At 47.4% G+C, this 144,179-nt stretch overlaps 1 protein-coding gene across 2 annotated transcripts; it reads right to left on the minus strand.

Moving 5' to 3' along the window:
* Window positions 1-17,963: 17,963 nt before the first annotated feature.
* On the minus strand, window positions 17,964-73,019 carry CMKLR1 (chemerin chemokine-like receptor 1). Of its 2 annotated transcripts, none has more exons than XM_055322693.1 (4): window positions 72,989-73,019; window positions 72,728-72,865; window positions 28,681-28,756; window positions 17,964-28,120 (listed from the first exon to the last, which is right to left on the minus strand). In XM_055322693.1, the coding sequence occupies exon 4, from the start codon at window positions 28,115-28,117 to the stop codon at window positions 27,020-27,022; it is 1,098 nt and encodes a 365-aa protein (XP_055178668.1). In that variant the 5' UTR covers window positions 28,118-28,120; window positions 28,681-28,756; window positions 72,728-72,865; window positions 72,989-73,019; the 3' UTR covers window positions 17,964-27,019. The 2 variants fall into 2 exon arrangements, with proteins under 2 accessions (XP_055178668.1, XP_055178669.1); XM_055322694.1 differs by adding an exon at window positions 60,629-60,712 and having other exon boundaries at window positions 72,728-73,012.
* Between the last annotated feature and the right edge of the window lie 71,160 nt (window positions 73,020-144,179).

Here is a 144,179-nt window from a genome sequence, read left to right on the forward strand (position 1 = left end):
GTGGCTTTTAATGACAAATTGGACCAGATGGATCTAACAGATATATTCAGAACATTCCATCCCCAAACAGTGGAATATATATTCTTTTCAAGTACACATGGAACATTCTCCAGAAAACATCACATTAGGCCACAAAACAAATTTCAACAAATTCAAAAAAGGTTAAAATTATATCATGTATCTCTTCTGACCACAACACTATGAAACTAGAAACTACTTTCTATGAAACTAGAAATCAACCACAAGAAAAAAATCCGGAAAAAACACAAATACATGGAGGCTAAATAACATGCTATTAAACAATTAATGGATTAAGAAATCAAGGACAAAATAAAGGAGGAGGAAAGAAATCAAGGAGAAAATAAAAAATACATGGAGACAAAAGAAAATGAAAACACAATAGTCTAAAATCTTTGGGATGCAGCAAAAGCTGTTCTAAGATGGAAGATGAGAGTAATACAGGCCTACTTTAAGAAGAAACAGCTCAAAAAAAAAAGAAAAGAAAAAAGAAAAAGAAATAGCTCAAGTAAACCTAACCTTATACCTAAAGGAGGTAGGAAAACAAAACCCAAAGCCAGTAGAAGGAAGAAAATAATAAAGATTTGAGCAGAAACAAATGAAATAGAAAAAGAATAATAGAACAATGAAACCAGGAGCTGATTCTTTGAAAACAAAATTAATAAATCTCTAGCCAGAGTCAAAAGAAAAAACTCAAAATCAGAAATTAAAGCAGAGAAATAACAACCAACACCAAAGAAATATAAAGGGTTATGAGAGAATATCATGAAAAATTATATACCAACAAATTGGGCAAAATAGAAGAAATAAACTCCTAGAAACATATGTCCCCAAACTGAATCATTAACAGACCACTTAAACAGATGATTACCAGCAATGATATTGAATGGGTAATAATAATAAAAAAAAAACTCCCAACAAACAAAAGTTCAGGATCAGACGACTTCAAGGTGAATTCCACCAAACATTTAAAGACTTTATACCTATTCTTCTCAAACTAGTCCCAAAAATAGAAGAGGAATGAAAGCTTCCAAATTCATTCTAATAAATCCAGCATTACCCTGATACCAAAAATCAGATACACTACACTACACTACACACACACACACACACACACACACACACATACACACATACACACTCTACAGGCCAATATCTCTGATGAACATAGATACAAAAATCCTCAGAAAATATTACCAAACCAAATCCAACAATACATTAAAAAAAAAACCATTCGTCACAATCAAGTGGAATTTATTCTTGGGCTGCAAGTGTGGCTCAATATCCACAAATCAATCAAGGTGATACATCACATCAAGGATAAAAATCATAGGATTATTTTAATAGATGCAGAGAAAGAATTTGATGAAGTATAATATACATTCATGATAAAAACCTTCAACAAAACAGGTTTAGAGAAAACCTATCTCAACATAATAAAGGTCATATATGAAAAATCCAGATATTCAAAGGTGAAAAACAGAGCTTTTCCCTAAGATGAGGAACAAGACAAGGATGTCCACTCTTACCACTTTTCTTTAACATGGTACTGGAGCTTTTAGCCACAGCAATGAGACAAGAAATAAAAGGCATCCAAATTGTCAAGGAAGAAGTAAAACTCCATTTTCAGAGGACATGATACTATATATACAAGACCTCACCAAAAAAGTACTAGAACTGAATTCAGTAAAGTTGCAGGATACAAAGTGAATACACAGAAATTGGTTGTATTTCTATATGCTAATAACGAAGTAGCTGAAAAAGAAATTAACAATCCCATCTACAATTGCACCAAAAATAAGATACCATGGAATGAACTTAACCAAGGTGAAAGACCTATACTCTGAAAACTATAAAACACTGATAAAAGAAATTGAAGATGACACAAACATGGGACACCTGGGTGGGTCAGTGGTTGAGCATCTGCCGTTGGCTTGGGTCATGATCCTGGGATTAAGTCCCACATTGGGCTCCCTGCAGTAATCCTGCTTCTCCCTCTGCCTGCATCTCTGCCCCCCCCTCTCTCTGTGTGTGTCTCTCAGGAATAAGTAAATAAAAGCTTTTTTAAAAAAATGAAGATCACACAAACAAATGGAAAGATATCTCATGCTCGTGGATTGGGAGAACAAATATTGTTAAAATGTCTATACTACCCAAAGCAATCTACAGATTTAATGTAATTCCTATCAAAATTCTAACAACATTTTTCACAGAATTAGAATAATCCTAAAATTTGTATGGGATTATAAAGATGTCCAATAGTCAAAGCAGTCTTGAAAAAGAACAAAAATTGGAGGCATCATAATCCCGGATTTCAAGATATACTTCAAAGCTGTAGTAATCAAAACAGTATGGCACTAGCACAAAAATAGACACACAGATCAATGGAACAGAATAGTGAGTCCATAAATAAACCCACAATTATACGGTCAATTAATCTTTGACAGAAGTAGCAAGAATATGCAATGGTTAAAGTCTCTTCAACAAATGGCGTTGGGAAAACTGGTCAGCTACATGCAAAAGAATGAAACTGGACCATTTTCTTATATCATACACAAAAATAAAATCAAAACAGATTAAAGACCTAAATGTGTAACCTGAAACCATAAAAATCCTAAAGGAGAGCACAGGCAATAATTTCTCTGAAATTGGCCATAGAAACTTTTTTCTAGATAGGTCTCCTAAGGCAAGAGAAACAAAAGATAAACTATTGGGAATACATCAAAATAAAAAGCTTCTGCATAGCAAGGGAAACCTATCAACAAAATAAAATGACAACCTACTGAATAGAAGAAGATATTTGCAAATGATGTATCTGAGAAGGGGTTATTATGCAAAATATATAAAGAACTTATACAACTCAGCACCAAAAATCAATTAAAAATGGACAGAAGACATGAACATATACTTCTCCAAAGAAGACCTACAGATGACCAACAGACACATGAAAAGATGTTCAACATCACTAATCATCAGAGAAATGCAAATCAAAACCACAATGAAACATTCTCACATGTGTCAGAATGGCTAAAATATAAAACATAAGAAACAACAAGTTTTGATGGGAATGTGAAGAAAAAGGAATCCTTGTTAACTGTTGGTGGGAACACAAACTGGTGCAGCCACTGAGGAAAACAGTATGGGGGCTCCTAAAAAAAAAGTATCACTGTATGATCTAGTAATTCCACTACTGGGTATTTAAGCAAATAAAGTGAAAATACTAATTCAAAAAGATATATACACCCCTGTATTTATTACAGCATTATTTACAATAGCCAAGATATGAAAGCAACTCAAATGGCCATTCATAGATCAATGGATAAAGAAGTTATGGTATGTACACACACACACATACACAAACACATGAATATTACCCATAAAAAAGAATAAAATCTTGTCATTTGCACCAACATGAATGGATCTAAAGGATATAATGCTAAGTGAAATAAGTCAGAGAAATACAAATACCATATGATATCACTCATGTGGAATTTAAGATACAAAACATACAAAAAGCAGACCCTTAAGTATAGAGAATAAACTGGTGTTTGTCAGGGGGGAGGAGGGGAGATGGTTGATACAAAGGGGATTGTGAGTAGATTTATCATGACGAGCATTGAGTACTGTATGAACTTGTTGAATCACTATATTGTACACCTATAACTAATGTAACACTGTGTTATACTAGAATTTAAAATAAAAATATTCTACCCTTTAAAAAATTGTGTTATCTTCTTATGAATTAGAACATTCTTTATATATTCTAGGAATAAGGGTTTTACTGCAAGTCTGCGACTTTCCTTTTCATTTTCCCAACATTATCTTTGAAGAGGAAGAATTGTTCATTTTAACAAAGCCCAACTTATCAGTTCTTCTGTTTCAGTTTGTACTTCTTGTATCCTATTGAAGAAATCTTTGTGTAAATTTCACATACAAACTCAGGCATATTGAGGCCTAATTCCTACCACCTTCCACGAACACCACTGTTTCTTCCATCGTTCTCCCTCCAGTTCCTCCTCCTTGACCTGACTTCATACTTTGTGTTTTGTCCCTCCAGCCCACCATCAAAAGACATCTACACTCATCTCATTCCCTCTCCCAGTTGGCAGACAGTTTGCTAATCTGTTGCTGGACGTGTAACTCTCATTGTGTCTTTGTTCCTAGTAACTTTTTTTTTTTTTTAGAGAACTATGGTGTTTTTTTTGGGGGGGGGCTTTCTATTTATTTATTTATTTTTAATAAATTAATTTTTATTGGTGTTCAATTTACCAACATACAGAATAACACCCAGTGCTCATCCCGTCAAGTGTCCCCCTCCGTGCCCGTCACCCATTCACCCCCACCCCCCGCCCTCCTCCCCTTCCACCACCCCTAGTTCATTTCCCAGAGTTAGAAGTCTTTATGTTCTGTGTCCCTTTCTGATATCTCCCACACATTTCTTCTCCCTTCCCTTATATTCCCCTTCACTATTATTCATATTCCCCAAATGAATGAGAACATACACTGTCCTTCTCCGATTGACTTACTTCACTCAGCATAATACCCTCCAGTTCCATCCACATTGAAGCAAATGGTGGGTATTTGTCGTTTCTAATGGCTGAGTAATATTCCATTGTAGACATAAACCACATCTTCTTTATCCATTCATCTTTCGATGGGCACCGAGGCTCCTTCCACAGTTTGGCTATTGTGGACATGGCTGCTAGAAACATCGGGGTGCAGGTGTCCCGGCGTTTCATTGCATCTGAATCTTTGGGGTAAATCCCTAACAGTGCAATTGCTGGGTCATAGGGCAGGTCTATTTTTAATTCTTTGAGGAAACTCCACACAGTTTTCCAGAGTGGCTGCACCAGTTCGCATTCCCACCAACAGTGTAAGAGAGTTCCCTTTTCTCTGCATCCTCTCCAACATTTGTTGTTTCCTGCCTTGTTAATTTTCCCCATTCTCACTGGTGTGAGGTGGTATCTCATTGTGGTTTTGATTTGTATTTCCCTGATGGCAAGTGATGCAGAGCATTTTCTCATGTGCATGTTGGCCATGTCTATGTCTTCCTCTGTGAGATTTCTGTTCATGTCTTTTGCCCATTTCATGATTGGATTGTTTGTTTCTTTGGTGTTGAGCTTAAGAAGTTCTTTATAGATTTTGGAAACTAGCCCTTTATCTGATATGTTATTTGCAAATATCTTCTCCCATTCTGTAGGTTGTCTTTGAGTTTTGTTGACTGTATCCTTTGCTGTGCAAAAGCTTCTTATCTTGATGATGTTCCTAGTAACTTAAACACTTTTTCAAGGGGATCTGCAAAAGCAAGTGCCTTACTCCAAGAGAATGGTGCTCATGGAAGCATTTTTGCCCAGCCATCACAAGACACTGGTGGGAGCTACTTGGATCATCTCCTGATGCTAAGTTACACAATGTGGGTGAGGCTTCTGATGAGGCCTGACACTGTACTTGGGAATTAGTGTCAGATCAGAAGAAAGTGTAGTGTTGACAATTTAAAGCTAGTAGCTTCTTGATTTCATGGCTGTTGCTCCCATTGTTACTACTGTGTCTTCAGACTGGATATCACAAACTGAGGGTTGTTTCTAACACACAGGATGTGTTAGAAGCACCTGATCACATTGTCTTCATTGTTGACCAATGGAGAGTTTCCAATACTGTTTTAGGTTCATGCCTCTTTTGATGATTTCAGACATACTCAGAAAGGGGATTCCTAGCTTCACTTTGTACATAAGCAGAGTGAGGACCAGTGTGGTTAAATGACCTGCCCAGGCTCAGACAGCCAGATCTAAGTAATATACCACTGATCTTCACATCTCCTCCTGACAATGACGACCTCGTGATCCAAAAGGAACGGTGCCCGTACTTCACACAGGCAGTTTTAAATGTCTTACACGATTTGTTCTACTTCTATTGGTCAGCTACTGCCTCAATAATACCATATAGAAGATACCCCTAAAACTCAGTGATTCAGTCTATCAATCATGTATTCTCATTGAGTTTAGGTGTGGGCTGAAACTTGGTAGGGATAGACTGGACTCCAGGCTCTATCCTCCAGACTGAGGGTTGAGTTCCAATGTGTTCCCATATGTGTATTCCAGGGCCTAAGCTGGGGAGGCAGCAACTCCCTGGGGGAAGCTTTGCCCATGGTAATGACAGAAGCACAAGAGAATATTTCCAAGCATATTTGTGGTCACTGTTTACAACACATCTGCAAACATCCTACAGGCTGAGCAAGCCATACGGCCAAGGTCAAGTGGCAGGCTTTGACTCTTGACTCTTGCAGAATTAGCTGCCAAGTTACATAGCCTGCAACCCAGTAGGGATGAAGGATTGGGGCCAATAATTCAATGTACCATGCCATTTAATCCTGACAACTCGAGGAGTTGACACCATTAATGATTTCTATTTTACAGATGAGAAACCACTGCCGAGTCACACAGGAAGAGAGGGGAATGCTGACAGAATTACACTCAGATATTCTAACCCTAAATTCAAGCTGTTAACCACCAAACAATCTTTGGATGAGATGGTACCCTACACAGAGGAAAATTAAACAACAGGTTTGCTCTCTACGGGCTGCGTTGTAGGCATACCATATCTAGAGTGGGCGGTGCCCTGTCCATGGTTCTGAAACATCATTTATGCCTAAGGAACAACTGTTCCTCTCAAGACTCCCGTAACTTCAAGCCAACCCTCCTGGGAATTTTAATCCAGGTAAAAGAGAGAATGAGAGACATGAATAAAAATAAGATCCATAAATGCACAGAGGCAGACAGTTCCCTTAAAAGACCAATGAAGTGAAGATAGATTTTTGTTTGGACAAATCTTTCAAGTGGCAGCAGCTCCCAGGAAAGAAACCACATGTGAGCAGGACTAGAAAATCAAGTATATGAAACAGAGTAAGAACACATGTGCCCAGGGGCACAAAGCTGTGTGGGTGCCACACAAAGAAGTCCCTGAGGGCAGGAAAGTAAACCAAGCCCCACACCAAGAGCGCATAATTGCTGTGCCAGCCTCTGTTAGTTATACAAGCATGCTTGGGGTTTTCCTTTTCATCTTGATGAAATTATGCATCACAGAACAAGTTGAACTGCGCCTTAAGTTTCACTATTTTATATGGCTGGTTTCATGAATGTTCGATAGTCCTTCCATGTGTCTGAACTACAAGTCGCCTCCCTCCACTCAAGGTAATTTGAACAGAGGTCACAAGCTCTTTGATCCCCCTAGAGCAATGCTTCTAGTCTTCTGCTTAGAGATACAGATGGTGGATAGGTCATATTTATAGTCATACATATAGGGGAACTGATCAACAACTAGCTGGCCTGAGCATCTGAGAGCTCATAATTTTTGCAGCACAAGCCCTAAGAAATAACCCCCAAAACCATGTGGCCCAGCCAGTGAAATAGAAAAAGCTATCTTTTTAAGGTAGGGTTTAATGGAGTTTTCAAGGTCATGTGCTTAAAATCAGGAGGATTTCACTAGAATAGGGCTAGTTTTCTTTTTACGTGTTGAAGTTTTGTGCAGGGTTTCATATGACAAAAAATTACCTGCCCTATCCGTTTGGAATGCTTTGGACAGTAAGTACTAGAATATCTAACTCATAGCATATGTGTGTGGTGTGTGTGTGTGTGTGTGTGTGTGTGTGTATATATATATATATATATATATATAGTAACACATATCTTTATATGCATTTCTGTATTATATATTATATATTTAAAAGGCAAAAAAAAATCTCATAGAGCTAACTGCCTTGAGGTGCCAACTAACTTATTTCTAGGAATTTGGTGATTCTCATTGGTAATTATGGCTTTTATTATATTTTTCATTTCTCTCTTTAGCTCAGTTACCATAGAATCCTTCTGAGCTTTACTATTTCCCATATAGTTCACTTCAAATATGCCAAGATATTTGATGATTCACAGCAGCTCTACAAGGGAAGTTTTATTCTTATCCCATTTTACAGACTGGGAACGAAAACCTAATACCCAGGTAGAGGAGGGTGACTTGCCCAAAGTCACACAGCTTGGAGGTACATGGAATTCAACCTTGCTCTGACCCCAAAGCCTAGGCTTGCAATACTTTATACAATAACTATTATCCCATTTAACAAGAGGGCCGGAGGTAGAGAGTTTCAGGTCCAATTCAATGTTTCAATGAGACCAAGGATTCGAATTTCTTTGTTTTCTTTCTTTTCTTTCTTCCTTCTGCCATTCGTAGTGTGTTCATCTTTTAATGAACTCATGTATGTTGCCTCATGGCCTCAAGATGGCTGCCACAGCCCAAAGCATCAATGCCTGCATTTAGGGTAGGAAGAAAGTGGAAAGGGGCTGCCAGCCAACTCTTCTTTCTCTCATATCTGTTCCTTTTAATCAGAAAACAAACTATAAAAAAAAAAGAAAAGAAAACAAACTATCTTTCCCAGAATCACATTGCTCTGTCCTTGCAGGCTTCCTCTTATCCTCTATTGGCCAGATCTAGACTCAGGTAAACCACTGCTGGCTGTAAAGGAGGCTGAAAAGAGTAAATATGTGGTACAGGAAAAAGGGAGAGGGATGAGAGGCTTAATAGGGTCAAAAAGCATCCCAGGGGCTGGACGTGTTGCTGCCCCAAACAAAATCAAGAGTCTGTAGACAAGGAAGAGGTCAAGAACAGCTGTGGGGTAGGGAGGACTCTGGAATCTGCTGCCTCCCTTCAATATACTCTTTCAATAAAGGCCATGACCTCAGCTATTAGCCCCTTTAAGGACTGATTCAGCTGCAGAGAGCCACCTTGCCTAAGGCCACACATCCCCTTCCTGAGGTAGCCCACATCCAACAAAACTGACTAATGTTGGGTTTAAAGGTTTGAACACCTTAGCCCAACTTGGGACAACCCCAAAGGCTATCTGATCTTTCTATGGGGTCAGCTGGCTGTCACTGAACCTGGCATGCAGATTGACCTCTTTTTGCTTCCTTCCCCACCTTCCCCAAGTGGTGATCCAAAAGCATGCTTTAAAGAATGTCCTGCACATTCAGCTCCATCTCAGAGCCTGCTTTTCTGAAAGCCCAACATGTAACAGAATATGTCCCCTATATCAGCTAATTAGAGTTTGCACTGCACTGGAGTAGATCAGTAAACATTTTATGTGAAGGGTCAGATAGCAAATATATGAGGCCTTATGGCTATAAGGTCTCTGTTGAGACTGCTCACCTCAGTCTTTGTAGCATGGAAGCAGCCAGACAGCACATAAAGGAATGGGTATGGTTGTCAGCCAATAAAACTGTACAGTTGATGCTTGAACAACACGGATTTGAACTATAAGGGTCCACTTATGCGTAGATTTTTTTATAGCACAGTGCAGTAAATGTAGTTTCTCTTGTGATTTCCCTAATAACATTTTCTTTTCTCTAGCTTACTTTATTGTGAGGATACAGAGTATCATACGTATAACATACAAATGTGTGAATCACTATATTATCACTGAGGCTTTTGACAAAGTTATGTTCAAATTGTGATAATATGTTCAATGAACACTTAAAATGAGCAGGTGTATGTTCATTCTTGCATCCCCCTTTTTCACTTAGGCCTCATAACAGAGCTCCAATTGACTGACAAGGTCAAAGGCACAGTGGGGCGCCTGGGTGGCTCAGTGAGCTAAATGTCCTACTCTTGATTTTGGCTCAGGTCATGATCTCAGGGCTGTGAGACTCCTCCCACAACCTCCTCTCCCAGCGAGGAGTCTGCTTAAGTGTCTCTCTCTCTCCCTCCCTCTCTCCCTACCTTCCATGTCTCATCACTCTCTCCTCCCCTCTCTAAAAAAACAAACACACAAATTTTCAATCAGAGGCATGGTGCTGGGATTTTCCTATAGAACATCCTCCCAATGCTAGATTCCTGAATTAACGAAGCCTACCACATGTGTCTCAGGATACATGCCTCTAGGAGTTAATATAGTCAGGCTGAGATGGGGCCCAGGGAAGACCATACAGGCCCAGGAAGAGCCAGTAAAGGAGTGCCTACCCAGCAATCACACATGACCATCACTCATCGGAAGAACTGTATGGTGGAGTTGCTGCTTCCTGGAGCATCGATTTTACTAAAATATAAGAATCTTCATGGAGGGGACTGTGATTTTTGGTTCTAGGTACTTTTGCCAACAGCATCTTTGCCACAAATGTTTTCGCTGCATAATTCATTAGCTGTAAGGCAATTTTGCTGTAAAAGATTTAAAAAAAATAGTTGGTGGACAGTTTCTTGGTTTCTCCACTGACACAGTGCTCCCATTTGTATATTCTGTAAATCTCAGCTCTCCTAATGGTCTACACACTGGCACTGAGTTTGGAACCCACATTTCCCACAGAACTTTAAAATATCTATCAAGGAACATGTGACAATGTGCCAAGAAACAAACAACGGTGTAGATGGCTTTCACAACGCAAACAAAGCTCAGTTACAAATACAAATCCTGATATTTGGAAGGTGGTACCTCTCTTTTTTTTTTTTAAATGGAATTTTATTTTTTATTGTTTTTTTTTATATAAATTAATTTTTATTGGTGTTCAATTTACCAACATACAGAATAACACCCAGTGCTCATCCCGTCAAGTGTCCCCCTCCGTGCCCGTCACCCATTCACCCCCACCCCCCGCCCTCCTCCCCTTCCACCACCCCTAGTTCATTTCCCAGAGTTAGAAGTCTTTATGTTCTGTGTCCCTTTCTGATATCTCCCACACATTTCTTCTCCCTTCCCTTATATTCCCCTTCACTATTATTCATATTCCCCAAATGAGTGAGAACATACACTGTTTGTCCTTCTCCGATTGACTTACTTCACTCAGCATAATACCCTCCAGTTCCATCCACGTTGAAGCAAATGGTGGGTATTTGTCGTTTCTAATGGCTGAGTAATATTCCATTGTATACATAAACCACATCTTCTTTATCCATTCATCTTTCGATGGACACTGAGGCTCCTTCCACAGTTTGGCTATTGTGGACATGGCTGCTAGAAACATCGGGGTGCAGGTGTCCCGGCGTTTCATTGCATCTGAATCTTTGGGGTAAATCCCTAACAGTGCAATTGCTGGGTCATAAGGCAGTTCTATTTTTAATTCTTTGAGGAACCTCCACACAGTTTTCCAGAGTGGCTGCACCAGTTCACATTCCCACCAACAGTGTAAGAGGGTTCCCTTTTCTCCACATCCTCTCCAACATTTGTTGTTTCCTGCCTTATTAATTTTGGGTGGTACCTCTCTTAACGAAGGGAGAAATTTTAGTGAGAAAAGAAAAAGCATGATGTGGAACATGACAAACCCAGGGGAAAAAAGTATAATACTATTAATGAAAGACTTTGAAGTCAAGTGCTTAGGTACAGCCCTTTAAATAAAATTCGTCGTTTCCATAGCATTGCCACGAATCTACACACGCTTGAAATGCACTCACATATTTTGTTATTCCGCAATAGAGCAGTTTTAATTTTGTTATTCATTTTTTATGTTTCATGATGTCTTTTTTAATGAATGCCCTCTTTTATTTCTCGTGATTTTATCTTTTACGGCAAAATTGTGCTATGGCCAATTAGTTACATGGGAAAAAAAAAATGCTTGCAGCAAAAACATCGGGCATGGTTCTTTTTATACCAGAAGAGCCTCGATCGCAGCACAGAGTCAAATGTAAAAGAGCCATAGAAGATAAAATAAAGAAAATAAAGAGAAAATAAAGAAATGCCAGTGAAGGCTCCTAGACTACAAGCATCCCTGGCCCACCTCCCCTGCCAGATGCCCCCACATACCTGTTCTCCGTCCTCCTGCTGGGCTCAAGAGAAGGCAGGTTTTGAGGTCAGACTGACCCCAAAGCTGGCCCCCATCAACCCTCTGGCCTCTAGCTATTCAAGATGTGGTCCTCAGAACAGCCTCAAAGCATCACCTGGGAGCCAATCAGAAATGTGAAATCAGTCTCAGGTTCTATACCTCCAACCCATGGAATCAGAATCTACATTCTAACAAGAAGACCCCAGGGATTTGCACCTGCCATCAAGTCTGGGAAGCATGGTTGCAGGCAGCTCCTATTCATTCCTCAAGACCCACCTGGAAGCTGTGAAAAGCGAAATAAAGCAGGGTCACTTACGTCAAAGGTCTTTAAAACAGAGCCAGGGAGGCCATAAGGATGTGGACCTTATGGCATGTCCTCCCCCAGTGGTGCCATGAACTTTTGAACCAGGTCAAACCATGATACTTGCAACTTGCTACCATAAGAGACTTAGCTTTGAAACTGATTATAGTCAGCCAAGATTAGCTTTCTGCCACCAACACCAATCAGAATTCCTTATAAACAACATACCCCAAAACTATCATTCCCTTTTATCTTTAAAAAGCCTTGATTTTTGTTCTGGAGGTGGGTGGGAAGAAACACTATTTGGGAAGCTGCCTAAATCTGCGCTCCCCAAATTGCAATTCTGAGACCCCAAATAAAACCCTTTTTGTTTCAGCTCTGCCTCTTTTCTCCATCAACAAAGCTGTCCTCTGGGTCTCCTAAGCTGCGTTAGGTGAGCCGCTACTTAGCAAGTGTCATACCCGCTGGCAGCTGCTCCTTTCCTTGGACTGTGATCCCGCCCTCATCCTGACTCTGGTTATCAGCGGCTGCCATTTTGGTGAACCTTTTATGTAGCAGGTAATTAACCAGCACGTAATTCTCGCACTAACCCTACAGGATAGAAACCACTATGATCCCCTTTTATATAAAGCTGAGGAAATCGGCCTCACCAGATTAAATTAATTGCTCAGGATGAGCATGGAAACAGGCAGGGCAGGACTTGAGCTTCAGTGGGTCTGAGACCTAGCCAGAGGTTTGCACCACCTGTCACACAGCACACAGCACAGCAGGTGAGGAAGGAGGTGGAGGAGAGAGAGGCTCCTGTACAATGTGTGGGACAAGGCAGGGACACAAACACACCGGCACACAGTTCCTGGGAAGGAAATCAGTGCCTTGCTCAGAGTGCTCTGGGGGTCCAAGGAAGCAGAAAATCTGAAATCTGAGACCCTTTTTCTCCAGTTCCTCCATGGTTTGCAGTCCCCAAGCCAAGGCTTCCCTTAATCCAATTAAAACGGACTTGTTTATGCTTATCGGCTCTTTATTTGGTTTGTTAGAAACGTGCAAATTACCCAGAAGCCTCTTTGTCCCCTGAACCAAAAGGCATCAATAAAACTATTAAGTTAAATCCAATTAAATGCAACTGCTGGAACTTGAGTGTGGCAGAGCAGAACAGAAATGAGGGAGGGGAGGGCGGGATTTCACTGGGAGAGAAGGACTCTTCTTGGCTTCCTGGCTTTAGTGTGGCTCCTCTCAAGCATCCCCTGAATGTGGGCAGGACAAGGGCAGAAGGTGCCACCACTTACTCTGAGCCTGAGTGTGGACTTATAGCGGATTATTGAATTATCCCAGTAACTCTGCAGAGTGGCCCCGATGAACCCATTTTGTAGATGAAGGAACTGAGGTTTAGGGAGGCATTGTCCAGAACGTCACACAGCTGGGAAGCGGCAGAGCCAGGACTGAAACCCTGATCGGTCTAAACCCTCTGCCTGAAATCTTGGAAAACCAGAGCTTTTGGGTCCTTAGAGGCAGTCCTGCCAAGAGCAAGTCTTTGCAAACCCACAGACCTGAGTCTCCGCACCCGGAAAAGGTGCATAACCATGCTGGCCCACCAACCAGGGCTTGGAGAGGGGTCTGTGAAATGTTGTGTGTCTTAAGTGCCTGGCACATAGTAGGTACTTGGTATATGCTAACTTCTGATCTCCGCACTCTTGTCAAAGCTCATCTCCTGCTTCTCAGAAGGGAAGGCTGAGACCCAGAAAGGGGACAGGACCTCAAGGTTACACCAGAGACCCTGTAACAGAGCTGGAACTCAAACACAAGTCTCCGGCCCCCTGATTTGGCTTCTCATTTCAGAACCTGAGCTGCCTCTCCATTTTGCAGATGAAAAAACTGAGGCACATAGAGTAGCGGCCACGCAGCGGCCAAAGTCACCCAGTTGGGGGCTGAGCACAGGAGCTCCACAACCACCATGTCCTGGACTCGGGTCTTGGCACCACCATTCTGTAGCACTGCTTGGGCACATACCTTGACCTCTTTGAGCACCTGGCTCCTCCTCTTTAAAAGTGGGTCTCATTACGCCATCCCAATGAACATCTGGGGTGGTGTGAGGCCAGCAGGTGATGTGAGAGCCCCATGTAAGCCAGAACAACTACCTGGAGACAGCACAGCACATTTGAGGAATGGCTGGAGCATATGTTCCCTTTCCTGTAGCCTGCAAAGGGCCAGCGTGGGTTCCTCATTCCTGGCAACCCTCAGACCCAGGAGACACAGACTTCTCAAGAAGGGAGGGCAGATGCCCAGGATTCCAGGCAATGCTAATCCTATTACAGATGCATTATGAACCTTAGGGGATCCAACGAAGCACCACCCTCCCCATGGAGCTTTTCCAATCCTGTTGCTGGCCCATCCCCAGCTTCTTAGAAGTCTAAGCAATTTGATACAAGTGAGCAGAAACATGATGTGCAACTATGCACAGGAGCCACTCACAGCCGTGCCAACACCCCACCGGGATGCCATGATGCAGCCTTGAGGTGAGAAGATAAGCAGTTTGACGTCAAGACAAAAGTGGCTCCCACGCCCACCGCCACCGCAGCTCCCAGCTGGCATACCTTGGGCCAGTGACTCACCTCTTTGAGCCTCCACGTCCCCATCTGGAAAGTGTGGAATCCTCATCAGTAATCATTAAAGGATGGTTAATAATCATCTTAATAGTATCATTCTGACTTTTTCATTCCAATGTTTAAGCCCCAAAGCCTGTTGGAAGCAGCACAAGAGTAGAGAAAGAATGGTAATGGGTGGCTTTTCTGGATATTATGAGGAAGCTGTTCTTGTTAGTGTTCTGATATGGCTGGCTGGCCCCGAGAGCTGGGGAGGAGGGCAGGCTCTGCTACAGAAGAGGAACTACAAGGATGGGGGGGGGGGTACTCAAGTCAGACCACTGTCTCGAGGGCAGATTTTTCCAATTCCTTTTATTCTCCTTTAACACACAAAAGCAGTGCCTGGAAGGCCAGCTCCTGGATCCTTCCCAGTACAACTCTGAGCAGCAGACCCCCTTCCCAGTACAACTCTGAGGCTTACCACCGGACAATGGGAAAGCACAATGCAGAGGAGAAGAAAAGCTGCTGCTTCTCCAGAACCAGGATTTGTAGAAAGGGGAGAAGGATTCTGGAGAGAGGCCTTTGCTTGGCATTCCCTCTAGCAGCTGTTCTCCTGGTACATGGAGGATGCCTCATCCTCATCCCAGCCGGGAGGAAGGCAGAGCCGGGGCATGGGCCGGGTGTGGGGGGGTGTAGTTTGCATGAGAGGGGCGCCCAAGGGGAAACTAGTCAGCCATGCTCAGAGCCAGATCCTCATTCCACGGGTTTCCACTTGCCTGTGCAGAATATCTCTCTGCACTAGGAGGCAGAGGGCCCCGGTGAATTCTAGGGGCTCCAGGCTCCAGGGAGATCATACCAAACCCTGCCCATGTGCCCCAGCTACCCCAGGAGAAAAGCAGGGGAGGGCAGCACCTGGGAGAGAATGAGTATGTTTATCTAAGAGTGTCTTAGCTTAGGAACCTGTAAAACCGACATTTGAACTAAAATGTTAAAACTGGTTATATTAGTTTGCAAGGGCTGCTGTAACAAAGCATCACAAATAGGTGGGGTGGAGGGTGGGCTTAAGCAACAGGAATGTCCCATCTCACAGTTCTAGAGGCTGAGAGTCCAAGGTCCTGCGCTGGCAGAAAGGTTGGCCCCTTTCTGAGGCCCCTCTCCTTGGGATGTCCATGGCTTTCCTCTGTTGGTGTCTCTTCATATCTCCTTGTACGTGTCTGCACTCAAATATCCCCTTTCTCTAAGGACATCAGTCATACTGGGTTAGGACCCACCCTAATGACCTGATTTTAACTCAATTACATCTATAAATGTATATTTACATCTACATTTATAAAGGGTCTGTCTCCAAAGCAGGTCACATTCTGAGGTGCTGGGGGTTAGGATGTCAACACATGAATGAGGGGGGGCAATGCAACCCATAACATAGGTGAAGCTTAATTTTTTTTTGTTTTGTTTTGTTTTCTGCCAAGGTGGGGTGAGGGGTGGGAGGGTTTGGGAGAGACCTCGCAAGTCAGACTATGTGGGCTACAAAGAAATTACACTTTCTTCACATAGCCACATAGCCAGACTGTAGCAAGCATTCAGTGTGCAACCCCAATATATAATTCAGGGAGATTTGTGCAGCCTACCGAATCACTGGCCTGGATTAAGCATGGCCCCCAGAGATAACAAAGCAAATGCTGTCTTGTAGTCCCAGTAAGGGGAAAACTGGAATCGAACATTGCAACAGCGAGCTCTAACAACTTTTTAAGCACATAATATTTTCTGAGTACCGTGGTAAGCTCTTTGCATGGATTATTTTACTGAATCCTCCTGCAACCCGACAAGGCTTTTTCTATTAGACTCCCGATCTTTCAAATGGGTAAACTGGGTTTCAGAGAACAACAGTTATTTTTGCCTGATCCAACTGGCCCGATTCCAGAGCCTGCATGTGCGATCACTGCCCACTCCATCAGCCGCTCTTTCCTGAGCTGGGTGATGTCTTCTTAAAGCCTCAAGAACACTTCCCTTTGCTTTGAGGGGAGAACGGCGTACAGGGAGGGACCCAGAGGCTGAGATAGTGGGCAGCGAGCTCAGGTTAGATCTGTGGGCCACCCAGGGCTTGAGCTCTAAAGAAGCTTTTCCTGGGAGAAACCATCAGGGGATCACAAAAACAACAAAAATATTTCTGAAAAGGAAGTAACCTACATTTCCACTGATAGGGGATTGACTAAATTAACTGTGGCACTTCGGCTGGGTCTGCCTGGCAATCAATCAATATTATGTAGGGAAACATTGGATGACCTGATTTAAAAAAAAAAAAAACAACAGACAAAAATGTTATAGAACAGAATATATACACACAAATCTTTTTGCTAGATTGATATTGTCAAGATAAAAATAGACTAGACTGTAGACCATCAACTGAAAGGCTAGTAGTGATTATACGTGGGTGATCTTGGGGATCATAAATGATTTTCCTTTCATTTTTCTTTTCCTTTTGCTCATTCATATATTTTAATACTTTTTGCCAAAGATCATGCATTACTTAATATAAAGAACAGGAGGAGCTCATTACTCGCAAGGAATAAAGCATTCTGATTTTCTGAGAAAATATTTAATTTCTAAGAGCTGCCTTCCCTCCCCAACCCCCTCTGTAGTTTTAAAACACTCAGATCTGAAAATTTCTGGTTCCTCAAGACTGGAAGGCAAATGTGCAGGCTGATCAATTTACATCTCCTGTCTTCTCTGTGGGAGACGCCACTGGATGCCTGCCCCTAATCCCTTCCCCTTCTTGGGGGTAGAACATGATGGCATTTGAATGTCCTCTTCTCTCCCATGTGGTTCCTGGGTGGATCCTGATTGGTCTGAGCCATCTCCTTTGCCTGCCACTGATTGGTCCAGCAGCAGCGTGTGAACCAATTCTGGCCAAAGAGATGTGAAGTTTGCTTGCTGGCAGCTCTTGGAACATTCTGAAACCTTCTCTCCCTTCTAGGTGATGTCATGTGCATGGAAACTATCTTATGACCAAGAGAGATGCCATCCTGGGGACAAACCCTAACCTCTGAAGATAGCAGAGCAGAGAGTAGGAAACACATTGCGCCCTTGACGTTATCACTTAGCTGCTGAATTCCCAACCTACAGGTGTTCTCATCGCATGAAGAACACGCCAGACGTTTTGAGTTGAGGTTTCTGTTACTTGCAGCCAAATGCAACCTGACTGATATAATCTTATTTCTTTCAACCTTCACTTGGTTTATTTCACACAGGGAGTCTGAAAATGAATGCCAACCAGCATGGATTATTAGGACTTTTATTTGTGTTATTTGTATATACAGAAAACCAGATACACTGATTTTGTTTCTCTCCTTCTCAAGTTTACAGGAATTGATGTGTCTGAACCAAAATGTGACAAAAGACCAAGCTGTTAAAGGGCGCATATGGTCACGTGTGAGAGCAAGGAACAAAATCACTGGGCATGGGGACTACTGGGTTCTTGCCCTGGCTCACCTCCAATGGATGTGGGACTAACTTCCCTCCCCTGGGCAGGGGTTTGGCTCAACTGACTGCAAGGGCATGATCATCTGCCATATTAAGATTAAATAAGCCGTTTCCATTGATCTATCTGCATCCTTAAAGATGCCGTGGCCAGGGGATCAAGGCGACGGTTACAATCCAGGATCTAGAAAAGGTGACATTTCAGATTAAAAACCTATTGATCCTATAGTGAGTCTGGAAGGCGACCATGGAACCCCCTCCATTCCAAATTTCTTGTTCTGCCAATCTGCCCGGTTCCTGCAATTCCACCTTGAGCATGCCATTGTCTTGGGTTAAGCATTGCTGTCTCCCTGCTGGTCTTTCAAAGGAGGCAAAGAGCTGTGGGGATCAATCACTGTCCTATTTTGAGGAGTCAGGGAGGGGAGAGCAGTTGCTGACAGCTGCATCCTGGTTCCCAGAATCGATCTCAATTCCCAGCCAAGATGTGAGTTTTCTCTCTCTAATTCCCGAGAGGTTTGAGGCGTTACAACAGAAAGCCCTTCTCTCCATTCTGTACTGATTGCTCTGCACCTAGGTTCTATAACTCAAAAAGCAGCATACCTAGTGGAGGAGCATAAGAAGCCACAAGGCAACCCAGATGTGGGTTCCAATCCTAGCTCTTATACTTACTAATATGTCATAAGTTTTGTGAACATTAGGGCAGTGACTACTGATGTATCCCCAGAACCCAGCACAGTCCCTGGCACATAGCAGATGCTCAATAAAAATCAATGTGAGGCTATCAGTGTGGGTTTGGGAAATGTCTTCAACCCCTTTGAACTTCAGCATCTTTGTCTCTAAAGTGAAGATGGTTTTACCCAGCAGGTTTTTATGGAGGATGAAACAAGATGATGGATGTGACATCGCTTCTGGCTGCTTGTCACTGTGCCTGAAAGGCCATCACACATCATTCCTTCCCAATCAATTCTGGGCCATCACCGGTGCATAGCAAACTGCTTGCCATCAACTAGAAACTCACCAGCTGTTACCACCCACCAGCCACGGCTGAAACTCCACCCTTTCCCAGCTCCCCATGTGTATGTGACCTTGGTCCACAGCTCCAACATCTGGGAGCCAACCAGAAACTCATTCAGTTATCCAGATATTTGCTGTATGGGTGCCAAACATCTGCACAGTGGGAACCATGGAAAAGATAATCCTGGGGTCCACCTCTCCCAGAACTAGGCATCTGGGTTGTGGGGGTATTCGGGCATCAGGTGTCACTGGACTTTCTGCCCTTAGCATCGCCCAGTGCCCACCACAGACCTGGCACCCAGTTCCTTGCTCCCTCCAGGATTTCTAAGTGGAAAGATAAACACAGGAAGTTTGTGGTCACGGTCCTACCAGCCAAATCCTTAACAGAGTCCTGGTCCGGAAAAGAACTACAAAACAATGCAGGGGCGTGTGGTGGGTGGGGAGGCATCTGGTTCCTTTATTTTCAGGCTGCAATTAATCAGACAAAGAGGAAAGGGGAAAAAGGCCAGGGGAGATAAAAGCACTGAATGGAAACCTCCTTGGTTTGGGAGTGCTTCTGATGGTACCAGGGCAGGAGCTCCATAGTGGCTTTTCCACGTCTGAACCAAGTGAGCTGGGGCCTCAGTATCCACATCTGTTAAACGGGGGATTGTCTTCTCCCACACATTTCATCAGGATAGGAAAAAAAGTGTGAGAACACTTTGGAAACTGTGTACTGCAAATAGTGATCGTCTTTAAACTCAATGATGATGATGATGATTTGAGAAAACCAATGTTAGCTTATGGTAATTTCTCCATGTGCCCAACAAAGGATCATGAGCACCGTTCCTGGGCTGAGCACCGCTCTGGGTGCCGAGGATACAGAGGGGCACCAGACAGACAAGGGCTCCTCCACCCTGATGGAGCTCCCGGCCCCACAGAGGGACAGACTTAAGGCAGCTAACACAAATACATAAACGTCCAGATGGCAGGAAGTAGTGTAATGGATGGAAAAGGGGGTCTGGTAGTGAATAGGGATGGGGCTGCTTTACCTGCAGGGAGGGCTCAGGAAAGGGCTCACTCAGGAGAAGCTGGGACCTGAAGGAGGAGGGGGATCCGGCCATGCCATCAGCAGTCTGGGAACAGCCAATGCAAAGGCAGGGCGGGATGCCTGGGTCGGGAGCAGTAGATGCTGAGGATGGAGGAGGCAGTGCCGAGCCTCTAGGGCTTTGTAAGCCCCTGTTAAGGGGTTTGGCTTGCTGTGCTCTGTGATGGAAGCTCACTCTGGCTGCTTCATGGAGCGTGGGTCATGGGGAGTGAGGCTAGAAGCGTGGAGACCAGTGGGGAGGCTGATGTACTTCCATATGAAAGTGGGTGATGTATGCGAGCCCTACACCTGCTAAGTGCTTATGTGCAACATCTCACTGAATCCTCATGACAGCCTTGTGAGCTCCAGATTCTTCTTATACCCATCTTACAGATGAGAAAATGGAAGCTTTGGAGATGTTGAGCTTCTTGTCCAAGTCATAAGGCATTAACCCTAGCTGATGTAAGTGGTGGAGCTGGGATCCAAGCCTGAGCATTCTGACACCTGAGCCCACGTGACCCTGTGTCATAGCCATCAAAAGCCCGTTGAGTCAGGCGACAGGGCTGGGGTGACCCCTGGGAGTCCTTCCTGAGGTGCTGCCTTTCTACTTCCCTCTGAGTTGTTCTCTTGAATCAGATTGAAGCCCCCAGACTTGATTCTGTCCAGACCACCAAAGGAGGTGGGGAGCCACTCCTGCAGACACTGTGAGCTAATTCATGAATTTTAAATTTTATTTAAGAATTTACTTTTCAAAATACTTTTATTAAGGCATAACTTACTGCAGTAAAGTGCAGTAATCATATATGTATAGACAAATGAGGTTTGATGTATAAAGATAGCCACATCACAACCACTACCACCTAGATCCAGATAGCATTGTCACCCATCTGTAGGACGACTGTGAGGGATAACATTTATGCCCCAAACATGGCATGTCTCTGCCTTGTACCAGGGTTTTCCAAGGCCTCCTGCCTTCCCTTTACAGGATCCTGCTGGAAATGCCCCCAGTGCCCCTCAGATCCTGGGCAGGGGTAGTTTCAGGGTAGATTAGCACCAAACTATGAAAAGAGTAGCTCAGTGAATGCCCAGGTCTCTAGAATAGTGGGTGGTATGGGATCTCGCATCCCAGCAGTGAGTGAGCTGGGAGGTTCTGCTCCGATCTGCAAAGAGCCTCAGTTTCACCATCTGTAAATGGCGGGAGGGTGGGGGATGAGAAGGGATGTGGCTTTTAAGATTCCCGGGGCTGTGAGGAAATGACAAGCCCATCCAGACACCATTTCCTTCCTCCGAGAGGAAAAAGCAATCCGTCAAATCCCCCCACTCCCACCTCCTTAAGATCTAACACTGGATGGGGAGCATATGCTTGCCTTCCTCTCTCCAGGGAGGGATCTCATTAGAGGATAGTTTGTGTTTGCAAGTTGCTTTCGAGTCAAACACACTTGGGTTTGAATCCTAGCTCTGTCACTTACTAGCTGTGTGACGCCAGGAAAGACATCACACCTCTCTGAACCTTCATTTCCTCATTTGGAAGTGGGGAGAGGAACGGCTCCTACCACAAAGGTGGTCATAAGGATTCATCGAGTTAATACAACCAAAACACTTGGAAGATACCCAACCCCTGGGCATGCTCCATTAATATGACCTATTATTATTGTGAGTATTGCTTTCTTGAAGCTTTGGGCACAAAGTAAGCATCCTATACACCTGTGCTTCTTCCATCCTTTACCACCTTTTCTCTTTGCCCCCTCCTGCCGGTTGGCCAGGACTCTAGAGCAATAGCTGGCAGCCTTCCAGGGGGCAGTGGCGGGGGCGGGTGGGGTGGAAAGAGACTTCTGGAAGATCCCCAGGACAGAACTCGGGTGACCTCCAAAGTCAAACCCTAGTCCAAGCACTCAGAGTCTTGTCTGCATAAATTCCCCACAGCCACCACCCGCAAAGTGCAGCATTAATGTGCCTCTGATCTTCTTAGGTTAATATATGTATTATTTATAGGGCTTTATTATGTGCTCAGAGGACTCCCCTGAGAAATGTAATTGTGCATTGGGAGGTAAATTTGAATAATATTTACAATTAATTTCCATCAATAAAGCAATGCACCGAGGCCTTTGTGCAGCTGAAATGGCCCTGGGTTGGCTTCCCGCTAACCGCTCCCCTGAGAAAGCTTGGGTAGCCTGTAAGCATCTCTAGGATAGTCCACTTCTCTTGAGCTCTACCTCTGCTCCCACTGCACTCACCTGGAGCTGCCCCAGCCTCCTGGCTTCCCCTTCTCCCCTGCCCCAGCCTGTCCTGCCCAGAGCAGCACCCCCCCCCCGCCCCCGCATTGGGCATCATTGCAACATGCGGATCTGAGCAGGTCGCTGCCCTGCACGTGGCCTCTGCTGCCCTCCTCTTCATCCTGTCTGCTCTGTGCTCTTCCTACACCCTCTGCTGCGGCCCCAACCCCCTTCAGTCCCTCGCCATCACTGTCCCCTTCCATGCTGTTCCCACCCCCTGGAACACCCTCTCTGGCACCCCTCCCCACTGCCCACCATTGAATCAGCACCTACCTGTGCTACACATCTCAACTCAAGCGTTGCTTGCCCGAGGAGGTTTCCCTGGTCTTTGGACAGGGTCAGATCTCTCTATAATATGTGGGGCTTAGTGTAGTGGTTTCCCATCGAGGGTGTGGTTTTAAAAAAATTATTGGCTGTCTCTCCCACTAAGCAATGAATGAGCTCTTAAGGACAGAGACTGTGCATGCCCTGATCATCCTTGCATTCCCAGTGCCCACCACGGGGCCTGGCAAACAGAAGGTATTAAATAGATTTTTATGGAATAGATGAATGGGTGGATATAGAATCATTATGTAAATCGGATGGGTAGGTGGATGGTTGTTGGGTGGGTGGGTGGGTGAGTGGATGCATGTTGGTGTGAATGGGTGGATGCTATCTTGAGCCAGTTACTAACAATCTACTCCCTTCGGTTGCTAAGAAATTGAGATAAGTGAAGGGAATGCTTTTTAAAATGCAGATTCTTTGATGTCCTAAATTTGGAGAATGGTAGGGAATTTTGGGCTTCCTCCTGCTGCCTCACAACACTGCTGTGTGACTTTGGATAGCGCACTACATGTCTCTGAGCCTCACCTGCTGCTCTGTGAGGTGAATGAGGAAGGCAAGAGTGTTTTGGGGGGCAGGAACATCTGGCATGGAGCCCCACTCTTGCCTCAGTCTCTTTATTCAAAAGCAACTTTGCCCTCAAAGGGAGAAAGCAAGCAAGCCCCCTCCTGAGTTATTTCATGGTTGGATAAGTGGCTTCGTGGTTCCCCCTGGTCCTGGGTACCACCCGCAGCAGCAATTTTCCAAATCCAGGGTTTGGCAGCCACAGGACCAGGGCACCCTGGCTCCAGCCAGAGCACAGCATACCAGGGAGGAACAGGAGAGGGAAGGGCTGGGGAATCAGGGGCCACCTCCATCCAAGCAAATACCAACTCTGTTTGCAGCAAAGGGCAGCTCTCGGTTCCCTCATCTGTGGAAGGGAAAGGCCCTCATGGCTCTCACTGTTGGATTCCCTCCTCTCCACCCAGCCTGGTCCCTGTGCCCTCCAGAGCTGACTTCAGGGGTAGGTTTAAGCCAGACTCTTTCCTCTGACTTCAGCCAACACCACATCCAGGTCACTGTCCCCTCCTGAGACCCTCCTCCATCCTTTTGCTCCCTCTCCCCCCCATCCCATCCCTTTCTCTCTCCTTCCTCCCACAGGCTGAAGAAGCAGGGAGCTCAGGCAGCTGCACGGGTTCAAAGCCCGGCTCTGCCGTTTACTAGCTGTGTGACCCTGAACAGGTGGGGTCTGCAATCCCAGCCTCCCTTTCTGCATCACCCATGTGGCTCTGCTGGTCCTCTTCTCATTTTGGGGTCTGATGAGATTGTGAGCACCTGACACACAGTAGATGCTTAATAAATGCCAGACTCTTTTGCTTTCTCTCTATTCTGCATTTCCTCTGTGCTTCCTGCTCTCCGGCCTCCCAAACACCACCTTCACTTCTTGTCTTTATGCCTGCTTCCCCGTGAGCCCTCAGTGCCCCCCCCCACCCAGGAAGCAGCACTGACACCCCATTGGCCTGGTCCTGGCCCCAAAGGGGGCCTCTCAGGCACAAAACACGTTGGCTGCCTGTGGAGTGAACCACAGGACTTTTGTATGAATGACCTGTGAGATCCTTGGAAGAAGCTGCAGGGAAAAGATTCAGGAGGATATCATGGTTGCATTTAAGTATTTAATGGGAAACTCCTGGTGGGGCAGCCAGAAAGAGGCCTGACCCCAAGGAGGAAACAGCTGGTTTGGATTTCACTCCTGTTCATCAACTTCTCCAACGACAAAATGATTTCCTGGCTCCGGGACCTGGCCTGGCCTGCACGCAGCCCAGGAGGAGTGGGGGACCCAGCCAGAGCAAGTAGCACCCGGGGGATCAGAGCCTGAGTGGCTGATGACCGTCTCTGGGGCCTGGAACCTGTCCTACACTGTCTTGTGCCTTACTTGCTTTACCTGTGAAGTTGGGGAGGGGGTGACAAGGGGCACCGGGCAATATTTCAAGCTCCCTTTTTGCTCTCAGATGGTCCAAGCTCAGATTTCTTAAAGCCATTGGTCGCCCTTCTTGGGGTTAATTCAGAGCTGCCTCATCATAAGCACAATGACCCAAGGAGGGAAGGAACAGTCTGTCTCTTAATGAGGTGTGATTACCAAACAGCTCACGGCCTTGGGAAGTTGTCCAGAGCTGTGTAGACATTACATCTGTTCGTTGCATCTTGTCAGGGAATCAGCTTCACAACAGCAGCACTTGGAAGGGAAGAGGATGTGGACACTCGGAGGCTACACGGCCTCGGGCCCACCAGTGACTGCCTCCGGCCTGGCTGCTTTACCCCCACTGCCTTCCCTGGAGCTCTCAGGGGGTTCAGGAGATGGAGACCCTGGTGGGCACATGTGGAGGGATGTCGGGGAACTAGAGGCCAAGTGTGCTTTCTTTGCCATGTTGGGTCATTTTGGAAAACCATTAGCAAAACTGGATTATAAGTCATGAAGATATTTATAAGAATCTGCTGAGGAATCAATATTTATGGTCAAACCCCCAAGCTTCTCTTCAGACCCTGATTCTGTAGCCTTATTCGAGCCAGACAGACCTCGTTTCAAATCCAGGTTCTGGCAGAGATCAGCTGGACGCCCTCAGGGAAGTAACTCAACCTCTCTGAGCTTCAGCTATACCTCATATGTAAAAAGGAAGTAATAACTGTACCTAACTCAGGGCTGCCGGGAGGAATAAATGAGATAACGCATCAAAGTGTTTAGCATAGGGGGTGCTAAATAAATGTAAGCTATCATGACATTCTAGAATATTCTCAATAGATACATTTGCCATTAAAAAAAAAACAACAGCAAAAAAGGTTCTGGAGCCAGACAGAGCTGGGTTCACATGTTAACTCTGCTTCTACTGCGAGTCTCTGAGTGAGTTACTTACTTCCCATCCTCCCCCCCTCCAACTGACCCTCAGCTTTGTCATTTGTATATGGGACAGTGACACCCTGGCATAGGAGGGTATTGGTCCTAGTTGAGAAAAGGCAACAGGGCTGCACCAGGAGAGGCTCCACGCCTGCAGCACCCCACGGCCTGCATCTCAGGGGCACAGCACAAGGCGTCAGTCTCCAGGCCCTGCTGAGTTCAGAGACTGAGCACTGGGACACGCTCTTCAACCTGCGTGGAACTCCCAGGTTGATTCCCGAAGCTGGTTTGAGCAAGGCTTTGAGGAAGCTGAGGAGCAAGAGAGGCCCTCCTTCTCTGGGCCTCCGCCCTGGAGAGTTTTATTCTGAGCACTTGTAGCCAGAGTCAGCGGACCAGGGAAGGGACAGTCCCCATGATGGGGTGGAAGCTACAGGTGTTGCTGACCGCTGTGACCCAGCCCTGAGGCGACAAATGCCAGATGAGAGCAGGGCTAGCGGGGAGGGGCTGGCACCACCCCGATCCCCGAAATAGCTGTGTCCCAAAGCACCATGACCCTGGGAAGTTCTAAGGTGAGCACCTGCATGCTGCCTCCTTTGAGGGCCTTAGTCCTCTCCCTCCTCTGCTTCCCCAGGCCCCAAGTCCTTATGGTGGCCCCACGTGTCTTGCCTTCATGGAGAGCCCACAAGGCCTCTCAGGACCTGTTCTCTGTGTTCCCAGCTGATCTGAAAGCCAAATCCATGGTTCTGGCCATGCACGAGCTCGTATGTCCCTTTCCCCTCCCTCCCTGGTAACCTGTGCATCTTCACTTTCCCGACCAGAGCAATGGTGTAGGTGGTGGGATTTCTGGCTGGTTGGTGATAGAGGCAAATGGGCTGAGGTGTGATTGGCATCACATAGAGTCTGCTCTGACCTCCCCTTGCTCCTACCAGGAGAAGACACCCTGCAGAGTGTTTGACATTCCAGGGGAGCACACAGTAGGTAGCTTTATCCCTCTGTCTTATTCTCATCCCAGTTCATGGCAGTGACTTTGAGAATTCTCCTGTTTTTGCTTTGTGTTGGCCAAGGCTGGTCTCCTGAGAAGAATGGGATGCTGGTGTAAGTTGGAGAGCGTCATGGCATACCCTGTCCACCTTGCCTCTTGAAGAAAGGAGTTCGAAGCCCTGGACTCCCAGCTCAAAACACTGGTCAGCCCCCTGCAGACTACAGTGGGCATGGGTGGATATTGAAGATGTTTCTGCCCTGGTCTTAAGAAGCCAGAGCTTTGGGCCTTCAAGGCTGGAATGTCTGTCCATCGGGGGTTCCCAGCAGAGCTTCAAAGCATGCTGGTCTCCCTGTCATTCATCGATGACATCTTGGTAAAGCTCCTGTGGCTGGGGTAGGAGGAGTGGACCGTGTCCTCGCTCAGAGCATTGACCAAGCGGGAGAAGAGGGCCACCTTGAACTTCTTGAAGTCCTGGCCCATGAAGACATAGAGAATGGGGTTCATGCAGCTGTTGGCAATGGCAATGGCCGTGGCCAGGGGCAAACCCAGGCTGAAGACAGAGCCGGGCATGGCGGCATGGTGTAGCTCCAGCAGGTAGAGCATGTGGTAGGGGCACCAGCAGAGGAAGAAGGTGGTTATGATGGTCACGATGACCTTGAAGGGTTTCCTGGTCTTGGCCAGGCGGTTGCGCCGCAGCTTGCAGACGATGGTGAAGTAGCAGGCTGTGATGATGAGCACGGGGACCAGGAAGCCACAGAGGAAGCGGGTGACGGTCACCACCATGTGCCGGCTGAAGCCCACGGGGTCCAGGCGGGAGTGGGCAGGCCACGGCGCGGAGCCGGACGCAGACAGGCTGAAGTTGTTAAAGCAGGATATTTTCTCATGCACGAGGGCTGTGTCCCGGAAGATGAGGGATGGGGAGCTCAGGAAGAAAGCCAGGACCCAGATAAGCGCGCAGGCCACGGAGGCCAGCCGCACGCTGCGGTGGTTCTGGGACCAGACGGGGAGGAGCACGGAGATGCAGCGGTCGAAGCTGATGGCGGTCAGCAGGAAGACGCTGGTGTACATGTTGTGGATGAGCAGGAAGTTGCTGATCTTGCACATGGCCGTCCCAAAAACCCAGTGGTAGTCCATGGCGGCGTAGGCGATGTGGATTGGGAGGAAGATGTTGAACAGGAAGTCCGCCACAGCCAGGTTGAGGAACCAGACTGCGTTCACCGTCTTCTTCATCTTGAAGGTAGCGATGACAATCACCAGCCCATTGCCCAGGATCCCGAGGAAGCAGACGATGCTGTAGACCACCACCAGGAAGATCCTGGCCACCTTGCCTTCCAGGGGAGAAGACTCATCCAAAACCATGATGGGGTCAAAATCATCCAAGTACTCATCATCGTAGGTGAGGGAGGTGTTGTAATCCTCGTCCCCCATTCTCTGCGAGGGGAGACAGGGGTCAGTAGGGGGACCGTGACTGGAACTGGCTCCAAGAGCTTGGCCAACACCAGCCGGGTTGACATCTGCTCTGCCTGACTCTGAGCAAGGCCGGTTCAGTATCCTGACAGCTTAACTACTTACTTAACTACAAACCCCATTTTACAGATGGGGAAGCTGAGGTCTGGAGAGCCAGTTACTTGCCCAAGGTTATACAGTGGGCAAGAGGTGGAGCCAGGAGCCACACCCTTGCTTCAGAGTCTCTCCTCCTGAAAACCCTGTTTGCTGCCTGTCTGGGGCCCCCCTACTAACCTCCCCTCTCTGCTAATGCCCCCACTCTAGCGAGGGAGACAAGCATTTGTCAGATTCCTCAAATCATGGTAACATCACAATGATGCTCGGTGTCATGAAAGAGGGGTACATAGTGCTGGGAACTTGGTTCCGGGCATGTTTCCCAAACCCAGGAAGTGGCCATGCTGGCATTCTCTGATGCCCCCACCTCATCATGGGTCCCACATTGGTGCCCTTTGGAGGCATTTGTTCAGCCCGCAAAAGCCCCTCACCGTTCACTGTTAGGGTGTCCGAGGCTCTCCGATGGGGGTCCTTGGCCAGTCAGTGCCTGGGCTCAGCTAGAAACACCTGCAGGAAAGGATGAAGAGGCAGCGGTTGGATCCAGGTCTGAGTCAGCAGGCGGGTGGACTCAGAGCGAAAGAGAAGATCTGTGGTCGTCACCCCTGATTTACAGAGTTGAGGAAGCAGAGGTTCAGAAAGGCTAAGTGATGCCCAAGGGTGGAGGCTGGGAAGTGGTGGAGCCCCTCGAACCCAGATGAACTGCCAGGCCCTTCGTCCCCAGCCCCACCCCAGCACACCCACAGATGGGGGCCTGAGTCACGGGCGGGTGCCGGGGAAGGCACAGGGCAGAGTGTGCAGATGGCTCAATGCAAGTCTGCTGCCAGGGCAGACCCAGAATACACCATTCCAGTTGCCTGGAAGACAGAAGAGGAACAGCCCTGAATACCCACTATGTGCCAAGAACTATATAATTCCTTTATTTTGTCTTCCCAGGTCTCTTTGAGGCAGGTGTGGTGCCTCTTGCTTTGGATCTGGGGAACGGAGACCCAGAGAGAGAAGCGTCCTTCTCACTGGGTGTTCCCTGAGCCCCCTGGATCACACACAGACCCGCTGTCACAACAGTCTGGGGAGGAGACAGACATGAACACATTCGCTAACCACCTACCATGTGCCAGACAACTTAAGTGGCACTTTGGCCAATTCCCATAACAACTCTGTTGGGGATTTTCCCAATCTAAGGAAGAACAAGCTGAGATTCAGGGGAGTCATCAAGCTTGGGACGTCTTGGAGGCGGGCTCATAGGCACGGTTCAAACCCAAGCACTGGGAAATCGGTTCGGTGCTGGCACACAGTAAACCCTCAAAGAATATTAATGATTCCATTAGGGCTCCGGGGGTAAACCACTGAATTCCAAGCCGGGATTTGAACCCAGGGCTCTGGGTTCCAACCCATGCACCTTCCACCAGCCAAGTTCTTCCTATCCTGACACATGGGCTCCAAACCGGCCAGACTGCCAATCGATGCTTCGTTATAGATAACTCCAACCTTCCACCATGTGCATGGATTGCTGATCCTTTAATGGGTTCAAGGTTGTATTTTATTTCAGAGAAGTCATCTTTCGCTTTTATTAAATAAAAGCCACTTGGACAATCCCCTTGAGAATCGTGGGTTCAAGGGACTCAGAATTCAAGTATCACCCCACTTGGGTGTCCTCCTCTGCAGGCTGGGGGGATATTCTAGAGGTGCCCAGTGAGGGGTCCCCCAGGGATTCCTGTGGCCCTGGAATGCAGAGGGAAGGTGGGAACCGTGTGTGTCTCCCGCCCTCGTCCGTGACTGGGGGCAATGTGACTGGTGTTCGTGACAACACCTGCCAGGGACTGTGCCCAGCGTTTACCATAGCCGGCCTTGCCCTGAGGGGGGCCAGTGAGGCCGAAGGTGATGAAGACTCTGGGCAGGGGGAAGGCAGTCAGAATGTGAACTAGGTCTGCAGAACCAGGGCTCTCACCATCGCCTTATGCTGCCCCCCAAATCACGGTCTGATGAATGCCACCAAGTGTGTCCTTGAGGATGAAATGACTGTGTCCACACTCCCTGTGCCGGGCTGTGCAGGCCCCAGGGGCGAGAAAATGGCTTCCCTGGGGTCCCATCCCACAGGGGCTCATGGCCAGTCACAAGGCACCAGACAGAGGCGCTCTGGGGCTGGTGCTAGGCCAGGAAGCCTGAAGACCCCTGGAGGGGGGCGTTCCCCAGCCTGGGCATTGGTCCTATGCTGCTTGGGGCAGGCGGAGTCTGAGCTGAGTTTTAAAGGACAGCCCTGAAATGTGTGGGAGATATCAGAAAGGGAGACAGAACATAAAGACTTCTAACTCTGGGAAATGAACTAGGGGTGGTGGAGGGGGAGGAGGGCGGGGGGTGGGGGTGAATGGGTGACGGGCACTGAGGGGGGCACTTGACGGGATGAGCACTGGGTGTTATTCTGTATATTGGTAAATTAAACACCAATAAAAATTAATTTATAAAATAAAAAAAAATAAAGGACAGCCCTGAGCTCAGAGGCTGAGGGGACATGCCAGGCTGCTCCCCGCCCCGAGCATGCCTCCCTCATTGGCAGTGGGGGGCGGGGGAGCCCCAAGAGGAGGGTGAAGAGGAGTGGGGATCCAGTGCTTTGCACAGCATCTACAGAGATGCCCTGGACGCAGATAACGTCATGTCTGGCTCTCTGGCGGGGCTGGGAGCAGCTCGGGGTCACAGGCCATGTCTCCTCATCTTGGAGCAGGGATGGGGCTTGGCAGGCTGAGGTGGTACAGGGTGGTGCTGACATCCTCTGGGCATGTCCATCCATCCACCCCCTCAGCCTGCTAGGAATTGGGTGAGTCAGTGTCCCCGGTTGATGTGTGCCCTCGCCCCGAACCCTTCGGCCCTCCCAGGAGAGTGTTTCAACACAGGCCTGCCCTCCGCCTGTCCCAACACACATCCCCCTGCCCTGAGCCTGTTTCTGCGCAGCCTGGGCATACAGGGGAGTGGTCAAGGACATAGACTCAGGAGCCCTGCCAAGCTGCCAGCTCCCAAAGCCTGGGTCTGCATGAACCTCCTGTGACCTCGTGCAAGACCGTTAGCTTCACTGCACCTTAGTTGTCCTATCTCTAAAATGGGTCTGATGGTCACAGTTTCTAATTCATAGAATGGCTGTGAGGCTTGAATATCCCATGTAAAGTTCTTAGAACAGGGAAGTCACTATGCTGTGACAGTTGCTGCTGTGTCCCAGGATTCCACCCTTAAGTGTCTCCTAAAATGGCCTTTACCTGGGATGGTAGGAGGGGCCGGGAAGGCTGCAGGACCACTGTGGTCCTGCCCACCTGTCTCCCCATTTCTGGGCTCAAGGGCGGATCAAGGGCAACACAAGCCAGGATTTTGCTTCTCTAAGCTCCAATCTCTTGGTCTCTCAAATAAAAGTAAGAAAGCCTCCCTCATATTGTTGGGTCAGGTGAGGCGACCGTGAACCCTTGGCCAATTGTAAACTATAAAGAGCTATAAAATTCTAGTTATTTGTATTTCTTAAACAAATACTCAGGAGGCATCTGAAGACAGTGCATGCAACCATAGCTCCTGATCCATCGTAGGCATATACCAACATGCCAACGTCACTTGAGCCCTCGGTACATGACAAACACTGCTCTGCCAGGCTCCATGCGATGCTCCCAACAGCCCTGAGGGGGTGACTCTAACTTGCAGGTGCAAAAATGGAGGTTCAGAGAGGTGAGCAACCTGCCCAAGGCCACACAGCTGGGAAATCAGATCTCCAGGGAACCCCAGTGAGCAGTGTCTGGGGCTCCCCCTGCCTCCCTGAGGGATTAGCAGTCCCCAGTCCTGCCACTCACCCCTCGGAGCTCTCTAAGCCTTAGCTTTGAATCCAGAGGGCTCAGATCCCCATCACATTTTTTATTCTCCTCTGGAGCTGCCTTCCCCGGAGCTACCTTGCCAGGTTTCCCTTCACTTTTCCTTCAAGGTGTCTGGAAGGGGCTCCACTTGAGAATCACACTTGCAATGCCATGTGTATCTTGGTCTGTGACCCACTACCCACCCACTGCCCACCGCCTCTCTTGGGTGCCCTTTCTGAAGCCCCCTGCTCAGTGAGAAATGCCCAGGAGAATTTAGGGTAAAGAACATTGCTTCCCCTGAGGAACTGGGATGTTTCCTCATTCCTAATAATCCATATTCTACAACTGATCACATTTCCCTTTTCGATGTGGCCACAGGGAAGCTCAGAATCATATTTGCAGGTCAAAAGCAGCAGCCACATTAATGCTACTGGTCCTCAACCTTCTGAATTGGTTTTGGTTTCTTCTTATGTCTATATCCAGCTATTCTTTCTATTGCTTTTAGATCCTGGTGATAAATAATCATTGATTGGGTGCACACAATAGCCTGAACACTGTATAAATGCTTTCATTGCATTAGCTCATACATCCCCAGGAAGCCCCGGGAGTCGTTCTGCTGTCACTCCCAACATAAAGGTGAGGAAGTGAGGCTTTTGTCACCCAGTTGGAAAGTGGCCAATTCACACCAGGATGATCAGACTTTGAGCCCTGCCCCTAACCACTTGGCTTTCCAGAAGAGGGAGCACCTCTTTCCACATCTGTTCCACCCCTCCTTGTGCCTTAGGGCATCCAGCTCCATCTTCTGAGGCACCTCCTCATTGCTCCCCTTTCCCTAGCCCCCCAAGGAATCCACATTCCTCAGTCTCAGGACATCTGGTGGAGGTCCAGGGCACATCATTCCTCATAGCCTAGGCAGGCACTTGAGCCTGTGGCCAGCTCCCCCTTTCCACCCTCAGCTCCCCAGAGAGCCCAGGGAGCAAACGAGCTGCTCTGGCTCGCTCCCACATTCAGCCTGTGAGCCTGAACGTACATGCATTTGGAATTGGACCTTGAACTGGGCTGCTCTGAGGCCCCTGGGACAGACTCTCAAGGCCACTGTCCCGAGACATGTACAGGACATGTACGAAGAAAAGGATGGCTTTCTTTTTTTTTTGTTTGTTTTGTTTTTTCTGTTTTTGGCCTTAGCTCACCTCCTCCCAGCAGCCCTGAGAAGCAGGCAGGGCAAGTGTTATCATCATCCCCATTTTGCAGGTTATGAAACAGAGGCCCAGAGAGGAGAAGCAACTTGTTCAGGTGTGATCTTGGACCTTCCGGCCTCCAGATCAGTGAGAATGACTGTTGTTCGGCCTGGTAGCCTCTGGCATTCTGCTACAGTAGCAGCCTGGACCGGGCCGAGCCCTCTCTAGGGCTCCACTGCGATCCCAGTGTAGTGGGGCGGGCCTGAGGACCAATGCTGGGGCTGATGCGACGGTTGAGTAGGTGGAGTGTGTTCCGGTGCTTGGGCACTGCCTGGGGCGCAGAAGCTCCCCACTAGTAACTAACAGAGCACCTCCCATGTGTTGGACAGTGGGCCGCACACTTCACGCACACCTCACCTACCCCCTACGACAGTCCTGCAGGGGCTGAGACATGATTATACCCATTTACAGATGGGGACACTGAGGCACAGGGAGGCAAAATAAAGTCTGTGAAGCACTGTACACCTCTGTAGAGCCTAAAGCCACTGTTGTCTTTGTCACTGTTGCTGTTGTGTGTGGGCTGGGGTGGGGCAGCCAGAATCAGCATCCACTAGAGTTTTCTGTCCATACCTGCTTCTGACCCCACTTCTCCCTTCATCTCCACTCTGGCCAGCAGCCAGGCCTCTCCCTGTGATGCTGACCATGTCCTACCTGATGCCACCCAATACCCCCAAAAGGTCCACAGGACAACAGACGCTCATTCTTCACCAGCTCCTAGCTCAGTGCCTGGCACACAGCGAGCACTTAAGAAGCATATGTGGCATTAATTGCTGGCATCGTAATTTACTAGACACTTCTGTGTGGCAGGTGCCAAGCCATTAGAAATGTCACAGGTGGGATGCCTGGGTGGCTCAGTGGTTGAGAGCTGTCTGCCTTCAACTCAGGTCATGATCCCGGGGTCCTGGGATCGAGTCCTGCAACAGGCTCCCCCTCTACCTGTGTCTCTGCCTCTCTCTGTGTGTCTCTCATGAATAAATGAATGAAATCTTTACAAAAAAGAAAGAAAAAAGAAATGTCATAGGAAGAGTCCTGCAGGGGTCAGGGTGTCCTTCCCCCCCGAAGCTTTGGAAACAGGGAGCGGCATGCCTACTGTAGTGGTCAGCTCGGCCTGCTCTGCTGAAGGACCACGGGCTGGACAGTTCACACAAAAGATGTTGATTTCCTTACACTTCTGGGGGCTCTAAGTCCAGGATCAAGGTGTTGGCAGGACTGGCTTCTTGGAGGGTCCCCCTCCCTGGCTCATACACAGCGACCTCCTCCCTGCGTCCTACGTGGTCTTTGCTCTGTGTGTGTCTGCGCCCTGAGCTCTTCTTATAAGGAGCACAGTCATGAGGGATTAGGGCCCACCCTCATTTTACCCTAACCACCTCTTTAGAGACCCTGTCTCCAAATACAGTCACATTATGAGGTACTGGAGTTTACAGTCAACATATGAATTGGTGGGAGGGGGGCGATATAATTCAATCTATAACACCTATGTGTTGTCATTATTGTTAGAAACCTAACATTGCTATTTGTGGTTCCCTCAGATGGCTTACCCTGAGCTTGGGGGTCTTATCCCCAGCTCTCTGCCCCATGGCCTCACCCATGCTGGGGCCCAAGCCCCCTCCTTACAATGGGTTATACACACAAATGCAGACATAGACACACACATGCACAGAAGCCCTGCTCCAACATACTAATAATCTCCAAACCCATCAAGGGATTGCCATCTACAACGTACAAGAAACTCCTTCCTTCAAAGCCGAAAAGACAACAATCCCAACAGAACATGGGGAAATGATACGAGCAGGTAATTTATAAGAGGGAAACCTCCAAATGTCATTGGCATATGACAGATTTATGCTCAAAGACATGCAGAGGAGAACCACAGCCAGATAACGCTTGGCGCCTACTAGACTGTGGTAAGAATACAAAGCTGGTGTGGCTGCCCCTTGGGCTGGCAGGGTGGGGGCACAAGCTCTCATGCCACACCGCGGGTAGCCGTGAACCCCTGTGTACCTTCCAACCCTGGAAGGCACTGAGCACCAGAACGCTCATGTGCAGTGTTTGCAGGGACATGTCTTAGCTTTGGCTCTCCAGAAGCAAACCTCAAGTGAGGATCCCTACAAAAATGATTTATCGAGGAAATGTTCCAGTAAAAATCGGTAAGGGAGTGGACAAATGGGATCCGGAAGGGAGGAGGCCGGGCAAGGGTGAAGAAGGCACCCTTGGCCTTGCTTGTGCTCAGTGAACAATGGAGGTCATGGTCCAGGAGGCTGAATATTTGCATTCCTTTGCCCTGCCCATGCATTCCCAGGCACTCCCAGCCCCTGAGGTTGGTCCTCCAACAAAGAGCTGAAGGTGCTGGCTGTCAGGGGCAAGAGACCCCTGGGAGATTGTGTGTATTCAAACAGTCAAGGTTCCAGAGGATGGGGGGTGGGTGGGGGACAGCACACAGATGTGTCTACTGATGGCAGAAAGTTGGGGACCCCTGAATGTCCACTGCAGGAGAGGGGACCAGTGAATGCTATACAGCCGGTAGGAGCAACAGATCATCCAGTGTACACACAGCAGCAGCATCCGGAGCATCTTAAAACCACCTAACCATAATAGCACTTAAGTGCACTGAAAACATGCATGCAAAAAAGCAGCAATGCACACAAAGCTGTAACAGACATTTTGCAAGAACACCACCAAATAACAAGATACACACTGGATGGATTATCATGGCCCCATGGGAGCAGTGGTGGGAGGGAGAAGGATAGAAAATGAGGCTAAGAGGAAATGAGCACCAAGAAGAAAGAGAGGTCAAGTGTGGGGGCTTCCGGAGGAGGCTGGGGATGCGAATGAGGATGGATGCAGGGATGCCATTGTGTCAGCCCTCCTTCGTCTCCTGAGGTCTGGAAAAACCCAGAGAAAACAAACAGACACCCCAGATCCCTGGCTGGGGTTCATGCTTGGGCAGTGCCCAGCCCACGCCTGTGTCCCTGAATCCCCGATGGAGCCACACTCGGCCGGCCGAGGGCCAAGCAGGCAGCCTGGGCCCTGCCCCGGGCCCTTCAGTGCTCTGCCCAGCAGCCTCCTCAGACTGGGAATGGACTTGGATGAGCCAGTGGAAGCCCTGGCCCAGCTGAAGCTGGTTCTGTGGCACCCAAGGCCTCGTACCTCCTTAGTGAGCCCAGCCCAGCCCCTGCCCAGGACGGATGGGGGCTCCAGTTCACATCTGGTTCCTCCTGCCGCAAAGCACAAAAACCTCAGGCAGATGTTATTGGCTTCGTTTTTATTAGGCAAACATGTATCTGGCCCTCATTACATTCTAGCCACTGTTCTAGGCACTGGCACGAAGAGGAAACCGAGGCCCAGAGAGGGTAAGTAATGTGCCCAAGGTCACATAGCTAGCTCAGGTAAGCAAGGAAGGTCAAATGAGTCATTGTGGATGGAGGAGGAAGCTCAGGCAGGTAGGTGTCATGTTGGGCTTCAAACTCAGCCTGCCACACTGCCAAACCCACTCTCTCCTTTTTCACCACTTCGCCTCCCCAGAATATTCTGGAATTCTCTGGTCTTTGCTCCAGTGGAACCTCCCAAAACCCCCATGAGATCAGTCTGGCAGGGTTCATGGTGTGGATTTTACAGACGGGGCAAGACGAGGTTCCAGGTCCCCAGTGATTTTTTCGCCAGCCCCCCTCCCCAGGCCACCCCCAGGCCCGCCTCTAGGTAATGGCCCAAAAGGGAATGTATCCTGATCGCAGGCGCTGCGGGGAAACACCTTTTGGAGATGAGATGAGATGGAGGCTCATTCACGCATCCAGCCCACAAGCCTGTGTGGAACCTGCTGCTCCCGGGCCTTGGCTTGGAGGCACCACGTGGCCCTGTGCCCACCTGGGCCTGCCCTGACCACCACAAGGGTGGCTGTCACCAACCCTGCTTTCTCAAGGGGACGGCTGAGGCCAGAGGGGGTGCAGGTGGGGTCACTTGCCGGAGGTCACACATCTGGTTAGTGGCAGGGCAGAGATTTGAATCTGGGCGTCCGAGTCCAAGCCCTACCTTCTCTAGCGGGCTCTGGGGACAGCAGGGCTGAGAGGCATCTGGGCCGCAGCTGTGTGCCCCCTGCCTCCCCTTGGCGCCCTAAGTCTGCGAAGGTCTCAGCTCCCTCTCTCTGTTCCTTGTCTTTTCATCTCTTCATCCTTGTCTATGCCTGTGTTTCTGTGTCTCACTCTCCCACCCTCCTAGTCTTCTGTCTCCCTGCCCGCCCCCCCACCCCATCCCCGTCTCTTCCTCCCCTCGGAGAGGCTCAGCGGCCCCTCACCTGCCCTCATTCACCTCTGTGCCCACCTGCCCACAGCCGCCAGCAGCCCCTTCCCCTCCCAGCCCGGCGCCTCTCGGGTCTCGGCAGGCCTGCCACTCACCCTCTGGCCACAGGCCCAGCACAGGGGCCTTATCAGGGCCTGTGGGTGTGGGAGCCCATCAGAGAAACTGGAAGCGCTTCCCTTGGTGTTTGGCCCCAGTGGCCTCCCCCACGGCCCACCCTGACAGTCCAGATGGGCAGCCCAGGTGGGAGGCCTCTCCTCCCACCCCCTCCAACCTCGGAAAGGGGCTGCCTCTCCCCCAGAGGGCAGCCCGGTGCATGGCTGCACAGACTGAGGTCCAGACCAAGGCAGTGACCCTGCCTCCACCACAGAGGAGAAGGGGCTCTCCTGCGGGTAGTGCGTCCCCAGAGCCTAGAACCCTGCCTGGCCGTCACGTGCCTCATGCCTCACCCCTCTGTGGCCTCACTGTGGAGATCTGCAAATGGAGGCTCACTCAGAGGGATGAAGTGGCCAAGCCAGGCTCACACGGCCTTTAAGCCTCGGCCTAGGATATGAACCAAGGACTCTCTGACCCCCAAATCTTGGCTATTTCTACTTGCCCAGGATCACAGCCTCGACCCGCAGCTGAAATGTAATGCAAACCTTCTGGCTACCTTTCTTCCTTCCCAAATGGCCCTCCTCAGCAGCGTCCCTGCCTCCCCCCACAGCCAGCCTCTGGAGGGTCTGGCATCTGCTACAGAATTCCCTGCCTGCTCTCACCTACCATTCCCCGCCCTTCAGGGCAGAGAGCAGGGCCTCTGGGCCCCAACAGATTGCTCCCCCCACAGATCGCTTCAAGAGACATCTTAGGGGTTACAATCCCTGGATCCCCAGCTCTGAGGGACTCAGGAACCTCAAAACCACACTGCACCGCAGATCTTCCAGCTGCAGGCTGGCCGCCAGCCCTGGGACAGAATTAGCTCTGTGTCGGGAGAGAGTTTCCTCCCTGGTCCCACGCCCACACGAAGCAGCTCACGCTGAGTCACTGCAGTGAAGCTGGAAAGTGCTTGGCTGCCTAACAGCCTGTCCCATTTTCTTTTGGTTTTGGATGGGGCCCTGGTTGAGCTTAGGATTCTGTAGGAGCAGGCCAAAGCAAGGAGCGACCAGCCCTGGACCTGGACAACTCCCTTTGCTCAGAGACCAGAAACCTCCAACAGCGGAGGCACAGAAGCAGGGGACCCCCCAGAGTATCCCTTCTCCTGCTTGGTATCTGCCCCCCCCATTACATCACAGCTCCTTCCTCCCCAGCGTGCTCTGTCTGTTGCCCAGGTCCATCCCCCGCTGCTCTGTGTCCTACAGATCCCCCCTGACATCACAAAGCTCTTTGCCCTCTGACTTCTAGTTGGGCTTGATCAAGGAGAGTCCAGCTGGGAGAAGAGGGCAGGAAGAGATGGAGGTCAGGCTACCCCCACCCCCACAGGGTCTCCTGGGTCAGCTGCAGCTATATGACCTGGATGGAAGTACAGATCTCTCCTCTGGCCCCCAGCCTGGGGCAGCAAGGTCCCCTGGCAGGGCTGGACCTTGGCCTCTGCACGTCCCTTGGCCATCTCCCCCCATCCTGAGCCCTCCGTGCCTAGGCTGTCATGTCTCCTGTTTGAGCTGGGAGCTATCTGTTTCCGGCTATGACCCTAACCAGGCTCTCTGCCACCCCACATCTGTCAGATCCTACCCATTTTGCCCCTAGACAGCTCCCAAATCTGCCCATGACTTCTGCCCACCAGATGCTGTCCTCACCAGACCGTGAAGTGTGGCCACTGCCTAACCAGCCTCTTGTTTCCATTGTGATTTCATGTTCCACTTGGTAGCCAGAGAGATCTCTTCAAAACTCAAACCACAGGGCAACAGTCTCTGCTTAAGAGCTCTCCTTAAAAGCAGTCCCTAAGGCCCCCACCTCCCTGGGGACTGAGCCTCGGCTGGCCCCCCACCCCAGATGAGAACCTGACTTGGCATCAGGTTCTGGGGCCTAGTGAGAGCACAGACACTTCCTTGCAAACCCAGCCCCACTATTTTCTTGCAGACCCAGCGGTCATGCCCCCAGCAAGAGGGTTTGGGTGGACGTCTCTCCTTCCCTGCTGAGAAGCCACTCTGGCCCCATTGGTGGGTCCAATGTACAAATAGTGTGGGTCCTCCAATTATTCAGCTTGTGTCCAAAGCCACCAGGCAGATAGCCTGTGCCTCTTTCCATAAACACTGCCCCAGATCCTGGAGGGGGCCTGTAAACAAAGTCCCACCCTGCTTATATCCCCCTAGACTCTGGGGCCCAACACCCGACCCGCCTAATCCCCTGAAGTCTGCCTTGAGTCCACTCATGTAAGCAATCCCTGAGCTGTGTACACAGCTCATCTGGAAGGCAGCAGGCACTGGGGTGTTGACATGAGCTGCTCAGGATGTGGTCTGAGAGGTCTGTCAATGGTGGTCGCCCTCTTCACAGGCCAGGCACCAGCCTGTGACATGTGCTTGGGGTCCTGCTCACAGCGTGGGCTTGGAGCCTAGACCCCGAGGTGCTGCTGGGTGCTCCCCAGGAAGTCATCGTCCCAGCCCCCCAGCCCTGCCCCAAGTCCAGGCCAGCACAGCCCACTGTCAGCCCCGAGGACCAGGCTGCACCTGATACTGCCCCCAAGCATGGCTTCACCCCTGACACCTGGAGACACCTGGGCGCTGGCAGCCGAAGGAACTTTCTCCATCAGCAGGGCCCCCCACCTGCTGTGGGAGAGAAAAGCAAGCAAGCCAAGCACCAGGCTCCTGTTTCTGGAACCATTGTTTCCAGCCCCTTGGCTCTGCTCCCTCCTTCTTTCCTCTGCTGCTGCACTGATGAATGAGAACCAAACCTTACCAGGCCCTAGAAACTCAGAGCAGAGCCCCAGGGTGGGTATCTGAGACCCAATGGACCATCCTGGAAAGGATCTCTGGAGCCCAGGAGGTAAGGATTAAATAGGGTTAATAATAATCATCTTAATAACTATGTCTTACCAAGTCCTACTATGCGTGCCAGGATGCCAAGAAGCACTTTATGTACATCCCATCACACAGACCCCATGGGATGGTGGTCACTATTATGGCCATCTTAGAGTTGAAGAAGCAGAGGCCCAGCAAGAGTGTGTCTTACTCAAGGTCACGGGGCTACTGGGAGGCAGAGGTCTTCACACTTTCACAGGCTCTATGTGGCAGATGTCCTTAGATAAATCCCTGACCCTTTGGGGCCCTTAGCTTCCCCATCTGTAGAAGAAGGAGGTTGGAGCTGATGGTATCAAAGGCTCCCTTCCAGCTTTAAAAAAATGCCATTGTTGAATGAGTCATGTGTCTGTCTATTGCCAGCCTCGTGCCAATAAAAAAGAAGTATGGCTCAGCTCCATGCTGTGAGACCCTGAGCAAATTACTTTACGTCTCTGAGGAGCCATGGTTGAGCTCTGTGCTCGGCACGGACACTGCTCAAGACTCTCTCTCTCCCTCTCTGTCCCTCCCCACTTCTCTCCCCTCCCCGCCACCGCCAAAATAAATAAATAAATAAACCTTTAAAAAAATAATAATGCCTTCCTTTCAGAAAATCAGGGAGTCTGGATAAAGTGATCTCTTGGGACCCCTTACAGTTCTAAGATTTCTGGATCAGGGGTTAAAGTTTGATTTAGAAACCTCCGCTTCTTCACCCCTTGAGCAAGTCTGGGGTCCTTGTCGACTGTGACGAGGTTGTCTCGGCATATTTCCCCACTCCAGGCTACCCATTGGCTAGGACACCAGCCTCAAAGGCCCTTCCTAGTCAAGCAACCAGGAACAGATTCTCCTTTCCAAGGCTCAGTGTTCCTGTTTGTAAAATGGGGGTGATATGACCTCACCTCCTAGAGTTCTCATGAGCATGTCATGAAGCAATGATGTGGGTGGACACAGTGGCCCCTGCAACAGCAGGTGCTCAGCAAACATTTGTAGAGAAAAATCAGATGGTGACTTCTCTGGGAGAACCAGCAGCATCCCTGCCCCCCACCACACCCCCACTCCCGGTGAGGAGAGAGCTGGGCTGAATCCAGCTAGCAGATTCTGAACCAAAGCAAAGAGCTGCGCTTCCAGAAACCAACGGAACTCCAAGACGAGCCTGGAATGTGTCTGGAGGCAGAGGAAGGATGGGAGCCAGGCCGCAGCCAGCGGTTCCTCCGAGCCTCCTCCTCCCAGACCAGACACTGCCCTGGCCGGACGACGACGTGTGGCCACTGCCGTGCCTGCCCTGGGCTCGGCCTCATCTCCCTTCCCGTGTGCCCACATCCTCTGCAAGAGCTTCGGCAACGCATTCTTCCACTTGGAGAAATCCCTTAGCTGAACCCAAATGTTGTCCTGCTCCATCTACACAGAGCTGCACGGCATAACCAGGAGACGGCCCCGGCTGGGAGAGCTCAGCCCTGTTCTCCACGGCTCTGACCTTCCGCTTCTGTTTCTAGGACGTGGAAGTTGTCCAACGGGCTGTGAAGATGTAGGAGAACAACCAATGGGATGCACCTCGCACAATGGCCAGCCCCTCGCAGGGTCTCACACGATGCCGATTCCCCCCAATTCCCACTTGACAGATGGGAAAACCGAAATTCAAACAAGTTTTGTGATCCCCCCCGCCCCCCGCCAGGCTATCCCCACAAGTGAGCAATGGGTAGAATCTGGCTTCTCTCCTGGTTTTCTCCTGGAGCCTGGTTCCACAGCACTTAGAGCTAGGACTGAATCCCAGCCTTGGCCCTTGCAGGCCGCGTGCCCTGGCGTAGGCTACTTCACCCCTCCGAGCCTCAGGCTCCTCATCCCTAGCATCTGGCCCCAGGAGCTATGAGCCTTCAGTGAAATAAGGCTGGCGAAGCCCTGGGCAGAGTGCCTGTCACAATCATAAGGACTTAGGAAATTTATAGACACGGTATGGCTGGGAAATTAATTCTCACTGCCCCCTCACAGAGCTACTGTTTGAGGGTCCAGGGAGAAGTTGGCAGGGCATGGGCCGTCTCAGAACAGGGTCCGACGTCAGGGAGTGTTGGCTGCCGTGTCGGAACCCCAGGCCCCATTCCAGCCTTCTCTCGTCCTGTGTGCTTGTCCCCTGAGCAGCACTGAGGCTCCCGGCACATCTGGCCAAGGACAGCCCTGCCCTGGCCTCTCCCTGGCCGCCCAACGGCCCCGCTCACTCCAGGCCACCTTGTTTCCGAGACTTCCTCTGCCTCCGGCCTGGAACCTTCTCCTCCGTGGCCTTGTCACAGGAGGAAGTGTGCTCAGCGTGAGCCTGGAGTTCCAGGAGTGCGGTTTGGCACCTTTGCCTGGGAGAGGTCAGAAAACAGAGGCCTTGTTGGAGGGTGAGGGAGGGGGGCTGGGGCCTCTCCCAGACAGGCTGACTCAAACCCTCCGGGAGGCTGAAAAGCTTCCGGCAAGATGGCCTTGACATTGGGCTAATGGAAAGCTCTGAAGGCCAAGGATTCTTCCCTCCAGTTCTCTGATCCTCCTGTATCCCTTGCTCTATCCTTCCAAGGAATATTTATTAAACATCTATTAGGCTCCAGGCCTGGATCTGAGTACTGGGGAGATAGCACTTCCCTCGAGATGCTGGCATTCTCGAGGAGGGGTGGGTAATGGAAACATAAATAAATGGTGATGAAGTAGGCAAACACCCCTGGAGCCAGACCGCCTGGGTTTGGGTCCCTGCTCTGCCACTCAGCAGCTATGTGACCTTGGGCAAGTCACCACACCTCTCTGTGCTTCAGCTTCCCCATCTGAAAAATAGCAGTGATAGTAGCTCCTCCCTCACAGGGTTGTTCTAAGGATCAAATAGGTTTACACTGGTAATGTTTTAGAAGCAGGCTTGGTTCATTGGAAGCATTATGTAAATGCCAGGGGAAAAAGTGATCACAATAGCAGGCGGTGATATGGGCTACAGATAAAAGGGAAAGAGGAATAGGCATAGAGATGGGAGAAAATGTATTATTTTAGGTTGCGTGCTCAGAGAAGGCCTCTCTGAGAAGGGGACCTTTGAACAGAAACCTGAGTATAGGAAGAGGGAGACATGTGACTTCAGTCATGAGGGCAGTACAAACAGCAAATGCAAAGGCCCTGTGGCAGGAGCACATTCCACAGGTTCAGGAAACAGCACAGACCTGCACATTCAAACATCTATTCAAAAGGCTGCCAGTGAACAGTTTCTAAGTGCCATACTCCCTGCTAGAAACTCTGGGTATGAGATGGCCCAGTCTCCGCCATCATGTAGGGAAGGTGGGCACAGGGGCATGGTTGATGTTCCTCAGAGCACCTAAAGTCCAGACTTCCAGTGAACTGGCCAAATTGGCCTGCATTATGGTCAGGATAGGGTTCTCTACAGTCTCTACCCCTCCCTATTACGCCCTTGACTTTGTGGCAATGAGTCAGCTACAGTTCATCACAGAGCTTGCCCTGGGTCCTGCTGATGTAGAAATAAGAGCGATCTGGTGTGAAAGATGGGCCAAGTCATTCTCACTTTCAGCTATAGTGGGAGAGTGCCGATTCCTTTGCAGAAGTGACAGCATAGTCCCATTGTTACTCATCAAGTCCCCTTCCTGGCCCTGTTGGTGGCCAAATTTGTGACCCTGACTCCGTACATAGCAAAGGGAAGTTGGTCAGGGAAATCAGGGGAAGCTTCTTGGTGGAGGTGACATTTGGGCTGAGCCTTCGGAAGTACAGAGCCTACACTAAGTGGAGCTGTGGAGGGAGGAGGCATCCCTGCAGAGAGAACTGTGTGCAAAGGCACAGAGGCTTGATCAAGTGTGGTGAGAGTGTGTGGAGTGGGATGGCAAGGAACAAGGCCGTAAGAAGAAGACCCCTGCAGGGTGCCAACTTTACCCTGGGTGCAATAGGGAGCTATGGATGGTTTCAGAGCAGAGGTGTGTCCATCTTTCTGAAATAACCCCAGTTCAAACTCATATGGCTGATACGGGGGCTGTGCTGGAGGAGGGGAGACTGGAGACAGGAAACCAGCAAGGGGCCCTGAAACTGGGTGAGGATCTTCCTGCTGGTTCCAGGTCCACTGAGAAGTAGCAGTCTTTGGAGGATCTAGGAATTGGGGCCCCTCAGAGAGCTGGGGAATCTGGCAATCTCTCCATTTTCTCGAGGATATTATCCTCAGCCCACATGGACAATTTTGCCTCAAAAGCTGTTTCCATGGCAACTGCCAATGCTCTAAGAAAGGTCTTAGATAAGCAGACATGGGGGGACCAGAGATACCCAGCAGAGGCTTCATGAGAGATGCCAGGTCACAGAGAAGGCCCATACTGGCCAGTCCCAGGGTCCCTGAAGACATAGACAAAATCTGGTCACCATGACAATGCTGATTCCTCATCCCTGGATCTCATTGACCTGAGGCCTTTTAACATGAGAGCTGGGGGAGAGAGAGAGAGAGGTAATGCCAAGGGGCAGCCAGAACCGGCGACTTATGAAATATGCACATCTTAGGACAGGTGTGAGCCAGGTGGATCTGAAGACCCCCCAAGAGATGAGCACAGATGCAGAGGAAGGAGCTGTCTCTGGGTCTGTTTTTGGATTCCAGAAAGGCATCTTCCAACTCCCAAAAGTCTGGTAAACCCTGCTGTGATGCCTTGAATTCTATCATAAGTGTTCTACCTTCTATCCACTTCCGCCAATTAATTGTGGTAAAAGTAGTAATGATGATAATGAGTGGCATGAACAGAATGTACCCCCTCCCCCCCAGTTCGTATATTGGAGCCTCACTCCTAATGTGAGGTCATGAGAAAGTGGGGCTTTGGGGAAGTGATTAGGTCTTGAGGGTGGAGCCCCATGAATGGGATGAGTGCTTTCATAAGAAATCCCACAGAGAGATCCCGAGCTCCACTGTCTGAAGACCTGGCAAGAAGACAGCATCTATGAACCAGGTGGCAGGCCACCACATCTGCCAGCCACCACATCTGCCAGCACACTGATCTTGGACTTCCCAGCTTCCAGAACTGTGAGAAATCGATTTCTGTTGTTTATAAGCCACCCAGTTTATATTTTTGTTATGGCCACCAAGATAGGCTACAACAATGACTAACATTCACCGGAAGTTTACAATGCACCAGACACTGTTCTAATACTTCAACTCACTGGCTCATGTAATCTAGACAGTAACAGCAGGGTATTACTGCTCTCATTTTAAGATGAAGAAGCTGAGGCACAGAGAGGTCAAGCAACCTGCCTGAGGCAACAGAGTTAGGAAGGGGCAGAATGAGGATTTGGGATGTGGGCATCCAGTCTATTCCTCCTTCCAAAACCCATGCTTGCTTGTGAAGCATGCAGAGCTTAGCCCAGTGCAAGGCCCAGAGTAGGGGACCAGCAGTGTCTGTTCCCTTCCTCCTTCCTGGTGTATGATCCCAGAAAGGATTCCAAATATAAATCAAAATTGTGCACTCACTCCCCTAACAGCAGAAATGTTGGCCTTCTCTCCAGAAGTGCTCTTCCTGGTAGCCTTCAGCAAACCCCACGCTTTTGATGAGCAGCCTCTGGAATCCAAGGACACTTTCTGGAGTTCCACTTGCTTCCAGGCAGGGCCCGTTCATGTCTCCCTCTGGGAGTGGCCTGAACATCTCTTCTTTGTGGAAAGCCACCCCTCCCAGCCCCTCATCAGGCTGCAGAGCTGGGAAGGAGATGACCCCACCCCCTGCTCTAAGCCTGGCCAATGAGAACACTCCATTCCCCTAGCCACCAATGATTGCTTCAGGAATTGGGCGCAGGGCCTAATGTGGGCCAATGAGAGCTTTCCCTGGGACTCTTGCCACCATACGACAGATTCTGACAGGGAAGGACACCAACACAAAAGAAAACAGGCCTCAAAAATCGAGAGAGACCCAGCATGCCTGAAACCCTTGCTGGACAGAGGAGTTCCCCCAACCAATGAATTTCCTTTACTGCTTTAGCCAGTCTGAGTTGGGATTCTGTCCCGGGCAACCAAGCGAACCCTGCCTCACACGCAGCTGTCCCAGCTCTGATATCCCAAAGTTGAGGGGGGACCTCACCTGCAACAGTGCCCTGGCCCTTCAAAATGGCAGGCAGCAGCTTGAGAGCAAGACTGAGGGCCTCACAGACTCGCCTGCCTGACCCTACAGTGTCCACTGTTGCAGGAAGGGGGCATCCTGAGGTGCAGCAAACTCTCCAGGGAAGTCAGGAATGCCCAGGGAACCCCCACATCAGAGACCGCTTCTTCACTTGGCAAGCAAGACTAGGCCCTGAGCTGGGTGTCTGATGTGCACATGAACTAGACACCATCCCCACCCTTGCGGGGAGGCAGGCGGAGCAGTCGTGCAAATAGATGCATCGATCAGAGCTGACATTTACTGAGGGCAGAGGCTGTGGTCTGTTTTGGTCACTGATGCATCCCCAACCCCTTAAATTGTGTGTGATCCATGGTGGGTGCTCCATAAGATTCATTAAATAAATTTGAGAGCTTCAGATGTGTGTAGCATTTACATGTCACTAGCTCAGACTCCACAGTCAGTCTTGGGAGGTTAGAACTACTATTAGCCCCATTTACAGATGAAGCAGGAGAGGCTCAGTGAGGTTAAGTCACCTCCCAGAGGCTGCCCAGCCCGGAAGCAAGCTGCAGAAGTGCGATTTGAATGGGGCTGTTTGGACTGTACGGGGGCTGTGGCCAGTATCTGCATGGGATGTGGCAGAAGCAGGGAAGTGGAAGGGAGCAGTTGCAGCCCAGGGGAACATCCTGGAGGGAAGGCAGGGAGGGGGGACACAGTGAGAGCCAGCAGGTCCGTCTGCAGGGAGTGCTATGTGTTCATGAGGTTCCAGGGTGGGGGGGATGCTGGGGATGTTGGGGGAGGCAGCACAGAACAGGGGGCCGAGTGGAGACAAGCCACAAAGAGAGGAAGGCCCTTGACTGTGAGCACCGGTATCTGCTCACCTTGACCAGCCTGGATAATATCAGCACCCGAGGGTCACTGACTCAGGACAGGGCTGCAGGGCCCAGGGTCAGAGGGGGCTACTGCAGGGTCGGGGGTCAGGGGGAGCTCAGAGCCCAAGTCCTTCCAAACCTGCCTGCTCCCTTGTGCACCAGGAGCCCAGTGCCCCCTAGCATGGTGTTCCCGACCTCTGGGCCCTTTCCCAGGAGGCTCCCTCTGCCTGGGGTGCCCCTGTCTCTTTCCCTCTGCTCCTCCCAGCCCCGCTGGGCATTCTGGAGGAATCCAGGCAGAGCACTTGGCAATGATAAGGAGAAGAAAGAGAATACTTTTGCTGGGACAGCCGGGCATCTGGCTGGGCTCGGGTTTCCTTATCTCCCAGTCTCCAGACAAGGCCCCCAGAGGAGGGGGATTATTATCCTCCCTTAGCAGGTGTTGAAATTAGGACTCTGAAAGGAACCGGATCACGATCACCAGCCATGCCTGGAACTTGGGTCTGTGCTAGTGGACCCCAGTGGCATCCATGTGGCTGGTTAACATGTCCCTCTGTCCCGTCACAGCGCATCCAAGCATCCCCAGGGGTAGACAGCCCTTCCACAGCAGGACTGTGACGAGCCTTTCCTGTCCATCAGACTTCCCTCACGTCTCACTAGCCAGCTTCCCCCTGGGGACCAGAGGCCCTCTCCTGTCACGGGGTCTTGGGGCGCAGTCCTGGGCTGAGAGTAACAGAATCCGAGAGGCTGCCGTGATGATATTAACTCCTACTTCTCAGGTGCCAACTGTGTGCCCAGTACCTGGACTCAGAACAACCCCTCAAGGTGGGCTTTTTTGTTCCCATCTTGCAGATGTGGAAACTAAGGCAAAAAGAAGCAAGACCACCTACCTGCCCAAGATCCCACAGCGAGAAAGGGGCAGAGATAGGATTTGAATTGGGCTGCCTTGTCTTCAGTCCCTGTGACTGTCCCTAATGGTCCATGACCTGCCTGCTGGAGACCCCTCTGGGCACAGAGCCTTGGCTTATGCCTGCCAACCCCACCCATGGCCAGGCCTGACAGGGTCACAGAGTCTCACACGTCCACAACCCTACCTCCAAGAGCCCCCGATGACCGGACTCACCCACCTCCAGACAGCACAGTTGCCCCTGGCCCGGCAGGGGCTGTAGAGGCCCGTCTAGCCTGGGGGAGCCCTGAGAGATCCTGGAGCCTCGGGCTGTCCAGCTGCACCCTGCCCCGGGCTGTCAGCCCTGGGCACAGGGGCCCTGGGGCATCTAGGCAGGTTCTGGCCCCTTGAAATTCTCTGGCTCCAGCCCAGGCGGCTGACAAAAGGGCCTGGCGCTGCTGCCAGAAATCAGGACGGTGGAGTATGAGATCCCACCCTGTTCCCAGGCGTGGGGGGGTGGAGGGCCAGGCTGCCCTCCCCCTCGACCCCGTCACTGTGCCGTCACCTTTCCCAAGGCGAAGCTCAGGCCTTGCCCTAAGGAAGGGTCTTGCTGGGAAAGCTGCCCCTCCACCCTCAACGGAAAAAACAGCTGGTTGAAGCCCAGAGGAAATTCCAGAATCTCCAAAGCTGTTGCAGGAGAGGCTTTAGGATGGAGGGGTCTGTCACCCTCAGGTTAGAGCTTAAGCCTCACCAGGCAGCAGCAAGGCCAGGTGCCCGCACGAGCCTGGCCCCATACCTGCCGCGCAGCCTTGGGCCACGGAGCCATCTCCTCGTCTGCAAGGTGGGTCAAAGTAACAGCTACATGGGGTCCCAAATGCAGGGCATACAGGAGACCAGTCTTCCAGTTTGGGGGGATGCTCTATGAGGCAGGACTTCCAGAATGTTCCCGACAAATCCGAACGGGTCGGTCAGCCTACGTAGGTAAAGATCCTTGACTCCAACACACATGCCCCTTGGCTGTTATGTTTACAGAGATTTCGGGAGGCAGCCGATACCGAGCTGGAATTCCAGCTCTGCCACCAGAAGCTGTTTTCCTCATTCGATTAATGTGACAAATGTCTGTGGTGTGCCGGGCGCAGGGCTAGGTGTGGAGATGCCGCAGAGAGCAAAGAGCGCGAGGACTCGTGTCATTCTTCTTTCCCCTCCCCACCTCCACTGGCAGGACTTCTAGACAAACCCATCAAGTCATTAGAAAGCACTTCCTTTTTTGGACTAAGCTGAAGTCGGAGCAGTCTGCCGTATTCACCTCAAGCCTGGTTCAGCAGCCCCCCATGTCCAGAGTCACACAGGATAAGCTGGCCTACCTCCTTCCCCCTTAACAAGGGCCACTTCCTTGCTTTTAATGTGGGCCCGCACTTCCTCTGCATCATTCTTAACCCCTTGCCTTCTGGCCCCCACCAGCTGGGACCGTTCTCTCTCTCCCAGGCAGAAGGAGGAATGCTACAGGATGTTTTTGCTTGCAGGTTTGTCTGTTTGTTTGCTTAGATTTTGGCTTGGTCCAGAAGGGAGGTGGAAAAAAAAATCTCAAAAGAGACTCACGTATACAGAGGAACATAAATTAAAAGTGAGAGTGTAAGGAGGAAGGGACCGTGGGTGGAGACAGAGAACAGAGCCAGGGCTGAGGGGAAAAAATGCAGACGATAAGTAATGTCCTACATGCTTAGCTTGGGTGGGCCACACAGCGGACTCCCAGACTCTTAGTTAGGACAGGAAAACCCGGTCCCAGCTGTCACGTGCCTCTGGCTAAAAACAAACCCACTCTGGGGAACGGCAGGCCTTCCTGGGGCCAGGGAGCAGAAGGGCTTTGTGCCGAGGTCCCTGCAGAGAGGGCAAGGTGTGATGTGGTCATCACTGTCCTCACCGGCGCCCTGACTGCGGGCACAGCCTCAAGGCTCTGCACCTTTTAGGACCGACATCCAAATGCTTGTGGCCTGGAGACAGTGCCCTCCCTCTAAGCTGGTGGCCCTGCTCCAAAGTACAGTTTGGGAAGAGCCCCCTTTCCCAGCCTGGCCGGGAAGGAGTGTCTAGACATCCAGGTTTACACATCGTTGGCTTAATCTGAAGACATTTCTAGAATATTTGGGAGAGGGCCTGAACTGTGTGGCCTTCAAGGCCTTCTCCCTGACTCTGCTTCTCCCTGAACTGATGTCTTGATATTGTTGGCTAGAGCCAACACTCTCAACGCCGGGACACTGTTCTCTGTGGCAAATGCTGGAACCCAGCCGTGCTCTCTACCAGCTAGGGGCAGGCCTGGGGTGTGATTATGCTCGGGATGCTGACCAAGACACTCACAACGCCTGTGTAGTGGCCCCACATCCCAGCTTGTGCCTCTTATCTCAATATACTTACTAAGAGTGCTTCTTTTGCTCTCGAAGTGCCCCAGTTTGGACAATCTGGTTTTCCTATTGAAAAATCAGTTCTCCTCTGCCTCAGAGGGCAGGGGGGCCAGAAGTTTCTGAGTGCTGACCTTGTCTGCCCACCTCAGCTGGGCCCTGTGCTGCATCATTAACCTTCCTGTGATCCCCATTTGGCAGAGGGGAAAACAGGGGTTTTGAGAGGCTGGGGCTACCATGGAAAAAGATACATGCCAGGCACCTGCATGCGAAATATTCTGAGATTTAGGTACCCATTGGCTCTACACAAGGATGGCTACTGTCATCACTTCCATTTCACAGATGGAATGACCGAGGCTCCGCTCACAGACAGAAGGGGGTCTTCTGAAGGGGTCTTGCAGGCTCAGACGGATGTCTGAATGTGAGAGGCAGGTCTCCCCAATCCGGACTCTCAAGCTGTGGGCCCTGGGGCAAGTGATCTGGCCTCTCTGAGCCCTGGCTTGTCTCATCTGTAAAATGGGAGTGAATCCAGCAAGTATCTCCTGTTGTTGCAGGACAACTGCATGGTGGGAGTGCCTTGGAGGCTGGACGCACGTCCAGATGTAGTTACTAGGGGGCAGGTAAGGAGCAGCAGCATGACCAGAAACTGGACCCTCCCAGGAAGTCCACATCCCTCAGCAGAACAGGCTATATGCCTTGGGGAGTCCTGTGCAAAGGGAACACACAGGCCCCTTATGCAGAGAGTACTCAGGTTTTCAAGACAGCCACTTTGGGGTGTTAAACCAGACTCAGGCTCTTCTGAGCCCCTGTGGCCACCGTGGTGGCACACCCATGAAGCTGGCCCTGACCTTCCGCCCTGGGGGGGATTTGGTGAGCAGAGTTCTCCCCACCACAGATCTAGCAGGGTAGCAGTTTGTGGGGTAGACGATGTCAATGGGGGGTGGGGAGGAGCAGGGGATGACACTGCCGTGGACACTGAAGATGGGAGGAGGTAGGGCAGCCGAGTAGATTCAGAGGGAACAGGACACAGAGAAGCAGGGAGGAGGGGAGGAAGTGTCTGACAGGGAGAGGCAGGAGTGGGGAGACAGAGAATTGATGGAGAGGGAACAGAAGCAGCTAAAAGGTGAAAACAGGGAAAAAAGACCAAGGCAGACCAAATACAGACATTCAGAGTCAAGGCAGAAGGGCAAAAGGCTGAAAGCAACCTTTCTGCCTGAATCCTGAGAAGATCCAGGAAAGCCTTTTGTACCCACCTCAGAGTGGGCCGAGAAGGGGCCCCATGAGCGGCCATCCTTCCAGGGGGTGGTCCAAAGCAGCTTGGAGAGTAGAGAGCATGCAGGTGTTTTCTGGCGTACTTAAGCACATGCTTAAGAGCATAATAAGGGCAGCCTTGGGCTCTTCCCAAAATTCCCCAAGACCTGAGAGCTAGGAGGAGCAAGGCATGAGCCCTGTAGAAATGTGAGGGGCCTCTGCTTTGGGGTGGAAAGCTGGAGCCACAAGGCAACCGGGTACCACATGCTGATCAGAATGTGCAATGGGAGTTTGTCAGTGTCTTTGGCTAATTTTAATAGGAAATAGCAAGTATCATTTAACATGCCAGCTGATTGGTGGTGGGGTGGATGCAGTGTTTGCGGAGGTCCTGGCAGAGAAAAGACCAGCTAAAAGCCCTATCATGTTTTCTCAACTGAGTATATGGGTTTCTAGTCATTATCTTTTCTAAAGAGTCTGTCCATTGGTTATCAGCATCGGGGAGAGTCTACAGGACATGTTTTTTTTCCTACAAGCATTTCACCAAGGGTTTAAGAGTTCAAAGGCTCCCATGGAATGAGACAAGCAAGTCTAATGACTCGACCACCCATGGCCTCAGGGGGCTACCAGGTGACAAGGGTATTAGAGAGAAGAGTGAGCCCTGCATAAAACCCAAATAGGACCCATCCAGGCTAGGTTCAAAGTGAGCCAGAAGGAACCCTCTCCTTGGGACATTGAGGAAGCTGGAATCAGGCAAAGCTAGCCTTAAAACCCCCCAAATGTTCATATGATGGTCAAGAGGATAACGGTGGTAAAAGTCACAGTCATTGCAGTTTAAATAATACTTCATAATAACTCTTATTATTAGTTTAAGATTCTCACTTGGCTTTTGTGAGAAAGTTAAATTTTTGATTAGGCAACACAATAACCACCTAATAGGTAATGTTCAAAACCATCTAAAATTATTAAAAAGTTAGAATACAAATCCTTGTTCCCACCCACTCCCCCCTGTACCTATCAGCTTTTGTTTCTCATGGCCCCTTTCAGTGTTTCTTTATGCAAATACAAAAGATATATTCCAATTTCTCTCTTGTTTTACATGAAAGGCAGTATACTACACACTCTACTTTGCCTTTCTTACCTAACAATACACCCTGGAGATCATTTCACATCAGTATGTGTAAAAAAAAACCAAACAAACAGAAAAACAAAAAAACTAAAAACAACAAAACCTATCCTTTTTGATGATCGCATGGTATTCTGTTTGGGGATTTACCATCACTTACTGAGCCAGCCTCCTGGGGTTGAGTACTTGACTTGTTTCCAGTCTCTTACTACTACAATTCATTATTGTACATGTGTTACAATATTATAATCAATCATGTTGTGTATATATCATTTCCTACTTATTCTTAATACTGTCTGGGGATCTCAAACCCTGGCCTTTTTTTTTTTTAAGATTTTATTTATTTATTCATGAGAGACACAGAGAGAGAGGCAGAGACACAGGCAGAGGGAGAAGCAGGCTCCATGCAGGGAGCCCGATGTGGGACTCGATCCCGGGTCTTCAGGATCACGCCCTGGGCCGAAGGCGGCGCTAAACCACTGAACCACTAGGGCTGCCCCAAACCCTGGTCTTTTATGATGAGCAAACAAGTCTTCAGCCCTCACTTTGCACTGGCTATGCTGTGTTTTAATCTGGCAAGAAAATGCTTCAGAGCCACATGGACTGTCAGCCCAAGCCATGTCTGTGGTATGAGGTGTCACAGGAAGTCAGGAAATCTTGGTTTTTATCCCAACTGTCCCAGCTGTTCCAACTTCTGGTCCTCAGTTTCCAGATTTATCAGAGGGAGAGAGCAGTCATTCACGGGGCCACTGTGGGGATCAGGGATCGGGAATGGCTTCTGCAGACGCATGAACCTATCTGCAGTATGAGTGAGACAGATTTGTACCCAGGGCCCCCTTGCTAACTCCAAAGGGTATATCTGGGTCCTGTGGATTCCCAGAAAAAAAGCCAGTCAGGCTGGAGGAGGCAGGCTCCACAGAGAACAGGGGAGCGACAGGCCAGTTGGCCTTTTTCCAGTGCTGTCCTCGTCTCAGAGGCTGGAGCCTGAGCTCCTGAGGAGTGTTCTGAACCTGGCTGGGCAGCTGTTAGCAGCCACAAACCACGATCAACTGAAAGTTGTTTTCTGCTTTTATTCTGTTTTAAAATAAATCAGTGATCACATTCCTGGGGTGTAGAGAAACCTCTCCCCCCTCCATGGACTGGCCCTAGCCTTCCTGTCCCCTCAGGAAAGAATCCAAGGTTATTTTCCACCCATTGCTCATGAAGAACAAATCCTGGCAGGCAAGATGATGTCTGTCCCACTTCCAGGCAGGAGTCCTCCTCTCCCTCTATGGAGCTCTCACTTCTTCCCAACTCACCTCCCAGAGGGAGGGCCCCAAGTGGCTGACAGAAGGGCCTTTGTCTCCCTCCTCCATGCTTCCTCACTCTTCTGCCAAGAACCCTGGCAATGTCTCCACCAGTGCAGGTTTCCAAGGGCCCCCGCAGTGTGTAGCCACGAGCAAGCCGTGGGAACCATCACTGTCAGCCCTCAGGATCCTTCCCATCCTTTACTTTGTTCTAGCCTTCCAATGGCCCTGATTACCACGCCCATCTCCCAGTTGAGGGAACAGAAACTCAGAGGGGTCAAGCAACTTGCCTGAGGTCACACAGCTACAAGATGGAAGAACTAGGACTTGAACCCAAACCCATTTCAACATGTCACAGTGAAGAAGGCAAGCTCTGGAGCCAGAACATCTGTGTTCAAATTCCAGCTCTGCCACTCACTACTTAGTTTGTGGTGCTTTCTCCTGAGTTCCACCAAGAAGCCCAACTGTCTCCAGGAATCTGAGGCTCAGGACTAGATATCCCAGGCCTCATACTGCTCCTTCAGCTTCTGAGCTTAAATGCTCTGTGCCTCACTTTCCCTATCTGCAAAATGGGGCAGGAATAGTACATACCTCAGAGAGTTGGCATTAGGATTAAATAAGAGAAGGAGTATGTTATTGAATAGGATTATGATCTTATGATTCCATGACATATGATTATATTGCCCCAGATATATAGTACAGTCATAAGGGAGTATGATTATAAAACAAACAAACATACCAAAAAAAAAAAAAACCCCACAACTCTTCTCAGAGCTTCTTTCACACTAATGTATGAATATCTAATGGCACAATACACATTTCTCGTTCATACATTCAATAAGTCTTACTGAGCACCCATGATCTTCCAGGTACCAGGCAAAGAGCTGGGAATACAAACACAGTTCTCACTCCCAGGAACCCCAAGCCCGGTGGGGGAGGTGCACAGTGAGTGAAGCACAATGCAGCAGGCCCTGTCTGCTGGGAGCACACGCGGCCGTGGTACCAACTCCAGCTACTAAGTCGGGGAAGGCTGCCTAGAAGAAGTGAGTCTGGAAGGACAAGTGAGAGCTGGCCAAGGCACAGCGCATGCCAAGGCTCAGAGAGACAAGAACTTTGCACATCAGGGATCCCTGGGTGGCGTAGCGGTTTGGCGCCTGCCTTTGGCCCAGGGCGCGATCCTGGAGACCCGGGATCGAGTCCCACGTCGGGCTCCCGGTGCATGGAGCCTGCTTCTCCCTCTGCCTGTGTCTCTGCCTCTCTCTCTCTCACTGAGTGCCTATCATAAATAAATAAAAATTAAAAAAAAAAGAACTTTGCACATCAAAGTAACATGGCAGGAGTAGGAGGTTAAGGGGTGAGTTCAGGTTCAAAGTTTTGATGGTGTAAATGTAGGCACTATATGCGGCAGAGGCAGAATTTTAGCAAGAACATATGGACCCTGGTGTCCCCCTAGAATCCCAAAGGGAAGATTTGGTTAGGGAGCAAACCTGCGCCTCTCTCCCTAAGCCCTGGGACGGACACATGTCACAACTAGTTTGTGGTGCTTTCTCCTGAGTTCCACCAAGAAGCCCAGTTGTCTCCAGGAATCTGAGACTCAGGACGAAATATCCCAGGCCTCATACCGCTCCTTCAGCTTCCGAGTTTAGGAAGAGCCAGGCCACCTCCCGCATGCCTGCTTTCCCAGGGACAAAGCCCTCTCCTTCCTTCCTCCTCCTTCTGCTTTTCCTTCCTCGGCCAGAATCACACTTAATGCACGTGGGCTATCCTCTCCCCTGATCCCACCCTCCCAGAAAAGGAGCCAGCACCTGAAACGAGCTCAACACTGAAGCCATGCCCATAGCCATGCCAGCGCCATCCACCTTCCTTTCCCCAACCCAGGACACCTTCCCTGCTCCAAAGCATTCATATATTCACCCATCCTTTAATAGCAACAGAAGCTGGGGCCTGGAAGCTTTAGCACAGTCATAGCCAAAGAAACACAGTTCAACAGCCAAAAGCACTTATAAATGATTTTTTTTCCTGCCATCTCTCAAAGAAAAACAGAGTATTGTGGTGGATGTTGGTGCCCAGCTCAGATCCCCTTTCCTGGCTGAGGGCACCCAGCCCACAGCAGCAGAGAATACTAGACACTCACAGCTCATAGCTGCCCCCTTCTCCTGCCAATTGCCCTGAGCTAAGCAGGGGCTGCCTCTCCCCAACTAACATGGAGTACAGTTCAGCCTCCAGAGCTCCGCATGGGACCAGGCTGAGGCTAGTCTCTACCTGAGACCACATCCTTGCTGATTTCCTCTTTGAATGCAAATTTAAGATTGTACCCCAAAATTCACTAACAAAAATAAATAATATTTTAGTTCCATATTTGTAAAAATTTATTTATTCATTTATTTACTTATTTATTTATTTAAGAGGGATAGAGAGAGAGTGCCTGAGAGCGGAGGGCAATGGGCAGAGGGAGAGGAGAGAGAAAATCCTAAGCAGGCTCCATGCCCAGCTCAGCTAGGAGCCCAACACAGGGGTCCAACTCGCAACCTCAAGATCATGACCTGAGGCAAAACCAAAGGTCAGATGCTTAACAGAGCCACCCAGGCATGCCTACTTCCATATTAAAAAAAAAAAATCAAAACTAATGCGTAAAATGCATACGTGAAAGATCAAAATTTTATACAACGATGGAATCCAACTCTAAACTTGCATAACCCTGTCTCACTTGCCTCCCCCTAATCCCAACCCTACCTGTAAGCACATCCTCAATACCTCATATATACCCAAATCCTTGCCTCAGGCTCTGCTTTGGGGAAACCCTGCCTAAGACAGACATCCAACTCAGAACCTAGTCCTTTCTCTCTCCAGCCACTGCCCTGGCTCTGAGTTGTGTGCTGAGCACTCACATGGTAACCATTTCATCCTGCTGCCTGAGTTGGGCAACTATTATGTGTCAGGTACATTCCCTGCTCTGCAGTCTGGCCCTAGTTCTAGCTGCTGGAACCTTCCCCTCCATGCTCAGGGCCTGGTCTCTCAGTACTTTCCAATCACATGACCTCAGCCATAACTTTGCCTATCTGGGTATCCCTAAGCTCAAAGGAGCCCAAGAGACTGTGTTAGCTCCATGAACACCAAACTTTGGTGTTTCATGAACCAGTTACACTTCCCAGTCTTGAGACTGTCCTAGAGCTTCCACCTTTCTATGTTTGCCAAGTAAGGGTGTTGCAAGAATAAAGTTGTCCTTTACCACTCCCACCATTTCAGAAAAGAAACAGGGTATTAATACCACCAAAAATTGGTAGACCAAGACATCTTTCTCAGCAGAAAACATCTTACTTTATGAAAAAACTTATTCTATTGTCTATATCCTCTTTCTCTCTCTCTGTTTCTCTGCAGACTGGTAAAAACTTGACCATATACAGGTTCTGGTGGGCTGGGGTTGTCAGTCTCCCTGTTTGACATCAGGGGAAACTGAGGCCCAAAGAGTGGCTCTGTCTTTCCCATCCAGACCCTGGGCATTGGACTTTCCCCTGGGGGAAACAGGAATGAACGAGGTGCTGGAGGATGCAAGAGACACGGCTTCCAGTCCCGCTCTGCTCCTAATTTTCCAAGAACCTACACAAATTTCTTTCCCTCTCTGAGCCATGAGCATGTGGATTTTTCCAGATGACCCTGAGCTGGAAGGCACTCTCTGGTCCAGCAGGGAAGGCTCGGGGCATAGGCCCTGCCTGAACAAATGAGCCAGCTTGGCTGGAGAAACGGGACTGGACATCAAGCTTCTTTCTCTGACATCATGTTTAGGCCTCAGTTTCCTCTTCTGGAAATGAGTTCTCAGATCCTCACCAACTGACAGTTGGCTCACAGCAGCATAGGAGCCAAGGGGTGGACACTTGGCAAAAGCCAAACCACCTGGAGAAAGAGGCTGGCCTAGTGCCTCAAATGAAAGGCACACAGGCTATTTCCTCCAGAGGGACCCCGCCCAGGCCAGAGATGCAGAACTCCAACCAGGGAATCCTAACACTTGCATCCTTGTGCCAAACCTTCCCTGTCCGGTGGGAGGGCCCTTGTGGCCCCGGGAGCCAGCTGGGTTCTTGGTGATTCTTCTCTCTGGTTGCTGACTGTGATTAGGGGCGATGCTATGGAAGGAAGTGGGTTTCAGGTGTCTAGGAAATTGCCCCAGCTGCCCCGCCACAGATACAGCAGGGTCGAGGGAAACGGGGCTCAACAAAGTGGCATCTTTGCAAGTGTGGTTAAAGCTGTCGATGTGACTTGGAGCAAGTCACTTAACCTCTCTGTGCCTATTTCCTCAATACACAGGTGGGGGTGGGGAAGAAGACTCAATTGTCTCTCAGCATTCCCCTCAAACCTGACAATCTATGCATTTTCTACCCCAGATGTCTCTGAATGAGCCACAGAGACAGGAAACCAGAACACAGATGAAGGTCCCCTCTATGGAGCTGGCCCAAAGATTTCTGGGGGCCACAGTTTTTGTCTTTGAATGCAGGGGAATATTATGGTGCTGAATGCAAAATTCCCACGCTTTTTTTTTTTAAACAAAGCGTATGTACTCAAAATACTTTTATGTTTTAAAAATAAGCACACAACCCCAAAATAACTTTAGTGAGGGTTTGGTTTTCCCTAAGGGAAGGAGGGGTCTTCAGGCAATGCTCCCGATCCTGATCCCCAGGGTGTGCGAGTGTGTCCCTCTGCTGTGGGGGCTCATTTGTTCATCCCCTAACTCCTGTTGAGTGCCCACGATGCATGGGGTACAGGGGTGCTGGGTGCCCAGGGCATGTTTCCTGGACAACTGAGGCCTGCTTCTTTTCATGGCACCTTAACTCAGCCCTCTCCAAGAGAAAAGCAGCCGCCGAGAACCCAGTCAGTACCTGGAGCCTCGAGGATCCTCCCTTACCTTGAGCTAAGTGCTGGCTTTTGCCCAGAGATGTTCCACTCAACCTCTGGAAGACTTAGAGCACTGGCTACAGAAGAAAGAAGAGAGGAGGGAGGAGAGATGGGAAGAGGAGAAAGAGGAGGAGGAGGAGGAGGAGGAGGAGGAGGAGGAGGAGGAGGAGGAGGAGGAAAGGGGTGAAGCAGTCACAGAGCAGCAAGGTAGACTGAGAAGACAGGGGCCAGCCCGCCTTTAACCCGGCTCCTCACAGTGGTCTTGCTCTACACCCCACGTCTCGGGACAGAGCCCAGAAATCCACGAGTTCTAGAGCCCCTCAGGAATTTGAGTGACCCGAGACCCCTGCAGCATTTCCATAGGACATCGAGAGGAGAAACCAGCCAGCCCCCATCACCCCTGAAGGAGCCAGATGATGCCCAGAGAAGCCTTTCAGATGGTTCCAGAAGCCCTGGAGCTCTTCTGACTTCACCCCTGCACCTTCTCAACCACCTTCGCAGGGTACCCTGAATTTTTGAGAACATGGATCTCAGCAAGGTGAAGCAACTTGCTCAAAGCCCCACGGCCAAGAAAGCAGAAAGGGGCAGAGCTTTCTACCAAGTCCACTCCATCGTGAGGGACACAGACTGGACAGGACCGTTGGTGGCAAAATTGCAAACGCTGCACACTAATTGAGCACGGGCCCCTGAGCTTGTGCACACCCATTGTGTGGATGCCTGATTCCAGATTCTTGCCTTTAAATAGCTGATTGTGGCAAAGGAAGGAAGGAAGGAAGGAAGGAAGGAAGGAAGGAAGGAAGGAAGGAAGGAAGGAAAAGAATGAATAAGGGCCACCTGGGTGGCTCAGTGTTGAGCATCTGTCTTTGACTCAGGTAGTGATCCTGGGATCCCGGGATCAAATCCTGCATCGGACTCCCTCCAGGAGCCTGCTTCTCCTTCTGCCTGTGTCTCGGCCTCTCTCTCTGGGTCTCTCATGAATAAATAAATAAAATCTTTAAAAAAAAAAAAGAAAGAATAAAACATGTCCTCCCCTACCCCAAAAACCCTATGAGGCAGTGTCATCCTTGCCCCCATTTTACAGATAAGGAAACCAAGGCCTCATAGCTAGGAAAACAAGGAACGTGAAAGCACGCAGTGGGATTCCAGAAGTGCCCCCAGCCACACCACCCTGACCCTCCAGACACATCTGAACCAGACAGGCTTCTCCCCACACCAGCCCAGCCAATGCCACCCGGACTCTTCCTGCTGCCCCCCTGCCCTGCCCTCACCCCGCCCAGTGCCCGTACAGGGGAAGACAGTTTTACCAGTTCAGTGAGGGTGACAAGGACACCAGGCGTCTCATTCAGGACCCAGGACATGTCCGTGGCAACCACCTCTGGCCGCAGGCTCTATGAGAAAGAAAGTTGGCAGGCGGGCAGGCAGTGTAGACATGGGGGTGTGCCAAGATTGCAACACTTGTCCCCATGGCCTCCCACGCTGGCTCTGTTTCTCTGAGCTCTGCTAAAGTGCAGTTTTGTGACGTTTAAAAAAGAAAAAAAAAAAGAAAGCCCAATTCTGGTCACTCTGCCTACAGGACACGTCCTCCCTGGAGGTGTGAGGAAGTTGGAAATACGCACTTCTGTGGACTTCACTCTGTAACTGCCTGGCCGCAGGTCTCTGTAGCAGGGCGGGGCTGCTGCTTGCTTGCCTCTGGAGAAAATCCCTGGCCTAAAAGCTCCCCTCACCCTGAGACCACAGCACCTGAATGCCCACCAGCCCAGACATTCTCCGCTGACATAAGCCGTCGTGCTCACAAACCCCTACTCCCGCAAGCTGTCATCCGCTGCAGATACGCTGGGAAGGAGTTGACTGCTTTGGTTTTCAACTAGACATCTGGATGAGAACAGGCTTCTGAAGGAATGGGGCATTTGATTAAAAAAAAAATGAAAGAAGAGATATGAGATAGCCCTAATTTGGAATAGGGAGAGTCTGAGACAGGTAAGACAGAAAGGCCTAGAAATCACAAAGGAGGAAGCTATGAAGATTCTGGACAAAGGGGCCAGGAAAACAGGAAGAGCCCTTGGGGTGTACAGTCAAGTGTACAGGCAGGTGGAGGAGGAGGTGTCAGCAGCCAGTCCCCTTGGTCAGCTGCTGTGTGTCCTGAGGCAGCCGACCAACCTCTCTGAGCCTCTCCCTGGACAGGAACGTATGGCTGCAAACAGGTGAGGGGCTCGAGCAAAATGAGGCACTTAAAAACTCAGTCTCATTTCAGAAAGTATTTACTGAGGACCTCCAGGCACTCATTTGGTTTTAACTCCCTTTACAGGGACCTACTAAGTGCAGGGCCCAGTGCCAAGCCCTTTACGTGGATCATCTCTTTGAATCGTCCCCATGCACATTTCAAAGGCAGGCAGGGAAGCCGGCAACAAATATCGGGTGAAGTAGAGGTGGAAGGGGCCGCTGGGCACACATCCTCTCTCTGGGCCTCAGTTTCCATGGCTGTAAAATGGGACCCCCGTGCCCCACCTCCATTTTTCTGAGGAGTCTGTGATTACCGGCCCCAGAAGACAATCTGCAAGATGGGAAGTGGGACAGGCCAGAAGCGCAGCAGGGACTCAGCCAGTGGAAGCTACCTGTCCCCCGGGGGACACAGAGAGCTCTTAGAAGGGGGAACTTTGGGTGATGTTGGCATCCCGGGAAACTCGAGATGCCAGTGCTGGGAGAGGGCCGAGAATGTGGAACGAACAGCAAAGGGAACGAACAGCCGGGGCCAGCTGGGCTGGACAGGGGGGAGGCCCAGGCCCCAGCCGGCCGAGGGCCCCACCACCAGGCCTGCCAGGAATGGGTGAGCGCAAGGTGAGAGCATCGCCCAGCTAGGCTCCGGGAAGCCGCCCTGCCCTTCCCCAAGCCCTGTTTCGGATTTCCTCCATGGCTGAGGGTTTTCACAGGAGGGGAGGGAAAAACCAGACAAAGAAAGGCCCATTGAGGCCAGAAAGGCCCATTGAGGCCAGACAGGCCCTGCGCTCCCCAGGAGAGGAGAGGCTGGAGATTCAAGGTCCCCACCCAGTCCTGTCTTTTCGGGCCAAGGGAGGAAATGGAGAGTGAGCATGCAGCGAAGCATGACCTTGGCACGGTCCACACTTGGCATTTCTTGGCCTCTCCTGGCTCAGGACTTCCGGGCCCGCCCCTCTTTCTGTACTCTTGGAGCCAGGCACCCTCACCAGAGGCCACAGCCATTTTCAGCCCCCCCTCTGAGCCACACATGATCTCATGGAAGCTGCATAAACCCCCAGCGGCCCCCAATTTACAATGGAGGAAACTGAGGCACAGAGCAGTTAAGCGATCTTCTCTAGGTTTCACAGCCAGGCAGAAAAGGGTTTCAAAACAGGTCTGGATGCTGGCAAAACTCCTGTTCTACCCACCAGGTGGCCGTCCCATTCTTACTCCAGGGACACCCTTTTACTACATGAGCCAAATCCCTGACAGCTGCAGAGGCCCCCTGTGCATCAAGTTTGCCATAAAAGAGACAGCAAATTGCCCACACTCCCCAAAGACTCTCTTTTGACGCCAGTCGGCTTGACCTCCCTGCCGCTGGGAGGCCAGTGAACCCTCCAGCGCCCAGCCTGGTTCAGTCTGGCTCCAACAGGACAGTGGCAAAGTGTCCCCACAGTAAACAAGTCACAGGCCGACCACGGGGGCCAGCCTAAGACAACTTTCTTTAGCCCTAGAGGAAACACCTCGTCTTCCCTAAGCTCCAGGTCTACATCTGTCAGCAAGTCCTGGGTACAGGAGGAGAGGGGGCCCATCATTCAGTCACGAAAGCCAACAAAGCAAGGAAATATTCTCTCCTCCAAGCTGGTTTCTGGACCAGACGACCTGGGACATAGAGCCACAAACCCACATGCCCTCTGCCAAGTTGGAATTTCAAACTCAATTAGCTTGGGGTTGTCTGGAATCTTCGATTGTTCAAGCGTTCAAGCTTGAGCATGGAGTTTGGAGAGAGTATGCCTCGAGGACAACAGGATGCTGCTCTGGTGAAGTGGGGCAGCATGGACCACCCAGAAAATTGGGTGTGATCTTCCAAGACCCTGCAGGGCATCCAGACACCCTCCAGCCACTCCCTGCTTCCATCCACCACACCAGATACCCCTGGCTCATCAAGCCTCCAAATCTCTGTTCATGCTGCCCTCCCTACCTTAAGTATCTTTTATTTCTGGCCAACTTCTGCTCCAGCCAACTAGAGGCCTCCTCATCCAAAGCCACCTCATCCTTGGAGCCAGCTCAAATCCACACCTCCTTCTCAAGGCACTATTTCCAGATATTGCCCGGCAAAGAAACTCCAGCAAAGCTCCCTGTCCTTGCAGCACTTTGCACACTGAGTGCAGCAGGCAGGCACTAATGTGAGTGTATTTAATGTGATCCGCTTCCTCAGGGCACCTGACTCTTGGTCAGGTTCTAGTGAGGGACGTCTTCTGGGCTGCAAATGGCCGACTTCACGCTGTGTCTCCACACAGCAGAGGGAGGCAGGGGAGCTCCCTAGAGTTTCTTATAAGAGCATGACCTAAGCCTTGGTATTGGCTCAGGTCATGATCTCAGGGTTGTGGGATAGACCCCCAAGTCAGGCTAGGCACAAAGTCTGCTTGTCCCTTTCCCTCTGTCCCCCCACTAGCTCTCTCTCTCTCTCTCAAATAAAATCTGTTTAAAAAAAGAAGAAGAAAGAAAAAAGGAAAGAAAGCTCAACAATATGCTTTTAGTCAAATGGCCAGGGTTCACCTACTGATGGTGGGTGGAAATGTAACCGGTGATTGTGACCCAGGAGCAGTTGGCCCCTTGCACCTTCCCATTAAAGCCAACCTTCTGGCTAGAAGGACTCCACTCTGTTTACATACCTGTCTTCCCCCTTGACTGGGAGCCCCCTCCCCCAAGGCCTGGTTTGTCTCATCCTGAATCCCATGCTCCTGGCACACAGTAGGTGCTCAGTCAATACTGGTGGGATGCATGGAGGCTCTATCCTGGCTCTCTCACTACCTTCATGGGCTCCTTTAGACATGTCCCTCTCCCTTTCTCAAGCTTGTTTCTCCATCTGAGAAGTGAAAGGGTAGATTAACTCACTCCAGGCTGTGGTCTGAATGTTTGGGCCACCACCACCCCCAACAACCCAATTCATATATTGATGTGCTAACACCCAATGGCATAGCATTGAGAGGTGGGGTCTTGGAGAGGTGAGGAGGTCATGAGGGTAGAGCCCTCCTGAGTGGGATTACTGCTCTTATAAGAAACTCTAGGAGGCTGCCCTGCCTCCCTCTACTGTGTGGAGACACAGCGTGAAGTCGGCCATTTGCAGCCCAGAAGAGGTCCCTCACTAGAACCTGACCATGCTGGCACCCTGATCCTGAACTTCCAGGCTTCAGAACTATAAACCATGAGTTTCTGCTGCTTAGAGTCAGTCTTTGGCATTTTGTGAGACTAAGACACCCAGAAATGACCCATGCTTATCTCAGATGACCACTGTCATCCATTGAATTTTAAGGTCAAATTTGGTTGATACTTGTCATCACAGATGAGCCCTAACACAGAACCACCCCCCCATACATACATGTCACTCCCCCCCATCAAGAGGCGGACTCTGTTCTGTTTCCCTTAGAGTCTGAGCTGGGTTGGTGACATGCTGTGACCAATGGAAAGTGGCAGAGGTGATGCTGTGCCAACCCTAGGCCTAGATCTCAAGAGGCCTGGCAGCTTTGCCTTTCACACTTCCAGAGCCCTGAGGCTCCATATAGAGAAGTCCAGGCAGTGCTGCCACATGGGGAGAGGCAGCCCAAGTCCCAGCAGGATGTGAGGCCATCTTAAGTGGCCCTGCTGCAGTCAAGCTCCCAGTTGAATGCAGCTCATGAGTGACCCAACTGATACCACATAGAACAAACATGGGCCATCCCTGCAGAACTCTGCCCAGCTACAGAACTGTGAACAAATAAGTCCTTTCAAGCCACCATATTTTAGAGTGGTTTGAACCACAGAGATAAATAACTGAAACCTTTGGGTTCAAATAGAGGGAGAGGCATGACTGGATTTCATGTCTGCCATGGCTTGTAAGTGAGGATTATGGAACTCCATCCCTGGACTAGACAATGTCAATTCAACTCAATGTCAGTTCGAGAAATTTCTTGGGCCTACTGGATATGAAGGTTCCAAACCGAGAGGGGATTAACCCATCAGAGATAACCTGAACCCCACTAGGATTAAATGAATCCAGTGGTCCCTCTTGGGATGTTTAAACAGACAACTCAGAGAGGGTGGAGCAATCAGTAGCAGAACTAGGAACAGAAAGAGAAACTCAGAGACAGAATTGGAGGAAACCGAGCCATATGGGTAAAAGAGCAGAACAGGGAGCTGCAGGGGACGAGATAGCCCCTCCCTTGAGCCACTTCAGAACCTGAGAACCTTCTAGTTGAACACAAGCCTGGCTGGGCACCTGGTACCACCCCCGCGTTGGCACGCACATTCCCAACAATGAACCCCCTTTCCTCAAGATACACACAGCCCATGACCCAGGCTAGCACTTTTCCCCAGCATGGGGCAGAAACAGAAGGGTTCTCCTTTCTAGAAATCACCAGTGCCTGACATAGAAGCCCAGCCACCTTGAGGTTCATGTTGAGTCCTTCACCAGGTTCTAGACACTATGCTCCACACATGGGCACCTTCATTTCTTCCTAACCATCACCCTTATCAAGGGCACATTGCCATCCCATTTTACAAATGAGAAGACTCATTTGCTCACAGCCACAGGGTTTGTAGAAATTTGAATCCAGCATGAATGATGACAAAGCCTGGGGCCTCAGGCAGGCTTGATGATCACCCATACACCTCGGTACAGCCCCACGGGCTGCTCACACCCACATCTGTTTTGACTGGTTAGTGCCCTCCTGAGCCAGCTGTAACTAAGACAGTGGCCATCTGAACTCTCAATTTCCAAATTCAGGAAACAAAGAGATGCAGATCAGTGTTCAAGATGTCCCTCACTGTGGTGAGCAGAATAATGCCTCCTCCCTCCAAAGATGCCCATGTCCTAACCCCCAGAACCTGAGAATGAGTTACCTGACAAAAAGGACTTTGCAGATGGGATTGAGTCAAGCGTCTTGAGATGGGAGAGATTATCCTAGATTATCCAGGTGGGCCCAGTGTCATCACACAGGTCTTTGTAAATGAAAAAGGGAGTCAGGAAAGTCAGAGCAATCCCATGTGAGAAGGACTCAACCACTGCTGCTGGCTTTGGAGATAGAGAAAGGGACCATGGACCCAGCAGTGTAAAGAGCCTCTCAAAGCTGGAAAAAGCAAGGGCTGAGTCTCCCCTGAAGCCTCTGAAGGGAGCACAGTCCTGCCAACACCTTGTGTCGAGCCCAGTGCAACCTGTTTTGGGACTTCTGACCTCCAGAACTGTAAGATAAGACATGTGTGTGGTTTTAAGCCACTGAGCATGCGGCAATTGTTACAGCAGCAACGGGAAACTCCTACACTGGCTGTCTGAGCTCTTCCTCTCATCCTCAAGAATTCATAGATTCTGACAACTGTTCAAAAAAATGCAGATAACAAGGGATGGGTGTATTTCGAATGCCTCCCTGCCCTTAATTGCCACCCCTGACCATTTCCTGAGTGCAGATGTGCTTTCCACGACTCTGAGACATGAAGAAACTGAGGCTCAAGAGGTATGGGTTTACCTGAGCTCACCCAGGTGGCTGACGCCAAACCCAATTCTCTTGTCTTCCGGTCCCTGAGTCCCAGAAGGAAAACCTGAACAAGCTAGCCATTGTCTCTTATACCAATTGCTTTACCCAACCATCTCCTTGCATAAGAGTTGTCCTCAGGGCTGGGATTAGAGGACCCGAGTCATGAACCTCAAGAAAGCAGAACCGATTCTGACGCGCTGTCTGCGTAGCAGCTGACCCCCTGCTGAGTCAGCTGCTGACACTTCCAAGCTTGCAGAGCAGCCGGGGTGGAACAAGGCCTGAGCCACCCCAACACCCCAGCCCAGAACTTCTCCACGGGGTGAAGCATAAAGCCAGGAGATGTGGCAAAATGACCTTTTCCAGCCTGGGGATCCAAGATCACAAGATGCCAGACTTCCACATCAACCCAGACGTGCGAAGGCAAATTTCAATGCCTGCTTTCCTAAGAATAAAAATAGAAATGTCTTCATTGAGCTGACAATGTGCTGTGTTGTGCTTTATGTATGCTAACTAGTGTTACCCTGCAAGGATGCTGTGAAGGAGGCATTAAAAGTACACCCACCTTGCAAAGGAGGACACTGAGGTGACAGGAGATTAGGGGGCAGAGATGGGCTCTAAACTCTACAGCAAGTGGCTGTAGAGTCGTGACTACATTACACCATCAACTGATGCCAATCACGTATTCTTTTTTTCTTTCTATGTAGAATTACTACCTCTTCGTTCCACCCAGCAGGGGAAGGAAATTCTACTTTCTCCATCCTGTTGCGTCCATCACTGCAAAACTATAGAAGTTCTAAAAGAGAAGTAAATTAACCGGTTTCCTAATTTTGCCTGGAACCAGCATGTCCTGATGCCCACAGGCAGCATGTCCTGATGCCCACAGGCAGCACCAAAGTGACTGGGAAGGCACCTTCCCTGCTTCCCTCTCCCTCAGCCAGGGAAACAAGGATGATCTGGACTGAGAACCAGGAGCCCAGGTCCTACTCCCATCAAGTGACCTTGAACCAATCAGGGCCTCACCTTCCCCCTGTCTACAATGGGGGCAAAAGCAAGGACCCCCATAGGCCCCTCCAAAGTTCCATGAGGGCAGGAAGAGTCCTGTCTTTTTCATCATTCTGCCTCACGGAGTGTCAGACACATAGCAGCTGCTAGTTAATGTTTGTTGGGTGAATAAATGAAAGTACATGCTACTAATTTGCCTCCCCTCCCCGAGGGCCTTGAGAACAGAGATTAGGTCCAATTCATTTTAAGTCCTCACATTGGTGCAACTTCCATTTCTCCATCGGCTTATTCATGCAGGAAAATGTTCCCAACCACCCATGATGTGTCTGACGCAGCCTAGCATCAGTGTCATCCCGACACCCTGGGTCTGTGTCCTTCCACCATCCCCTTCCCTTTTGTCTGATGAGTGGCTGTAATACTTAGACACACTTAGCACCTCCAGGCCAGGACAACCACCCAGCTGCCTTATGACCAGCAAGTGTGGCCCATTCTAAGGATATGGACAATGAGGGGATCCCTGGGTGGCGCAGCGGTTTAGCGCCTGCCTTTGGCCCAGGGCGCGATCCTGGAGACCCGGGATCGAATCCCATGTCGGGCTCCCGGTGCATGGAGCCTGCTTCTCCCTCTGCCTGTGTCTCTGCCTCTCTCTCTCTCTCTCTCTATCATAAATAAATAAAAATTAAAAAAAATTTAAAAAAAAAAAAAAAAGGATATGGACAATGATTCCTGCACTTCCACTTCCTCAAGCCCAGCCCTGGGGGAACACAGCCTGAGGAAAATCCCTACCCTAAGCACAAACATGCACATGCACTCACGCACATGCACACATATATGCTTGCACACACACATCCAATGTGTGATGCTACCCTAGGACAGGACAAGGACTTTCTGAGTTCAAATCCCAGCTCTTTTGTCTATAAGGTATGTGACCTTGGGCAAGTCCCTTTACCTCTCTGATCCTCATTCTCTTCACCTATAAAATGGGGATGATAATCACGAAGTCTTTCCAGGTATATAGGGAGATACTGGCTAGGAAAGCCTTGGGCCCAGGAAGTTTGCTGTGCTCAATAAAATTGTTATGCTTGTTTCCGTTCTCCAGGAGGGAAAGAGAATAGCAGTTTCCTAAGTTCCAGGGAAACCCATGTTGACAGGTCTGGAACATGGGCATTTACTCAGTATATCTGATGGGGATTTTCTTGAGGATAGGAAAGTATTTGTGGATTCAACATCACCTTGTTAACTCTATGTTAATGAAAGTTTAGACTTAAAATCAAGAGAATGGGAGAGACCCAAGAGGATACCATATCTGTGGCAGAGACAACTAGCTGTCCACAAAAATCCATTCTTCCCTTCTACAGCATACAATTGAGAAGGAGCCACCCTGCCCAGAACTCCATTTCCCAGTCTCCTTTGGGACTAGACTGGCCACATGACTAGCTCTCCCCTATGGCAGAAGGCAGTGAAGAAGCAGATGTGCCACCCCCATGCTGTCTTTCATCAGTGGTGATGTCCAAGAGGACAGTAGGGACAGGCATGGAAGAGGACCTCCCCCATGCAGAAATACCTGCCTTATAATAAACGTCTGTTTGGTTTGAGCCGTTGTACATGTTTGGGTATATTTATTACTGCAGCTACTACCCTGAGTAATATAACATCCGACCTCTTTGTCCACAAAGGTGATGATGCTTATGACCGGAGAGTGAGAACACCCTGCCTAAGCTCCCATAGCAAATTCCACAAAGCTCAAGAATTTTGGTCTCTTACCAATCTGGAGTATATTTGTCATTTTCAACCTGCCCCACCGAGCTGTAAAAGTGAGGTTCTGTGAACTGTGGCCCGGGGTCCTCTCTACTTCCATTTCCATTAGAATAACATACCTTTTATCTGTTTTCCAATTGCAGCCCTCCATATATTTTCATTGGAGGAAAGAGCTCTGTTTCTTAAAATAATTCCAAAGCCCACACACTGGGTAATGGCTACCACACTCTGACTTTCAAGATAAAGTTTCACTTCTGCACCATGCCTCCTGGCCTCAACTGCTGACACAGGACATGTAGACTCACAGAAGTACATAGATACTTGCTTAGAAAGGAAAAAAAAATAAACCTCAGTGTGCAATAAACAACCCAGAAACCTGGACAAAAGGCAAAAAGAAAAGAAGTTCATATGCGCTAGCTGCATGGCCCTCAAGTTTTGGGGTGCATCAGAATCAACTGGGGAGCTGGTGCAACATGCAGACTCCCACACCTCATCTCGGAGATTCTGGTTCAAAAAACTGAAGCTTTAGGAAATACTCATGATTATTTGGCATGAATAATATTATTCATGCTTATTCTGATGTCAGCAATCCCATGACTGCACTTTGAGAAGCCCCAGGTCTACCTTGTAGCCTTGAAGCTGGCAGTAATTACTTGCAGTAATAACCACATTCGTGCAGTGTAGCTCAAAGCAAGTGAAATAGGCTTTTAGGTTTTTCAGGACTCTGATGGGAACCCGAGCACTAATAACACACTGTTAAAGAAATTAATAATACTTTCTATTTGGCTCAGATGGGTGTCGAAGGTACAGACAGCAGGTGGTATAGAAATGATAATAGAATCATAGCTCGTGTTTATAGAGCTCCTTATGACGCGACAAGCCCTCTGCTAAGTGCTCCACGTGTGTGATCTCATTTAATCTTTATGACATTCCCATTTTACAGATGAGGAAATGGGAACATACAGATAACTTATTTTATGTCATTCGGTGGCAGGGAGCAGACTGGGTTCAAATCTACCCAAACAAACTAACTCTGGCCATGATGTACCACTGCCTCTTGTGGAGGTCTAATGTTGGAACCCCTCCCTGGGGCTCAGTTTCCAAATCTGTAAAATGGGCATATTAAGAATACCTTTATCACACAACCATAGCGAAGATTCAAGAAAATCATGGCAGTAAAGTGGTCTGCAAACTGAGAGGAGTTAATTAAAGAAATACCTAAGGGGTGAGATTTTGTCCGACTCTCCCATCCCATCTTGCAGATAGTAGAACCAAGGCCTGGTTCCTTTATTTATTCATTAAATATTTACCAAGCACCTACCTACTGAGGATACAGAGAGAATAGTAAATCCCCCAAATCTGGCCTCAAGGAGCCCCCAGCCTAGCAGAAGAGACAGTCAAGACTGGGTACCCAGAGAAAGACCTCTCCAAAGGGCTCAAACCAGAGAAGGGAGTGCCTCGCCCAAGATAAGGTTTACCTATTCCTTGAAGTTTTGGTAGAGTCCAGAGAAGGTCCCTGGGTACCAGAGAGAACTCTTCCTTGGGCTTCTCAGGGCCTGACACCCCACCACCTGAGCATCCCTGGTTTAAGTTAAGCCTTCTTTCTTGAGGAAATGCCAAGCCGCCCTCCTCCCACCAGCGGAGGCCAATTACATTCATTTCGGCAACCCAGGCATATGAAAGTGTCTCTCCTCTGAGCCAGTTCGGAGGAAGGAGAAAAGATAGCAAGAACCGCAGGTATGATCAGTCTTCAAAAGGAAGTAAGGGCTGCCAAAAGGGAAGCTGGGGATCAGGCCTCTTAATGGAAAAAAATAAGACAGACAGACCCCCAAACCTGGCCACTTCCTCGCTGGCCTATCTGAACCACAAGATGGTCGGAGTGATCAGACTTATATGGAGCAGCAGTTATGATTATGATGATTTGGCAGCACTGCCAAAGGGTTCCCATCCTTCATATACAAAGACCTCTTAAAAATCAACAGATAAACATGCCGACAGAAAAAAGTGGGAGCGGACTTGACCGGCATAACCATAAAAGAAAAATGAACAGTAAGATTACAAGGATAATCAGCAGTAATAAAGAAATGTTGAGAGAAACAGCCAGAAGCCTCACAAACCTTAAGAACAGCACTCAGTGTTCCGACTCAGTGATTTAGCCTTTGGAAAGGTATCCATAGGCCAGACGTGCAAAGATGAGGTACAAGAGCGGTCATCACAGCACTGTTTGTAGTCATGGGGAAAAAATGAAAAAAGGAAGAAGGAAACCACCACAGTGAGGAAGGGTTAAATAAACCCCAGGAGAGCCTTTCTGTGCAGCCGTTAAAATGTGTCCTGGAGGAATATACATAGAAGTTCCCAGTCTGCGGGGAAGGACGAGGTGGGGGTGCCAACAAGACGTTAGAAACGTGTGCGTGAGTCCACACCTACATACTTCTACACGCCTGCCACATCTAGTAGGCACTCAACAAACATCAGAGATAAATCAGTGAGCGAGCGAGCGTGTGAGCGATGGAGAGGGCCGCCCGAAAGGCCACCTCCGGGTGAGGACCTCTCTGTACTGAGCTGCAGCCCGGGGGCGAGGGCGGCGGGCTGCGCTGTCGCTGGCTTCATGCCAGTCTTGCCACCTCCCCCGCCGACCCGGTTTGTGGTCTCTGCAGCTCTGGGCCAGTGCCTCCCCCTCTCTGAGCCCGCTCCGCTCACCTGTAAAATGAGGACACCTGTAAGATGGAAGCACCTGCCTCGGAGAAGGAAAACACCGAGCTTTTAACAGTAGGGCGGCCCTGCTGTTTCTTACAATTAGCATGCACGACTTCGGAAACCTGCAAATGATGTTTTCATCTCGACAAACATTAAATGTTAAGCAGAACCCCGGGCCTCCTCTCTCTACTGGTATCCCCCGTTCCTGGCCCCTCTGGGCGATGTCAAAGCCGAGCGTGATACCTTGTGGCTGGTCTCCGCCTAGGTCTTCCCAGGGGCTCCCCTGGACTTCGGGCCACTGTAGGCTGTGCAGGGGGCCCCCTGTTGCCAGACTTCTTTCTCGAGGTCACGGTCACACCGTTCTTCTTCGGCTGCGGCTGTCTGTCCAGAAGGCAATGTGTCCATTCATTCAAGATGCCCTGGAACCCCCCGCTCCCCACCAGATTGCAGCCTCCCCTAGAACCCCCTCAACCCTCACTGGGGGGGGGGGGCTCTGTGGGAGACCTCGTGCTGTCCTGAGCTCCTCGAGCGAGCGCAGCCGCTGTCCTGAATGGGACAGGACTCTGCCAGAGAAACAGCTGGAGGGAGGAGAGAGAGGGAGGGCGGGGCAGGAAACTGGGTTGGCCGAGGCTGGGGGCGGCCAGCTGCTGGAGTGGGGGCGGCGGGGGAGGCTGCCCCTGCCTGCCAGCTGGGCGGGCGTGTGGGTGGTGGCTGGTGGCTGGTGGCTGGTGCCTGGTGGCAGGGCCTGCTGAGGACGACCCGCCCCTCTGGGGGCAGAGCCCAGCTGGGAGCCTTGCCCACCATCTGGGCGCAAACCAGGAGCACATGCGAGCCCCAGGCAGCTGTGGGAAGTGGCCGCTCCCTGCCAGGGCCTCCGGAGCAGCCGGATGTCCCAGCACCCTGGGCCACCACCTCTCTCCCCGCCGCCCGCTGGGATGCCCTTCCTGGCCGCCTAGGTGCGGCTCCGTGACCTCCTGCTCCCTTCTTCCTTTCTTTGCAAATTAAAACAGCACTGAGATTTATTTTCCTTGAAGTATCAAATGAACAAAGATTAAAACGTCTCATAACGTTTGGTTTTAGTAAATGTCACCGGGAAGCAAAAATCTTATGCATAATTGGAATATACATTGATAGACCGTTTCTGGAGAGCTGTCTGACAAAATACATCAAAACCTTTAACTACATTCAGACCCTGTGTTGTTTAAATATAAATCCTGCTTTCTTCCCAAACTCTGCTCCCCGGAGGGAAATATCATTAACACTTTGGTATGAACACACACACACATTCTATATATAAATGGAAAATAGCACAGTCATACTTCGTGTACCATAGTGTAACCTGCTTTTTCATTCAGTGATAGGTGTGTGTGTGTGTGTGTGTGTGTGTGTGCGCGCGCGCGTGCGCGCGGACACACCTTACCCTGTTTTAACAGCTGCTCATGATTTCAATGAATCGATGCACTGGTTTGTTTGTTTATTTAATTTTTGTTTCCCAAATGGATACAGACAGTTCATCACTTACATAGGCAGCAAGCTCTGGATTATTGAATCCGCACTTTCCTGGTGATTGGTTAGTTTCACTTCATCTTTTTAACTGTAAGATACACCCCATGGCACACTTGTCCAATTATTTTCTTATGTAAAATTCCTATGAATATATATTTATTATTCAGAGAGTCTCCTGCTACCTTTTCAAATCTCAGCTTGGGGACCACCTCCCCAAGAGCCTTCCCACCGCTGGGGGTTCTGCTCTCGGCCCCTGGGGCTCTATCACAGCCACAGGAGTGTCCCCTCCTGTTAGAGCATCTCTCTCCCTTGCACTGGAAACTCTGTTGGGAAGGGAATTGTCCCCTGCTCAGGCCCCAGCACGAAGCCTGGTGCCTGGCTCACTGTCCGCATGATTGCATCAGCAGCAGAATAAACACAAGAGCTGACACCCAGACAGTGTGCTGGCTCCTTGCTCCTTAATTCTCAGGGCGACCCTGCGAAGTTGGTACCATTTCTGCCCTCATTTTACCAATGACAAAGTTGAGACACAGAAAGGTTAAGTCAGGTGCCCTAAGCCACACAGCTGTTAGGTGGGAGAGCTGTGATTCCACCCAGACTGTCTTGCTCCAGAGCCCAGCCCTCGGCCTCCAGACGAAAGAAGTAACAGCAAGTACCCACTGTGTGCATGGCCCTGTGCCAGGGGCTTTCCACGAAATAAGTCAAGTGAGCCCCCAACGACACTGAGGAGATGTGGTTCACCTGTTTTACTGATGAGAATGCTGGGGCCTTGGGGGGGAAGCTGTTTTGCCAAGGGCACCCAGATGGGGCTACAGAGACAGAGCCTGGCTGAACCCAGGTCTGTCTCATTCGAAAGCTAAGGCTGCCAAAAATAACTTGTGTAGGATGGAAAAGAAGAAGGGGAGGAGGGAAGGGAGGGGAGAAGGTGAGAGAGAGAGAGAGGAGAGGGAGGGAGGGAGGGAGGGAGGGAGGGAGGGAGGGAGGGAGGGAGGGAGAAGGACTAGGAAAGAGAAAGAGATGGGGGAAGGAAGGGAGAAGGGAAGATGGAGAGAGGATGGGGGGATTGCTCTTTAGACCTCTAGGCTTGGGCAGGTGTGGGAATATGTCCTTCACCACCCTGACCTTAGAACCTCTCCTTCCTCTCCCCACCATCCTCAGCTGTTAGTTCAGTGACATTGACACTCAGAAACTATCATCTCTTTCATTTTCTGGATACTAAGTGGAAGCACAGAGAGGTTAAGTCATTGTCCAAGGTCACACAGCTCCCTAGAGACGGAAGTCAGACCCAGCCTGACTCTAGACCCCTCCCATCCCTGCTCTGCCAGGCTTGCCCAGGGGACCAAGAGCATCTCATCCCACCCTTCCTGTACAGATGGGAACACTGGACCCAGCGAAGGCAAGGGACACATCCCAGGTCACCCAGCAGTTAGCAGCAGGGCAGCAGCCCCACAGTGTCCTGGTCCAAAGATGAGGATATTTCCACAATGCGATAGAGGCCCTGTGCACCGTGTACACCACCATCTAAAGGTGTGTCATTAGTAGAGCCCGGTGGCTCTCAAAGCATGGGTTCTGGGCCCACTGCTGCCCCTTGCTGGGGAGGGGGTTAAAAATTCAAGCTCTCAAACCAGGTCTGTCCACAGACCTTGGGAACCAGACCTCTGCAGGCAGGCCCGGTGAGCTGTGTGTTCAAAAGTTGCCAGGGGATTCTGATGCTTGCTCAAGTTTAGGAACCACTGATACAGTGGTTCCATTATTCCATTAGGAATAAATCCTGGATCCAGAACACGTCCATGGAGTAGCATCAGGGGCAGGGGCTCGGAAACCAGCGCAGAGTGGACCCAATGCCTGTTTCCACTTGTGTGAGCTGGGCGGCTGGGGCAAGTCCTCTGGCCTCTCTGAGCCAGTTTCCTTCTCTGCTGGAGATTGAGGAGGATTGGGTGGGGAGGGGGAAGAGAAGGGGGGAGGAGTGAGGGAGGAGGGGGAGGGGAGGAGGAAGTGTAGGAGGGAGAGGAGAGGAGGGGAGGAGGAGGGAATGAAGGGGGAGGGGATGAGAAAGAGGAGGAGGAGAGGAGGAGATGGAGGAGGGGAAGAGGGGGGGAAAAGTGAGGAGGGAGAAGAGATGGGAAGAGGAGGAAGGGATGGAGGAGGAGGAAAAAGAAAAAGGAAGAGGGGAGAGGAGGAGTGGGAGGGGGAAGAAGAGAGAAAAAGGAGGGGAGGGGAGGAAGAGATGGAGGGTGAGGGGAAGAGAAGGAGGAGGGGAGGAGGAGGCAGAGGAGACAGGGAGGTAACCTCTGAGGAAGATCTCACACACTCAGGATATCCTGGCAGGGGAGCCTAGCGGGGTGAACCCAGGTCTAGATGGATTTCTGGAAATCTCCCCTTCCTCCCTCTTGGAGTAGGTCTCCCACAGCCCGCCCCCTCCCCTGCGCAGCTTCCAAAGCCCACCCAAGGCTGTAATGAGGTTTGGGTTTTATCCTCTGACATAGATCTGACAGTGTGAGGCCTCGGGGCTCCAGGGCAGCGGAGGGGCCCCTGGGTGCCCAAGGTAGAGGGCAGAGCACCCAGCCCTACCCGGTCGCCGGTGAGGAACAGAAGAGACCTGCTGCCCCGGCCAGTCAGAAGTCGGTGACAGGTCTTCCTTTGGCCACTGTTCTTAACATAGCTGAGAAGTTTGGCTTTTTCTTCCTTGGTATAGAAAGGGTTGCAGGTGGGGTCGGGGGAGTTGTTATTTTTTTCAAATAGGATTCTGAAATCTGAGGCCTAGCACTGGGACACTGGGACCTCTGAGGGAGGTGGTGGCCCAGAAGCCTGTGTTATATTTCCTTGGAAACTCCATGTAGCTCCAAGATGGCAGATCAAGCTTTAGCTTATACTCAAATCTAGTTGGTTGGTTCTAGAATCCTGGAGCTCTTTGCTAAAGGGAATGTGAGGCCACATCCAGATCTGGCTGGAAAGAGAACAGTGACCCATTAGCAAGGCCTGCCTTGTACCCAAAGGAGGGGCTTTGCCTGTTTCATCCCACTCTGTCCTCCAATAAAAGCCCATCCCATTGGCCTAGGAGACTAGAGGGCCCATGTCAGCCTGTCAGCTCTGCTTCATCCTGTCCCACGTATTGGCCAACCCTAGTGTAGATAAACTTGTCTTAGCTCCCACACCCCTTGGTATCTGTCTCTGGTTTTTAGTGTTCACAGATTCCCAACACTCTAGTTTAAAGCAAATGGTTTCCTCGTTCTCCTTGATTATCAGTTGTGAAACGAGGTTCACCAGAGAGGCTCTCAAACCACAGAAACCCTGGGAGGATACTTTCTGTGACATGAAAGATTCCCTGTAAATCCAAAGTGTGCCTACTTTGGATTTTACTTAAAATGTGGACAGACCACACTGGAATGAGCTCCATTTCAACCGATGACTGGCTCTGTGGCCTTGGGCAAGTCATTTATCATCTCTGGTTCATTCGATGCTCATGTGATTAAGTCATGGATGTGAGGAAATTGTGCCCTTTGAGATGGGGAGATTATCCTCGGTTGTCCAGGTGAGCCCAGGGTAATCGAGGGGGGAAGGCAGGTAGTCAGAGGAGGGAGAAGGCAGTAGGATGAGGCAGGAAGCGGTCGTCTCAGTGATGTGGCCACAAGCCAAGGAATACAAGCAGCCTCCACCCTGGAAGGTGCAAGGAGTGGATTCTCCATGAAGCCTCCAGCAGGAATCAGCATTGCCGACATCACATCTTGATTGTAGCCCCTTCACACTCATTCTGAAATTCTAACCTCCAGAACTGTAGGAGTATAAATATGTGTTGTTTTAAACTACAAGATTTGTGATAATTTGTGGAGCAGCAATAAAGGAAATGATTGCAAGAGACTCAGAGCACTGACCTTGGTGGCAGACAGAAGGTTTGAGCCCCTGCTCCACCTGCTAGCTGTGTGACCTTGCACAATCTCCTATCCTCTCTGTATCAGAGAGGAAGACTTTCTTTCTCATCTGCACATGGGAGTAATAAAAGACCTACCTCAGACCATTGCTGGAAAGATGAAAAGAGCTGATACACATGTGTTCAGAACAGAGTCTGGCATGCAGCGCTCAGTGAATGTTGGAGCATTTTCCTGTCCTAGGAAAGGCTGACATTCCCAAATGCAGGCCCTCTAATCATCCCTATGGCACTACCAGAGCCACCTTCCTGCCGTTCCATTTTGTTCAAGATCACACCCCTGCTCAGTAACATTCCATGGCTCCCCAGTACATAACCTCATCTCCCAGGAAGGAGAAAATTAAAGGGATGGCAAAGCTGAAAGATGGCTTGAAGGCCCAAACCTTCAAATGTTGATTGAAATGTCACTTTCTCTGGACTCCCAAGATAGGTTAGTGCCCCTGTCATTCATCCCTGTAGCACCTTTCCTGCACTATAGCAGCAACCTCAATTGTGATGCAACGATCATTCATATTGTGAATATACCATCCGTCTCCGTATCCACACATAAAGCTCCACGGGGGCCAGGACTGGTGCTAGGCACCTAGTACCCAGTCAATAAACATTTGTTAAATGAATGAACAGATGGATGACCAACCTCCTTGGACCATCTGGGCCATGTTCCCAAAGACTTCCTCTTGACGGCCAAGTTCTGGCTCCGTACCACTGAGAGGCCTGCAGGGTTACCAAGATGGGAGAATTGAACACTGTGCCAAGCGCCATCAGACATTTGTAAAGCCCTCAGCCAAAAATGTTATTGGAAACAGGATGTGTGTCTGTGCAGTATGTGTTCAGGTAATGATGAGACTTAACGCTCCTGTCCTGCAGACCAGGCTCAGGGAGGGAAGGGGAAGGAGGGTTCCTCCCACAGCCTGGAGGTTGTCTGAGGTGGAGGGAAGGAGCACAGAAGTGGGAAGTTGACTTTTAGGAACTGAGAAGGAGGAAGGGGTAGGAGGATGCTGGCAGCCCAGTTGATTTTGCCTGCTTGGCAAGAATCCAGGCCCCTGGGCTTCTGTCCAGGCTGGGAAGGGTTAACATCATTGAGAGGGAGTTGGGGGGCGGGTGTGAGACCAGGGGGAAGGATGTCCTAGCTGGGGGTGGGGGGGGCTGTGGATAAGGCCCATTGCTCCCCTGTGTGCAGGACCCTGCCCACCCAGCCCAGGTCGTCCTACTGGAACAGAGGTTTGCAGGGGTGGGGGGAGACCACCCTGGATGCCTGGGAGGAGTGGGGGCACCAATAGGTTGCTCCAGGATGGCGATGGGAGGAGCTTAGAGCTGGCTTGAGACCCCTTCTCAAACCCAAGCTGGCCAGTTCCCCAGGTCTGGGAAAGCTTCCATTTTCCAGAGGGTAGAACAGAGGCCCAGAGAGGGTTAGCAGCTGCTCGAAGCTACACAGCAAGTCCCGAGCAACCAATCCTCCCAGTTCCCAGAGAACTTCTCCACTTCTGATACCCACACACACACGTATTCCGTAGCCTTGCCCTGCCCATATCTCCAGCTTCATGGCCACCCCTTCCCCTCCTTCTACTCTGACCCCACCATGCAGCTCCAAATCTCTGCACCTGTGCTCAAGCTGCCCCTTCTGCCAGAAACACCCTATCTCACCATCCTGTATCCGGCTGCCCGGTAACCTGGTCATCTTTCAAAGCCGACTGCTAATGTCCTCTCCCCCAGTCAGCCTTCCAGGGTTGCCTCTCCCCTTCCCACCTACATGAGAAGATTGATCACCCCTTCTGCCAGGGGAATCTGTACTTGGCTAACATTCATCCTTTCTCAAATCACACTGCCTTTTCATTTTGTCATGTACACATCTGTCTCCACCCCTGGAGACCAAATTACCAGCACTGGACCACCAATTACCAGCACTGGACCACCAATTGCCAGCACTGGACCTGACCCGGCACTGGAAATGTTTGATGAACTAAGCCAGCCTCCATGCCTGCACCTGCCTCCCCAGGGCCAGCTTTCTGTGAACTACTGGAAACAGATCAGAAGCACCAAAGCCGTTGCATTTTCGTGGTTCAGCCTGGTGGTCAGGAGCACAGACTTTTGCATCTGCCTTTGTTTTTTGTTTGTTTGTTTTGGTTTTTGTTGTTTTCTTTTTATTTTTTTAATATGCATATTTTTTATTGGAGTTCAATTTGCCAACATATAGTATAACACCCAGTGCTCATCCCATCAAGTGCCCGCCTCAGTCCCCATCACCCAGTCACCTTGTCCCCCCGCCCACTTCCCCTTCCACTACCCCTTGTTCATTTCCCAGAATTAGGAGTCTCTCATGTTTTGTCACTCTCTCTGATTTTCCCCACTCATTTTCTCTCCCTTCCCCTATGATCCCTTTCACTATTTTTTATATTCCCCATATGAATGAAACCATATGTTTGTCCTTCTCCGATTGACTTACTTCACTCAACATAATTCCCTCCAGTTCCATCCACGTCGAAGCAAATGGTGGGTATTCGTCGTGTCTTAATGGCTGAGTAATATTCCATTGTATACATAGACCACATCATCTTTATCCAGTCATCTTTCGAAGGACCCCGAGGCTCCTTCCACAGTTTGGCTATTGTGGACACTGCTGCTAGAAACATTGGGGTGCAGGTATCTCAGCTTTTCACTACATCTGTATCTTTGGGGTAAATCCCCAGCAGTGCAATTGCTGGGTCATAGGATAGCTCTATTTTTAACTCTTTGAGGAACCTCCACACAGTTTTCCAGAGTGGCTACACCAGTTCACATTCCCACCTACAGTGCAAGAGGATTCCCCCTTGTCCGCATCCTCTCCAACATTTGTGGTTTCCTGTCTTGTTAATTTTCCCCATTCTCACTGGTGTGAGGTTGTATCTCATGGGGGTTTGGATCTGTAGTTCCCTGATGGCCAGTGATGCGGGACATGTTCTCATGTGCTTGTTGGCCATGTCTGGTCTTCCTCTGTGAGATTTCTGTTCATGTCTTTTGCCCATTTCATGATTGGATTGTTTGTTTCTTTGCTGTTGAGTTGAATAAGTTATTTATAGACCGTGATACTACTGATATGTCATTTGCAAGTATCTTCTCCCATTCTGTAGGTTGTCTTTTAGTTTTGTTGACTGTTTCTTTTGCTGTGCAGAAGCTTTTGATCTTGATGAAGTCCCAATAGTTCTTTTTGCTTTTGTTTCCCTTGCCTTCATAGATGTATCTTGCACGAAGTTGCTGTGGCCAAGTTGAAAAAGGGTGTTGCCTGTGTTCGCCTCTAGGATTTGGATGGATTCTTGTCTCACATTTAGATCTTTCATCCATTTTGAGTTTATCGTTGTGTGTGGTGTCAGAGAATGGTCTAGGTTCCTTCTTCTGCATGTGGATGTCCAATGTTCCCAGCTCCATTTATTGAAGAGACTGTCCTTTTTCCAGTGGATAGTCTTTCCTGCTTTGTCAAATATTAGTTGACCATAGAGTTGAGGGCCCATTTCTGGATTCTCTATTCTGTTCCATTGATCTAGGTGTCTGTCTTTGTGCCACTACCACACTGTCTTGATGGCCACAGCTTTGTAGTACAACTTGAAATCTGGCATTGTGATGGATGCCCCCAGCTCTGGTTTTCTTTTTCAATATTCCCTGGCTATTCAGGGTCTTTTCTGATTCCACACAAATCTTAAGATTATTTGTTCCAACTTTCCGAAGAAAGTCCATGGTATTTTGATAGGGATTGCATGAAATGTGTAAATTGCCCTGGGTAGCATAAACATTTTCATAATATTAATTCTTCCAATCCATGAGCACGGAATATCTTTCCATCTCTTTGTGTCTTCCTCAATTTCTTTGAAGTGCTCTGTAGTTTGAAGTGTTTCAAATTAGTTTGAAGTGTTCTATAGTTTTTAGGGTATAGATCCTTCACCTCTTTGGTTCAGTTTATTCCTAGGTACCTTATGCTTTTGGGTGCAATTGTAAATGGAATTGCCTAAGATTAGGAACATGACAGAGATGTCCACTCTCACCACTGCTATTCAACATAGTACTAGAAGTCCTAGCCTCAGCAATCAGGCAAAAAATAAATAAAAGGCATTCAAATTGGCAAAAAAGAAGTCAAACTCTCCCTCTTTGCAGATGACATGATACTGTACATAGAAAACCCAAAAGAAGGCAGCCCCGGTGGCGCAGCGGTTTAGTGCCGCCTGCAGCCCGGGGTGTGGTCCTGGGGACCCGGGATCGAGTCCCATGTCGGGTTCCCTGCATGGAGCCTGCTTCTCCCTCTGCCTGTGTCTCTGCCTCTCACTCTCTGTGTCTCTATGAATAAATAAATAAAATTTAAAAAAAAACCAAAAGCCTCCACCCCAAGATTGCTAGAACTCATACAGCAATTCATCAATGTGGCAGGATACAAAATCAATGCCCAGAAATCAGTGGCATTTCTATACACTCACAATGAGACTGTGTCTGCCTTTGGCTCAGGTCATGATCCTAGCGTCCTGGGATCAAGCCCTGCATCAGGCTCCCTGCTCTCCCTTTGCCCATTTTCCCCAGCTCATACTCTCTCTCTCTCTCTCTCTAACAAATAAATAAAATCTTTAGAGAGAGAGAGAAAGAGAGAGAGAATACTGACTTTTCAGGTCAGAAAAAACTGGATTTGAATCCCACCTCTGCCACTTGCTATGTGAACTTGAGTAAGATACTGGCCCTCTCGGGGCTTCACTTACTCTTTCTTCAAAATGGAAAATGGTAATTCCACCCTTGCAGAGCTGCATTGGAGGATCCTCTGAGATGATGCATGTAGTGTGTATGGGAGAAGGCTCAGAGTAAGTGCTTAATATATGGTGTTGCCATAACTCCGTGGGTCATTTCTAAAAGCCCATCTCCTTCCTCCCTCGCTCCTGGCTCTGGCCCTGCATCATTTCACCAAAGTCCCTGTTCCGGCTGTGTTGTTAACACGGAGGAAGTAAAGCCACACTAACCAGGTGTCCAGGTGTGCATCCTAGCTCTGCCACTCCCTGGCTGCGTGACCTTGAGAGAGTGACTTCACCTCTCTGAGTCTCGGTTTCTTCCTCTGTAACATGCTGACAGTAACAGTACCTGCCTGGCAGGGTATTGTAGGATTAGCGTTAGTGCTTGTAAAGCTCCTAGAGCAGCAGCTGGCAAGTGCTGAGTGCTGGCTTGTGAGGTAGCAGTAGTAAGAGTTTAATTTGCCATCTGGGCCACTTCTTCTCCCCGACCCCCATTTCCCTCCCCCTTCCTCCTCACCCACCAATTTACAACCAGGGACCTGGCCTCTTTTGCCTTCACTGTTAGAAAAGCCCAAGGCAGAGGATGGCTCAGTGGGTTAAGTGTCTGCCTTCAGTTTGGGTCATGATTCTGGGGTCCAGATATGGAGCCCCGAGTCAGAGTCATTGTCATCATGCTCCCGGCTCATTAAGGAGTCTGTTTCTCCCTCTCCCTCTGCCCCTTACTCTATGCATGCTTTTTTTTTCTCTCTCAAATCAATGAATGAAATCGAAAGAAAGAAAGAGAGAGAGAGAAAGAAAGAAAGAAAGAAAGAAAGAAAGAAAGAAAAAGAAGGAAGGAAGGAAAAACCCAAGAAGAGAAAAACCCAAGGCCTCCAGCATCAATGGACTCAGATTCTTTAGGTCCTTAGACCTGCCTTTGTCCTCCAGTACTTCCACAGCCACAGGTCTTCAGCTTCCTTTTTATTTTTTATTTTTAAAGATTTTATTTATTTATTCATGAGAGACACAGAGAGAGGCAGAGACATAGGTAGAGGGAGAAGCAGGCTCCCTGCAGGGAGCCCAATGCGGGACTTAATCCCAGGACCCCAGGATCATGACCTGACCCCCGGATCACAACCCTAGGCAAAGGCAGATGCTCAACCACTGAGCCACCCAGGCGTCCCTCAGCTTCCTTTACAGAAGACCTCTTTTTTCCAGAAGGCTTGATAGGGATCCCCTAAAATATAAAGACATATGAAAAAGCACCTGGGGGATCCCTGGGTGGCGCAGCTGTTTGGCGCCTGCCTTTGGTCCAGGGCGCGATCCTGGAGACCCCGGGATCGAATCCCACGTCGGGCTCCCGGTGCATGGAGCCTGCTTCTCCCTCTGCCTGTGTCTCTGCCTCTCTCTCTCTCTCTCTCTCTCTCTCTCTCTCTCTCTCTGTGACTATCATAAATAAATTAAAAAAAATTAAAAAAAAAAAAGAAAAGAAAAAGCACCTGCTCAGCTGGAGAGGATGGGGAACATGGAGCCACACCCCTCAAGCCCCTGCTGCCCCTCCTGGACTCTATCTGAGCCAGCTGGAAAGCTTTGCCTTAATCTGTTGATCCCTCACCCACTGCCACCACCTAAGCAGGGCTGGGTGGGGGTGGGGGGACACTTTTCCTTTTTTTTAAGATTTATTTATTTATTTATTTGAGAGAGAGAGACAGAGAGAGCACAAGCAGGGGAGGGGTAGAGGGAGAGGGAGAAGCAGGCTCTCCATTGAGCAGGGAGCCTGACTCAGGGCTCAATCCCAGGACCCCAGGATGATGACCTGAGCTGAAGGCAGACACTTGACCATCTGAGCCACCCAGGTGCCCCCAGACGTTTTCATTTTTAATTTTGATATCATTTTAAAATCACAGAAAGGAAGCAACAGTAAGTAGTACAAGGAACTCCCTTATACCATCACCCAAAGTCACTGATTACTGCTGTTTTGCCCCATTTGCTCTATCATCCTCTCCCTCCCCGACCCCTTTCTGCACGTCTCCTCCTGAACTGCTCCCATTTCGCATAAGGCCCAGAACTAGAAGTCCATGAGCTCGTCGAGGGCCTCCCTAGATATTTGGAACCTGAAACTGCAAACGCACTGATTCCAGAGTCCTGAAAGGCAGCTGAAAATTCCAAATTAATAGATATCTGCTGAACTATCTACCGTACACTAGTGAGTGCTGCTAGTCCACAGCACCTGTGTCTTTAGAAATAGAAAAGCCCAAATCACAAGAACACACTGAATAATTTATTCTTTAAAAAAAGAGGAAAATCCTTATTGTATGAATTCTTTTAAAGCCTTTTCAAGTATTTTTTATAAGAAATGCATATGTGTAATGGGATCTGTAGGGACATTTTGAGGTTTGCCATGATGTGGGGTGGGGTTCCCCCAAATGTCAGAGATCCAGAAGCCTTCAAAGCTTTACAAGGTCTCCTGGCCCCAAAGCTCCTTGAATCTCACTCAGATCAGGCATAAGATGGAGATTTTCCCATGTATTTTTATAAGGAGCCTGTATGTACCTTTTTATGTGGGTCATAAAAAAAATGTAAAAATTTCAAAAACATGGAGCAACACAAGAAATTCGTCATAGCAACAGAGCTGCCTCTCCTATTTTTGAAAAGTGAGCTGCTCCCTCCTCTCCTTAGTACAGAAAGTTTATTTTCCTGCCTGGGCCTCTGACTCAGAGGCAAGCCCAGAACTCAGCCAGCCGCCTCTGAGGAGAGACAGGAGGCGTGGGGGCTGTGGCCCCGGCACGGGTGGGTGATACCCAGCGGTCCCAGGCTTCAGATCCCCCTCAACTGACAGGTCTTCCAGGCACCCTGGGGCCCCTGGCGTTTCCCCCACGGGCTACCCAGTCTGTGCTCATCCACCTACTCCCACCCAACGTGGCTCTTCAGAGCAGCCCCACCTTGTAGGGCCACAGCTGGGGACCCACAACCCTAATTGGGCCTTGACGGTAACAGCTCTGCAAATATCTGAGCAGCTGGTAAACCCTAGCTAAACAAGAGTCTCCTAAGACCATGCTGCCACCATCAACTGGGGCTAATGAGGTAACAACTGACAAGTAGGGGGCCCAGAAGTCTGACCCAGGACTGTTTTCTCATTGGGGATGTCCTACCAGATGCTGGAGGGAATATTATTGCAGCCTGAGAGCTTCAACATAGCAACCTGACTGCGGTGAGGGTGGTTTTGAGAGCACAGCATGGGTTTGAATCCTGCCCCACCCCATCCCCCTGCCGCCAATTACCAGCTGTGTGACCTAAGGCAAGTGGCTCAACCTCTCTGTGCCTCAGTTCCCTCTCATAGGTAATATTAGTCACAGTGAGTTGTGGTGGGCGTAACTGGTGTTAACCCATATGAGGCACTTAGCATAGCACCTGGCATAGAGCAGAATCTCAATAAAGGTCTATCATCATCTCCTGTCCCCAATCCTTCATAACACTTTTTGTGACCGTCTTACACAATCAAAGCAATGAAATCGGAATCCAGGCTCCATCAGCTACCAGCTGAGTGACCTTGAGCAAGTTATAAAATGTCCCTAACATTGATTTCTCATCTGTAAAATGGGGGTAATAATACAAACACATAGCTCAGCTCCTGGCTCGTGGTTAAGTATTCCTAAGCACTGGCTATTACTATCAGGGCTCAGAAAACTATAGCCCATGAGACAAATTTGGCCCACTGCTTGTTTTTGTAAATAAAGTCTTATTGGAACACAGCCACGCCAATTCATTTACATCTTGCGACAATTGGCAGAGCTGAGTAGTTTTGATGATGATGAGTCACTGTAAGGCTCGCGAAGCCTAAAATATTGACTATCTGGCCCTTTAAGAAACAATTTGCCTGATTTTTATCATTATGACCTTTAATGGCAATGATTGCAGTACAGAGACTTTTCATCTCTCTCGGTGGACCACCCAAGTTAAGATGCGCTTTCCAGGAACCCCTTGCAACCCACAGTTGAACTCTAATGGTTCCAAAGCTTCTTCAAGTGATTTGCAATAGTAGTGTACAGAGAGAGGGTCCGTAGCTTCCCTTGGCTTCCCAGAGGTACCCAGGACTCATGAGACGTCCACAGTCATAGGAGCAGAAACATTGCAGGAGCTAGCCTGCATCCAAATCAAAGCCCTCCTCTGTTTTCCCAGGCTTGCCTGTTCTAGGACAGCCCCATTCCAGGGCACTGAGACATTGGGGGTTCCTTGATAAGATTTCTCTCTGTGCTGCTTTAGCATCTGCCCCATAGCAGCTGGCTGCCTCCTGGTTCAGCATGCTTCATATTCCTTTTGTGCGGTGTTGGGGCAATAGAAAGGACATGGGGGCGGGGGGGGGGGGGCGGCAAGAGCTGATCTGGAATTCAGCAAAGGACACTTGTGAATTATTCACCCCAGAAAGAAAGATGTCTTCTGGTCTGGTCCTCTCCCTCCTTCCTCCTTGGCCTGGTGGGGTTTTGGTTGGGTGGTATGGAAAACAGCGCAAAAAAGGATTTACGGGCCTCCCAAATCCTGAGGATCTTGGTGGCCACACCCCTTGGTTTCTTCATTCCATGCCCACAGATGTCGTCCTGGCTTCCACTATACCAGGAGTACTTGTTCCCAAAACCCTAATTGGGCCTTGACGTCATCTAATGAATGGGCTGGACTCAGCCCCCCACAGTCCCTGTCTTGACTGGGGGTCACCAAGACTGGCGACATCCAGGCACCCTGATGCCACTGCCACCTGCCTGTCTCTTCAGCTTGTCCACTCTTATTTCTTCCCGACACGCTGTCAGGGAGAGCCAGAGGACGAATGCCGTGCTGAGATTGGACAAATGTCCCCATGGTAGGCCAGATCAAGTAAGGACAGGAGTTCCTCCTTGGATTGCAAGTTCCGTGAGGACTGGGACCAGGCCTGTGGGACTTTCTGCTGAAGCTGCAAATCTTCAAATAGCCCACACATAGAAACTAACGTCAAAGTCTACAAATCAATCCTGCAGCAAGAGGAAGGAAATCCTCTTGGGAGGCGAGCTTCAAGGTATTACATAATTGTAATGACACAAACATGAGAATGGCATCTTTCCTTCATTTATTAGAAGATAATAATGGTTCTGAGCACCTCCCCCCAACACCAAGGAATCTACGGATGATCTGTGAGGTGGGCTATACACACAAGATTATATGTGTGAGCGTACAAGGTTTTCTTAGGAGGACATCCAACATTTTCATTTTCCAAAGACCTCCAGAACCTCAAATGGTTATAAACATGAGACTGCAAATCTGATCCATATCTATGTCCCTAATGCCTAGTACAATGGCGGGGGCCTGATAGGTTCTGGAGGTTTCTGGATTAATCGATCACGGAATGACTCTTTGAAGCTACAGACTGCCAGACTGCCTGATGATCAGATTTCCTGGATGGTCAGACCCCCACTAAGCTGGAATTTGCAGATAACTTGAACGGTTTCTTTTTTTGTTACCAGGAAGGGAGAAGTAAATGAATGGTACAGGCCAGAAAGAGTGGCCACTGACACTCAAGGGTGTCCACTGCTAGCCAGCCGTGTTCTCAGGATTGCCTTTCCCACCGTATGCACTGAAGCAGCTTCCCTGAGGAACTGCACAAAGGAGATAGATGTTTTCTTCTCCCAGACAGCTGTTGTCTGCACACAAATACTGAAACTGCTTCTCCTGGAAGATATTCTGAGATTGAATTAGCCATCCCTTCTCCCTGGACTTACTTACCTCTTGTGGACCTTAAAATTCTCTCCCCAAACAAGTGCAGCTGAGCCCAGACCGGCTAGAAAACACATACATCTTATAATTCAGTGAAATTCAGTGAATGCAGTAAAGGAGTCTCCTTCATAAATAATAGGACCAGAGGACACAGTGAACAGGCACTTAAATGCATGGTAGGGGAGGGTGGTGGGCAGAGGAGGGCACATGGGGACAGGAGCTTTTTGGAAAGGCAACTGGCCAAGAGTCGTAAAAGAATTCACACCCTTGTGCAGGGTAGTTACACTTCTAAAAGTCTGTCCTAAGGAGACCATAAGAATTGTGCACAAAGATTTATTCCTACAGATATATAACTTAACATGATGGATAATAGCAAAGAAGCTGAAAACAATTTGAGGGTTCAACGACAGGTTGAACCTGGTAAGGAAATCATGGCACACTCGTATGAAACTTAAATCGTATCATAAAACGATTTCTTGAAAATCTTCTTGAAACTTCATAAACATTTAAAAATTCTGTGCTTCAGAGGGTATCAGCAAGAAAGTGAAAAGACCATCCACAGAATGGGAGAAAAGATTTGCAAGTTGCATATCTGATAAGGGGCTTGTATCTAGTATATAAAAGAACTTTGGTAACTCAATAAAAAAACAATTCAATAACTCATTTAAAAGTGGGCAAATGAAGGGTGCCTGGGTGGCTCAGTTGCATCTGACTCTTGATTTTAGCCTACGTCATGATCTTAGGGCCCTGGGATCAAGCCCCATGTTGAGCTCTGTGCTCAATGGAGCTTGAGGATTCTCTCCCTCTCCTTCTGCCCCTCCCTTAGCTTGTGCTCTCTCTCTCTCAGATAAATAGATATTTTTTTAAAAAATTTTAAAAAGCAGGCAACTGATCTAAGCAGACATTTCTCCAAAAAAGATATACAAATGGCCAATAAGCACATGAAAAGATGCTTAACATCATTAGTCATTAGGGAAATGCAAATCAAAACCACAGTGAAATACCACTTCACACCCACTAGGATGGCTGTAATAACAAGTGCTAGAGAGGATGTGGAGCAATGGGAGCCTTCTTAGGCTGCCGGTGGGAATGCAAAATGACGCAGCCACTCTGGAAAGCCAGTCTGGCAGTTCCTCAAAAGAAGAAAACAGAGTTACCATATGACCCAGCATTCCACTCTCAGCACACACCCAAGAAAAATGAAAATATACATCCACGCAAAAATGTATATACAAATGTTCATAGCGCTGTTACTCATAATGGCCAAGAAGTAGAATAAATGAAACTTGGTAGTCGTGTAACAAATTATTCGGCTATAGAACAGAAAAGACGTACTGACACACAATACGACAAGGATGAACCTTGAAAATATGATGCTATGTGGAAGAAGCCAGACACAAAAGACCATATAGCGTACTTCCACTTATATGAAATATCAAGAAGCAGCAAATCTACAGAGACAGAAACTAGATTAGTGGTTGTCCAGGGTTGGAGGGGAATGAAGAATGGCTGCTAATGCATAAAGGATTTATTTTTTATTTCTTTTTTTTTTTTAGATTTTATTCACTTATTCATGACACACAGAGAGAGAGAGAATGAGAGAAAGACACAGGCAGAGGGAGAAGCAGGCTCCATGCAGGGAGCCCGACGTGGGACTCGATCCCGTGTCTCCAGGGTCAGGCCCTGGGCTGAAGGTGGCGCTAAACTGCTGAGCCATCCGGGCTGCCCAAGATTTTATTTTTGCGGCAATGAAGATGCTGTACAATTGGTTGTGGTAATAGTTGCACACTTTTGTGAACATGTCCCTCTGCCCCTCCCCCTGCTTGTGCTCTCTCTCTCTCTCAAACAAATAAATAAATAAACTCTTTTAAAACAAACAAACAAACAAATAAATAAATAAAATAAAAGCCAGGGAAATGTACACTTGAAATGGGTAAATTGTATGGTGTAAATTATATGTCAATAAAGCTATCTTATATATATTATTATAAAATAAATGCTATATATTAAGATATATGTAAATACATTATATGTGTATATATTAAGTATATATGTGTGTAACATGTTATATATATTGTGTATATACGTTGTCATATATGTTATATATACAGTAAATGATGCTCAATGAGTATTATATTTTAAAAATCCCTCAGAATAGACTAATACTTCTCATAGTTAACCATCAAATAGCAAAGAATGAATGAATGCGTAACTCCGAGGGTCTGGGGTAGAGCCTAAGCCATGAGTGACACTTTTCTTTGAATCTTCACGTGGCAGTTACAAAATTCAGGCACATTTTGCCTTCCGTTTCAAAGTACGATCATGTTAATTATAATATAAAAATTAATTTTCTCCAAATCCAGGAATTAAATTGATGCTCTAGGAGAAAAGAAAAATATTTACCAACTTGGGGAAATGGCCATAACATGATAGTAAGTGGACATAACATAATGAGAAGCAGGCATAAGCTGTTTGTAGTATGAGTCTACCATGGGGTGGAGGAAAGGAAATGAAATTACATATATACGCAGAGCAAAAAGACTAAAAGTTTATATGTCAAGAGATTATCAGGAGTTATCTTTAGGTTGTGGGATTGTGATTTTTTTTAACTTCTTGATACTTTTTTCCTTTTCCATATTTTCAAAGAATGTTGCATAATATTAAGGAATAAACATTTTTTAGTCCAACAGAGAAGACCCAGGAGGGAAGACATCAGGCGATGTTTTTCTGGAGATGATTTAGCGTGGCCCTGCCTGTGGTGTGAGTGTGCTCATGCCCTTGGGATCACAGCTGGGCCCTACATGGAATGACATGTGCACACATGGAGGCTCCCAGCATCCCCTGCTTTCTGCGGGTGCGGGCGGGGAATGTAGATTTATTCCCAGAGGGGAGATGAGGCCAGAGGTTTTGCAAAGTTCCAGGAAGAAAGACAAGCAGATCATCACTGTATGACAACAGCGAATAAGGGCTGGATATGATGTGGGGGATAGGGCTCTGGACTGGGTGAGCATCAGGAGACATGCGTTCAAGCCTGGGCTTTGCTTCCAGCCAGCAGGATGACCTTAGTCAAACCACCTCCTTTCTCAGGCCTTAGATTCCCCTCTGAAATGGGGGCACTCAGTTCTTCTACTTCTGATGGTTTATGATTTTGTGATCTCACATCTACTGCCTTTGTTTCCACCATCCCCGTAACAGTTTGTAGCTCATCATAGTGACTGCCCAGCACAGCCCTGACCCCAGGAATCTCAAGAGCCATTCTGTCCCCAAAAGTAATCTCTGAATTGACATGTGACACTTTTCAACCCACCAAATCAGAGAAGACTTTCTGAAGAAGGCAGAGTGAGCAAACAGCATTCCCCACCCTCTGCACCCCTGAACCTGGTCAAGCGTGAGGATATTTACTAAACATTGACCAGGGACCAGCCTCATGCTGTGGCACAAGTAAGACACTGTCCTGCTTTTTTGAAACTTACAGTTTGACAGTGGAATTCACATACATTACTTTTTAATTTTAAGATTTTATTTATTTGAGAGAAAGAGAGTGAGAGAATATAAACAGGGGGAGCAGACTTCCCATTTAGCAAGGACCCCAATGCAGGGCTTGATCCCAGGACCCCGGGATCACGACCCAAGCTAAAGGCAGACTGCTCAATTGACTGAGCCACCCAGGCACACCTACACTACTTGTTTATAAGCCACACATGAGTACTTTGAGGCTAATGGCACTATTCACGTTTTACAGCCAATAAATTGTAGACTAAGAGAAGTGCCCAAGGTCACAGAGCAAACAAGTGGTAAAATCAGGATTCCAACCCCTCATCAGTGACTCCTCCAAGCCACCTATGATTTGTCTGTGGTTCTTAACTTTCCAGTCGAGGCAGAACAAAAGACCTCAAGACCCACCCAATTTCTACCCTTTTTGATTTGGCTGTAGGAAAGAACTAGAGAAAAACATTATTAGTTGTTGTAAACTTGATACTGAAACATCAAACTTGTGTTGACTTTTTAAGAGCAAACTATGAGCTCATACAAACGAATGTATATGATAAAAGATATCCCTTTAATATGGACAATGCACTAAATAGGTAAAAGTCACAATGTGAGAAAATCATTCTCTTTTAATCCCTCCCCAATCCTTCTGATTACACCCAGAAAAAGGTCTTGATTTGGTGCTAACAAATCTTTACCACCTTCTCCAATACTTGCACATCTTCCTTTATAACAAAGAAAGAGCAAGCGTCAGGCTCAAAGCCTTGGTATCTAGCTAACAGTATCTGGCTAATATTTAATAACATTTATTTTCATTGTTTATTGGGCATGATGTTTAGTGGGTATATTCTATTTGAAGAAAGTGAAACTGATTTTCCATTTATGGTGGTCGTGTGAATTTCCCTTTTGAGCTATATTTACTGATATTTAAGGAATACATTCACTGGAATTTTTAACGAGTAAATTTTAAAGAAAAAATATTAAATTCATAACAACATAGAGGTGGCAGAGAAGCAGGGCACAGATAAAAAAAAAAAGTGGCGCTGGAATGACCCAGCCTTGAGAAATGCTGCCCGATGAAATTAAAAATAACCCAGCCATGTAATTATATTGTCCTGGAAGTATATTGCAAGTTACCTAAATAGCGCACATTCACAGTAGCCCATCACTGTTAAAGCACATTTTTGAGGGTTTACGTATGCGGTTACTTTAGCAACAGAGATATAACTGAATCATATTTGCACTGCAAGACATACGTGCCTGAAGGTCTAATTATTGGAAAATTATAGACCTAAGAAATAGAGCTATGCCTCACTGCACACTACAGGGTTGAAAGAACACCTCGCAGTAATTGGATAAACCACGTCTACACAGAAGATGTGTGGAAAGGAAGAACCTTTCCCCAACTGTCGCACCTCCGACCACGTGTGAATGCAGGATTGCATACATTCATCCTTTCACCCATTCAGTCATTGACCATGATGTTTATTTTATCATGTGCACTGGAAATACAATGAACTCCATCGAGCCTCCGGTCCAGAAAGGGGCGCCAGACATCATGCCCAACCTCACCGCAAGGCTCTGAAAAGAGCCCCATTCTTTGCAAACTCCTAACAAAGCAACCTGCCTACCCTGGGGGTGGTCAGAGAAGGCTTCCTGGAGGAAGTGGCCGTTATGGTTGAGAGCTAAAGAAGTGACGGTAATAACCAGAGGACGTGAGACAGGAGAAGGAGGTAGAAAGGCAGGTGCATCCGCCTAAGTGGATGGGCTCTCCTGTCCTGTGCGCCTCTCCTAAAGGAGCGTCTCACCCTTGTGCCATCACCCAAGTGTGACCTTTGCATTCAAAACTGCACTCATTGGGGATCCCTGGGTGGTGCAGCGGTTTAGCGCCTGCCTTTGGCCCAGGGCGTGATCCTGGAGACCCGGGATCGAGTCCCACGTCGGGCTCCCGGTGCATGGAGCCTGCTTCTCCCTCTGCCTATGTCTCTGCCTCTCTCTCTCTCTCACTGTGTGCCTATCATAAATAAATAAAATTAAAAAAAATTTAAAAAAACCTGCACTCATTCATATGTCTTGGTCCCTCGATGCAAGCCAGCACCGGTGTCAGTTCTTCAGTTATCTGATCCCAACACTGAGGGAAGATGGAGATGGTGGGTAGGTCTCCAACATCGGCCTCCCCTGGGATTTCAAAGACTGATTTTGACCATGAGCTTCTGTCGTAGGCACCAACATAGAGGTCCTTGGCCAGGGACCATGCTTAGGACTCTGGGGAGCTTCCAAGCCTCAATGTCCAGGCTTCACCAAGACCACAACCAACCATTGAGTTAGGCTCTCTAGAGGTGGGGCCGGTCACTAGGAATGTCTAAAGCTCCCCAGAGGAGTGCAGTGTATGGCCGGGGCTGACAACTACACAGGGTCTCTAACCCTGGTGGAAGATTCAAGTCTACAAAAACTTACTGAGGGATGCCTGGATGGCTCAGTGGTTGAGCATCTGGCTCAGGGCGTGATCCCGGAGTCCTGGGATCGAGTCCCACATTGAGCTCCCTGTGGGGAGCCTGCTTCTCCCTTTGTCTGTGTCTCTGCCTCTCTCTCTCTGTGTCTTTCATGAATAAATAAATAAACTCTTAAAAACAAAACAAACAAACAAACAAACAACAACAACAACAAAAAAAAAAACACTGAGCACCTGCTCTGCACCAGGCAGCAGGCTGGGGGCAGGGGTGGTGAGCATAAGATCCCATGGTCATTTACAGAAGGCTGCACTCACTACCAATAAATGTACCGGAGCCCAGGTAAAGATGAAAAGTGTCTTGGTCCCACAAATCGCCTGGGGAAATCTCAGCAGGTCTGGGTTGCTGTGCAAAGAGCCTGCATGTCTAACGAGTTCCCCAAGTGTCAATGAGCAGCCAAGAATTGCATGTGGATGGCAAGGTTCTCCAGGAAATCTTTCAGACTAGGGCTGCTGCTTCTCACCATTTCTCCACCCCTCTGACAGTCCTGAGCATCGCCTGGAGGTGATAACAAAGTGTAAGGAAAGAACAAAATGCACACTGGCAGCCAGCCAGGTGTGCACCTGCGTCTCCTCCGGGCTCCATAGCCCCAGGACAGCACCCCATTCCTACCCTACACACACCCGTAGAGCATGGAGCAGATCACAGGAAGAAAGAGCAGGGGCTGGGATGGAAGACGGGGTGCTGGGTAGGTGGTTGTCATAAATAGCAAACCATCTGCACGCCTCCGCTGTCTAAGGAGTCCCCCATCTGGGGCCAGAACAAAGACAGCAAAATTCAAGAGGCATCGAAGATCAAAACGGCCTCGAGGCAGTGAGTCTTTGCTTCTAATTAATCACTCGTCCTTGGCAAATCAATTGTGCCTGTTTTAAAATCTGTGCTCCAAGGGTAAGGGATAGGATGGAAGTTGGAAGCAAGGAAGTCTTTGGAACTGATACTCAGGGCAGTGAGTTGTTGGGGAGGGGACACTGAGGTTAGCCCTGACCCGTTCAGCAGGGCCAGGAATGAACAGATGAGGAGGCATGAATGCTTGCAGAGGCCAGGCCAGTCACAGGAACTGATGCATGGGCTGGGGGTTAGTAGAGGAAGCCCTGGGGACTGGGGCCAAGTGGAGACCACGTGCCCTGACCCAATGGCACCCTCTCAGTCCTCATCCCTTACTGTCCAGCAGAGATCCAGGCCTGTTTCTGCATTTCTGGAAGATTGGCCAGATCTTCCTTTTTGTTTTTGAAAATGCCAGGAAAGGGGCCACCTGAGTGGCACAGCTCGTTGGGCATCCGACTCTTGGTTTTGGCTCAGGTCGTGATCTCAGGGTTTTGAGATGGAGCCCCTTGTTGGGCTCTGTGCACAGCGGGGAGTCTGCTTGAGATTCTCTCTCCCTCGCCCTCTGCCCCCACCCCCTGTTTGTGCGCTCTCTTCCTCAAAATAAATACATAAATCTTGAAAATATTTCTTTAAATATGAAATCTCCTGGCTTATAGAAGTCAGCTGAAATTGTTTTGAAACACCATGCCGTCCATCAAAATAAGTCTGAGAACCACATACGCAGTGCAGGCTGCCCATATGTGAGGTCTGGAGTAGAGACTGGTCTGTAGGAATTATCTGGAAAATTAGATGGCCTGTGGGCAGCAACTTCCTCGGGGAGCTCAGAGGAGGAAAATGTGGGTAGACAACCTTCTGAACACAAGGGAGGTGTCCCGAAGACCTCCAGAAATCCCAGGGGGAGATATTTAAGGGGAAGTAGGGCCTGCAAGTAGGGGCTGACAGCCATTGTAATTAGGGCAAGAGTGTCCCTGCAGCCCTGTGTGTATAATGCCAGAGGCATTCACTCCAGTTACATGGTAATAGCAACAATACTTATTGAGCACATACTATATGCCGGTACTGTGCTAAGTGCTTTATGTGTATTAACTCACTTAATCCTCGCAACAACCCTATTACCCCACTTTACAGATGAGGAAACCGACCTGGGCAGTCTGGCTCCAGAATGCATTCTCCTAATGGCATGCAGCCCTGTCCCTCTTAACTCCCACAATGCCTTTCATGGAGCTCAGCACAGGGTAGGTGCTCAGGAAATATCTGCTCTGTTGAAAGAATGTCTCCATAAATTAGATCCACTAGAATTTGACACTATTGTTTCAACCAATTTTGTGTGCTATGTCAAGAACGGGCTCACGGTTTCTGCTGGGGCTGGGTCCTCACCCAGGTAATGTCCTCATCATCATGTTCAGCACTAAATCACCCAGACACTGTCGGCAAAGACAAGGAGCCCCCAGCCCCTGGGCCTTTCCTTCCAGGACTCTGCAACCTCCGGCTTCTGTCTGTCTGGTTGCCTTCTGTCCTTGTCCAGCTCTCGGGCTCATGCCTCCCTCCTGGGACCTATTTCCGATGTCTCCCCAGAATCTGCCTTAGTGTTGCAACCCTCAGGGGAACATCTTCATGCCTTCCTGAAAGGGGAGGGCAGGGTTAGCTCCCCAAAGCTAAGCACTGCAGGGGGCTGTTTAACCCTTCCCTGCCTTGGGACTTTTAAAGCCCCTAGAAGAAATTTCCCACTGTCTGGGAGACAGAGCTTTCACCTGTGGGAATTCCAGTTCCCACCTGCAGCTCGTTACTGTGGGGGAAGTACACGAAATGGGACAGACTCTGTGGCCAGTTTTGGTAACAGCAGAAACTGGTGGCTGAGCCCAAAAGCAGGCTTTAAATCACATGGTTCTCGTTCCAGATCTGCTGATAAACAATCATTCATTTGTCCATTCATTCATTCGACAAATATGTATTGTATGTATTGCCCCTGTTATATTCTAAACACTGACACAGATGCCAGAGAAGCAGCACAAAACTGAGGTGGTCCCTGTGAGATCATCAGGAGGTCAGGTGTCCTCTCTGAATCTCAGCCTCTTTTTCTGTAAAGTGGGGGTGCTTATGAAGATGCAAGATCCCCTGCAAAGTCCTAATCCCCACCTCTAGCTGAAAAAAAATGCTGGTGCCACAAAAGGAACACTGGATAGAGTCAGGATGCACCCTTCTGGCTGAGTGCCCCTGAATTGGTCATTTCTCTGGGACTGATTTCTTGGTTGGGAGATTGAGATGGCTGCTCGGCAGGATTTCAAAAACCCATCTAACTCTGTGTGACATATTCTATGACTCCAGCATAAGGATAGCCTGTGACTCCAGGAATGGACATCCTCCCATTCTGGATGCAAATCTCCTTTCTGGGATGCTTTCCATCATGCAGCAGAAAGGAACTTGCTTCTTGTCAGGTAAGCATGGAAGGGTAGGGGGTACTTCCCAGGAGCTGCTCTCCCAGGATTCCTAGAGTCACTCCATTTACCTTCCCCATCTTGCTCTTAATCTCTGCAAATTTAGTGACATGACCATAAGCTGCCTAGAGAACATAGCTGACCCATCACCAATAAATCAGAAGCTCTCAGTGATACTTCTGAATAAATGGTAGTCCCTTAAATAGGTAGGAAGGTGGGCTGGGGATGTTTACGGTGTCTCAGGAGAGATTTAAACCCGCATCCTGCTCGGGTGGGGAGACAGGGAGTGTGGGGAGGTCAAGAAGCCACTGGAGTAACTACTGGGTGTTTGGGCAGAACCAGACTTTTGCCTTCCCAGTCAGGGCTGGCTCTATTTTGCATGAAAGGAAAACATCCCCCAGAGAGAGGGAAGAAAGATGTCCCAGAGTGAAAGAAAGAGATGTCACCTCAGAAACCTCAGTTAGAATCCCTGCTCTTTTGAAAATCCCCTGCTTGGCCAGTTTTCCCATGTATAAAATGGGGATCCCAGTAAATGGAGACATTTCCTACTCCATTTTTGCTTTTTTTTTTTTTTTTTTTTAGTAGGCTCCATGCCCAGCGTGGAGCCCTGTGCAGGGCTTGAACTCATGACCCTGAGATCAGACCAGAGATGAGGTAAAGAGTCAGATACTTATCCGACTGAGCCAACCAGGCATCCCAACATGTCCTACTCTTGACCTTGCACTTTTTGGTGGTAATCATGGACTGGCCTTTTCTTACACAGAAAAGGAAACAGGCTCAGAATGGTGAAGTGACTTGCCCAAGGTCTTGTAGAGAATAGCGGTCAACTCAAGGCCTTACCCCCCAACACTGTGCCTTCTTTCCTGCAGTGGGAACTCTGGGTCCTATCTGGCTGCCTTTCCACTCAGGGGAGCTGAAACCCACAAGGAGAGCCCAGCTGCCCCTCTGAGGGCCAGGGGCAGTAGGACAGTGTCTTCCTACATACCCCCAGGCTCTGCATTCCATCCCCTTTGGAGACTCCAATAAACAGGCAGATGGGCAACCCCAGGGGCAGTTGAAATCAGTTTCTAGTGGGTACGGTGTCCAAGGACATCCCATGCCCTTCCAGGAGCTGTTTGGAAATTCTAGCTGACCCTGGGTCATGGGAAGCAGGCTCTGCTTGGAAATAGGTGAGGAATTGCAGTTAGGGGCTACTTATATTGGACCTCTCACTCACATGGGGTCTCTGACAGCTTCTAAGGATATTAGGCTCCCAACTGCTCTGCCTCAGAACTCAGGGGTCCCATGTCCTAGGATACACAGATGGCCATCTCAGGACTTTTCACAACACTCTGCCCAGAGCCCAGGGTTTCCTTCATGTCTCCCCACAAAGGCAAAATCATTGGTCCTTAGAGCTAAAAAGATGACCCAGTGCAATGGGTTTTCAATATTCAAAAATGGGTTTTGAGACATCAGAGCCTTTCTTCAAAGTATTACTCAAAATCCCAATTATGCAGAACAGATAAAAGGAGAACACCATTGATGACTCTCTCAGTCCCCACCCACCCTTCTGCCTCCTGCCTTCCAAGCCAGCCCCGAGGCCCTTCCCCAGAACCCTGGATCTTAAGAAACCCAGTTTGAAAACCAGGGCTTAATCTAATGGGGAAATGGGCCCAGAAGGGAAAATGCGTGGCCAGGGTTATATAAGGACATAGTGCAAGGGTGAGGCCCTTCCAGGAGGGCTGCTGAAAGCCCAAATAGGGAGCAGACAAACCCTTTCCCTTAGCTAAGTCAAAATCTGCTTGTGTGGATTTGCCCCAAACTCATATATATTTCAGCTGCTTTGTTGATTACTGGTTATTTGATTGGTTAGTTGGTCTGTGTTTTGGTTGGGTGATTTATTAGTTGCTCACTGAATGGTTGAGTAGTTAGTTGGCTGATTGATTGGGTAGTAGATTAGCTGGCTATTTGGACAATTAGTTGGTTAGTCTGTTGGTTCATGGCTAGTTGGTGTTCAGTTACTTGATTGAGTGGTTAGTTGACTAGTTGGATGGTGGGTTCACTCACTGGCTACCTAGTTGATTACATAGTTCATTGTTTCTTAATTGTCTGGTTGAACAAATGAGTGAGTAGTTGCATACAGTAGTGCTTTGGTAAAGGCTCTGATACGTGAGGTGCACATCTGTTGGAAGGGGCACAAAGCAGATGACCTGAAGAGGGAAGAGGGAGACCCACTCACAGACCTCAGTAAAAGTAGCAAAGTTGCTGTTGCCAGAGCAGGTTTGTCCACTTCTTGACCTGGGAGGCGAGTAGCTGAGCCCTCTTGTGCCTCCCAGGGTTCCCAGTGCCCCCTGCTTCCTTCCACCATTTCCACCAAGCAAACCTGCTCTTTGGTCCTTTACTACCCTGGGGTGTTGGTGATGGAAAATAGCTCAGTGTCTTTGAATATATATATATATATTATACATATATATATATATTTTTTTTTGAGAGAAGGCTCATTCATGGGAGTATTTCAACCATCCTACAGCAGATGGCATTGGGGTTGGAAGGAAAGATTCTCCTAGGACCTGGTGGTCACATTCCATGAGCAGCTCTGATATAAAGATAATGGCATAGGTCATGTAACCTTCACAGTAAACTATGGTATTAAGCATCACTATAATCTCCATTTCAAAGATGAGGAACCTGAGACTCAGGGAGGGGCAGTGACCCAAGTTTCAACAGGTGGAGGGTGAGGGGCCCAGACTTGAACCCTGTCCCCCAAGTACAAGCATGGACCCAAGATCATTCATGTGTTGGAGCCATAATGGGTCCTCCACAGCCTGCCCTTCTCCAACCCTAAAACTCCTTCTTGCTCCCCCCTTGGGGTTCTGGATGCCAATCCAGGTGCCAGTGGGGAGCCCTGAGCATCACCCAACAAGCCGGGACTGCATGCACCACCTGATCGCCACCACCACAAAATGAGCACAGTGGGTCCATGGTTCCCAACCCTGCCCAATGAGCTCTGAACTCACTTCTGGGCCCAATAAGATCTCCTAGCTGTGGCCATTTTGTGCATTTATTTGCTATCTTAATGGCAGATACAAAATTGCTTCTTCACTTTGGGACAGTCAGAGAAATCTGGAGACACCTGTGTGACAGCCCTATACATATTCCTCGATGTCAATACTGCCTTTTGCTACACTTTTTCTTATCAGAATGCAGTGTTTTCTTGCCCATGCTTTGCAAAGCCAAGGGGGACAGGCCACGAATGCATAGGTGAGAGGAATTTTAGGCCTCCTCCCTCCTTTCCTCTCCATTTGTCCTTCCCAGGGATGTGGGAAGAGAAGATGCTTCCGGTGGGGCCACAGGTCAATTTCTTCAGAGACCAGCTTTCAAGATTTAATAATAATAATAATAATAATAATAATACATTAACTTGCTCATATTGGGTTATGAGCTCTCATATTGGGTTATGGCTCCCTTTGAGCCAAGCCCTTCATATCATCTCACTTTGTCTTGGCATCAGCGCCGTGAGCATGGAATGGTTATTATTCCCATTTTGCAGACGAGAAAGCCTGAAGCACAAGATCACATAGCAATTTAGTGGAGGAGCCCAGACTTGGGCCAGCACTGTCTGACACCAGAGCCTGAACTCTTCACCAGAATCCACATAATATGCTCCATGAACCTGACTGACCCTTCCCTAGGGTACAAGGTGGTCCCTGGTAGGGACTAAATGAGGGAAATAGGTCTTGGGAGTCTCCAGGGCCTGAACCCTTTGAAACATCCCCTGCCTTTAGGGCCCCCCATTCCTGTTCGAGTCCTGTCTCAGCTGCCCAGTGGTGGAGACCTCAAGCTCCAGGTCAGGCAGGAGGTCCCAGCCTCAGGCCCCCACTTTCCAGCCCTGTGGCCTTGGATCTTCTCTGAGCCTCAGTTTCTCCTGTATAAAAATGTCAAGTAAGGTGTGCTTGTTTGCGTGTTCTGCTAAGTCATAGATGTTCATGAAAAAAAAAAAAAAAGTTCCAAACATACAGGAGAGGAAAGTCTTTCTCAAAGCTCTGTCCCGGCCATCTTCCACGTTCTCCTCCCCAGACATAATCACTATTACCAGTTTCTTACACATCCTTCTCCAGCAGGCCAAACAGAAATTCCAATGATGGAGACTTTCCACACCTGTGCTCTCTAAAACCCTGGCTACCGAGCACTTGAAATGTGGTTAATGGGATGAGGTACTAAATTCTGGGTACTACTGGATGTTAGCTCATTTAAGTAGCTGCACGTGGAGAGATGGCTGCCATATTTGAGAGCACAAGTCTAGAGACTCTGATGACTAACATCCATGGAGCAATGACTATGTGGCAGACCCTATCCTAAGCACATCCCATGTAAATTCCTAGTTTGAGTAGGAACCCCACGAGTGGGTACTATATCACCTTTTTTCCCTCTCGAGATACTGAGGCACAACGAGATTAAATTCTCAAGAGGTCACTCTCCCAGGATACAAAGGAGCTGTGATCTGAGCCCAGGCTGTATGACTCCAGAGCCTGGGATCTTAGCCGCTATAGCTTGAGAGCCATCATAATCACATGAGCAGCTTAAATGGAGCGTGGGCAATGAGCTTGGCGTGTTGCCTGGCACGGAACAGGTGCTCAGGAACATACCCCAGCCTACCCTAAATTTCCCACCTCTGGGCCCTTGCTCATGCTTATGCCTCCTTTTCAGAATACCACTTCCTTCAATCCTTCCACTTCACCAAATCCCACCCAATGATCAGGCACCAAGGATGGGATAAAGTGGATCAGAGGCGTGAGTTGGCCTGGGCAAGACCTGAAGAAGCTGGGGCGTGGGGGAATGGGTCACAGAACTCAGAGCAGACTGTGAAACAGTCCAAGCCACCCCCAGCAGGACAATGAGAAGACAGATATCATCTGTAGACAGTGAGTTGCATCTTGGGGAGCAATGGGAAAGGTGGTTAGGTAAGCATGGCTGGGAGAGGACATAAGAGTTTCAATTACCAAATATTAATTTAGATCTGATTTAATAAGTGATAAGGAGGTGGTATTGCTGTAATCATGCATTTAACATTTATTAAGCACCTACTTAATTAGTCAATAATCATTGGAGGCCACCTTAGAGTTTGCCCCCCATGGGACTGTCCTGAAGACAAACAGGACTTTCTGGTATACCTTCTCAGTGTCACCTTTTCCAAGTAGGAGAACATTTAAGGGGCAAATCTTTAAGTTCTCTACCTTTGTCCTGCTAACATGTTCTTTCTTTGTATATGAATCCACTCAACACCCCAATAAAAAAAAAAAAGAAGTAAAAACAGTACCATGATCCCATTTTACAGATGGTAAAGCAGAGGCTGGGGAAGTTGGAGACAATTTGTCCAGGGTCACTTGACCTGTTAGTGGATGGGCTGGAATGAGCATGCAGGCCCCAGTCTGGGTGTCTTCATCCTGTGTCTAACTGTTCCCTTGCAGGGCATGGAGGTCTGTAAATTCCATCTGCCAGGAGGGGGCTTGCCAGCAAGAGGCATCTGGCATCCCTGGCACCAACTCAAAGGGCTGCCTTCCCACAGCAGTGGGAAGAAATCCTTTTGCTTGGCATTCCACCTGCCATTTTCCACCTGGGTGGGTTTTAATCTCACAGACAACAGATATCTAAGCATCCCACCACCCTGGGGGAAAGCAAAACCTCAAAGTGGCCCAGGAAGAAGGGGCTGAGGGCTGTGCTCTGTGCCTAGGCACAAAGGGGCAGCTGTCATGCTCAGGATCCAGTGACTGAGAGACAGAGCATCCCACACAGAGCCTCGGGGGTGGGGGGAGCAGAAGCAGAGAGGGCAGCTCCTAGATCCGATCTGTTTGCCCAATGGGGAGAGTGGGTCATCCTTTGGTGTCCAGGAAGAACCCCCTGCTGTCTTGCTTCCCCTGGACCTGTCTTCCCTCCTAACAATGCCTCTTCCTTCCCTGGCTCAGCTCTGTGTCTCAGGGGCTGTTTCCCAGGCTCCTGGGTCCACTGGATTCTGTCTAGATTCCACCAGTGAGAGCTTGGGCAGATTTGAGGACATGGGAAAGGGAGGACCCAGGGCATTTCTCCCCCATCCTTCTCTGATATGGGTGTGAGTCTGACAGTGCTGGACTCCTTGGTGGCATCAGTTTCCCCTGTAATTCCAACTTATACCAGGTGGCCCCAGGTCCTGGGTGCCAACGGCACCACCCCTTCCTTGTGTTTCTTCAGCCCTGGGGGAGGTAGCAGCTTCCCGCTCTTGCTAATCTCTGACATGCCTCTTGTCTTAGTTTGCAGTACCCTCAAAGCGGATCCTGAAACAAAGACTGGGGTGCATGCAGTTTATTTGGGAAGTGGTGCTGGAAAACAAGTCAGGGAGGGAGTGGGGAAGTGAGATGGGGAAGGGATATAAGCTAAGGAAGGGTGTGTGAATGAGCTGGCCACTTCCATGGGCAAAAGGGCTCAGTCCCACTGGAGAGCTTGTTGGGTTTTTTAAATGTTTTAATTTAAATTCAATTAATTAACATATAATGTATTATTGTTTTCAGAGATAGAGGTCAATGACTCATCAGTTTTATATAACACCCAATGCTAATTACATGATGTGCCTTCCTAATGCCCATCACCCAGTTTCTCCATCCCCCACCCCCAGCCACCCTCAGATTGTTTCCTATGATTAAGAGTCTCTTATGGTTTGTCTCCCTCTCTGATTTAATCTTGTTTTATTTTTTTTAAATTTTTTTTTAATTTTTATTTATGATAGTCACAGAGAGAGAGAGAGAGAGAGAGGCAGAGACATAGGCAGAGGGAGAAGCAGGCCCCAGGCACCGGGAGCCCGATGTGGGACTCAATCCCGGGTCTCCAGGATCGCGCCCTGGGCCAAAGGCAGGCGCCAAACCGCTGTGCCACCCAGGGATCCCCTCATCTTGTTTTATATTTCCCTCCCTTCCCCTATGATCCTGTTTCATTTCTTAAATTCCACATATCAGTGAGATCATATAATTATCTTTCTCTGACTTATTTCACTTAGCGTAATATCTTCTAGTTCCATCCATGTTGTTGCAAATGGCAAGATTTCATTTTTGATGGCTGAGTAGCATTCCACTGTGTATATATATCTACTTATCACATCTTCTTTATCCATTCATCTGTCAATGAACACCTGGGCTCTTTCCATAGTTTGGCTATTGTGGGCATTGCTACTATAAACATTGGGGTGCAGGTGCCCCTTCAGATCATTATATTTGTATCTTTGGGGTAAATCCCCAGTAGTGCAATTGCTAGGTCATAGGGTAGCTCTATTTTCAACTTTTTAAGGAACCTCCACACTGTTTACAAGAGTGGCTGCATTCCCACCAACAGTGTATGAGGGTTCCCCTTTCTCCACATCCTCACCAACATCTGTCATTTCCTGACTTAATTTTAGCCATTCTGACTGGTGTGAGGTTGTATCTCATTGTGCTTTTGATTTGTGTTTCCCTGATGCCAAGTGATATTAAGCATTTTTTCATGTGTCTGTTGGCCATGTGTATGTATTCTCTGGAGAAATGTCTGTTCATGTCTTCTGCCCATTTCATGATTGGATTATTTGTCTTTGCTGTTCAGTTTGATAAGTTCTTTATAGACTGTGGGTACTGGTCCTTAATCTGATAAGGCATTTTCAAATATCTTCTCCCATTCTGTCAGTTGTCTTTTGGTTTTGTCAACTATTTCCTTTGCTGTGCAGAAGCTTTTTATCTTGATGAAGTCCCAATAGTTCATTTTTTTTTGCCTTTGTTTGCCTTGTCTTTGGAGATGTGTCTAGTAAGAAGTTGCTTCAGCCAAGGTCAGAGGATGCTGCTTGTGTTCTCCTCTAGGATTTTGATAGATTCCTGTCTCACATTTAGGTCTTTCATCCATTTTGAGTCTATTTTTGTGTATGGTGTGAGGAAGTGGTCCAATCTCATTCTGCATGTGGCTGTCCAATTTTCTCAATACCATTTGTTGAAGTGAGTGTGTTTTTTCTATTGAATATTCTTTTCTGCTTTGTTGAAGATTAGTTGACTGTGGAGTTGAGGGTCCATTTCCGGGTTCTCTATTCTGTTCCATTGATCTAAATGTCTATTTTTGTGCCATTACAATACTGTCTTGATTATTACAGCTTTGTAATAGAGCTTGAAGTGCAGAATTGTGATACCATCAGTTTTGGTTTTCTTTTCCAACATTGCTTTGGCTATGGAGGTCTTCTCTGGCTCTATACAAATTTTAGGATTATTTGTTCCAACTCTGTGAAATAAGTTGATGGTATTTTGATAGCGATTACATTGAATGTATAGATTGCTCCAGGTAGCATAGACATTTTAACAATATTTGTTCCTTCCAATCCAAAAGCATGGAACATTTTTCCATTTCTTTGTGTCTTCCTCAATTTCTTTCATGAGTGTTCTATTGTTTTCTGAATACAGATCCTTTACCTCTTTGCTTAGGTTTATTCCTAGGTATCTTGTGGTTTTGAGTGCAATTATAAATGGGATTGACTACTTAATTTCTCTTTCTTCTGCCTCATTATTTGTGTATAGAAATGCAACTGATTTCTGTGCATTGGTTTTATATCCTGCCACTTTGCTGAATTGCTGTATGACCTCTAGCAATTTTGGGGTGGAGTCTTTTGGGTTTTCCACATAAAGTAAAATGTAATCTGCAGAATGAGAGTTTGACTTCTTTTTTGCCAATTAGGATGACTCATTTCTTTTTGTTGTCTGATTGCAGAGTCTAGGACTTCTACTATGTTGAACAGCAGTATGAGAGTAGATATCCCTGCTGTATTCCTGACCTTAGGGGAAAAGCTCTTAGTTTTTCCCTGCTAAGAATGATATTCATTGTGGACTTTTTGTAGATGGCTTTTATGATATTGAAGTATGTTCCCTCTATCCCTACACTGTGGAGAGTTTTAATCAAGGAAGGATGCTATACTTTGTCAAATGCTTTTTCTGCATCTACTGAGAGGATCATATGGTTCTTGTCATTTTATTAATTAATGTGGTGTATCACATTGATTGATTTGTGGATGTGGAAACAATCCTTGCAGCCCAGGAATAAATCCCACTTGGTGATGTTGAATAATCTCTTTAATGTACTTTTGGATCCTATTGGCTAGTATTTTGGTGAAAAATTTTGCATCTGTGTTCATCAGGGATATTGGTCTGTAATTCTCCTTTTCGGTGGGGTCTTTGGTTTGGGGATCAAGGTAATCCTGACCTCATAGAATGAGTTTGGAAGTTTTCCTTCCATTCCTATTCTTTGAAACAGCTTCAGAAGAATAGATATTAATTCTTCTTTAAATGTTTGGTAGAATTCCCCTGGGATGCCATCTAGCCCTGGATTCTTATTTTTGGGAGATTCTTTTTATTACTGCTTCAATTTCCTTGCTGGTTATGGGTCTGTTCAGGTTTTCTTTTTCTTCCTGTTTCAGTTTTGGTAGTTTATACATCTCTAGGAATGCAACCATTTCTTCCAGATTGTTTAGTTTTGTTGGCATATAGTTGCTCATAATACATTCTTAAAATAGTTTGCATTTCTTTGGTGTTCGTTGTGGTCTCTCCTCTTTCATTCATAATTTGATTTATTTGGGTCCTTTCTCTTTTATTTTTGATAAGTCTAGCCAGGGGTTTATCAATCTTATTAACTCTTTCAAACAACCAGCTCTTAATTTTGTTGATCTGTTATACTATTCTTTTGGTTTCTAGTTCATTGATTTCTGCTCTAATCTTTATTATTTCTCTCCTCCTGCTGGGTTTAGGTTTTATTTGCTCTTCTTTCTCCAGGTCCTTTAGGTGTGAGGTAAGGTTATGTATTTGAGACCTTTCTTGTTTCTTAAGAAAGGCTTGTATTGCTATGTACTTCCCTCTTAGGGCTGCCTTAGCTGGAACCCAAAGGTCTTGAACAGTTGTGTTTTCATTTTCATTTTCATTTGTTTCCATAAATTTTTTAAATTCTTCTTTAATTTTCTGGTTGACTCATTCTTCCTCTAGTTGACTCATGCTCTTTAGCCTCCATGTATTTTAATTCTTTCCAAAATCCTCCTGTGATTGAGTTCCAATTTCAAAACATTGTGGTCCAAAAATGTGCAGGGAATGATCCCAGTCTTTTGGTACCAGTTAAGACTTGATTTGTGGCCCAGTATGTGATCTATTCTGGAGAATGTTCCATGTGCACTTGAAAAGAATGTGTATTTTGTTGAATAAAATACACATTTTGAATGTGTATTTTAGAATGGAATATTCTGAATATATCTGTGAAGTCCATTTGGTCCAGTGTGTCACTTCAAGCCTTTGTTTCCTTGTTGATCTTCTGCTTGAGTGATCTGTCCATTGCAGTGAGTGGGGTAATTAAAGTCCCCTACTATTATTGTATTATTATGGATGTGTCTCTTTAATTTTGTTATTAATTGGCTTATATAATTGGCTGCTCCCATGTTAGGGGCATAAACTTTTACAATTGTTAGATCTTGCTGGATAGACCCTTTAATTATGATATAATGTCCTTCTCACGTCTTATTACAGTCTTTGATTTAAAATCTAATTTGTCTAATACAAGAATTTCCACCTCCACTTTCTTTTGATGTCCATTAGTATGATAAATGGTTTTCCACCCCCCTCATTTTCAATATGGATGTCTTTGGGTCTAAAACAAGTCTCTTGCGGACTGCATATTGATGGATCTTGCTTTTTTACCCAATCTGATACTCCATGTCTTTTGATTGGGGCATTTAGTCCATTTACATTCAGAGTAATTATTGAAAGATCTTAATTTGGTGCCATTGTATTACCTGTAAAGTCACTGTTTCTGTATATTGTCCCTGTTCCTTTCTGGTCTATGTTATTTTTGGGTTCTCTCTTAGCTTAAAGGATCCCTTTTAATATTTCTTAAAGGGCTGGTTTGGTGATCACTTATTCTTGTAGTTTGTTTGTCTTAGAAGCTTTTTATCTTTCTATTTTGAAAGACATCCCATCTGGATAAAGTATTCTTTGCTTTTTCATTTAGCATCCTGAATATATCATGCCATCTTTTCTGGCCTGCCAGGTCTCTGTGGGTAGGCCTGCTACCAGGCTAATGTTTCTACCCTTGTAGGTTATGGACCTTTTGTCTCAAGCTGCTTTCAGAATTTTCTCTTTGTCTCTGAGATTTGCCAGTTTCACTTTTATATGTTGGGGTGTTGACCTATTTTATTGATTTTGAGGAGGGTTCTCTCTGCCTCCTGGACTTGATGCCTGTTTCCTTCCCCAGATTAGGGAAGTTACCTGCTAAAATTTGCCAATATATCTTCTGCCCTCCCCCCTTTTCCTCTTCTTCTGGGATCCCAATTATTCTAATATTTTTTTTGCTTTATTGTATCACTTATCTCTCAAATTCTCCCCTCCTAATCCAGTAGTTATTTATTTCTCTTTCTCAGTTCTTTATTCTCCATCATTTTGTCTTTTATATCACTAATTCTCTCTTCTGCCTCATTTATCCTAGCAGTTAAAGCCTCCACTTTTTATTTCATCTCATTAATAGCCTTTTTAATTTCAACTTGATTAGATTTTTGTTCTTCTGTATCTCCAAAAAGGGATTCTCTAATGTCTTCTATGCTTTCTTTCAAGCCCAGCTAGTATATTTATAATCATTATTCTGAACTCTAGTTCCAACATCTTACATATGTCCATACTGATTAGGTCCCTGGCAGTCAGTACTGCCTCCTGTTCTCTTTTAAGGTGACTTTTTCCATCTTGTCATTCTTTCAGAAAGTGGTCACTTTTCTATTTATAGAGTTGCAGCTAGTCTTTTCTTAGATCTCTGGTTGAGTTCACAGGTGTTCAGAATGATTTGATAGCTATCAAGCTGAATTCCTGGGACCAGATAAAACTAAGGTCTCCTACTCCTCTGCCATCTTGGACTCTCTCCCAAAGTGAAGTCCTTCTAAAAAGGGATGTTTCCTTGGGAAACATACCTCAGAGTCAACCCACTAGAGGAATGAGAAGCTATGTCATTTACTTAATTCTAGCTCCCTTGTCTGAGGGCTGGCTCTGGGGTGTTATCTGTCTCATACCTCCAGACTATACCTGCAAGCTCCCAAGTCTAGAAGAAAGACCTCATTCAGAGAAGTAGAGTTAAATGCGCTGGAAGTGGAATGGAAAAGACACTGCATGAAAGAAGATGGACAAGTGACCAACGAGCACATGAAAGATGCTCAACAGCATTAGCCACACAACAATAAAACCACAATGAGATAACACCACCCACCCACCAGAATGGCTAAAGCTGAACAGGCTGATAATAACAAGTATGAGTGAAGATGTAGGACAACCGGAACTCTTATCCACTCCCAGTGGCAATTATAAAAATGATACAACCACTTTGTGTAAATATCTGTTTCTTATCAAACTAAACAAGCACTTCCTCGAAGGTGCAGCCATCACTCTCCTCAGTACATACTCAAAAAACATAAAAGCATATGTCCATACAAAGACTGGTATGCAAACGTTTTTAGTACTCTGTTTATACTAAACAAAGACTGGAGACATTCCAGATATCTATCAGCAGGTGAATGGATAAAGAAATGGTGACATATTCATATTCAATGGAACACTACTCAACCATAAAAATGAACAAAATTTTAATGTATGCAATAACAGGGATGAATCTCAAAATTTAAAATGTTCATGGAAGAAGCCAGGTACCAGCTATATGATTCCATTTATGTGAATGGGAACATAATTCACATAAGGAATTATGTGGAATCTTCCCACTAGGGAAGATATAACCAATCTATGATGCTGGTGGTCTGAATAGGCATTGTCTGGGAGCAGAGATGGTACTGGCTGGAAAGGGAGATGAGGGAAACTTCCAGAATAAGACTGTTTCATATCTTGATCTTAGTGATTAGTCATACCATGCTCTCAAATGTAAAAATTCATACACTTTGGATTTTGTGCCTTTTATGTAAAGCATACAACTTTATTTTTAAAAGTACAAAATATAATAAGTGAGGATTCCATTCTTAAAAGTTCTGCTCCAAACCCTTAGCTGGTTACTGAGGATGACTGCAGTTGGTGTCTCCAGCCTCATTAGGGAAAGGTGAGGGAGGGCTCAGGACAGGCTGAGGCTTTGGAGCTGCCAGTGCAGAAAACACACTCGCTCCCGTCAGTGACTTATGATTAAGAATTTTCCTCCTGGCCTCTGAGTGTTTTACTGGCTCATCCATCAATCTGTCATGGCGGCTGTCAAGGCAAGAGCAGCAGAAAACTAACAGCTCACACCCAAACAGCCTGAATAATTCAACACCCGCCACAGCCTCTGGACACTAGGAGCATGAAGCTAATTTTTTATTTATTTCTCAGGCTCTGCAGTTTATTTTCATGCCCCTGGAGCATGCCCCTGGAGGCTCAGAGAGTGGGCATGGGACTTCCATGGATCTAGAGACGATGAGCCAAAGCCATAGACCTGGGGTATTCCACCCTGATGTCTGGGGCAGGACAATGGACCCAAAGCAGGGGCACTGTCAAATGAGGGCCTCTAAACAGTGGACAGAAAGAGTAGACACTGGAGTCTCAAGATTTTAGATCTGGGTGAGCCACTTCTCAGCTGTGTGGTCTTAAGCAAATCACTTACATGGTGCTTACTTTGTGCCCCTGGCCCGGGGCCAGGCACCTGAATAAAGGGTGTCATTAACATTGGTCCTAGAAGTTCATGTCTGCCACCATCATTTTTGCAAAGGATCTTAAAAGATTAGAGGCTGGACTGAAAAATAGGAAGGTCTTCCCAGCTCCCTTATCCCCAATCTAGGAAAGATTTGTGACCTCCAGGAAGGGATGAGCTGCCACCACAAACCCTCTGGGCTCTTTGGAGAAGGAAAACACTGGGCAACTCCTTGATTTATGCAACATTTCAAGGGCCTGAGAAATGCTTACCCAGTCCTGGCAATGTGTCACATGGGTGGCACTTTCAGGATTTCTGAGTCAGAAACCATTTTGATAGGGAACAAATATTCTTGTGGTTGCAGCCCCTTGAGTCCCCAGGGGTTCCCTGTATCTGTTAGCTACTTATTGAACTTTAAGGGTAAGCAACATCCAGTAGTGGACAAGTCAGACCAGGAAGTTCCCAGGCACCAGGGAGCTCACGCATGGGCTCCTTTTCTTCAGAAGCTAATGACTTTGGGACACCTGGGTGGCTCAGTCAGTTAAGCATCTGACTCTTGATTTCAGCTCAGGTCATGATCTCAGGGTCCTAAGACTGAGCCCTGCGTCTATCTCTGCACTTAGCGAGGACTCTGCTTGTCCCTCTCCCTCTACTCCTCCCCCTATTTGTGCTTTCTTTCTCTAAATAAAATAAATAAGTAAATCTTTTTTTAAAAAAAGAAGTTAATCACTTTGGGGAATCCAAGGCAGCTCAGTAGCTCTAAGGCTTCTCTCTCAGGGCAGGGTGGAGAAGGCTGATTCCCAATAATCTTCTGGAAAGAAAGGGTCCAGAATGATCAAACCCTCCTGCCTCAGGAAATACCAGATAATTCCTCATTACCAGCTCTTACTTCCCTAGCAGAAAGTTCTGATGAGAAGTAAAAGGAAAGAATCTCTGCATCAGTGGTTCTCAAACTTGAATTAACATCAGAATCAACAGGGAGGGCTTTTTAAAACACAGATTGCCAGGTTCACCTCAAAGTTTCTCATTCAGTAAGTGTGGGGAAGCACCTGGAAATGTGCATTTCCAACAATTTCCTACAAATACTGCTGCTGCTGCCCTGGTGACCACACTTTGAGAACAAGTCTGGATGAAAGATGGGGAAAATGGAGTTAAAATTGTAGCCCTGCCATATCCTGGCAGGGTGACCTTACACAATCTACTTGGCCTCTCTGAGACTCAGTTTCTTCATCTTGACAGGGTTAAGATCAGAGACAATAAACACTGACACTTAGTAGGCCCTCAATAGAACACCCGCAGGTGATAATTCCTTCAAGATAGATTTTTATATATATATATAGAGAGAGTATGTGTAAGTGGGGAGGGGAAGTGCAAAGGAAAAGAGAGAATCCTAAGTAGGCTCCATGCTGAGTGTAGAGCCCAATGAGGGGCTTTGATCTCACAACTCTGAGATCATGATCTGCACCAAAATCAAGAGTTGGACATTCAACTTGACTGAGCCACCCACATGCTTGCACCCCCCCCCACAATAGATTAAAAATAATATATTATTTTTGCTTTCAATGTAGACCACTGCAGCAAAATAGCCTCCTTGAATTCATTTTTTTGAACCAATGGTTTCACAGAAAAATCAGTGGCTTCACAGAGCAGAGTTCCATGAAGTCAAGTTAGAGCCAGGGACTGTAGAACTCACAGGAAACTCTCGGCATCACATTAAGCAGAATGGATGCCCAGATTTGTCTGTGCACACAAAATAGTGTTAACCTAAAGAATCAATTAACTCCTTGGCAGACAGGCCATCTAACCCCAGGGCACCCAGTGAGGGCTTGCTCACCCCAGCTGCCCTGAGCGCCACAGAAGCAAATCTTCTAAGTCCTTTTCTTTCTAGTGTCCACATGATTAAGGACAAGATGCGTCACGGAGCTTCTCAATCAGGGGGCAACTCCATTAACAATCCTCAGATGGCAAAATGTCATTGGCCATGTTGTCCTGGGCAGGGAGGGCCCAAGGTAAATGATACCTGCACTTCATAAGCTGCAAGTAATGATGTTCTATTGCAAGGTATTCTTTTATTGCAATGCTAAACCTGAGCTCTGAGGCCTCGGTTTGATATTCCTACTCTGATGTTGCATAATGCTAAGTACAATAGTCTGAGGTGAAATCAGGAACAGGGATCAAAGTGGGATCGAGAGAGGCTGAGATTTGGACAGGCTATAAGGGCCGAGCTAGGAGGACAGGTCCACTTCAGCACCACAGACAGCACCACGCAGCAGCGCTTCTCTGGGGGGAAATTGCTTGAATCTGTGTGAAGACAAAGGTACATATGATAGTAACATTCACTTTGTGGTCTAAATCAGGGTTTCCCAACCCTGGCGCTATTGACATTTTGGGCCAGATAATTGTGGAGGGCTCTCCTATGCATTATAGGGTGTTTAGAAACATCCTTGGGCTCTACTCACTCCACCCCCAATAAAAAAATAGCCATTGCCCGATATCCTCAAGGGGACAAACTCATTCCTACTTGAGAACTACTGACCTAAGTGAATAGCACTTTCTGGAGTTTAGAGTGTACGTCTATGTACATCTACGAGATTACTCTCATAGCCCAACCTTCAAACTGCTTCAAATAAGACTTAAGGAGCCCTCTTTATTCTGGTAGGAAGGACTAAGTGGGTTAAAAAACAGGCCAACAAGTAAAATAAGTAAATAAAATAAAGACTGTAATAAGTGCCATGAAAAAAACAGAGGGATGTGATCAGAAGATAATGGGAGAACATGTGCGCTAGACAAGGGAATCCTGGTATGCTGTTGGTGGAATGCAAACTAGTACAGCCACTGTGGAAAATAGTATGGAGGGTCCTCAAAATTAAAAAGAGCTACCATATGACCCGGAAATTCCACTTCTGGGTATTTATCCAAAGAAAGTGAAAACACTAACTTGAAAAGACATATACACCCTCATGTTCTTGCAGCTTTATTTACAAGAGCTAAGACATGGAAACAACCTAAGTGTCCATCAGTGTCCATTAATTTTCATTGCCTTTGTTAAAGTTTGAAGCTATGTCCATTTCTTCCTTGAGATTCACTGGGAATCAAGCATTGACTTTTCCATATATATATTTTTTCTAGGCAGTGGCGAACACAGATGTGCATTTAGGAGAGGGCAGATGGCTAGGATTTCTTTTTCATATGTGGGCTTTGGGAACTCCTCAGAAGACCTCACTATCCCCCAGTGCTCCATTGGGAGGGTAGGAGGAGGTTGTTCTTAAAGTGCTGAAATCATTGACTTTTGAAGGACACTTGGGGGAAGAGACAAAATTAAATCTCAGGAAAGGGATTTATAATGGCAACATCCATGCACTGGAGCTCTGGAATCAAACAGAGGTGGGTTTAAAACCCACCTCCCCCACTTATTAGCTGTGAGAGCCTAGGCAATTGACTTTATCCTTCTGAACTTCAGTTTCCTTATAGGTGAAATGGAATTAATAATAATACCTATTTCATAGGGTTCCAGAAGGGCGAGGAACAAAATAAGATTCAAATAAAATGTAAGCGTCACAAGAATGCAAACATGGTAGGGTCCTGAAATTGTGTTGGTATTATAACCACATATCTTTTATATATACATATTAGTTAAGTTAATGATTTGATTATGGGTGAGTGCCTGGGTCAATAAATAATAAACCAGAGAGAAGGGATGCTTGTTACATAATAGCAGAGAGTTTAGTAACACTTTTCCCTGGAGTGATATGGAAATTGGATAATGTATATAATCTAGTGGGTGATCTAGATAAAAAGATCTCCAGGAAGAATGTTGTGGATGACACCTGTTCTTTTCTTTTCTTTTTTCTTTTTTCTTTCTTTTATTCTTCTTTTCTTTCTGCCTGTTTCTTCTAGATGCTTATAGTAATATGCAAGAGGAGAGAGATAAAGAAATGACCATCAAACAAAAAGGAGACAGACCTTGATAGTTTTGGAAGTTGCCCATATCTCCAGATGATAAATGTTAAAACTACATGTTTCCAGACAGAGATCAAATCCAGGGCACTGTCAGGAAGTAGGGGATAAAGATGAAGTTGGGGTATGACTGTAAAATCCCTTATTAATGCCCCAAAAGACCTAAGCTAGTGCTCCAAATAACCAATCAGTCGAACCACACAGATTTAGTAAATTTAAGAGTACTGTGCCTCAGCTGCCTTGGGATTTTTCAGCAGATGCTCAAGGAAGACAAGAATTTATCTCAATGACATTCACAGGTGTGGAGGCCTTTTTTTTTTTTTTAATGGAATGAACCTGTAATAAGATCACAAAAATTTTAATAGAAATGTATTGGCAACAACACAGCCAGCTTAGATTGAAAGAGACAAGAACTACAGGGATTAAAAAGGGGCCTTTTGGACTCTCACACCTCTACAGAGGGAAAGTAGGATGAGAAAATAGCTCATCTGCAAACACAGACTTCCTGTGTTTCATGCGGAAAGATGAATCAGAGGGTGAAACCAGGAGCCATAGAGATTTATTCCCAGACTTTGAGTTCCAATTTTAAAAACTGCCAACTTGTGCCTGCTGTATTTAAGAATTGTAATGGACCAGTAACCTGTGTGCCTCTTTTATCCGCCTCGCCGTTACTTTTAAACAGGAGTGTCTATAGCTTTTGTCCCCTGCTTTCCTCTATGCATGTGTATATAGGAATCCAGATAACTTTGTTCACAGGTCTCAGAGAGAGGGGGGCAATACTTAATTAAGGAGCTCTACCAAAGACACCACATCTGAGGATCTTCATCCAGACCTACACTTGAGTTAAATGATGAGATTCTGACTTTGAGCTGATGCTATAATGGGATGCAACTCTTAGGGGCTGTTGGTGGGGAAGCAGGGGCAAGTGAGGGGGGTAAGGAATGTATTTTACACATTAGAGGGATACGAGCCACTGGGAACAGAGGGCAAACTGTGCTAGCCACTCTCCAAGATGGGTCTTGTCTTCTATGCTGACCTGTGTAACCACTAGGATATTACAAAAATGACATTGTGTGAGTTCTAAGGTTATGTCATTTAAAAAATTGCAGTTTCCCTCTTGCTCTCTTCTGGTCCACTCTTGGAAGGCAAGCTACTCTGTGGTGAGGGTCCTGAAGCAATACTGTGGAAAAGTACTGATGGCAAGGAACTGAAGTCTTCTGCCATTACCCATAACCAACGTGCCAGTGACACAAATGACCCATTTTGAAACTAAATCCTCCCACCCCGGTCAAGCCTTTAGAGGACTACCAACCCCAGCTGACATCATGACTGCAACCTCATGAGAGACCCCAATCCAGGAACCACTCAGCTAAACTCCTAAATTTCCAACCTATAGAAGCTGTGAGATAATAAACATCCATTGTCATTTTAAGGCCAAGTTTTGGGATGATTTACTGAGTGGCAGTAGAGAACTAATACAAATTTCCCAAAGCATGTAACTAACCCATTCCTTAGAACAAACTAAGGCTTAATAAACCAAATGCCCAATGTTATTATTAATAGAAAGGTAATAGAAAGGGGATTTGCCCTTGAATAATACAAGACTTATCATCCTCCTCTTGCATATTGCTATACGCATCAAGAAGAAACAGGTTTCATCTGCAACATTCTATCTGAAAAGCTCCTTATCCTTACCCAGTTGACTACATACATTATCTAATTTCTGTGTTACCCTAGGAGAAAGTGTTACTAAGCTATCTACTGCTATGTAACAGGCACCCCCTTCTGCCTGATTTATCATTTATTCATGCTTGCACTCACTCATCAAATCATTAACACTATTCCTGGCAGAGGGAACAGCATGTGCAAAAATCTCGAGGTGACAGTGAGTAAATGTTAGTCAAACTGAAGACGCTCTGTTTGCCCGCATAAGGGGCTGCACAGAGGTAGGAGGGGCCAGATCCTAAAGGGCCTCGTAGAGCTTTAGCAGAAGTCTGGGCTTTATCCAGGGCAGTGGGGAGCCGTGGAAGAGAATAAACGGAGGAGAGATAAATGTGCATCTTAGGAAGTTCACTCTGGTGACAGCATGGAACATGATTGCAAGGGAGCAACAGTACAGAGAGCATGACCAGCTAAAGGTGGTCAGCTTGGAATGGTGAATGGCTTGAGGGATATGGCAAGGTGGACAGAGGATCCCACCTTCAACAGCCAAAGAGGGAGAATCAATCAAATTCCTGGCCATAATTGTTTTTATAAACGAAAGCATAAGCAATAGGGAGGTTGGAATTGAGGACTGCCTTATGTCCGTTTTCTTGTGTTCCCCTCCTCCCTATGCCTGGAGAGCCCTGGGGACAGGCTGGCCTGGGTCACCCAACTCCCTCCAGCCACACGGCCAGGAAATAATTGCATTTGCCTGCTCCCCAAGGTAGCCGACCCAGATGAGGAAGACACGGAGGCGGGGCAGCCGCAGCGCTGGGGGTACTCCTGAGTTAATTGAGAGCACACGGGATGAGCCGCTGCTCTGTTTTCATCTCAATGGATCTAATTAGACAAGCAGCAATTGTGCTAAATGGACTGGCCCAGCAGACCAAGGCCACAGCTGGATGCCTAGGGACCCAGGCACGAGTCAAAGCAATCTCTGCCAAGATAATTGTCTTTCTTGAAAGAGATGGGGCCAGGGGTAGTGTGGCCGGGGCTTGTTGGACATATGCAACCTGGAGAAATCAGATTTCCATGGACACAATTACAAAGTCATGCCATAATTCACTAAGATCTACTGAGTCTCTCCAGAGCTCCCACTACAGGCCAGACACTGCCCAGCACTGGGGACACAGCTATGAATAAGACAGACTTGTCCCTGCCCTCCTAGAGATTACATTCTAGCAGAGTAACATGTCACAGCCAAATGATCACACATGAGATGAAATAATCATGGCCAAGCAGCAAGGGAGATTCCCAGGGCTGTGAGGAGTGTGGTAAGTAAGAACCAACACTGACCGAGTGACTATTATGCACACATTTTAACTCATTTAATCATTACAACAACCCCCACGTGGAAGGTTTTATTCTTGGCAGTTCCATTTTGCAGATGAAGAAATTGAGGCCCAGAGACAGGAAGTGACTTTCTCAAGGTGACCTGGAAGGGAAGTAGCAGAGTTGGGATTTGAATCAGGTGCTCCGGCTCTAGCATCCAGATGCCTCGCTGCCACCAGGCAGAGGGTTGTACAAAGGTCCTGTGGTGGGAATGAGGGTGAGTGTTAGAGGAACTGCCAAGAGGCAAGGGAACTGGACGGTAGAGATGGGGGGGGAGGAGGATACAAGCTGATGCCTGGAGGAGGGCAGAAGTTAGGGTCAGACCCCACAGGATGTGTGAGTCGTGTCAGGGACATATGTCTTTATTTTAAGGGCAATAGGGAGCCACAGAAGGGTTTTCAGCAAGGAAGGGATGTAACCAACTTTGATTCTTACCCACCCAGCAGCAACAGGAGGTCAGGAGCAGAACACACATTTGACAGATGAGGAATCTGAGGCCAGAGAGATAGGGTGCCTCAACAGAATAGGATGGGAGGATCTAGAAGGGCACATTGACTGGGTAACCTTGGGCAAGCTCCTTGACCCCTCTGGGCCTCTACTTCCCCATCTGTAAAATGGGGACATAGGGTGATCATCAAAGACCATTTTAGCTCTGACCTGCTAATATCACTTGGCTGTTTCTTTTTTCTGTGTGTTCTTCCTCCAATCTAACGTCATATAAAATCCCCACTAAGCACTAGGCGCTATGCTGGTTCCAGTACCAACACTGGAGGAAGATTACTGAGCATCATCTGCTGCTTTCACATCCCTGCATTATGCCCCAAATTCAGGGGGTACCCTGTACCTGCCAAACTCACCCAGGACTCCCACCTAACGCCAGCCCCGTGCCACCCGCTCCAACAGCTATGGCCACAGCAGGCCTTCCGTCTCCACTCAGGATCATTTTTCCCTCTGATGAAAACAGATGGAGAGACTTGGAAGGAAACACAGCCCAGCCCCTACCCCAGGGCTCATGGCTCTGGGATGGGAGGAGCGCCAGAGCTAATTTCGACACCAGCTGCCTCACTTGGGCTCCAGGTTCCAAGGCCAGCTCCCCGGAGACTTTTCCTGCCTCTCTGCAGGCCATGGGAGCTCAGATTTCATTTCCTTGAGCTCTGGTTGCTCCAAGCCCAGCTCCTCCTTCTGCTGGCACAGCACCATCTCCCTGGCAGCACCTCTCTCTGGAGAGGACTCCACTCAGCTCTTTCTCCAAGGACTTCAGGAGGTGGACAAGGCCCCACTGCTACCCCTGTCCCCCACCCCCATCCCCGCCAGCAGACCTCCATCCACCCAGGGATCTAGGAGCCATGGCCTCCACTTTCTATGTAGACCCAGTTCAGAACTAATGCTGCTCAGAGGACAGTTGGGGACAGGAATTGATAAATAATTATAAAAAGTTTAGAAATGTACAAACTCCTCATCCCAGCAGCACCTTTTCTAGAAATGTCTCTTACAAAAGTATTTGCCCTTGTATCATCAGGTATTTATCTGTAACTCAAAAATCCAAGAGGCTTTGGAAACTGAACGTGTTTCCTAAGTCTGGAGCCAACCCTCGCTTGACAGCAAAATCCCATCCTCACCTCATGGGAGGTTATTTATGGTGCTCATTTTATCCCCCTTAGTGGGAATGTTTATGGGTTTCACTGAAGAATTTCTTAGTAGGTTTGATTATAAGGTGCCACCTGAGCCCCCCCCCCAGGGGTATCATGTGGTGTGTGCTATATGTACCCTATAACCTATCTCAAATCCAAAACTCCTGAGGCCCAAAAGACGGCTAGCCCCAGGCAGTTTGGATAATGGATGTAGACCTGCACTGGCCAAGAGTAGAGATAACCTAGAAATCTGCTCACGGGGGACTTATGACCACATTGGTATTCATCCCCACACTGGAATAGCAGTAACAATAGCAAGATCACAACAAAACTTTCAGACAGGACCCATCATTACCCGTCATTTTGCAGATAAGAATACCATGGCTCAGTGAGGACAGGTCACGTTCTCATGGAAGATGACCCTGATGTAGAAAGAATAAGGTGGTGCTGGCAAAGAATAAGGAGATACCGCCAACTGCACAGTTGATTTAAAAAAAAAAAAGGCAAGTTGTCTGACAATAGTGTAAATCCATCACGTATGTGTGTGCACATAATCTATACATATACAATATATGACGTTCGAGAGCAGTTTTATGTGTCAGTTTGGCCAGGCTACACTACCTCGTTATTCAAAACCAAATCTGGCAGCAATCTAGGTGCTATTGTGAAGGCATTTGCTTGTTTCATTTTCTCTTTTCTCTATGTATCCAAAATGAAATAAGGGCTCTGAGAATAATTTCTTGTCTTTTAGTAGAACTCTTTTTTGTTTGTTGCTCCAAATTTAATCTAATGTGGGATTCCTGTGTTGGCCTTTGTTTTTCAAGATGGCTCTCCCCATTTCGCGTCCTTTGGAAAGCCTATCAGTCAAGAGACCCTCTCCCTAGTGCCAGGCTGGCAGGTGTCCCGAGCTCAGCCTGTTTCTATGAAGGTATTTTGTAGATGTCACTGATGTGTCATATGTGATTATGCGATAATCAGTTGATTTTAAGTAAAAGGGATTATCCTACAGAGTCCTGACTCAATTAACAGAAAGGCTTCCAGAAGAGAACTGAGGTTTCCCAGAAGAAGAAATTCTACCCATGGACCGCAGTTTCAGCTCCTTCTGGAGAGTTCCAGCCTACTCTTTCCAATGGCCCACTCTAAGGAGTTCAGACTCACCTAGCCAGTCCCCACAATCATATGACCAGTTCCTTGCAATATAGCTCTTCTTTGTAGATCTCCCACTGGCTGTTTCTCTGGATGAACCCTGACAGATACTCTGTGTAACCGAACATTTTCTTGCGTAACTCCACTCCTCCCACCAGTGGGTATATCCTGCCTTTGTCTGTTCTCACTACCACCCTGTGTGTGAGGTGGGTACTATCATCAGTCCCACTTTCCAGAGGAGGAAGCTGAGTCTCAGAGACATTAAGCAATTTCCCCAAGCACACACAAAGACACCTATGGCTCTCCTCTGCCTGACTTCAATGTGTGTGCTCTTTAACCGCCAATTCACCAGCTCAGAAACATCTCCCTAGACAAAACAGGGAGGAAAAAAGAGGGGTTTTGACTGCCCCCTCCAAGTAGGTGATTTGTAGACAAGCTGAGAACAAGGCAGATGACCAGGGCTTGTATTTCAAGGTGGGGGCAGTAGCTACCTTCATCAACTAGCTTTGTCTCCTGCCTGCCCCGTCCTTCAGTCTCCAGAGAGGGCCACACTAGTGGCCATGTGTCCAAAATTGTAAAACTGACCCCTCTCCCCCAACAGGCAGCAGCAATGCCAAAACAAATGAATTGGCAAAACAAATTGAATTGTTCCACACACCACACAGCACCAGCCACTGATGGATTAATGAAGGGCCAGAAGCCCTTGTATGGGAGAATGAAAGCTGGATAAGAATCCGGGACACCTGGCTTCTAGCCTGATCCAACACAAAGACTTGTGTGACCTTGGTCATGTCACCAAACCTCTCGGAGGCCAAGATTGGGAGAAAGCAAGAACCAAACACTTTTATCCTATTAATTCTTAAAATGATACCACCTCCATCTCACAAATGAAGAACTGGGCTGGAGGTCACATGACTTGTTCTCTTCATTCAACCAGGAATTGGCCAAGCTGAAATGCAAACCTCAATCCACTGACTCCAGAGCCCAACTTTACAGGGCCCCTTTGCAATTCCATGGGCCCCAGAGGAGCTTCAAGGCAGCAGGAATTCTGGGCATATGTGAGCCAGCTTGGCTCATTTCCCTCTGAGTGGAGGGTTTATTGATCTTATTGCGGCTACAGAATGGTCCACAGTTGGGGAATTACTAAACAAGAAAGCACAGCAGCCTCTGATTTATGAGATGCACGAAGTGTACCAGGCAAGCCAATCAACTGGCAGACATTTGCATATTAATAAAACCTCATAAATAATGCAGAATATGACAAGCAGAGTTGATGTTTGCCACGGGACACAAGTCCTGGCCCTTCTGAGCAGGGGATCTCAAATTTGAGTGTGGGAATCGCCCGTAGAGCTTATTACAATGACACCTTCAGAGTGTCTATTCAGACAACTTAGGGTAACACTCAAAAAGTCACCTTTCAAACCAGTTTCCAGGTGGTGCTGGTGCTGCTGCTGGTCCAGGAACCACATTTTGGGAATCACTATTCTAACTTGCTGCTGCTGACCCCACCTTCCCTCTGCATCTGGAAGAGGCTGGCCCCCACCTCCCAACCCCGAGATGCCAAGTGGAATCCTAGATCTGCTACCCACTAGCTGAGTGACTCCAGGCAAATTCTTTAAGTCTTTGGTCCTTAGTCTCTTTGTCTGTAAAATGAGACAACAGTACTCACCTCAAGGAGCTTCTGTGAGAAATGAAGAAGAGGTACAGAAAGTGCTGGCTGGCCCAGGGCCTAGAAGGTAATAAGAATTTAAAAAAAAAAAAAAAGACAGCTTTTACAAAGGAAATGTCTGGCCATGACTCAGTATTTTGACTATTATATTACTGTTTTAAGTTTTTTGAGAAAATAATTTTAGACGTACGAAACAGTTGCAAAAACAGCACCTACAATTCCTGTGTACTTACCTGGCAGACACCAAGTGCTCAAAACTAATTCAAGAACAGGTCAGCATCATGCACATCTTCATAGGATATGCTGAGAAGGATATAATGTCATTCCATGATATTTCCCCCAAACATACAACAATTTGAGTCTAATCACAAGAAAACAACAGACAAATCCACACAGAGAGATGTTTTGTAAAGCAACTGGCCTGAAGTCTTCCAAAATGTCAAGGTCATGAAAGACAAGGAAAAAACTGAGAAACTGTACCAGGCTGAAAGAGCCCAAAGAAGCATTAGGAAAGTAATACTATACATAGGGATTCCTGGGTGGCTTTCTTAGTGAAGCACCCAACTCTTGATCTCAGCTCAGGTTTTGATCTCAGGGTTGTGAGTTCAAGCCTCATGTTGGGCTCTGTGCTGGGTGTAGAGCCTACTCAAAAAAAAGGAAAGTAATACTGTACATATGTGTATATTTACTTATACACGTATACCTTGAGAGAGAGAGAAAGCCTATATGGGAAAATATTAACCTTTGGGGAATTTGGATAGAAGAGCATGTGGAATTTGTCGCAAAACATAGTGATGACAAGTTGCCAAGGACCTGAAGTTACTATAGAGTGAATCCCGAGGTCAAGAAAAGCCAGATGCATGGGAATGCATGGGTAATGCTGAGTGCTGCTCTCATGTCTTTATGGTTCTTTTTTTTTTTTTTAAGATCTATTTATTTATTTTAGAAGGAGAGAGAGCAGGGGCGGAGCAGCAGAGGGAGAGGGAGAGGGAGAGAGACAATTTACGCAGACTCCCTCCCTGCTGAGCACAGAGCCCAACGTGGGGCTCGATCTCACAACCTTGAGATCATGACCTAAGCTGAAATCGAGTCAGAGGCTTAACTGACCAACCCACCCAGGCACCCCTCATGTCTTTATGGTTCTTATACATGGGCTATTGTCTCATGGTATTGTCAGCTCAGCCATATCAGCGACAGCATCTATGCATCTAACACAGCCCCAGGTAGACAGCAAATACTCACTGAAGGCAATTCAATTAAACTGGTATTTATAGAGCAGGTGCTCCCCTGGGTGCTAGGTAAACAATGGTGCTGAGGACAGACACTGCACCCCTGTGTGCCACCCATGGGCTAGAGGGGACATTCTTCAATTGATAACCTATCTCTGATCACTCTGTTTAGACTGTGGTCACTCCAGTAACCAGTGAATTGGAGGGTGGAGTATGTCACTGTTTTCTAAGATTTAAAGGTCCTTTTGATGGGGTGTGTGGAGGAAGAGACATAACACATTGACAGTCGGATAGATGAAAGGCAGAAGTGTATGTTATTACATCACCAAACAGGGAGAGGCCATTATACAGGGCCATGTGGGAAATTGCAACCCAGAGGCAGGGTAACAACAAGCTGGAGCTATAGGAGCTTACATGTAGCAAGGAGGGTTGAAGGTAGTTAGTTTCCAGGCTCCCTATGGGTTGTCTGATATAAATAATTTTGTGGGCTCTGGGGCATAGAGTCTGTCGCTAGTTGTCTGGTACCTGGTTCTGGCATGATCGGTGCAGGTGCATGGTGACCCCAGGGCATGAAGCCCAATAAGGCAACTGGTTGGAGTGTGAATTTAATTATCTGCTCACAAGGTGAGATGTTACTCTGAGAGTATCACAGAGCCTGGAGAAATAGCCATGCCCTATCTCCATTCCTTCCTTGCCATGAAGCACTTGCTGTGAGTGGATTTCAATCTCTTTCTCTCTCTTTCTCTGTCTGTCCCTCTCTCCCTCCCTCCCTTTCTCTCTCCCGCCTCACTCCAATCAACACCTAATGAACACTTGCCATCAAAAGGAGAAAGAGAAGGAGGAGAGAGAGCAGGGGAGAGCAGCAGCATCTAGGCACTACTCATTTGAAGAAACACCACCAAGACATGGTGGCTGAGCCACACCCCTCACTACAAAAACTTAAAGATGGAGGATAGTTCCTCTCCAACTGGCACATACCTACATCAGGACTGAGGCACTTAGCTTGGCTGATCATTTGGCCTTGCCTGGTTTTGAATCTTGGGAGAGAGGCACAACTGTCCCAAGATGCAGTTGGGTCAAGAGCCCATTGCTTGCATTGTGTATCCATGGTATTTGTCCCATGTGTGCCCCCACCCCCAAACACATCATCTCCATGGCTGATCTTTGGCTGCTTTGTCTCTCTTCTTGTCTGGACCTGCAACCTTCCCACCAATTCAGGGAGCAACCCAATGTCCTTCCAATAAATTTATTTTCTTGTTTAAGGTAACAAAAGTCAACTTCTGTCTCGCAATCAAGATGCATAGCTTTCCCACAGAAAGAGTTGAATTTCTGGAGGTTAAATATATAGGGTAACTCCAGTAAAAGCCATGGAGGAACCCCTCCCTCAGGGTGTTGGGAAGTCTAGGGTGAAGCTTTCTCCACTTTGCCTTTTCTTTTCCCATAGCAACACTTGTTCATGAGCCCCATGAGCCATCTATTTTCCAGCTGTTAATAATTTTTGGAAAACTTTCTGATTACTTAATTATGCCAAGCACTATCATAGTTGGTCCTCATTATTCATAGATTCTGTATTTGAGAATTTGCCTACTTGTTAAAATGTATTTGTAACCCCAAAATCAATATTTGCAGTGCTTCTGTGGGCATGCATGGAGTAGCAAAAAATTTAAGTCACCCACCATGCATATTCCCAGTTGAGTTGAACAAGGTGACACTCTGCCTTCTTGTTTCAGTTCTCATGCCATAAACAAGTATCCTTTTCACAGTCTGTTTACTGTGACATTTTTGCATTGTGCTTTTTGTTGGTGTTTTTGCTGTTCTAAATGGCAAAAAGTGTAGTGTTGAAGTGCTGTGCCGGGTGACTCAGTGCAAGAAGGCTGGGATGTACCGCAGGAAGAAAACACATGTGTTGGACAAGCATCATTCAGGTGTGAGTTATAGTGTTGTTGGCCATGAGTCCAATGTGAATGAAATCACCAGCATACATTAAATAAGGTATCATTAAACAGAAACACACATAAAAGGTTATGTCCTAATTGATTGATGAAAATGTTGTGACCAGGGGCTTGCAGGAACCTAATCCTGTATTTCCCCCAGGAGCAATGGTTCAGTGTCTGAGTGTTCATAATGACTTACAGAACATAACTACTGCGAAGTGCATGAGAACATATGTTTGAGAAAACTTGGAATGCACAATTCTGACCTTCCAGAAGAGATTGAGAAATTTGCACAGTTTAGTGCTTTACAAGACACCAAGGGAAATGTGAAGAGGAAGCCCCAGACTATAAACCAGCACCATCAAAAAGGAGACTAAGAAGAGCTGAGGCCCCTTGAGTCCCTGGGATATCTGAGCCCCTAAAGAAAGCTCCCCCCAGAGGATACATTTGCCACAAACATAAATACAAGGAGCCACTGACATTAGGGGTCTTGATCTTTTTTAACAGCAGCCTCCAAACCAAATGTCCATCTGTTCTTTGTGGTCCCAATGATCCCTAGCATTATCCATACTGCCAGGTTTGTGTCGTGGAGCTCTCTAGGGGGAAGATCATTTCCAATTTTCTCCAGATGCTCCCAACTTTTTCCTCTGCTGCTGTAATACCACACAGATGCCCATTTCCTACCCACCTGCTATGTCATCTGCTCTAAAACCCCTAGCAATGGAGTCTTCCTGCCAACATCAAGATTTCTGACCCCCACCCAAAACACCACATCTTCTTCTAAGCTCTGGTTCATCCAATTTATGTTGGTTGGATCAGGACTGGGATTAAACATCTGGCTCCACCCATTAATAGCTGTGTGATCTGAATGAAGACATTTACCTTCTCTTGGCCTCCATTCCTCATCTACAAATTGAGATGGCACTAGAGTAGATACTTTATAAAGTCATTGCCAGTCCAGTTCTATAACTTGTCTTTTTCCATAGATCATAGATGTTACTTAAATACTGTTGCAGATGGACTGTAAATATTGCCCTTCTGTCGAGGACAGAAACTTTGAGTAGGGCTGGAAAAAAGAGATAACATGACTGCTGACATATTTCGTGCCTTCTAAACATTTCTTTAGCTGATGGATTGGCCCACTACACAGAAAACTGCAAACAACAAGCCCTCTTTAAGTCTGCCAGTTAGGATGTGGAATGCAAAAGAAGAGGGGAATCATCTAGAATACAAAAGTCCTCTTAGCTTGGAAGGCATGGATCAGTTTAGAGCTCCTTGAAATGATGAGAATGCAGGTTAATTCAGTTCAATTAATGCTTAATGTTTTATTTTGTGAGCAAATCACTTGTATCAACTAATAAATGACATAGATCTCCAACTTGAAGTTTTCAAGATCCCAGGATTGATATCACCTTCTGCCAGATTTTGTGACTCAAAATACCAAATCCCAATAATCCAGGACCAAGCAAAGATTGATGAGTGAATGAGATAGGTCTCATTCCAATTTTGTGATGAGTCCTCTGTTTCCCAGTAACTTATAGCCTCCTTGTTGTTGCCTCTTTGATCTCTCAATTCCCATCACACTTCAAAGTAGTATGAAGCCCACCCATATCTAGAGGAGGAGAAGGTCTACAACATGTGGGCAAGCTCTGGAGTCAGACTCCTGAGGGGTTTGAGTCCCATCTCTCCTCATCCACTCTGTGGCCTTAGCTATTTTAAGAAACTTTCTAAAGTCTCAGTTTTCTCATCTGTAAAATGAAAATAAGAGAAGTCCTTCTCCCCCTAGGGTGTAGAGTGGTGTTTCTCAACTGCACCTGAATCATTTGGGGATCTTGCTAAACATGAAGATTCTGGTTCAATAAGGCCAGATATGTAAGAGTTGTAACTTCTGATATGTAAGAGTTATATCTTAAGAGACTAACCATGCCACAAATAACAACTATAAACTCTGAGAAAAATACAAAGAGCAATTACCTTAGATCTCTAGAGAGTGGGGGGAAAGCAGGTAGATTTCAGAGGGAAGTCAAATCTTGGGAAAAGGGGGATAGCCTTGGAGTAGTTTCTCATCTTTGCTACAAGGGCAGGTCAGAGCTGTGGTCCAGTGCAGGGCAGCTAAAACACTCATAGAAATCTTGACAACTTTCCAACCTGAGGAACCAGCAGATACAGCACAAAGCAACCATAGTCATAAGGAAGGATAATCCTAGAAAGGAGAAATCAGAGAAGGGGGACCCCAAGTTCTGAGCATAGGCTCGGTCCAAATCTCTAGCTGACCCCTAGACCATGCATGTACAAGAGAAACTGAAAGCAGCCTATAGCTAAATATTAAAGACCTCAACTGAGATTTTTAACTGCTGCCCACACAGGTAAGACAGTTTGTAGTGTAACATGTTTAATTACCTGCTAAAACAAAAACAGCAACACTCTTTGAAGCAGTAATAGAAGTCATAAACTCTACGACAAAACATTCACAATATGCAGGATAAAATCCAAAATGATTCGACATACAGAGAACCAGGAAGATGTGACCCATTTTCAATGAAAGAGACAGTCAATAAAAATCAGCTCTGAGATGACCCACATGTTGAAACTACATGACAAGGATTTGAAGCAATTATTATAAATACATACTCTTGTATAAAGAAAAATCTGCTCATAATGAATGAAGAGATGAAGGATGGGGGAATCTGAGTAGAAAAGTAGAAAATATGAGAAAGAACCAAAAGGAAATTTAAAAACTGGAATACATGAAACAGAGTCAGTGAATTTGAAGATCGATAAATGGAAATTATCCATTTTTTTCTTTTTTAAAAAATATTTTATTTATTTATTTGAGAGGGAGAGAGAGCATACATGAGCAGGGGGAGGGAGAAGCAAACTCCCAGCTGAGCAGGGAGCCTGCCATGGGGCTCAATTCCAGGACCCTGAATCATGACCTGAGCCTAAGGCAGACACTTAACCAACTAAGCCGCCCAAGTACCCTAAAATTATCCATTCTTGAAAAGGGGGGGAAGATACAAAGAAAATGAATAGAGCTTCAGAGGCCTGTGGAACAATATGAAAAGATCTAAAATAAGAGGAACTGGAATCTCAGAAGGAAAAGAGAGATTAAGGCAGAAAATATATATATATATAATTTGACAAAATAATGTCCCAAATCTTCCCAAATAGATGATTCAGTAGAGCTATAGAAAGAGCTGAGATTCCCTCTTTCTAACAGAAAATTTCTCCTAGTTGATACTGATGGTCCTCCCTTTGAGTGGACAGGGTCTAAAGCTGCACTAATAGAATGTTCTGCAATGATGAGAATATTCTACTTCTTCACTGTCCAATGTGGTAGCCACTAGCCACATGTGGCTATTGAAAACTTGAAATGTGACTAGTGTAATTGCACAACTTAATTTTAATTTTAGTTAATATAATCCTAAATTTAAAAGCCACCTGTGGCTCAGGATCATGCCTGCTTTTCCCCTAGCAGCAGGGGCCGGGCACTGCTTCTCATGGCCCACAACTCCTTCTACCACCTGGCATAGTTTTTTTTTCAGTCTCTTCTATCATTTTCATCTGGTATGTGTTCTGCTTACAATGTTAGCCTCCTTGGAAGGAGCTGGGACCACCCACTATATATACTCCTTGTACTTTAAATGACTCTTTAGCCCTGCTGCTGAAATGGCCTGAGGTTTTTATTCTTTGCTCAAAGATTTGTGGAAACATGACCACGCTCGGGCTTTGGGGAGCACTCCAGTTCCATCTCTGCCGTGCTCTTGTCAGGTCTCACACCCACTCAGCCTGCATGCTCATGAGGATCAAGCGTGAATGGATGTGAATGTCTATTAGCTTTGTGGGAGGAGAGAATATCATCATAATCAAGCCATTTCTGTACAACATTGGAGCGACAACTGCTGGGAGTGCCTCTAATTGGCATGTTCCCACTCCAGCTGGAAAGAGTGTAGAAGGAAGGAGGGAATGCAGAGTAGCCATATTCCCCTTCCCCTAGAATGAGAATGGGAGGTTACTTTCTGGTTCTAAGTAAGCTAAAAGCAGAGAAGGGCCTGCCGGAGCCCTGGACCAGGTTTCATAAGACTGCCCTGTAAAAGCTGTGTGACCTCAGGCAAGTTCCTTCACTTCTATGAGTCTCCATTTCTTTTATGGTCAGTGAAGGTAATAACAATACCTATCACACAGAGATGTTTTGAGGCTTTAAATATGACAATGGGTGTAGTCCCAAAGAGAAAAGTCAACATGAGCATCCCAGCCATCATACAGAATGATTTTTAAAGCTCCTTTGATCAGAAATATCTCCCTGTCTCAGTACCTAAAATGTTACCACTAAACGCCCTGGTTTAAGGCTACAGAGGACAATCACCCTCACCGAGGGCCCTAGCCACAGAATTGCCTAGTCTAAGGCTTCTCAAACTTTAAAGCATGCGCAGGTTACCTGGGGATCATGTTAAAATGCAGATTTGGGTTTACAGGCCTGAGGTGGGGCCGGAGATTCTGAATTTCTAACAATTTCAGATGCTGCTGTTGCACAGACCGCCCTTCAGGGAGCGAGGCCTGAGAGATTTTGCTGTGTATCATAAATCCCGTTTCCCCCATGAGGTTATCTTGTTCATAGCGATGCACCAAAGATCTAAATATTCAGATAAAAAATTGGAAATGCTGAATAATATTAATAATAACATCGGCCACAACTAACATTTATTGAGGGCTTATTCTGTACCGGGCATCACGCCAAGTGCTTTATAGTCCCTGGCCGCTTTAATCCTAATGGCATCCTTATAAAGGAGGTTCTATTATTAACCTGACTTTATAGACAAAGAAGCTATACCTTGGGGAGTTTAAGACATTTGCCCAAAAGCACACAGCTAGTGAAAGGAAGATCCGGGATTTGAACCCTAGGCTGTCTCAGAGCTCTATATGCAAACACCACTGTGAAGGACTTCCAAAGGACCATGACAAGGCTTTTCTCCTAGAATCTTCATATTACTATGTGCAGGCTACCCAGTAGCCTAAAGTACTAACCCATAACCTGTCAGGGGTTTCATTCCTGGCTGCACACTAGAATTACTTGAAGAGACTTTTAAACATATCAATGCCCCAAGTCCACCACAGACCAATTAAATTGGAATCTCTCAGGGAGGGACCCCAGATCTCAGTATTTTAAAGCACCCCAAAGCATTTCCAATTCGCAGCCAAGGAAGATCATCATTGGCTTATAGCCTGAGCTCTAACTGCTAAGGGGGAAGGTACAAAGGGCCAAAGGACCCAGCAGAGAAGAAGCCAACATGAGAGAGGTATGATGAGGCCAAAAAAGCAGTTGCCAACCCAGCTTGATTCCAGAAGCCACTCTCCCGGGTTCATCAACATCATCATTGTAAAATCCCAATGTCTCTTTATTATCCGTGCATAATGGAGCCTGACGAGGATAAAGATGGGGATGGGGATAAAGGAGGGAAGGTGGGAAGAGGCTTGCTATGGGTGCATAATTATTGTCACTAAATGCCTAATGTTAAAAATCCTCTTCCTGCATCTCATCAAGATGTTTAAGAAACAAAAGGAGAGGGGAAGTCCTAGGTGACAGCTGCATTTATGTTTCCCACGACTATATCTGGGCAGAAGTCTAGGAAACCAGCACTCCTAGGTGGGGTGCTGAGCATTCAGGGAAGGATTCAAAGGGCCTTAGTTGCAGGAGTGGGAGATGGGACAGAGACCCTTAGAGTCTGTGTATTATAATGTGATCATTCTGCAGATGGGGAGAACCAGCAATCACGATCCAAGCTCCTAAAATAGCTGCCCTAGACCCCCAGGGCATCCTGCCCATCCCCAGGAAGGCCTCTACGGTGGACCTCTGCTGCATTTTGCCCAGCTAGCACCTTTCTTCTTCATCTGCTACCAGCATCTTCATTTATTTTTTAAGATTTTATTTATTTATTTTGAGAGAGAGAGTGAGAGAGTGGGTGGAGGGGAGAGGCAGAGGGAGAGAAAGAATCTCAAGCAGACTCCACAGGTAGCATGGAACCCAACTAGGGCCTTAATCTCATCACCCTGGGATCATGACCTGAACTGAAATTAAGAGCCGGACACTTAACCAACTGAGCCACCCAGCATCCCTCCATCTTCATTTTGATGCAGGGATCTCTTCCTGCCCCTGCCCCCATCCATAGTCCTTTGGGAGCTGTACATCAAAGTGCTCTATCTTCTCTTGGTTGAGGGGCAGGCATGTCACCCAATCTGGACCAGTCAGCTCTCTCCTAAGGATCTGAATCTTAAGCAGAGTGAAGGCACATGGGAAGAAAGTGGAGCTGATAGATCATCACCACCAAGCCCTGGATTGGTTTCTAATGCTGCTTGGATCCCCTGAATGCCAAAGCACACTCTTTCTCTCACATTCTCTCTCTCTAAATATATGTATATTTAGATATAAATATATACATATATGTATATGAGTGTGTGTGCGCTCGAGTGGGAGCATAGGGAGAGGGAGAGAAGCAGACTGCCCACTGAGTGCAGAGCCCAATGTGGGGTTCCATCTCATGAGCCTGAGATCATGATCTGAGCCTAAACCAAGTCAGACATTGAACCGACTGAGCCACCCAGGTGCCCCATCAAAGCTCTTTGCATTCCTGGAAACTGTTGCTCACCTATTGCTTAGTTCTATGAGTTCTTCCTATCAATTAGTTTTTGCCCAAGCTGGCCAGGAGCTCAATGATACCGTGTCTAGTATTTCATAAGCCAGAATCCGCTAACAAAGCAACAGAGTAGCCAACAAGGCTTTCCTTCCGTTGTCCCAGGACTTTGAACTCATACCACATGAGGAAAGGAGATTTTACCGACCAGCTCCCTCCCGGCTATAGATTAATCCTGTAGTCTCTGCCAAGTCATTGTCCAGCTTTCTACTGGGAAGTCCTCTGCCTCCTGATGAGTCTGCTTTCATGGGTTTTGACCAGCTCTGCTGCTTAGCGGCTGTGTGATTTCAGACAAACCACTTAACTTCTCTGAGCCTCAGTGTGTGTGTTATATCGTGGTATGTTCTAAATGAGATAATATACAGACGATGCTTTGCACAGTGAGTCACGATTAAAGGCAGTCACCATAACGTGTATGGAAATGAAGTCTACCTAGCCCCAGAGCCACCACTTATTTCATAGAACCAAAGGTCTTTGACAAGGGAAACACCTCTGGTTCTGTATGTTACTAAGAAAACAGGCCCAGAGAACCTCAAGAAATAACCCCACCTCACACAGAAAAGGGCCGTGGTGCAGGGCTTGCATTTCATGGTCTCTTGCCAGCTGGCTGGTCTTTGAGCCACACCTCCAATGTTATCTCTAGGGACTGAAGAAAGTACTGAAAACACCAAGACAGTCAATAGTCAACAAACAGAAAATTGTTTCTTGTGGCAGGAGAAAGAAAAGAGGAAATTACTTAGTCCAATGCTTCCAGATCCCATCTTGAATGTGTCCATCACCCATCACCTCACTGGGTAATTGCACACACAAGTTTCTAAGCTACAGCTTAAATTAGATGCTGTGGCCTACATTTGGGAAACAAAATAATTCACTCTGTTAAATTTGGCATTGGGATTCTGCGTTTATAAATCCACCCCAGCATGGGATCCAGGACAAATAAAACTCTATTCCCTGGACAGGTTCAGATGAGGCATCCATTCTTATTAGCAACTCAATTAGCATCACAAGATTTGTGTAGGGGTGCTGAGGCATGTCAGAGATCTCAGACTCAAATGCCAGCAGAGGCCAGGCAAGTAATAGCGCTGGATGAGGACTGCCAGGCGGTACTGTGGTGAACCAAAGGGTCCACGCTTCCTCTGGAGGAGGCAACTACTACTTGGCCAATAATTGCCCCTGAGGGGTCTGGGCCTGGGGCTGTCAGTCTCCGCTCCATCCTCTCTCGGCTGTGTAACCTCAGTTTAGTCACCTAACTTTTCTGTGACTCAATTTTCTCATCCACAAAATGGAGATGATTAGAACAGTGTCTACTTCTTCAGGTGATTTTAAAAATTAAAGAGTCAGTACATCAGAGTACTTAGCACACTATCTATCCCATAGTAAGAACTCAGTAGTGCTGGCTGCTAAGATGAAGTGGATGGTTTTAAACAAGCAATTCTTGTGGCAAACAGTGAGAGCAAGAGTATCCAAGCTATTTTCAATATAGAGAGGTTAACAGTATGGGATAAGAAGAGGTTGACAAATGAATCTCGTTTGGGCTGGAATGCTGGCAATCCGAAAGACTTACATTGGCACTCACTGTCTGATCATAACCTTATTTGACTCTTGTTAAAATTTGGGCAACTAATTAGCTCTTATTGTGTGCAGTGGATTTAGTGAGCAAAATATTTGAGGATGAAGTAGCAAGATTCTTACTGACAGGAAACTTGGGTAATACTGTTCTAAAACCAGAATGTAGATCTAGCTTTGAAATTGAATATGCCTAAATCCTTGACTTCATAATGATATTCAAAAGGAAACTCAGTGGTCATGGATGGAAAATACTGATGAACAAACTATCTGTTGTGGAAACAGACAATAAAGAGAAAGAAGTAACCATCTATCCTGCCTCTCTAAATAAATAAATAAATAAATAAATAAATAAATTGCACCTCAAGCTAGCCAAATAGTAAATGATATTCTGTAGATATATTCCAGATAATAAATCAATATAGAATTAGAATTTCACCCTTTTGCAACTCATATAGAATTAATGTATTTAGGTATTTAGCACCAATAACTACTACTCTCTCTCTTTCTCTCTTTTTCCACACACACACACACACACACACACACACACACACAACTACCATGAAGTAGTCTTACAAAAAGCAATGAACATAAATCTGATAAAGCCTCTAGATCCAAACACCAATGCACAGAGAAAACAGAGAGCAGAAGGATACTTTAAAGAAACCATAAGAGTACAGCAAAATCAAGACTGGGAGAACCCCATAGGAAAAGAAACTGAGTTTCTTTAATAATAAACTGCAAGGCCAAAAAAAAAGTTAAAGCAGAGGGATCTATGGATTTAAAATGACTTAAGAGATATATCATCCAAACACAATATATGGATTTTACTCGGACCCTGCCATGGCAAAATAATGGCCTCCAAAGATGTCCATTTCCTGATCCCTATGACCTGTGAATATGTTACCTTATACGGCAAAAAAAAGACTTTGCAGATGGGATTAAGGCTAAAGCCTTTGAGATGGAGAGAGTATTCTGGATTATCCAGGTAGGTCCAATCTAATCATGAACCTTTGAAAGTGGAATTTTTCGGGGCTATAGTCAGAATGAGATGTGACAACAGGAGAAAGGTCATAGAAATAAACAAGGAAACAGATTCACCCCTAGAGCCTCTAGAAAGGAGTACAGTCTTGATTTTAGCCTTGTGAAATCCACGTCTGATTTCTGACTTCTGGAACCTTGAGATAATTAATTTATACTATTAAACCACCAACTTTATGGTGATTTGTTATAACATCAATACAAAAACTAATACAGACCCAAACAAATAAACTATATGTTAAAATTATGATTCTTGGGAAATTTTTCACATGGATTGGCTATTTGATGATTTGAAGAAGTTATAGGAGATAAGGAATTCTTTGATAATACTAAAAAATTACCTGATGTGATCATGATATTTCATGTCTCTGGTTAGATTAATTCCTAGATTTCTTTTGCCTCTTTTTGTTTTGAGAAAGAGTGGGGGGGGGGGAGAGAAATAAAATAAGCAGAGAGGGGCAGAGGGAAAAGGAAAGAGAGAATCCCAAGCAGGATCCACACTCAGCTTGGAGCCTGACATAGGGCTCAATCCCATGACCCTGAGATCACAACCTGAACTGAAATCAAGAGTCAGTTGCTTAACCAACTGAGCCACCCAGGTGCCCCTTGTTTGCATCTTGGTGCTATTCTCATACAAGTGGCTTTTTGAGTGGGTATTCTTAGGAGAACGGGGATGAGGGAGGCAGGGCAGGGATAAAAACTAAACAAGGATGTGGTCTCAGCTATAAGGCTAGCCATCATCTGATGGTCTGATTGCACAGGGTGCTCTGAACATGAATTATGTCAGAGAAATGGTCCCACCTAGAGGCAAGCAGCCTGGATTTTATTCCCCTATGTCAGTCTATCATAAGATGTCAGCTGTTCCCAGATGACAAAGGGATTCCTATTGGCTGGAATCAACTGACCAGAGAATGAGGTGACCATGAGCCACACAGCCAGCACTCACGGCATCTGGAAGATGGGTCCACCAGCGTGCTGGGTATGGATGAGGATGATGCCAGAGGTGAACTCTGCTCCCCACATAGCTCCAAGGGCTGCCATGATGTTTGACCAGGTTCCCTTGCCCTTTGCCTTCTTCCTCCAGGCCCTGACCCAAAGTCCATTCTTGAGCCTGTCTCAGACTATGAGTTCTTTAAGGAGGCAGATGGGGCCACTGCCAGCACACCCATTAAAAGGATCTGAGATGGACAGCAGCTCTGCCTGTAACAGTCACCCCTTTGAACTGCTCTGATTCATTGCTTTTCACATTAAGCTCACTCCACGTAGGCATAGCCTCTATAGAACTCTGGTTGGTCACAATTTGGAGGAAATTTTAACAAGAGGGGCTGACATGTACTGACTGAGTCCTGTCCATATGGTTTTTTAGTGTCTGTTTTGCAACAGTTGACATTAGCATATATTATAAGAACTCACATGCCCTGTGCCCACTCTCACACCTCTATCTACACTATTCATAACACTCTTTACTCCATTTTCCAAAATTTCTCCTCCTGAGTCCTTGACTAATCAACTAAATTCTTCATCATTTTCTATGGTCCTGTGTATATTCTCCGCTTGGGCCATTTCTGTCTCCACACAGAGTCAATGCCATGGTGCGTACGTGAAGACTATATCCACTGGGAGGATTTCCTCTCACCAGTCTTTTAGAACCAACCCTGAAAATGGCTATAATGCTGCCAATTGTCCATTTATGGCTGGCACACAGAGACTAGGTAAACTGATTTGTGAACTAAGCCTATTCATCTTCCATCAGTTGGAGCTCTTCATGTGGTCACAGATGAGAGCTGAGGGACAGATGCTGGTACAACAGTAGTGGATTAATGGGAGTCCTGGCCCCAAGCCCATGCAACTTATGTTCCCTGGACCTGTGTGAGCCCAATCCAGTATGTATGACCTTCACTTGTGGGTCTGACAGTACCCAGTTCACGATGAGACTAGCAGCTTCTGACTGCATGGCTATTTGATATCACATGGCCAGACACTCAGTTGTCACGAGAGCCCAGCAGCAAGCTATGTACTGTGTTGCAAATGGTGTACATTTCCATGTTTTAGATAGGGTACAATTTTATATTTTAGATGGTGTATTTGTTTTCCAAGGGCTTCCATAACAAAGTACCACAAACTGGATGCTTAAGACAGCATAAATTTATTCTCTCACTATTCTGGAAGCTAGGAATGCAAAATCAAGGTGTCAGTACAGTTGGTTCTTTCTGGGAGCTCTGAGGGAAAAACCATCCTTGTGTGTCTCCTAGTTTCTGGTGTTTGCTATCAGTCCTTGGTATTCCTGGGCTTATAGATGCATCCCTCCAATCTCTGCCTCTGTCCTCACATGGTATTCTCTCCCTGTGAGTTTGTAAATGTGCCTCCAAATATGCCTCTCCTTATAGACCAAGTCATTGGATTTAAGGTGTCCCCTAGTCTTGTACAACCTCATTTTAACCTGATTACATTGGAGAAGTTCATATTTTCAAATAAGGTCACATTCACAGGTACCAGGGGTTAGGACTGCAGCATGCCTTTTGCAGTGGTCCAATTCAACCCACTACCTATGCCAAGGCCCAACTATATATCATATGGCTCAAACAGCAGCTTGGACCAACTTCAGAGCCCTTTCTTGCCCTGGGCTCTACTAAAAAACTAGCAGCTTTTTATGTCATGCAATACATGTGCTGGAGAATTATTCTCAACTGCAAAATATCCTGACTTCAAATACCCAAAGGGGCCCACCAAGCATTGTGCTCCTTTTTCAGTGGTAGAAGGTACAAAGTGAATTAGCTTGTCCTCAACTTATGAGGGAATGTACTGGCCTGTCTTGGATCACTGGACCCCTGAAAGCTTCACTGGTATGGCAAACTCCTGAATTTTAATAGGCTTTTCTTTCCCACTTTCTGAAGCAAATTTGTCTTTCCAAGGCATCTAGGGTATTTACCACTTTCTGTTCATCAGATCAGATAAACTAACACAAAGTCATCAATGTAGTAGACCAATGTGATGTTCTGCAGAATTTCTAGGGGTCCCAAGTCCCTTTGGACTATATCGTGGCAGAGAATTGGAGACCTCATGTAGCCCCAGGGAAAGGAATTCATCTGCTATCTGTCTCACATCAGTGGAGACTGCTTTAATCCTCATTCCTGAGGTGTATTGAAAAGAAGGCATTCACCAGATCATTAGCTGCACATCTCCACAGCAGAGGCTGGGCTACTGTCCTCCAGTAAAGATCCTACAACTAGCACAGCAGTAAGATCAGGGCTACTACTTGATTGCATTTGAGATTATCCACTGTCATCTGCCATGACTGCCTGGTCTTTGAAGGGGCCAGCCAGGCCAGGCTAATTAATTAGAAAAGAATTGATGAGACCAACACTTGTGCTTTCTGTAATTGTGTGGGGTAATTATTTATCTTTACCTCCCCCCCAGGATGGAATATTTTTTATTTACTCCTTTGTCTGAGAGAGAGCAGATTCAGGCGCTTCCACCTGGCCTTTCCTACCATGATAGCTCTTATTTCAATAGTCAAAAAACCAACATGAATGTGAGAGTCATGCCAACAATTAAGTACATTCATTTCTAATTGTATTTTTGGAAATAGGAATGACCAACAGATGGTCTGTAAGACATCACATTGGTCCATGTAAACTCTAGGACATGACGCGGGTAGAGGACTCCATGTATTACCTGGCCTTCATATGCCACTACTTTAACATAGGAGACACAGCAGTGTTTGGGGTCTTTGCATATCAGCATCAGTTCATATCCAATATCCAACAACCCTCAATGGCCCTGTATTAATGTTATGTATTAAACACTGCCATAACAAATTACTACAAACTTGATGGCTTGGAATGACATCTACTTACTTCTCACAGTTGTGTAGGTCAGAAGTCTGGGTGTAGTATGACTCAACAGATCCTCTGCTTAGAGTCCCATAAGTGTGAAATCAAGGTGTTGGCTAGGCTGGATTTCTTTCTGGTGGCTCTGGGAATGAATCTGCTTCCAAGCTGATTCAAGTTTTTGACCAAACTCTGTTCCTAATGGTTGTACGATTGATGTTCTATTTACTTGCTGGATGTCGGTCATCACCCCTGAGGCCACCTACATTTTTTTCTCATGCTTTCATGTGGCCCCTTTCTTGGAATGGCACAAGGGGGCCACATGCTTTGAATCTCTCTGACATTTCCTTCTTCCTTCTTTCCTGCCTCCAGCTAGAGAAACCCTCAACTTTCAAGGGTTTATGTGATTAGTTTTGACCCACTTGGATAATCCAGGATAATCTCCCTATCTTAAAATCTGGAATCTTAAATACATCTTCAAAGACTCTTTTTTAATGTAATGTAATGTAGTGTATTCCTAGGATCCAAGGATTATGGCATGGACATCTTGGAGCTGGGGGGAGACCATTATTCTGCCTACCATCCCAGTATACAGATATCTGAGTAAATGGCCACAGGTCATTCTTCTGGGGAAGAACTAGGTTAATCACTACTGTACAAACTGCCATTATGTTGCAATGTCCTTTCTCATAGAGACTCTGCCTTCTGTCTCAGTCTGTGGGAATTAGTTTGGGAACCAGTTTCAAGCATGGAAATGACAAACATATTTTTCCTTTGGGATAACTTAAGTCTTCTGCTCATCTACTCTTGATCTTCTTTGATTATAAATACATAGCAACACACTTGTTGGCTACCTATCTGTCCTGACAAGGAACACCATGCTCTATCAGCCATCTCCATAGATTCCAATAGGTCAAGCCACCTCAGCTGCCATTCTGACTTGCTATCCATGACAGTCGTTGTGCCCTCCTTGCTTCGATGATTAAGTGCTGCCATGTGGCCTCGTCACACCAAATCCCATCATTCCCATTGCTTTCAGATACCAGTTCTGAGGCAGCATCTCTGCCAGCCCATTCTCAGAGGACACCACACCACAGAGCTTCCCAATGACACTAGTGCTCTCTCATCAGCATATTCCTTATGGCCTTGATAAAAGGAGCGTCCACCAGACCTTTCTAAGGAATCTAGTTAGCTGATGATTTTCTGGTCTTAATAGATCCTCTCTAGCATTTCGACTTTTCTGAATTTCTTGATCCCTTCCTCTAGTCTGCTATCTCTACTTCATTCAACATAAGTCAGTTTTCTAAGCCTCCCAGCAGTGAATCAGGACTGGCACTTGAGGCACTTAATAGGAAGTGAGATTTTATTTAACAAGCTGGGGAGAATGCCCCACACTAAACAAACTCTCTTTCTATCTTGCTCCCTTGATCTAGCATCCTCAGAAGCCACTCTAACCCATACTCTCCCAATTCCAGGTTCTGCAATTCCTTTGGAGCTTATTATCTCTCCTACCTTTAGCAGATCCAGCACTTTTGTGGATGAAGCTATGCTGGTACTTTACCCTTCTTACAGCTCTGATTTCCAAACGGGGAGGAGAGGCATATGCTGGGAAGGGAAAGCATTATCCTATAATTAGCTGTCTTGTTTGAGTTCTACATAATTTTCAAGCAAAGGGAAGCTGATGTCTTCTAACAAAGGGAGGTGCTGCTTCTGGAGGCTCAGAGGGCTCAGGAAAATCAGGGGATTTGAGGCTCTCCAGTGCATCTTCTCCAGATCCCAGGGTCTTCCACCCTCCCTATCAGGCACTGACTTTGACATAGCAGATCTGTCAATGCTGAGGTCATCTTTCTCTGAGGTCAGTAACTTTCACAAGTGAGTCTTTTGCCTGGTCTTCAACTAGGTCCATTTCAATGTTCCCAAGGAGCTTCTCTGACTCTACACTGGGCTTTAAATTACAATGAATAGATTGGAGCCTGTTTTTTTCTGTTTCATGAACCTAGTGATTCAAGAGAACTTATTAACAGATACTCACCTTTATAATTCCTCAGTTATTATTTTCCCCCATGTCTTTTTTTTAAGACTTTATTTTTGAGTAATCCCTACACCCAACATAGGGCTCGAACCCACAATCCCGAGATCAAGAGTCACATGTTCTACCAACTGAGCCAGCTGGGCACCCCTCTCCTATGTCTTTCAAATGCCAGAGATACTTCACAAGTTACTGCATCTCCTCCTGCCTTAACATGTCCCAGGTCACCACAGTGTGTCTTAGCAACTATCCTGCTACACACCAAGCCAGAAACCATCAATACTCCACCTACCCCCCAGTGATGGGCTCTTCTTTTCCCTTAAGGCAGCAAGTGCTCCAAGTCCAGAATCCCATGCTTAGAATTGGTTTCCTAGGGCTACTTCTAGTCCTAACTGTCCCAGGGTGTATTCTTTAGAAGCAGAGCCTGAGTCAGGCATTTGTGCAAGGGATTTATTTGTTAAGGAGGTAAAGGGAGTGAAGCAGGCAGAATAGGGCAGGGTGAGGGGAAGTTAAGCAAAGGTGTGGTCTTAGCTGGGGTCTAGCTTCACACTAATACCATGGGAAGCCTGAGAGCATCAGTTGAACCACAGCCTTTGTCCCACGTTGATCAGTTAGTCATTGTCTGTCAGCTGCCTCTGTGGGAGAGGGTAACTTCCCAGGGGAGGCAGTTCTTGTCCACATAGGCAATTCAGTGGAGTATGGGGCAGCTGTGAGGCATCAACTGCTAACACTCACAGCAATTGGGGATGAGCATACTGCAGGAGGTGATGAAAGGGGTTCACCAGGCAAGGAAGTGGGAAGGGGGATAGATGTTTTAGGCAGAACGTAGCTCAAGAATTATCCTGTATAGCAACTATGTTTCTTTCTTACTTAAAAAATATTCTTATGCCTATTACTTCATTTGAGCCTCACAAATATAAACTCTATGAAAGAGTGTTGGCATTATTACACACACCAGCATGGATGAATATCAAATAATTCTGTGGGGTGAAAGAAGGCAAACAAAAAGAGGCACATACTATATCATTATATTTACATAGCATTCTAGAAAATGCGAATCAGTCAATAGTGGTAAAAAGCAATCCAGTGGTTCCTTGGGAGGAAGTGGGGAACCTTTCTTGGGGAGAGCAAAAAGAGAGGACAAAGGAGACACAAAGACACTTTTAGGGGATGATGGATACATGCTCACTATCTTGGTTATAATGATGGATTCATAGGTATAAATGTGTCCAAATTCATGAAATCGTACACCTTAAATGTGAGCAATTAATTGTATATCGATTATACCTCAATATATCTTGAAATATCCACACTCTCACCCCCTCCATTGAGGAGTTAAAGACAGGAATTCCTAAGGAAATTATACTGGTCAGGGTCTCCTCCGGTAGCAAGTAACAAAACCAGTGTAAGCTAAAAGGGAATTAATTGGCCCATATGTGGAGGAAGGGCAGGGGTAAGGCTTCATGATGGTGACTGAAAAGCAACATAAGGAGCTCAGTGCTCCAGTCTCTATTACTCTCTCCCTCCACCTTTCATAGCTGATTGCTTCTGCACTGATGGCTGAATTCTCTCAGGCTAGTTGTCTCCATCACATTCACAGCAGGCCTCTGGATGCACAGCCCCTGTCGCTATGAACCATGGAAGACTTTCTTCTCATACTTTCCTGCTCCTACACCAGTTTCAAGGGAAGAGCTCTGATTCACTGGCTTGGGTCGTGTGCCCACTCCCAGGCCAATCGTCAGCTGAGGATGGAAGAAAATGACCTCCCCCTTGTCAACTCCATGTCAGTGGATGGAGTCAGGGAGAAAGAAGAAGAAAAGAACTCCCCAGAAAGCTGTCTGGGGGAAAAGAATACTAGTCAGACAAAAGAATAAATGTCCACTACAAGTGGGTGCAGACACCATGGCCAAAGAACCAGACAAAGTTAACATACCCAGTTGGGTTTCAAACCTCTGATCTTGACTGTATCCCACCTGGTCACCAAATCAATGAGCCAACAAGATAGGCTGCCATCCTAGTGATCATGCTCTCTCTAGGCAGGAGGTCCCAGGACCCCTGAGAGATGGAAGAGAAAGCACTCAGCTTTGGGTCTTCCAAGAAGCAGATGCCAAGAAAGGGTTTGATGCGCAATTATTGAAGGTTGTGCCTGTCAAGGCTGAGGGAAGGGAAAACAAGGCAAACAGGAGAGACTTCTGGCCAAACTCTACGTCTGATGCCTGTCAGAGGAGGCAGGACTCATCAGTAGATGCTTGTGCTCAAACAGTCTCAGCCAGAAAAAATGGAGAGTCCTTGAGCAAAAGTTGCCTGTTGTGGGTGTAGGAAACTGAAAAACAGCCCCGTGAAAATGTCCACATCAAATCCCTGGAATCTATGAACATTATCTTACTTGGAAAAGGGGTCTTTGGAAATGTGATTAAGGATATTGAGATGGGGTTCTTATCCTGGATTTCTAGGTGGACCCTAAATCCAATGACAAGTGTCCTTATAAAAGAAAGATGGAGGTTTGAGGCAGACAGGAGTAAAAACTGAAAGAAGAGATGGTGATGTGTACATGTGGGCAGAGCATGGAGTCATGTCAGCAAGGAATGCTGACAGCCATCAGAAGGCAGAGAGACAAGAAAGTCTTCTCCCTTAGAACCTCCTTAGGATGTATAGCCAAAACCTCAACTTTGGACTTCTGACCTCCAGAATTGTGAGGCAATACATTTCAGTTGTTTTAAGCCACAAGTTTGTGGCAATTTGTTATGGAACCTTCAGGAAATGAATGCAGAGCATTCCATGTTGAGCAGGACTGGCTGGGCTCTATTACCCCATATGCTCAGTCTTTGGCTGGGAGCATTTGGGAGAAGCACAGCCTGACATGAACATCATGGTGAACCCACAGATGCAGCAGTGGAAGGCTGTTGGTCAACGAAGCTCCCTCAGGGGGAGGTCTGAGCGGGGAGCCTCTGTAGCCACCACAGAAAGCCTGCACGATGTCTAGCACACAATAGCTACTCAGTGACTATTGTTAGATGTCGACTATAGAATAAACGAATGCTCATTCTATCCAGGCTCCAAGGGCAGCCCAGTGGATGAGAAAATCAGGGAAGCAGATTTTGGCCTGGTGTAATAATGGCAGCCCACACTAGGTTGGAACTATTTGCCATGCACTGTTTTTGCATGTAC

Source organism: Nyctereutes procyonoides, unplaced genomic scaffold (genome assembly GCF_905146905.1).
Source record: "Nyctereutes procyonoides isolate TBG_1078 unplaced genomic scaffold, NYPRO_anot_genome, whole genome shotgun sequence".
Classification (NCBI taxonomy): Eukaryota; Metazoa; Chordata; class Mammalia; order Carnivora; family Canidae; genus Nyctereutes; species Nyctereutes procyonoides.

Coding starts and splice junctions, on each gene's coding strand:
- CMKLR1 (XM_055322693.1), bottom strand. CDS start 28,117: ATGGGGGACGAGGATTACAACACCTCCCTCACCTACGATGATGAGTAC.